The sequence below is a fragment of the Mustela putorius genome, unplaced genomic scaffold (genome assembly GCF_011764305.1).
Source record: "Mustela putorius furo isolate JIRA1106 unplaced genomic scaffold, ASM1176430v1.1 tig00003845_pilon_pilon_pilon, whole genome shotgun sequence".
Classification (NCBI taxonomy): Eukaryota; Metazoa; Chordata; class Mammalia; order Carnivora; family Mustelidae; genus Mustela; species Mustela putorius.
Genome location: NW_025421998.1, coordinates 56,348,179 through 56,492,357, shown reverse-complemented (window position 1 = coordinate 56,492,357; position 144,179 = coordinate 56,348,179). Strand labels below are relative to the sequence as shown.

The window sequence follows — 144,179 nt, the reverse complement described above, 5'->3', positions numbered from 1 at the left end:
TGTTTTGGTGAGTGCTGTGAAGTATGTAAACCTGGTGATTCACAGACCTGTACCCCTGGGGATAAAAATATATGTTTATAAAAAATAAAAAATTATATTAAAATAAATAAATAAATAAATTTTTAAAAGCAAAAAAAAAAATGGACTAGACAGAATTTGAAGGTCTGTGCCAGGGGAAGATACCAGATACCAGAAAGAAGGGAAGTACAAAGTTCTGACTATCTTTGCCTCAGAATAGAAGCAGGGAAACTAGATTTGTCTCCTCTGTTCCCATACCTATCAGTCTCTGAGTCTTCTTTCGTGTCAAGCCTCAGGACTAAATAATAGACATTAACAGAACTGGCCAAAAGTGAAGCAGCTTTCAAAGTGCTTTTAGTGAATAATCTGATTTTATCATCATCACCCTGGGAAGTCAGAAGGGGCAGACAAGCAATTCCCTTTTCTCTCTCCACAGTCTCTCATATCATATATATGGTACCTTCCTCACCTTCATTCATGTATGCCAAAAACATTTATTGTGCTCTTACCCATGCCAGCAACAGAAAGGTTGAATTAGGGCTCATTTTCTTTGGGGAAAGATAGTAAGCAATCTCTGACTGGAAAGGAGAAGAGAGGTAGGTGAGCCTCTTGCTTTGTTTAATACCAGCTTCCTTATTGCACCAACAAATTCCTATAGGGAAAAATAAAGCAACCATCCCTATATTTCTATGATTAGAGAAAGAGATGTTTGGAGAGTTTTCTTTAGTGTTTTCCACGCAGACCTCTTGATGGATCACACACACACACACACAAAAGCATTATTTCTTAATAATAGCTACCATCTGAAATGGGCTTTTCCATTTACTAAGTGACTCATTTGTGTTGGCCTATTTCTCCTCTTTTGGTTATAATTCTATAATGAAAATGTCTCTTTTAATTCTTACAAAGACAAAACTAAAGGAGCAGTGTTACAGATTTAATTGGCTACTCCTAAAATTCATATGTTCAAGTCCTAACCACCAGCATTTCAGAAGATGATCTTATTTGGAAATAAGGTCACTGCAGATGTAACTAGTTAAGTTGAGGTCATCCTGGACTAAGGTGAGCCCTAAACCAATATGATGAGTGTTCTTGTGAAAAGGAGGGATTTGGACACAGACACGCACAAAGGGAAAACATTATGTGAACACAAAGTTAAAGATCAGAGTGATGCTTCTATATGCCAAGAAACACCAAACATTACCAGCAAACTACTAGAAGCTAGGAGAAAGGCATGGAATAGATTCTCCCTCACAGCCCTCAGACCAGAACAATCTTGCGAAATACCTTGATTTCAGATATCCAGCCTTCAAGTTTTTGTTGTTTAAGCTACCCAGATTGTGGTACTTCTCACAACAGCCCCAGCAAACTAACACAAACAGCTTTACCACAATCTCTCAGAGGCACTGGGCACTATCAGCATTGGTGTCACGCCAATAGAGAGGACACAAAGAAGAGTCAGTGTCCCCCCACAACTGTGCCACAAACCAAATTAAGCTGTGGTACCTCACAGGCTTCCTGTCATCAGCAGTGGTGCTCAGGGTCATAACCAAAGGAAACCACAGAACTGGCTGGCACAATGGGATGTTTGGGGGATCCTGAAGAATCCAATAAGGAGGACATCAGAGTAGAATGAAAAAGGAAAAGCTGAGGTTTCCATTTGTGTAGGAATGCATGTGAGAGCCCCCTACCCCACACAACCCCCATGAACACATTGGGGGCCACTACTTAGCAGGAGGCACAATTCCCCCATGAAAAAGTAGAGCAAAAGTCACTGAAATCACCAGTTTAAACTGATCAACATTTTCATTAAGAAAATGACCCATAACTTTGAGTTCTCTACTGGGATTACTCTGTTCATCTTAGAAAAGCAGCATGCTCTCACTTTCCATATCATTAAGGTAGAGTTTTTAACCAGAATCATTTTGTGTCTGAAGAGCACAGCAGTTTGGCTTACACAGAGGATTACACAGAGAATGAAAGGAAATAGGTTCAGAAGACATTAACAACTTCAGTCAGCTATGTTGACTACCAGTCAAGTACAGCTTATACAACTATTTCAAGAAGAAAAATGTAAAGTAAAACGAGGAAAAAAAGAAAAAAAAACCAGGAAGCAAGATTATGATGCAAAAATGTTCAATCGGTCCTTTCCAATTTTCTATGCGCCCTAAATAAAATATATGTTTAATTGTTTAAAAATGCAAGACCTTGTTCTTTTACGGAGTCTATTAGAGCAGGACCATGTAAAGGGGTGTCAGGAAAGTGCAAAGGGAAGCAATGGATTGGATAACTAACTTGTCAATGAAAATAAAGAACATATATAATATTGGGACCCCCCAAACCAGTTTGTGCTCAGATAGTAACACAGAGAACTGAAGAATGTTAGTGACAATAGGCACAAGGAGATTTCGTGGTTTTAAAAGAAAATACTATTTATAAATATTATTAAAAGTACATTTCAGGGTGAAAATTAATTATATCATTTTTAAGGGATATTTAAAATTGTGTAATTATGTCTATATAATTACTATAACCAACTTAAAAATAAGTATTGTAGATATTTTTAACAATGCAAAATTGACATCTGTTAATAAATTCTAGGTGGTAGAAATATATAGGTTAGTTACGTTATTCTTAGCCCTTTTGGGTTTTCTTTTTAAAGATTGATTGGTTGATTGCTTGATTGATTGACTGATTTAAAAGAGATCCTGAGATCATGACCTGAGCTGAATCTAAGAGAGAGACGCTTAACTGACTGCACCACCCAGATGCCTCTGCCCTCTTCTGTTTTTGAAAATACCTCAAAAAAAAATTTTTTTTATAGAACTCTTATCCAACAACCTGTTCATTTGTAGACCTGACATTCACTAGTTCTGAATTTAGGCAAATGTTTTACTCTTTCCGAATTGTTTCCTCATCCACAAAGTGAGTTCATGATAATAAAAGAACAGTTTCAAGGATTAGAAGTGATGTGTATAAAGAGGTGATGGCAGACAGTAGGCATCCCCAAAATGAAAACTATACTTATTCCTGAATCTCTTCTCTAATATCCCTGTTATGTAATTATTTAGTTTAGCCATGAGGACTTTGAGTTCTGACAAAGAAACCCTACCTCCCAGGCCACTGTGTTATGTTTTTTAATTCCTCATTGTTAGAAAGTCCACCAAATGTCTCCTTGTAACTGTCAACCATGGTTCTAGCGGGGGCTACAAAATCCTTCCACTCAGCATTATTTCAGATTTTAATTCAGATAAGGAGCTTCCATTCCACTCCATCTCCTTACCATCTTCAAAGCTTCTCTTTATCCTCTGTATCCTCCCATATGAGACTTAATTTCAAGTTCCTGCACCACGGTGAGGAGTTTCCTCCTATAATATGTTTCCTTTGACCTTTATCTTTAAATTGCAATGCCTGGAGTTGAGATTGGAGCTATACTTTTCCCCCTAGCCCTTATCCTTGCTCTAGATTATGGAGGGGCAAATATTTTCTGTAAAGGGCCAGATAGTGAATATTTTCAGCTTTACCAGCCATAGAGCCTCCATGCAATTACTCAACTCTGCCATTGTAGCACAAAAGCAACTGTAGTCATATGTCAAAGAAAGAACATGGCTATGTACCAATAAAACCTTTTTTTTTTTTTCAAAAACAGATGGCAGTCTATATTTGACCAATAGGTCATAATTTGCTGACCTCTGGTTTAGATTATATTCTCCTGTAAAAAAAAGACTCCCACTGGATTTATTTCAATGGCTGCACCACACTATTGTGTCTTTTGTCTTTCCCAATGAGCTATATCTTAAACAATAGAGCATTAATTTGAGTGCCTTTCTGAGTGCAAAGAAGGATACATATAGATGACCAGAGTTTGGCCAACCTCCCTCTTGGTACATGCAGCAAAGAGGAACATGTTGGAACAATAAAGAATGGCCCCTTGTTACCAGTTCTTGCAGATACAACAGCGATCAGCTCACCACACATCTACCCAAGTGCCTCCATAACTGAGCTTAGCATGGAAGGAAGTTGCTGTCCCTCACGATGAAAGATTTCTACAGATAATGCAGTGAATTTGGAGGTCCCAAGTGGAGAACTTTGCCTCCATGTATGTTACATATCATTTTGATATATTCAGCTCACCTCTCCAACTAGTTTACTTTTTAGATAATCATCTTATTATCTAATGTGTGGAGTCACATCTGTTCTTTCCTTTGTTTATAAATTATTTTTTCCTTTATTCATAAGATGTTGCATAATTATTTATGTGGCAGCAATTAATTAGCTGCTAATTAGGCACAAAAAGTCATGTAATTCAACAATAGTTCATAATTCAATCCAATATTTTTTATTTACTCAGACTCAAGAATGCCCTTAATTAAGATTTGTTATCATTTCCTGCCTTGACAATTCAGGGTCTATAGTGTCACCAGCCTATCATTGGCCTAGAATTGAAAAGAACACTGGATTTTGAGTCAAAACTCAAATATTAGTCCCATTTCTGTTATTTTTTTTATTTGAGCACTTGAAAAAGTTTAATTAAGTTCTCTTCATCTCTACTCTTCATGCATAAAATGAAGAAATAGTACACTCCCTGACTACTTTATAAGTTTATTTAATTGTCAAACATGGACATGGATTTCAAGATTAGTTTCTCTAAACATGTAATGTGTTTATTATATACAAAAATGTATACCTGAAAGAGTGCCTAACAAACCAGTATTGCCTTATCATCCAAATTTTTCTGGAAGGAACCACACCAAAATGTTAATAGTGGTCATCTCTGTGGGGCAGAAATATGAATGATATTTGTTTTGCTCTTTTTTGTTTATATGTAATTTCTACATTTTCTACAATAAGCAAGTAATACTTGTGTAATAATGAAAGATCAAAATTTAAAATAATTGCTTATTGAATTATAAAATAACACGTTAATTCTAGAATATTGGGCAAATACAGAAGACAAGAGAAGATGACATATTTACATGTGCTTACTGTGGTATTACTATAAACCTGTCAAGAGGAATTGTAATAAACCATCTCTGAGGTTGAGTTCCCACATTCTGTGGTTCTTAGTACTCATAAAGGTATCCTAGAAAGTAGCTGAATAACTATATGCACCTGGCAACACCTTTGGTATATAAATCACCATAGCAACTGAATTAAGAATTAAAATTGCTATGACCCATGCACTTAGAGGTGCAAAGCTATTTTGGTTGCACTGTGAAAGCCTATGTTGTGATGCTATTTAAAAAGCAACAAATAAAGAGGTTGCTTGTTTTGAGAACTCAACTTTAAATGATTGGAAACAAATAAATCTTCTCTAAAAGAATATATTGAAAAACCAGAGTAAACAAGACTTTTAATTCCTTTAAAAAGAAGTAAATTAAAGGTGATCTTTGGAAAGGTCAGAACTTACATTCTACACTGGAATTCTTTCAAATGCCTTTCAGTTCTAAAGCATGAAGTCTAGCTATTCCATCAAAGTGACTTTACATCAGATCCTACACTTTAAATAGGAGGAAAAACACTAAGGCTAATTTAGAATATTGGGAGCTTATGGTACCAACCAATTTCTTCTTCCTCTTGTATTACCACTAAATGGGAAAGATGAAATAATGATTGACTTTTTTCAAAGCAAGTGCATTTTTTTTCATTCTCCCTAAATCTAAAGCCACAAATATAAAGCCTGTGGGTAGAACCACATAGTGATTATAAATGCAGATAGTATCCCAGCAATGTTTTTTCATTCTTTCCCAAAGGCTTTTAATAGTGACTAAACCTGTTAACTAAAATTAACCCAGAAGGAGAAAATATTTACAAATTACATATTCTATTAAAAAAACTTGCATCTAGGATGTATAAGAACTCTTATAACTCAATAATACAAAGATAAATAACCCAATTTTTAATTGGGCAAAGGATCTTAATAAACATTTCTTCAAAGAAGATGTATGAATGACTAATAAGCACATGAAAAGATGCTCAGTATGACTGGCCATCAGGGAAATACAAATAAAAACTATAGTGAGATCCACTCTATACACACTAGGATGGTTATAATCAAAAACATAGAAAATAATGTGTTAGCATGGATATGGTGTAATTGGAGCCTGCCTTCACTGCTGGTTGGAATGTAAAATGGTGCATCCATGTTGAAAAACAACTTGATAGTTCCTCAAAAGTTTAAACATAGAGTTATCATATGACCCAGCAATTCCCCTCCTAGGCATATACCCAAGAAAAAAGAGAAAATTTGTCTACACAAAAATTTGTATGCTGTTCATAACACCATTACTCAAAAAAGCCAAAAACTATAAGGAACCCAAATGTCTATCAAGTGATGAATGGATAAATAAAATGTATAGTCATACAATGGAATATTATTTGGCCATAATAAAGGACTGAAATACTGATACATGTGACAACATGGATGAACCTTGGAAACATTATGCTAAGTAAAAGAAGCCAGTCACAAAAACCACATAAGATTCCACTTACAGAAAATGTCCAGGATAAGCTAATCTATAGAGACAGAAAGTAGATTAGTGGTTGCCTAGGGTTGAGGGAAAACGTAACTTGGGGAAAACAGGTGACTGCTTAAGGTACAGATTTCTTTTTGGAGTGAAAATGTTCTAAAATTGATTGTGGTGATGACATACAACTCTGTAAAATACTAAAAACCATTGGCTTGTACATTTTACATGGGTGAATTATATGATGTGTGAATTATATGATTGATCAGTAGGTAGATGATAGATATTAGACAGACAGACCCAGGTAATAGCTACTGAAGGCCAGTTTCCAGAGCTGGTTGGGCCTCTGAATTGGCTTAAGGAGGATGGTTAAGCCACGCCCAATACTGGTGTCTTTCTCTTCCTCCACCTTAAGATCACCCAATCAGTGAAAAAAATTTGTTTAAGACTTCTTCCACAGTTCAGCTATTGTGGACATTGCTGCTATGAACATTGGGGTACATGTGCCCCTTCTTTTCACCACAATTGTATCTTTGGGGTAAATACCCAGTAGTGCAATTGCTGGGTCCTAGGGTAGCTCTATTTTTAACTTTTTGGGGAACCTCCATACTGTTTTCCAGAGTGGCTGTACAAACTTGCATTCCCACCAACAGTGTAGGAGGATTCTCCTTTCTCCGCATCCACCCCAACATTTGTTGTTTCCTACCTTGTTAATTTCTGCCATTCTAACTGATATAAGGTGGCATTTCAATGTGGTTTTGATTTGAATTTCCCTGATGGCTAACGATGTTGAACATTTTTTCATGCATCTGTGAGCCATTCATATGTCTTCTTTGGAGAAGTGTCTCTTGATGTCTTCTGCACATTTTTTGACTTGTTTATTTGCTTTTTAGGTGTTGAGTTTGCCAAGATGCCCTTCAACAGACTCGGGGTGGTAAGATCGTGCCCTGCACTGGACTCTTCACTGGGCATGAGCCTGCTTGGGATTCTCTCTCCCCCTTTCCCTCTCTCTCCCTCTTCTCCCTCACTCATTCTCTCAAAGAAAAAAATGTATGTGTATGTGTGTGTATTGAACACTTACTTAAGAGATAGCTGCTGCATAAAAATGGTCTAATTTCTATTACCTACCTTTATTTGTGCTCTCTATACAAAAGTTTCACACCCATTACCAACTCTGGAGTCTTTGGGACCCATTCACTGAGGAGCTGGCATCTTCTCAATCCCATTCCAGTCTGGGAGATTTAAGATAACCTCACCCCTATCCCCAGGGAAATGCTTGTTTGAGAAAGAAAAACATCATTTGGATCTAAAATTAAGTATTTTGCTTATTCAAACACTGTGCTATAAATCCATCAATGTTAATAAAGAAGCCACAGTTATGACTTAGGAATCTCAAACAAAGACTAATGCTAAAGTCATAATTAAGATTAACCAACACTCTGTTCTGTCATACATGGCAGATTTTCTCTGTTGCATCTCCCTGTAAAGAGATTTGGATTCCCCTTATGACAAACTATCTTACTACAGAACTTATCTTTATTCATCTGAAATATAAACCTCGATATTTACATAAACTTCATATCAAAATTTGTGTCTACTGCTATAGTCATAGCTTAGGAATTGCTATGTAGTACCCATTTCATATGTTACTGAACTTCTTGGTTTATTATTAAATTACTATTATTATAGTAGCAGCAGTAATATTCCACCTAGTTTTAAACCCCTTTTCTTTTCACTACTGTAAAAACCACAACATATCTTACGGTTTTTAAGATGGCTGTTTTAAAACTGTCATCTCCCTGCTAAGTAATTTTACTACAAGTTTGAATCAAAAGTGGTTCTCACATTTCTAAAACAAGACATGGAGCTTTATTTGTTCTCCTACTTCAAGGGCCTTCAGCTCCTCTTCACTGCAGACCCCCATGTCCATGAACACACCCTGTGCTCTTTCCTTCTATTGCTAGAGACTGGAGGGAGTTGTCCCTGCCCTGATGTCAAAAAGATATTGGCTAAGTCTCTGGTCTTAGCCACCCTTCCCCAGAGGACTCGCTAACTCTGGAAAGTAAAAACAGTGGGTTGACCCAGGGCATAAGGGGCACCCTTTTCCCATAATCTACAAAGACTTAAATTAGGCAGGATATGAGGCCCAAACCTGCATCTTGGTTCCCTCCACATTCCTTTTTGTAAGCAGAAATAAGCCAAGGGTGTGAGTCCACAGTGCATATCTCTTTAAGCTGCGTGGACAAGGAAGGTAGACAAAGAAAACACGGACACTGGTCCCTGGAATAAGCCCTGGTCAGAAAACCACTGTGGCCACTTGGGTGAAAGACAGAAGAGAGGACGTCACACCCATGAACTGATGTCTTTTCAAAAATTAACTTCACCATCAGGGAATGTGGCCTAATCAATATCCTAGAATCTGACCAAGGAAGTTAGCATGTCTTCTACTTTGGGCAAAGGAAGGAACATAAGACATAAGGGAGCCCACCCTCCCCTAGAGACCCATGACTTGGAATACTCACTCTCTGAAATCTTCAAATCCAATAAATCACTCCAGAAACCCCTCCATTTTTACTTCAACCGTTCTTGTCTCATCACCTGATCTACTCCACTCCAGAACCCCCAAGTGATGCTGTCCTCATTCCCCAAACAGGTTGCTGAGCCATGCTGGAGGAGATCATAACAATGTAGATACCGCAACTCAGAGACACTCTGCACCTAATTCTTTTACATCTTCTGAATAACAGTCTTCCATCCCACACTGATGTTTTTCCAGATCTCCAGCACTCCTCTGATGCTTATTCCTTCCATTCCACCCACCCCCTCTTCCCAAGCAGATGTGCTTGACTGTCTGTATACAGAGAAAATATGTTTGTGAAGGCAGGAAGTTGACGTTCTTGTATCTGAACCAATTCTATTTCCTTCCCTTTAGTCTTATAGAAAAAGATGTTCTTTCTTTCCCAACCATTAAGCAATGTCCATGTTGTCCCTGAGCAGAATCTACGTGTGTCTTAGGAATACTGCTGGAAATAGAAGTCTTAATCTCAGTGAGTTTGATTCGCATTTCTCTTAATATGAGGAAAGTTGTCTTTCAAACATTTTTGTGTACATTGAATCCTCTTTCCCTGTTTTTTCCGTGTCTCTTTCTTTCATTCTTTTTTTTTAAAAAAGATTTTATTTATTGATTTGTTTGAAAGAGAGAGATCGAGAGAGAGAGCACAAGCAGAGGGAGAGTCAGGCAGAGGGAGAGAGAGAGAAAGGCTCCCCACTAAGCAGGGAACCTGATAAGAACCCTGGGATCCTGAGCCAAAGGCAGATGCTTAACCCACTGAGCCACCCAGGTACCCTCTTTTTCTTTACTTTTAATTTTTCTTCTTAGTTAATCCTCTCTGTCCTTCACTCTGTTTTAGAGTATCTATTCTCACTGTTTTCTTTCCAATTTTGCCATCATTTCTCCCATCCAAGTACTAACCAGGCCCGACCCTGCTTAGCTTCCGAGATCAGACGAGATCGGGCGCGTTCAGGGTGGTATGGCCGTAGACAATTTTGCCATCATTTCTGTGACGATTTTACTACTTTCTTACATTCCTTTCATGAGCTTTTCCCATTTACATTTTATCTTCTCCTATGTTTCACTGTCTCTTCCCTGGACTCTCACACCTCTGTTTGTAGCTCTTGTTTCATAAAATTATTGGCTATTTTTAAAATTCATGCAATATATTTGGTTGCAACATTCATCTACTCTAAAGCAACATTATTTTCATGAGTATCCTTTGCTTAACATTTTTTCCCATTCCTTCTGCCTTTTCTTCCTTTTTTCTACATACATACACACACACACACACACACACACACACACACATATACACACTCACTTCATGGTCCCTCATTTCTGAAAGACACACACTTTTCTGGACCAACTATTTGCAGGTATATGTTGGGAAAGGGCTTGTGGCACATTCCGATCCGGCTGAAATTTTCTCATTACAAGGTTTTGCGAAGGGTGGTGATTGGCAGCAGTAGCCCTTTCTCACAACAGCAGCTTCCTCTTCCCCCCTGATGCCATGGAGATGGTCCATTTCCTCTATACAGACTTCCTGCATGATTTATTTGGCTCTGCCTCTGATTCTTATGAGCAAACAGAGTCCAGGACCATTTCTGACCCCTATCTATGCATCTGGTTGCGATAAGAATTTAGGGGTTTGCACCTCAGGGGGTACCCATCTCACCTTTGCTGGTTCTTTGAGATCTGCAATCTCTATGTCCTCTCTCCCCATTCTCATAAATTCCCCTCTCTTCCATTACCATTGCTTTGGGAATCTACAGTTCCTTAGTTACACCAAAACTGGAGTTTGGGAATTTGTGTTTTTATTTCTCATGCTTATTTTTATTTTAGGATGATTTCTAGAAAAAGCTAGAGAAAATGCCAAATTAATGTTGTAATACAGCAGAAATCTGTCTCTTTGTATTTCTCCAGAACCTTGTTTCACATGTATTTTTAAGCTCATCTATTTTTTTTCCCTCAAATGTAGTGGAAGAAAATAAAAAGCCTCCCTTTATGTCCCTTATCTATCGCTGAATCTCCCTCTTGTCATTCACCAAAAATTTATTAAATGCCTATCATAGATGAGGCATTGTACTCAGTACTAGAATTATAATGTTGACCAAGACTGGCAGTGCTCCTGCTCTCTCTGAGCTTACAGTCAAGGAGAGAGAACTGAGAATGAAATCAGCAATACAAACACAGTATGTCACTAGTCCTACTTTTCCACCTTCCTTTGGCTTTTCAGCTCTGTGCAGTCAAGCTCTTGCCTCTCCAACATGCTGATCTTTTTTATTCAGGCCAAGTCTCCAGGGAAATTTTCACTGACCAATCCAATGATGGTCTATCAGTCTTCATCTTGCCTTTCTTCTTCACAGCACAGTTTCCTATTCCATTCTCATTAAAATATAATCTGCCCGCAAATCTCCGTGACCTCCCCACCTTCCTCATTTGCCTTGGAACTCTCTGTCCACTGACAGTTTCTCCTGCTCCTCATTGAAAGTTGCTGTTTTCTGGAGCTTTGTCCTTGGCCCTCTTCCCTTGGCATTGTGTGTCACCATGCTGGTTCAAGCCCTATGTTATCCAACATGATCCTTCTTGGACTACACTTCCTGGAACATTCCTTTTCCTGGAATACACTTGCTCCATGTTTCCACCTAGTGAATTCTTGTTCATTCTATAGTGACCCTTGTCTGCCCCCTTGCTTGCCCCCCAGCCCACTCCACAACTTTATCTCCTGAGTCCATGTTTGATGTCCTAGATGCACCCAAGAGCATATGTTTGAATTCTGTGTTTATTCATTGGTACTTTGACTGCTGAGAGCAGGGACCCTAGAGGGCAAGTACATGGTCTTAATCATTTTGCATCCCTAGGTACATTTCCAAAAGCCTGGTGTTCAAATGCTTATGAATCAATGAGGGAATGAATGAATGAGGTGTGTTGAGATCATATTGTAAGGAACAATACACACTAGTCAGTGGAGAAAGGCATTTTACAGTCATGGTGGTGTTGAAAGACGGGAAATACAGTCCTTCTCGCTGGCTATTAAGTGTTTTACATCAGATCCTTTCTGAAGTGTTAAAAGTTAAATCAATTTCCAGGAAAACATGACTGCCGATGTAAAATATGCCCTGAGGGGAATATTTCCCCTCCTAATACTTTCCATGCATATAAAAGGGAAAAGTGCACCCAACGCACATGTTCAGTGTTGTCATCTAGAAGCTCATGCCCTTACATTTCTCCAGGACCTTATTTGCAAGCTAGTAAATCAGTATGTTGGCCAGGGATAAGTCAATGTGCAAAGTTGGCAGGTTCTTTGCAGTGTAACGAGTCATCTTCCTGTCAGTACCTGGTCAGGTCTGGCTGTGAGACAGGGCAGGCTGAAGGGGCCAAAAGGGACCAGGCCAATCTGGACAAACATGAGGAAAAAATGCTCTATGTAGGCAAGAGTCACCACAGCAGCAAGGCTAGAAACCCATGTCCATTCTCAAAGACAGATTCTGGATTCTGGGAATATCCATGATGAAGCCAAAGGAGGAATCAGGTCCCCACTTAAGGAATCCACTAGTGTTAAGGAACATTGGTAAGATAGGCATAATGTCCTGTGACAGAAGTCCCATGTGAGGGCAGAGGCAGAGACCAAAGGCCTTGGGCAGACGTCAAGGTACAGATTCAGAATGGACCCAAGGGAGCACAAAAAGAAAAGAAAGCAGTGACAGGGTTTCCTCAAAATACAAAACCCACATTATAAGACAATGACAACATAGTATTGATCCTGGATCAGTGGCCTTCTTGGTATATAGATAAGGACTGCATACTGGACATTTTTGGGTTTTGTGTGCCCAGAATTACTTCTCTATATGCATCTGGTAGTAAAATGGATCTTTCCGGCAGAAAGACCATTCCTTGTGGTTTGAGTGGAGCTAACCTCAACCACACCTGGCTCCAGGGTGGGCACATAACCCAGACCTGACTTCAGGTTCCTTCACTAGGCTGCATGGATTCCTAAGGTAGCTTATTGTAAGTCTCGGGCACATGGCAGCCATGTTGCTTACCTGGCTCAACAGTGAACAGGCAGAAACAAGTACAAGTGAGAGATGCAGAGAGGGTCAGAGACTTGGTAACATCATTTGATCCCTGAAGCAAGAGGCTACCCGTGAAATTCCTTTTAACAGAAGTCGGAATTGGGTGTCTGCTGGCAAAGAAGTCCTTTTTTCTTAGAGGCCAACATGCACAGCTCCTAAGAGTATGCAGGGCTTGGCAGGTACCTGAGGCCAGGTTTGCATTGTGGGCAGAACACTGGATCTTCTGAGAAATTCTGATAATTCTCAATGTGACTACCAGATTTTTTTTTTAAGTTGTAAGAGTTCTTTATTCATATATTTTATGTATTTTGGATACAATTTTTTTCATTTTCTTTTTTTTTTCTTTTTATTATTTTTATTATTTTCTGGGGGTCTCAAAGGGGAGGAGGGTGAGGAGTAGGTAAGAGGGAGATGGGTATTGGGGAGGACACATGCTGTGTTGAGCACTGGGTGTTATAGCTAACTAATGAGTCACTGAACACTTCATCAAGAACTAATTATGCACTACACAGTGGCTAACTGAACATAATAAAAAAATGACTACCAGCTTTTATGTTGAGATTTATTTTTCAAAAGAGAAGTGAAGTCTTTATTTTTGGTCACTGCTGTTATCTTTTCTGCTCCTTTTTGTTTCTTATCCTTTTCACACTCACACTCAACATTCTGGATGAGGGGAGGGAAGGGGCTGGTTATATGATAATACTAGACCACCACAGGATGGCCAGCAGTCCATAGGACGGCCAGTAGTCATCCTCTGGACACTCAGGGTCCTCCTGTTTAGTGCACAGGAAGGACGCCTATACCACAATTACCTGTCATCTGAGAAGACAGCATAGGCCTGACCTCCCTTGGGGTTTAGTTTCTTCCTAAAACTAAAGCAGAGATAGAGCTCTACTTCATCCTGCTCCCTGCGGGATCCCAAAATGGTCCCCTATAATTAGCCTGAAGACATTCCCTGCTGTTTGTTTGTCACGAAAACAAGTAGAAAACACCCAGAAAAAAAAAGTAGTTATTTAGAGGTAAATAGCAAGGCAAGGTTGGAAATGTTTGATCTCATGTATAGATATGGCCTTTGTGTTCCCCCAAGTAATTACTTTGGGTTTACTTTTTTCTAAAAGCGCACTGAGATTTGAAGGTTAGTAAGAATGAACAGTAAAATTAGGTACTAAAAACAAACAAGGCTCTCAAGGGATGGATCCAAATAGAGAAAGCCAAAGTCTTGGCATTTCTCTTAGTTGCAAAAAAAAACAGACCTCACAAGTTTTGTCAGCTCTCCTATATCCAGCAGACTTTCTTTACCTACACAAATTAACCTGGAGAGGGAATCTGAAAGTTTGAGTCAAAACCTTTGGTTTTCAGAAAAGAGAGCACATCAGCTTTCAGAGAAAATTCCAGATGGTCCTATGTTTCTTCATTGTAAAATATCCCTCTCCGTGATCTGTATTCCAGAAAATTTTGAATCCTATCTCTGCAAGGTACGAATAGCCCTGATGCAGATGTATCAGGGGTTTCGTTTAAAAACACTAATAAACCAAGGAGGTGGTGGCCAAATTGGGAGAGGATGTTTGATCCTCTTCCAATTTCCCACTGCTGTAAAGACAGAGACCAATACTAAATCATTCTTTATAGTCAGTTCTCCTGTTTTTTAAGAACAAGAAATCATTTTAGAAGACCTTTTTTTTTCTTACAAGGGCTTCATAACATTGGCACACCGCTCACAAAATAGGAGAGAACACAAACCACATCCAGAAATAATCATCTCCAAGCCACTTGTAATAGATTATAAATGTTAAAGGGACCATTGACTAAATTAGTGTGCTTCTGTTTCATAAAAAGTTATGTAAATCTTAAAGGGAGGTAATGTTCTTCTCATTATACTTGGGGATGAGGAGATGGTGAGACACAAGATTTTGCTACATAACAGTAGCTTTGCTTCATTTCTTCTTACACCACCAAATTTAACAGACAATTTGAATAAAACCGTAGCCTCACATACTCATATAAACTGAATCTTACTGCTAGCTGGGGCATACTGAAAAGCATGAGACTAATGGAGCCAAACTTCCCACAATTATTTGATCAATTTGCTATCCCTTTATTTTTTTAATTTCTGTAGAAGAGGAAATTTGCATTTTCCTCAGCCCTTACTCAACTAGTAGATAGCAGAAAGTTCTTATTAGTCTTTTTCAACTTGCAAATGGGATTCTTTATCTCAAAGGCCTAATCACCATTTCAGAGAGAAGATTTTTATTTTTAAGAGATTCCTTTTTTAATTGGTTACTTGGAAAGTCTGTTTTAGAAAATGTACAAACTCACTGGAGTTAATTTGATCTATACGGTTCGAAAAAGGGCAAATTCTACCAGAAGGAAAACAGCATGGACACTGGAATGCAGTTATCTGCGACAATAATACTTAACAGCTTAGGTAGAGGAAGTAGTTCTCCTTTAATATCTCAGCTCACACTTCCCCTCCACTATCACTATGCTAGTCCCATTATGTTCAGAAGCAATCAGATGCCTGAGACAATTGCTTTTTAAGCACCACAGAACTTGCTGCAGTAATTTGGTTGTCTCCAACCATTCTCCAAACAAAAATATTTGTGCTAAATATGTTTTAACACAAAGGCTCTGAGTTTATAAATTATTATTTATTCCTATTATTGGAAACTGGCATCTACATTCCCCTGTACTCCATCAGCCCACATTGAAAATCTAACAGAAGCAAAGACTGAGAAGCAGCTGGAAGAAACAGCACCTTCCAACCTTTTGAAAAGCCTAGAACAATAATGCACACATATTGTATATGCAGTAACCCTGCAGTAAAGAGAAAGACATCCAGAAAAGAGACTGTTGCACAGAAGCTTGGGTAATTATACGTTTCAAATAGTAAGGTGAGATGTCAAAGCGTTTTGTTCTTTGTAGTGCCTGTTTAACTGTAATTCTGTATTCCACATTATGTGAAAATCTGAGACTGAGAAAAGTTGGCTTTTTTTTTCTCTTTAATTACCTAGGCGCTGTGCCCAGAGAGAGGGCTGTGGTTATCAATGGACCCCGGACCCCGAGGGCCACAGGGAGTGTCTGATTAGGTCAATACTGATTCCTCTCAGAGCTAGGAGGATGGCTTTCATCTGGCAGCCTTGCAAAGCTGTTCTCCCTTAGGAGTCTCTTTTCTATAAGCAGAGTCTGCCCCCACGTGGTGAAAGCAAAGGCTGATCTCCTCTTTCCTGCAGCCTCTGGCTCTAGGTCAGTGGGAGGGTATTTGCGGCAATTCATGCCTTTTGACCACCATCTTAACCTTTGAGCTTCTTTTTACTGCTTCTCTCCCTTCCATCCTCCTTCCCCCTTTTATTCTTGTTCTCTTTCCTTTTGTCTTTCTTTTTCTTCTCATCTACTTCTTCCTTCCCCCTCGCCTTCCAGAGCCCTTCATAATATCATTATTTAGCAGCCCAGTCATGAGAGCTGAAACTGACGGAGACCTGTCTGGGGAGAGAACTGGGATTCTGATTTAAGAAATTTAGACAATATGCTTTCGATAAATAATTAAATAACAATCACCTTAAGTGTTAGTACTATGACATCTAGAGAGCTTAGCAGATGCTTAATGAACAATCGGGAAACACAGGTTTCATTGGCCTTGTCCCCGTCCCTGGATTATGATATGAATGTAACATGTTTGTATGCAAACTAAGAAATCTGGACATAAGGGCAGCTTCCTAGAGAAACGGAAGCAGGAAGACAAAGTGGATTCCTCTGCCTTCTTCAAAGAAAAGCAGAAGGGTACCTTACCCATCATGTCCACCAGCAAATCAGCAAGCCACCCAAGCACACACAACATAAGTAATCAAAAACAATGTCATTATGCAAATGTGACCACAAGATAAAGCTCTTCATTCCTACCATGGCCCTATTCCAACCAGCCTGTCACTCTAGGACCATCCTGACTATCCAATCCATCTTAGATCTCATTTTCATCATAACACCTCTCTACACAGAAACCTTCAAAGGTATATTTCTTCAAACATACCTTCAAAGGTAAGACTCTTCAAAGGTATATTGTCTTCAAAGTCTAAATACCTTGTACCTTCCAGATCAATCTCCCTCTCCCTCTCTCACAGACACACACATACACACACACACACACACACACATTGTCTCAACATACTCAAGGTCTCTACTTCTAGCCACTTGTCTCTTCCTGGGTGTCCTCCAATGTCCATCTGTTTCTTGCCTTCATGCTTTGGCATTTCCTGTTTCCCAGCCCAGAATGGTCTGACTCAAGGCTCCTAGTCTTGCGGAGCTATTGTCAGTCTGGAAGTCCCTTTTTATTTAACAAAACTGAAACTGCATTGCTGCATAGAGCAAGACATGTCATCCAAGGAGATGTAAGTTGACGGCACTTTCAGACCCATATGAAAGCCTCATGTTGAGATATAATGCATATATTTTAATAAATGTAATTTACAGAGCTATTAATCTTCCAAGGCAGGAGGTAGGGTGAGCTGGGGAGGGGGGAGGGTTCATAAACTAACAATAAAGAATTCACGGGGCTTATGTTATTGCCAGAATCCTGAGATGGAATTATGGCCCCATAACTCAAAGTGGGCTGGCTCTTTCCATTTTCTAATGGATGTATTGGAGGCTGGGTTCCTGCTCATTTTCCCTGTTTACTCTCTAGCCTCCACTCCCTTCCAGTCACACCAAGAAGCCCCCTAACTACTTCATGATCTGCCTCAGAGGCAGAAAGTATAACAAGTTAGCTGCAAGTTGTGTCTTTATTGAGGAAATGCAGAAGGGACTCCCCACAGCCCTTCCAAACCAAGGACTCACCACAGGATTGTGGTGGGAAATCCCCTCTTTCATAGCAGCCATATAAGTGACACAGAGCATCCACCCATTGCCTCTAGATTTGGCCGGCACTGCTCCCCCCAGGAGCAGTAACACATAGTGTACAAAATACCCACAGGTAAGGGAACACCTAAATACCATTCAGCTATTACACCACATGTCCGTTTGCATGCAAATCCAGAAGAGTATTTACCTAAGTGTAATCCTTCAATCTACTGAATCAGAATCATCTGGCATGATCATTTGAAAGGCAGGTTCTTAGGCCAGCAGCCGAGACCTACACTGTCGGAATCCCAGGGGTAGAACCTTGCAATGCAGATGTGTAAGTGGCACCTGCAGCCATTCTTATGAATGCTAACATTTAAGAACCTCCCTTCCAAGTATGCACTCTGTTTTCCTTCATTGTGCTAAATGCTGTATTCCAGGCAGGGCCTACCTTAGACAAAACCATGGAATAACTAAAAGTATCAAAATCCATGCATTACAAACCCACCTCTCACCTTGTACTACCTCCTCAAAGCAGCCTCCTCAAAGCCACAGCACTCCTTATCAGTGCACTCCTACAGCTCCTGATCTCCCTCAAAGCTCCAACCTAGATTTACCTTACTCCCGTGAGCACTGTATGAGCTTCTAGACCTCTCCTTCCACCCTCCCACCCCACAAAATGTGAACTCATCTCTGCCTAATTTTCCCAGGATTCAGCCATTCAGTAGATGACAGCTAACCCAGTTGGTCTTATCATTAATCCATGCTGAAAAGAGTCAATGAATAGGTACTTCTTGTGCTTTGTCAGTGTTAAAGGATATTTTCTGGGGCAGATGAGGAGAGCCTGGCCTTCTAAATTACATCATGAGGTCTAACCTGTCTACCCTTTGCCAGTAGGTCTCAGAATCTATACAACTTTATCTCTAAAATGAATTCATCATCCCCATTAGTCTCCCAAAGAGTAAGACTTTAAAGTACTATATAAACTGAAAAGTGGTACATAAGCAAAATAATGTATTATAATTCATCCGTAGACCAGTCCTGATTCAAAGATGTCCTGGCAACTGTTCTCTTGGTTTCCACTCTTTGTAGCAAACAAAAAAAAATTCTGTTAAGGTTTTCCAGCCAAGTCCGTGTCAAATACATCCTTTGATTAGTGAAAATGGGGTTCTCAGAGCTGACCCTGTCTGCAGCTCATCTTTTTTGTCCTTCTCCATCCTCATGAATTTGGCTTAGGCCTGCCACATTATGTGGATGTGGCCCACTTAGGATCAGCCACGTAGTCTTACCCCCTCATCTTATAAGAAGGAAACTGCCCCAGAGAGGTAGTGGGAGACAGCAGGAGAAATGGGGCCAGAACCTGAATCTTCTAACTCGCAGCCCATTACGCCACACTGTCTTGACATCACTATATCCAACACCATAACATGTCTCTGGAACATTTTTATAGTGCTTAGAGATGTGCCGATCATGCCCAGACCAATACTCTAATTTTACACAGTCTCTTTATCTTCCTGCCTATAACAAAATTGCCCTGTAGATGTTCTTCCCAGAAGGCTTTTTTTTTTTTTTAATCCTAAAAATACACTGTAGGAGTGACACAACCCAGCCAGATGCTGTATGAGCAGACCCCATACCCTATGGTTATCTGTGTAGACAGGTGCTGCCTTTGGAGCCTGGTACCACATTGACATGTGGCTACCTACTCACTGTCCAAAGCCTTTCATGGGGAGGAGTGGGTACCACAGAGAGGGGGAGATGGACAGGAGGTTAGACTGTTACATGGCCTGCTCTGTAATAAACCAGGTTCCCATGTGGACTGTGCAAAGAGATCTTAAAAGCCATGACAGATGGACATGAATCCCAACAGGGCACCTTGTAACATGGTCAAGGAAATTTTTCCAAAACCTGTGTTTCAAAAATACTGAGATGAAGCCTTGCTCGTCAGGCTATATTAGAACACTGAAACAGCCATGGATAGTCTTTGCACATGAATTGCTGGCATACCAGGTTTTTTAGCCTCAGAATTCCCTTGAATTTGGGGAAGTGCTCATTGAAATACAAAGCACACGTTCTTTTGTGTGAGCCAGGGAGAGAAATCTAAGCCTGGACAATGCTGTCAAATAAATATGATGCACAGTAACGACGGTGGCCGTGTATAACTAGCCTCGTGAATTTGAAAACCAAATCTGAGAACATTTGGTGGCTTGATTAATTTGCTTTGCCTATCTGCCATCTGCTGTTGTCTCCAGGAGCCCAAGATGGGTAGCCTGCTTGGTTCTGCTGACTTAGTCCAGCTGGAAACCCTCCTTCTGTAAGGAGCGCAGGGTGGGGCCTACCAAAGAATGAAGGTCCCTGGCCCCTGTTCGGATCCCATCCGGTGGCTGGGAAATCAGGTTTTGTATATGCAGCTCCTGCCATATGTTTCAAACCTACTTTTTCATCCTCTACCTCTGTTTAAAAGTTATGTAAACTCAGAGGTTCACCTGTTTTATATCTTCCCATGCCGATGACTACAGAGAAAAGTGAGGTCACCTGGTGACAATCGGGCAATTGTTTCCTCTGAGCTGAGCTGCAGAGTGTCACATTTAAATTTTGCCTTTATTTTGCTTTCAGCTGAATTACTTCATTCTTTTCATGGCAAAGCTTTTCATCAAATGCCTTATACACACTTGGTGTGCAGTGCCCTAGGTAGGCTCAGCTTTGCTTTCTGAACTAGGCAACGAAAGTATCGCTCATCTCCGCCCTTGTCTTACTCCCCTAAACCCACACTCTTAACTTGCCATATTCATTCTTCAACAAAAAATATAATGAGTGCTTCATCTGTGAGGGGCAGTGAGCTAGGTACTGAGGGTTCAGAACTGAAAGCACAGACCTTGGTCCTCCATGAGCTCACAGACTAGTGGGGGAAGATAAATAAATAAAACTATGCTACAAATATTATGACAGAGATTTACACAGGGTTCTCATGACAAAGATTTATAGCTGTTCACCAAAATCGATTCCATCTTCTTCCATATTAATAGAGCTTTAGCTGAGCAAATAGCCAGCCCCCACCCCCTGAACTCTCTCCTAGGCAACTAAGCATGGTCCAGTGACTCACTTCTCCCCATCAGGAATATGAGAGGGAAGTGATGGGTGCCCCTTCACCGCTAGGCTTTAAAATGTTACACAGAGCTCTAGCACTTTCTCAAGAACTGGAATATGGACTTGCCTAAAAATGAGCTTCAGTCATGTAGAGGACAGTGCCCTAAGAGGTGGGAAGAGACAAGGCAGAAGGAACACTCCATGACTTCACAGGACAAATAGGTCCACCTACCCATGCTGGGCTGCTTTGGGAATGAGAATCAAGTTCTCTGTTCCTTCAGCCACTGTATTGCAGGGCCTTTGTTAAATCAGATCTGCTTTCGCTCCACCCAACACGGCACAGTACTTGACAGTTGTGGGACAGAAGCCCTGTCTGAAGTGCAAGTCAATGATTCGTCGGAGATTGTATCGCACACCAGGCCAACCCGCCTCCCTGGCACCGACCACATGCTCACAGCGGCGGCTGCAGGCTGACCATGGGAGCCCTGTTCTGAGATCCACAGAATCATTGGGAAACAAGGGGCCCGAACCAGAGGGATCATTTAAAATGACCTAAGAAGCACTGCATGGTGGAAGAGGTGTGTGCAGTGGCATCAGAAAAATCTGGGTTTTAATCCTGAATTTGCTCCTTCCTTCCTCTGAAACTTGGGCAAGAATCTTAACAACATTGCCGAAAGAGTTTTTAAGCTCTACCTGATAATATCTGTCTTGCAACATGGTCAAGAGGGTTGTAATAGATAGAAATGCCAAGCCCAGCCCCTGGAACACAGGAGCCTCCTAGAGGTGATTATTAGTAGTAGTATGTTGCGGGCCTGGTGAGAAAAGAAAGAAATGCTCTCTCACTGCTGAGACAACTCTTTCCTGGAGCCACCAAGCCCATGACGGTTCAGCTAAAAAGTCTGCCTACATTGAAGAGATGTAGAGTTTGAGCTCCTCACCTAAAAATCAGGTAGAAGTATATTTTTCTCTGAATCCTCCTACACACATCTTCAAATCTAGAATAGTGCACACAAACTAACTTATGCCAAGAGGACAAATATATCTATTAAAAACAGAGAAGAGAGTTGGCTTCCTGTGAAAATTTTGCATCACTTTTTCTGGAGGCTTGTTTCACTGGATTATAAACACAGCAAAAGCAGGAACCATGCATCATCTTCCATGCTGTCTTCCTCCAACTTAAAACATTTGACACTATGGCAGGCACTCTGCAACTGTTCAATAAATATTACATGAATCATAAAGTTTTAGAGCTATAGAGTCTTTAGAAATATCATATCTTGCCTTTGTTTCAGATCAACTTATTTGTCCACTCATTCAGTCAATATATATTTATCAGGAACTATAATGTACTGACAGATTGGGCTCCACTAGAAATTCAGAAAGTGACACCACAATTGGTAAAATGACTAGCTCAAAGTCGAGCTCTTAGAATCAAGACTAGCATGTAGGTTCTCCAGCCTCAGTGGGCTTCTTGCAGAGCCCGGAGCACACCAAGATCTTGACCAAAGGACCCCTTGGCTCTTTTAGTTGTCATTGCCCCAACATCTATGCAAAGCTGTCTGCTCATCCTTTGCAGTTCAGGTCAAGGAAGCTCTGTTAGACCATCCCAGGTAAAGCTTCTAACATCCTCCTTCCCGCAGCTAAGGATCAAATTGGCCCCTCCATAATCAAAACAACTCTTTGTCAAATATTCTAAAAGTTAAAAACTCAAAGAATAAAAATATTCTTAATGTTGCATTTCCTTAAAGCCCTACTCCCTTGGAGAAGACCAGGAATACTGTGACAGCCTTTCTTCTTAAATTATGTCTAAATCTTTCAGTGGATATTTCACCTTGTTAATTATGATTCCTCATTTCTAACTTTTTTAAATTTTGAAGTAGTTTCAGACTTTTAGAAGAACTTCAATAGTAGAACAAGTTATCTCCATATGCTCTTGATTCAGAGTCACCAAATATTAATGTTTTAACACATTTACTTATCATTGTGTATGTGCGTTCCCTCTGATCTGTTTGGGAGAGAGTTACAGACATAAATACTTGAGTATATTTCTGTCCAAAAAACAAGGACATGTTCTTACATAACAACAGTACAGTTATTAAAACCTAGAAAAGTAATACTGATACCCAGCTATTACATAATATACAGATCTTATTTAATTGCCATCAATTATCCTAATAATATCTGTTATAGCAAAAAAGAAAAAAAATTGTACTACTCAATCTAATCTAGAAAAATTAAGTCTGTGATACTCAGATTTAGTCTAGGATCATGAGTCTCCTTGAATCTTACTTAATAGAGAACAATTCCTCAGGATGTCTTTTTTTTTTTTTTTTTCAGTATGTCTTTATCTTTCATCACTTTGGCATCTGAAAGAATACAGGCCAGTTATTTTGTAGTATGTCTCTCCATTTAGATTTATCTTATGTTTCTTCAATATTAGATTCAGTTATATATTTTTGACAAGATACTTATATATGTTGTGTTCCCCCTCACTGCATCTTTTCAGAGAGCACACAATGTCCATTTGTCTAGTTCCTGGTGATATTAACTTTTATTATTTGGTAAAGATGCCAGCAGTGGGATGGGGGATAAAATTGGGATAAAGTTCCTCTGAAAGAGATGACTGCTCTTTTTTTTTAATGTAAAACTCAGATGCCATTTTAAAATATACCATTTCCATTTAACAAGAGAGACTTATGGGACCCTTCCCATCTTGTTTTCTTGAGCCCATTTGACTCATCCCCAAACGGATATACTCAGCCTGAGAGTCACAAGGCCTCCATTGACAAGGCTTTCAGTTTCAACAAGAGCTTAGGGTCGGGTTATCAGCTACATTAAAAGGGGGGGCGGGAGGGACACCAATTGGTGGCTGTCAGGAAGGTCATCTATTGTACAAAAAAAGGGACCTCTCCAATACTCTAGCAATCATTGCACCCTTAACTGAAGCTGAGATATCCCTTTTTCCATATGGATTTATACATTGTTTCTGTTGAATCAGCCAGGAGGGGACAGTGTATGTGTAGTCCCTAAGTAAGAAAATTCTCTGACGTTTATGAGCATTTACAGTACAAGCAAATAAAACACCATTGCCAATTATGCATTCAGCAGTGGAAACCAAAATAATAGTATAGTGAAGTGGCCCAGAAGCCCCATGCTGTAAAACACTTGAGCTTCCCTTCCCCACTTTGAACTGTGCCCAAATCCCCTAAGTTTAATTCAGGCAGCAAGGAGTCTAACCTGACGCACATCAGAGTCTACACAAGATTCCCAACCATGCTATTTCCCAGAGGGGAAGGTGGGAAGTAAAGGGTAGTAGGAGAATCTAGGCTATGGTAGGATGTCATGGGCCACCAAAGGGAGAGTTGACTGCTAGGCTTTTTCTCCCATTTCGAGACCTCACCCTAGGACAAGAGCCTAAGCACAGCACCTCCTCCCTCAGATGCTTCAACTATCCAGCAAGCACCAGGACCCAGGATCCCTTTTCTTTCTGCCCCTGAACATATGCCACAACAGTTCCACCCTGCTGTTCGGGGGGATTTGGTGATCCCTGTGCCTAGCACCCCATCTTCTCAAGCTGAGCTATGAAAAGGGCCAGATAGAGGAGTGTCTCTGTGTTATTAAGCAAGGTGTTGGGTTCACTTTCCTTTCTGAGTGGCCTGCTTATGACTTAATCAATGCTTTCAATTCATCCAAACCAATGTTTTTGGTTCACCCGAAGTTCTATTGAAATAACAAGGTCCTCATTGCTGACAACAGTTGTTTGGTTTGGGGGAACTCCTGGCTCAATAACCACAAACATACTGCTTTTCAGCTAGGGCCATCAAGCTTGCCTACCTGTTTTTATGATAACATCCCTTCCTCTGTCCACAAAGAGGAAAGAATATGCAACAATCAGGCACCACTGGGTAGCTTGTTTAGTCCTCCCTCTTGTTGCTCAGCCTCTAAGTATTAGCTGAGCCTCTAAGCATTCAGCTTGTGTTCATTAACAGGACAATAGGAAACCCTTCTTCTACCTCCATCTCCCAGACACACCCTCCTCCCCCACACCTGGACAAGAATATTCACTACAAGATCGAAGGAAGTTTTCTCATCTCTCTGAATCAGGCTCATTAGACTTTCGTCTTCCAGAAAGTCACATCTCTGTTAGTATCCCATCCTTGTCCCCAGGACTGTCAAAATTGCAATTTTGATTTTACCCTACTTTTATAAGCTATGAAGTTAACCTGTTGTTGTTTCATGGATGCTTATAGAAAACACAAGATGCTTATCACAGACCATTGACTTGGTCACAGTAAGCATCACGAGCATCAGCATGCTTACATTGGTTCCCCTTGTCCCCAGGTCCCATGGCGACAACATGGATGACCCAGATGGACTCCTGCATATACAGTGTATTGCACTGTAATAAAGAAACACTTAGCTTCAAGAATCTACCAATTTTATAGCAAGCAGTAAGCAAGTCCACCTTTTGTCCCAGAGGGAGACATTATCTTAATCTTCAAAATTGCTCATTGCAGATCTAGCCTGGGTAAAGAGAGGTCAGGGCCTGACATTCTTGGTATACACAACAAGATGTATAGAAGCATGAGAAACTTATGAAGGAGTTTTTCCCAGTAACAACCAGCCCTCCGGGGGGAAAACAGTAATTTTTAGAGATCTGCATTGTATCATCTGCCAATTTCCAATTTAAATACTACCTCACGGCTAACTTCAAGCTTCCACTGTGATATCACTCAAGTCCAAGTTGGGAGAAGATGTGCACACACACTACCTGGACCACTGATAGTTGTTGCTTGAATCAGTTATTTCTATGATTTTGCCCTTGTCTTTGAAATACATTGAAAGGTATGCATTTCAAAGTTTGTTCACCTGTGAGTACAAGAACCTCCTTCATCTGAGAACCCTAAAATAATTTCTGGAGAAGTCTGGAAGGGAAATCTTGGGTTTTACTCATGGATGAAAGAGAACCCGCAAAATTGAAATGTTGAGAACTGCGGTTTGATAGTCCCAACCTCTGACTGGTAGTCAACCATCCACATTTCCTTCTGCATCTTTAGTAAGCTATTAAACCAATGCTTATGAAGTTCTGAGTCTGTAGTCATTTCCTCTGACATTATCTGGCTTTAATTTTCTTCATAACATTTATCACTCCTTAATTTTCCAGGGCCCCCTTTTTACTATTATTATTATTATTTACTTCATAGACAGTCTCACTGCCTTTATAATGCAAAAGCAAGCATTTTGCCTATCTTGCTTACCCCTTTGTTCCCAGCACCTATAAGTGCCTGGCATGTGAAAGAGAGTCAATAAATATAGGATATATAAATGAATTCTGGGTCCTGGGTTAAGACCCATCCCATCTCATTATGCTGCCTCTGTATTTAGTCACTTTCAGGATGGTGGGCATGGCAGATAGCAATCGAGATGGCAAATAGAAGCTCCAGATTTTTAATCTTATAATTAAACCTTGATTGGTTTTCAAGGACATCTGATATCCCAATTCTGCCTCTCATACAGTATGTATAATCAAAGAAATCATTAAAACTTTCCATACCTCAGTTCTCCATCTAGTGTTCAAGGATCTCGAAAGAATGGCTTCAGTTTTCATTGTCATCTGTAGACTATTCAGTGCTGCTGGGCCTGTATCTGTGACAGTTTTTCTCATTCTGATGACTTCCTTGCCTCTGGAGGGTGATAGGAGAATAAGAATGAACAGCCATAGTCTTGCATTTCTGTCTCCTATCACAGTGATTCAGAAAATCTGAAGATTCTTTGAAGGCAATATCTCAGCTTCTCTTTAACCGGGATTCAAACCATTATTCTGACAAGTTTCCCAAACTCACCACTCATCTGCTTTCTCATCTATAAAATGGAGCTAATAATGTGTATACACCACAGTGTTACAGTAACAAGTTATCTCATTTAAGATAACCTAAATCAGGGATTCTCAAGTGAGGGCCTTTGATCCGCAGCATTGACATCTCCTGCCAGGTGGTTAGAAACCCAAAATCTTGGGACCCACCCTAGACCTACAGAAGCAGAAACTCCAGATGGTTTTCCAGATGGAAGGTTGCCCCCTTCCGTCTGTGCTTTAATAAACCTTCCTAGGTCTAGATTTAGATCTAGACTAGAGTCTGAGAACCACTGACAAATGAAATCACCTGACACTCATTTGGTCCTCAATGTCTGCTTTTCACCTATTCATTCAGGTTTATTAGTCCCCACACCAATCCCAGCTAAGCTGCAGAATAATTTCTCCTCATCACACTTGGCAGATGGGAACAATGGGTGGGAGACTTGGGAGTAGAGCCTGCTCTAAAACCCAACTATAAACACTTGTTCTGGCTGTTGTTCTCCTCCACAGTTATCATAATTCAACCAAATGTTACCTCAATGTTTATGTTTCTTTTTTTCCTATATCTTTTAATTTGTCAAGGAGTTGTTTCAGCAGACCAATTTATGCATACACGAGTAGCCAAATAGTTGCCTGTGTGGGCAGAGACTAAGAAGGCCATAACACTGGGGTGACAGAAGAAAGAGCATGTGCTTCAAAATCAACCAGTACTGGGCTCACTCCATCCAGGGAGCACTGGACAAGTTAGCCTTGGTGGAGCCTGAGTTTTTCAAATGAAAAATGACCTTAACAACAAGAAAAGCCTCTATTTATTGAGTGTCTCCTATGTGTCAGGCACCAAGCTAGGCATCCTACATTTGATTATATATTATCTCATTTAAACCAAAACCACAAGTTATCTTTTTTATCTTTAACCATATTTTATTTAGATACTTCCAAAATTTTCAACGTGATTTTGCAATGTTCAGGGCCCATCATTTTCTTTTCCAATATAATCAAAAGATAACAAAGACACTTTGGGGAAACAGGACTTAATTAATAACTAGCTTTTTGGCAAACTCTGTTAGAATGCCTCAATTCCGTTAAGTAAGTGATATCAGTTGGAAAAATGAGGCTAATTTTGCTGCAGGTTAAAGAAAGTGGAAATAACCTCTAAATAGTGGTTTATCTGTGCTTTGTAGTAAAGGTTTTTAGTTCATACTTAATTGAAAAGGCAAGTTACTGTTGAATTTCGAAAACCCTGAAAGAGTTTTTTAAAGTAATTTAATGTAGCATTTTATGGCTGCTTTTGTAGTTTAGAATTTGCGATGGATATCGAGGGATGTATATGCTTTCTGATCCCTTAGATTTAATCAGACTTCTCGCTTGCTTGCATAATGGTTTATGGTACCTTTGATGATTTGCAGCCAACTTGGCTCTTTTAATAATTTACTGTAAAAGCATTTAATTTTTAATGGACAAGAATGGGTGAGAGGTAGCTTTTGCATTGGTAAGTGTTCTCCTGAAGACTGGGAAAAAGGAAGAGTGTATTTAAATTCCAAACATTATTGAAAAACATGCGTCTTTTATTACCAAAATCAAATGCATAATTGAAGAACATACCTAACCCAAAATTATTGTTCATGCTTTATTTAACCAGAAGATAGCATTGCGTTCACGATGCTATCATGAGGACACTTTTTCAAATCCCCCCCCCCTTTTTTTAATCTTCCATGCTGCTTTCAATATTCTGTCCCACTAGATAAAGGGTATCTGCCACAGGGTGAGAATATACATCATTTTATTACATCTTGCTCATCAAGAAAAGCCCAACAAAAGAATGGTTTATAATGTCTGGTACATAAAAGAAATGCCATCTTATACTCATTTTCCTTAAAAGTTTTTCTAAGATCTCCATATAATGTGCATACCTAGGAATGATTTCACAACTAGTCTTAAAAATATCAGCGTTTCCACGTGGAAAGAAAAATGGGAAGATGCCAGGATAAATATTTTTTAAGACTGGATGGAGGACAAAACATATCTTTCTTTCAGAGGCACATAAAACAAAAAATGTTGCAATTGCCGAATAACCCCTTTTTCAGATATGCCATATGTAAAAATCAGAATGGCTTCACAGAACTACTTTCTTGGGAATCAACTAACAGCCTACAGTCCTGGAAACTTGTTCTCTATGCTCCTAACATTCCACAGCTGACTGTCCCCAAGCTTACCCTGAAATGGCCCACAGGGAGAACTCCGATGGTCAAGGGTCCAAGTCTGAGCTCTGTTTCTAAAGCACCTTTTGAAGTCAGACATGAGAACAGTTTCATGAAAATGTGAAAGTCATTCTCTTTGTTTTGGCCTTCAAACAGTCTTGAGACCAATGCCTGCTATGGAGATTGGTTCCCAAGAGCCTTTGGTTCTTAGCCAAGAAGTTTGTGTTCTGTCAAAAATTACCCCATCTAAATATGAAAGTTTGAGGATCCAGCCACCATTTCCATGCTTGGTTTCCTGGGATAAACCTGCAGGTGCAAGATTTACCTGGTTAACAAGGACTCTATCTACTGCCCACCATCTTTTGGCTTCCTGGCAGGGATTATATATAAAACAGCCTCTATAATAGCTTTCTCTATTAGCCAGATTCTCATCTCCACCCCAGCTAATGAACAGAAAGTTCAAGATTTAATCAACTGTCACCCAGATTTGAGGAGTCAGGAAACTGATCCCGAACAGACAAGTTCCGAGCCATCTGACTTGGGTGACCCTTATCAATCACTTACACACACATCTCTGTCTTCTCTCCAGCTCTCTCGAGTTTTTTATATCATATCATCAACATTGATGTTTTAGAGGTAAAGGGTCTTTAGTGATCATCCAGCAATCCACAAATATTTCCTGGGAAGAAGTTATGAGCCAGGTAATCGCCCAAGGTTACACAGAAACCAGAAACTAGTATTTTCTAAATTGTTTTCTAAATAGAGTGCTTTTTGAAATCTGCATTCCAAACCAAATGCCTTTCCCATTACATCAGAGTCTCACTCTCCACCCCTCCAATCTCTGTCTTCTCTTTCCTCCCCTCTCCTATCCCCCAACTACTCTCATTGCTTTTGCTTTAGTTCTAGGCCTTTCCGTGGTGCCAGGGAAACCCAAGATATCAATTATCTGCTGCGGTAGCCTTCATTGCTAAAAAAAAAAAAAAAAAATTAAGGGATGGGCAGGAGGAATAAATAGTGGACATTCCTGACCCCAGTCTAACAACTTTTTTCCTCTTCCTCTTCCAGTCAGGTGTGCTGCCTCTTTTTCCCATTCTGACAACACCACCGAATGAGCTGACTTCACCCTAGCTGATTTGCCAGCCTAGTCTCCATGACAGAAATATAATTAAGTTTCTTGGGCATATTAATTCCTCTTAATGTCCTCACCAGGTTGCAGCTTTGTGAACCGTCTTCAAAAGAGAACAAGGAAATGTAGAAGAGAATGTTATAAATGTAGTCTCTAACCTCTATCCTGGCCTGGGTTATCCAACCTCTATCCTTGGCCTCCCCACAAAATTTATGCCAACCAAATACATGAAGTGATATACTGTGGTGTTAACTTGGTGACTTCACTCCAGTATAGAACTGGAGTGGGGTACAGCCAGAGAGGGAGATTATTACCTTGATCCTCTTAGCATATTTTTAAAAACTATGGAAAGAACCAAGATGCCCTTCAACGGACAAATGGATAAAAAAGATATGGTCCATTTATGCAATGGAGTATTGTGCCTCCATTAGAAAGGATGAATACCAACTTTTGCATCAATATGGATAGGACTGGAGGAGATTATACTGAGCAAAATAAATCAAGCAGAGAAAGTCAATTATCATATGGTTTCACTGACTTGTGGAACATAAGGAGTAATATGGAGGACATTGGGAGATGAAGAGGAGAAGTGAGTTGGGGGAAATCAGAGGGGGAGACAAACCATGAGCTCCCAGAGCTGTGGACTCTGAGAAATAAACAGGGTTTTGGAGGGGATGAGGATGGGGGTATGGGTGAGCATGGTGGTGGGTATTAAGGAGGGCACATATTGCATGGAGCACTAGGTGTGGTTCATAAACAATGAATTTTGGAACTCTGAAAAAATAAAATAAATGATTATTTTTAAAAAGATGAGGGGAAAATGAAGAAAGGAAAAATGGGAGGGAAAACATGCCTAAACCACAATAAAAATTGTAACCCTGAAACCTAGAGTACATCAGGGGAAAAAATATATATATTTCAAATCAAAATGCTGCAGGCATAATATAGTTCTATATATATATAATATATTATATTTATATATATAATTCTTTATATATATAATTATATACATAATTCTTATTCTATAACTATATAATTCTATATATAGTTATAGAATATATTCTATAGAATATATTCTATAACTATATAATAATAATATATATTATATAACTATATATAATTCTTATTCTATAACTATGTAATTCTATATATGATTATATAATATAAATAGTTATATAACTATATAATTCTATAACTATATAGTTCTTTAAATCTATTAGGTTAGGCTTTTAATGAAAGGTAAAAAGATCTGTAAATTCCATTTTTCCCTTAGCAGTTAAAAATAGGGAAATTCTGAGTTACGGACTAATTATGAATAGAGAAGAAAAATGTCTCTGTTATGACTGGGTACTAGAATTTTTCATACATACTGCCCATGTCTATACAAGGGGGAAAACAGAGTAACAGTCAATCTTATATTTTGGGCAGACTAAATGATTAACCATCTCACATCTGAGTCAGTCTCAATCCAATCAACTGTATGGAAATGAGTCACTATAATCGACAAAGTACTTGACTCAAAAAGGTTCATTCATTAATCACATATCAACACACCAGAAAGATAATTTTTCTGCTAAAGTTTCCAGGCTCTATTTGTTCATTCATTCCTTCACCAGATACTTGTTGAACTCCTACAAGGATCCAGGCACTCAATAGTGCACTGAGAACAACAACAACAACAACAATAAACAAAACAAAACAAAAACAAAAACACTCTTCTTAAAGGATATTGTAGATTGGAAGAGGAAAGTAAAAAATAAATAAATTAGCCCATGCTCTAAACATAAACACATAGATTTTCCACACACAAAAAAATTGCTGTGGGGATAAGGGGCAAAAGGGAACAATTACATATCTATGCTAGGGCAAGTAGAAAAACCTTCACAGAGGAAGTGACACCTGAGCCAAGACTTAGGGAGAAGTTGGAGTTCATTGCAAAGTTTCCAATGAAAATCAAAACCTGAAAATAGAAGAGGCCAAGTTTATGAATACTTCCTTTAGGCCAGCATTTCCCAATTTGTTTATAGATCTTATTTGGGAGAGAGGAAAAAAAAAAAAAAAAGATTCCACAGTCAAAAGAAAGCTTAGAAAATGCTGGATTCTACAACATGTAAGTTTCCTTCAGCAGGACTTCTCAGAACCTTTACACTCTCAAATTTTATGTCAACAAAATACATGAAATGATACACTCAAGTGTGAACATTGGTTACTCCATGGGTTTATAACTGGCGTGGAGTAGAATCAGTGAGCATTACAGGAATCTAGAAAGGAGAGACAAAATATACAGTGATTTCTAGGCTTTAAAAAAGTCCCCTTTTCTTTATAGAACTTGAGAATCTACTTGTCCGTGTCCACGCTTTACATCTGTATTCATGATCTGTACTCATGGATTTATTTTCATGTGTGTTTTAGACTAAGAAAAGGTGATTGTATACTCCACCAGTGAATGTTCAAATCCCTATTGGAAAAGGCAGCAGAAAATTCTTAACATTTATAATTACTGCCATCAACACTACAATCATTCTCATTCCTGAAGGCCGTCATTATCTTAGAGAATTCTAGAGAGGCTATGCCACCGTCTTGTTTGGTGTCAGTGTTCGAAGAAGATGAAAAAACCCAGAGTAAAATGACTGAACAGTACTATGCATTTGATTGGTAATTATGTCTAAGATAACTCAACCAAATAGCAAACCAGAAATCACTTATTTTCTTAGTATAATAACCAACAAATAGATTAACAATCAGCTCTTTCACTCACACTCACTGCACGTGTTAGTTGAATTATGCTCTTTCTATTTGTGAAAAAAGTATAATTAAGTATATTTCAAGAAGTACTAAATATTAATAAAAATGGAAGAAATGCAGATGGTCTAGATAACATAGTAAAAGATGAATGATTCATGGGGTCACTATTTCTGTGAACAGAACTTGAGAAACTGCAGATAAAGAAAGACTCCAGGCCTATGACATGACACTATTTAAAGCACGTACTTACTACCTGTATAATAGGCTGGAAAAGGGCTGATCCAATTGATGAAGGTTTAGATCTATGACTTACATTATCATGATGAATCCTGTATTAATATTAAAGTTCTATCCATCACACTGAAAATTTTCCTAGAGAGTTTTTAACATTTCCCTAGTGGCTGTCTTAATATGTAAATCACTGCCATCCTGGGAGACCAGTGCAGAATCTCCACTTGTAACTTTTTCTACATTACATTTTTTTCCACTTTATTTCTGTGCAAACTGAGTCCCTTTTGGTTTTAGAAAAAAGAAAGTCACTCTCTCTCTCTTGAGATCACTTGAGTGTATACCCACTCTCGCAAAGGCTCTCCTTCAGCTGTTCCGCATTGTTTCCTACTTCCCTTTTGTTTGCTGATAGTAAAATTAGCAGCAGCAAGAGGTCTGCTCTGTAGGCTTAGGAAACTTGGCTCGAGCTGCTAGGACAAGCAATAAATGTTGGCCAGCTTATATTTTGTAGCCTGTAAAATGTTGGATACCGAAGCTCAGATTCTTTGGTCGGTGGCCACAGTCTGCAAATGTCACATCACATCAAAATCACTTCAGCAACTGTTCACAGACCTGACCAAAGGGAGTGCGGTGATGCAATCAGACCATGCAGGAGAGGAGCTGGAGTCTCGTGGTACTAATTTACTGTTTCTTAAGAACAGTGCTGCCCAGGTTCTCAGGTGTGACAAAGATCTGGGGGTCTCCTTGTCTCTAATTACAGTGAGCTCCAAATTCAACTACTTTTGAGATTTGGGATGGGGGTAAAGGAAAAGAATAACAGGCCCAGAATCACTCACTAGGCCTCATTCTCTCTTCCATGCCCAAAAGAAAAACCTTGAAGCTACAAGTTCATCTTGTACCAGCCTTCCAATGATGCTCTCCCCCCTCCCAGCCTACATCCCTCTTCCTCCTCCTTCCATACCAAAATTAACTCTAGAGGATAGTCAGAATAAAAGCAGAGGCGTAGCAGTGATCAGTAACTGACGTTTTGGAGGAACTTGCGGGCTAATGACTTAGCTGAGCATTTGCTCGACTTTTTCCCCAAATAGGCTATTTAGAAACTGCAGGCAGCCGAACAGAGAGCACGTGGACACTGACTAGCTGCCTTTCACCCCACAGCTGTCATTTGTTCCAGAATGTGGCCAACCCACGTCATCCTACAGACTCCCACTTTTTTTCACAGTTTACCCCTCAGAAGGCTTCCAGGAGGGGGCCCCAAGGAGAAGGATTGGCATCACCCAGGGCATCCTGAACTTCCTTTACTACTGTAGTTAAGGAGAGGGATGGAGAACTAAATGGTCCAGCCTCTTAGATGGAGAGCATCTACTGTAAGCAGTGGAAAGGAGAAATTACCTGGCAGATTTTTCATTTGAAAAACTTTATAAATTTTTTAATTTTACTCTTTCAAAATGAGCCATAAATGGGTCAAATGATACTGAATAGTAAAATGGATGTGGTATGAATTCTTTATAATTATGGAAATGGCAGCTTCCTTATTGGTTGCATGAGTCACATAACATGTAATTCCCTGTCTTGGGTTATTAATAATGAATACACAGTTATCAAATTGTTTTAATGAACACTTCTAAAATACTTTCTGTCACTGAAAGCAAATATTTTATTGTAGACAGATATATTTGTAGGACTGAACTAGGATGTCCCATTATTACTACTTCTAATTTAGTGTAAATAATGTCAAAAAATTGACAGAAAATAATGAAGCTAATTATCAAAAAAAATTTGCTTATATTTGGAATTATACACAAAGAATCCTATTTTTACTATCTCCAAAATAAACATTTACTAATCTATTATTTAAGGAAAGTTCATTGTCTAAGGAACGAGAATTTTGGAGTGTTTCCAAAGGCTACCCAAGTGCCAGGCAAAGAATGGCAAGTCAACCAACTTAATAGAAAAATAAACTTGCTTGCTCAAAAAGCAGTGAACCACTCTACTCTGGGTCATAGAACTCATTCAACCTTAGTAAGCACAGTGGGAAGAAATGAAGCAAGCCAGTATCACCACAGAAAAACAAAGGGTGTGAAACAGTTAGGAAAGAGGCCCAAGTTAAAAAGAGTTTAGGACCATTTAGGGACCAAACCACCTGGTCTTGAAATTCTCAGGACAGTGCTTCATATCTGGTGTTGAGCATAATGGTGGAAACAGGAGCACCTCCAAATGCCAAAGAGAAACACCTGAGCCAGGCCTCCCACCTGCCAGGGGAGAAAGGGAATCTTACAGGCTCTCAAAGTTGGCACTGCTTTTGATGGATATATGGAGAAATAGCTGGGAATTGTGCCCTCGGCTGCCCCTGGGGAAGGAAGATCTTGAATTTGTTTTGTTTTGTTTTGTTTTTACCATCAAAGCCCCATATGAGCCACAAAAATATCTCACAAGAACACCTGCTTGCAAAAACAAAGACCCAGATGGCAGAGATGAAAGCACTGTCTACCAGTATCACTGAGCTAGGACAGAGACCTCCTCAGCATCTTTAAAGAAAAACAGAGACATACCCCGTCAAGTGGCTTTCTATCTGCAACTCAGAACTTCAGTATTTCACCAGCTTGGGAAGTAGTTTTCCTCTGCCTGGGGAATTCTCTTCCTCAGGAAGAAAAGCATCCAGATTCTTCCTCATGCTCTATCTAACCAGCTGTTTTAGACGCTTTTGTATTGTCTTCCCAGTAACAACACTTACCCCCAACGCTTTCACAGGTTTGCGGTACTATCTTCAATGTTAATGCAATGTGACCCTCCTCTGGCTATAAATGATTGGCTCAGGATGGGGCTCCTTATCTAAAATGGGCCAATCAGAATCCTTCCCTGGTGATTTTGAATCTGGAACTGATATAAAGCAGTTTTCTCAGAAGGCATTAATAAATGGGCTGAGAGGTGGGAAAATCAAAACAGCAGTAGGAAGGAATAACGAAACCGATGCATTGAGAGAAGAAATCAGAATCAAGGAGAAAGTCCCAATGGTGATTTGAGTCCTAGGCTCCAGATGTTCTAGAGACCCCAACCCCATTCATAAGATATCCCCATATCCTCATAATAAATTCTCCATTTTGCTTTAACACATTAGGAATTTCAGTAACATGCAACCAAGGAGCTCTGAGTAATATACCAGGTAAAGGAGAGCTAGTTTTGCAGCTGTGCCTATGAAAAGCCTCAACTGCGAAACATTTACAAGACTAGAAAACCACTCAAGAGGCAGGGAGGTCCAAAGTAAGCTCACAGTGATTTCTCTCCTCTTTCATCTCTCACCATGGCCAAGATTCTGGGACTCCTCCTCCTTCGTTATGTTCATCCAAGTTAGATCAGGTTAAGAGAGTCATTAAGGGAAGTTTTGAAGTGATACATTTAAAGAAACAAATCAACCCAAAGATATGGAAACATAGGAAGGGCAGTTCCACCGCTCTTGGCTTAGGTATTGAGGAACAGGGCATGGACAGAGGTGGTATTCACAGAAAGATCCACACCAGTCTCCTAGTGGGATGTTTCTAGATCATGGATCATCAGCTACTCCTTTTCGATGAATCAGAGAGGGCTCCAACAGGGCCCATCAGCCAAAGCCCACCATCATAAAACTGCTCTGGGTCATTTACACTGTCATGTAAACTATTGTGTCTACAATAGGCTATTGTCCCTAGAAATGGTAAGGCTGCTTGTATATCTAAATATGTTCTGAAGACCTAAAAATATGTTCTAGATACCATTGTCTTCTTTATTATTGTTTCTCAAAGTGTAAATACCTGATTTCTTAAACTCTTCTGGTACAGAACCCAGTATAAAATGATATCCATTAGGTATTAACATTTATTTAGCTCATTTAATCTCAAGTCTGTACAGAATTTTCTGTGTAGATTTCACCTTTTAGAATCAGGAGATGGACAGAAAATCTTCTCCTCTAATTAAATTTATACTCCATGTCACTACAGATTTAAAAGTACGCTTTTTAGTCCTCCTTCAACAACTATTTGACTAAGGGTTTTCCGTTTGGTTGCTTGGCATTGGTTGCATTTTATTTGTCATGGAATTGGCTGAGTTTAACCAGCAGAACTGCCATGCTGTCATTCCTGGCTACGTCATGGACACATCCTTTTGAGGGTCCCATAAACCCGGTGTTGAAGGAAAGTGTAAACCCCTCCTCAGTAATGAGATCCAGCCACTATGATCTAAGGGATACAGGTGCCCACTGGGATGAGGTACCCATGTGAGCTCAGACCTAGAACGAAGGAGCAGGCAGTATGTCCAAAGCCAAAGGAACTAGTAACAGAGAAGAATAAAGTCCCAGCGCCAGTGTGTTAACACAAGGGCCAGCTTCTGCTCAGAATAGCAACTGCATGGCTGCTGTGGGCCTTCAAGAAACTCCTACGAGTAGTACTAGGGAGCACAGGAGACAGATGACCCCTAATCAAAAAGAAAAAACAAACCACAGCCCATTCATGTGTATTTCTCAAGTAGCCCCCTTATCATCTGTTTTCATCAGTGATGAAAAAGGATCTAGAAAAGTCCACATTTGTGATGATGCTCATTATTAGTTAGCCATCTGCCCTAACTCCTATTTGAAATGGGAAAACAGTTGTACTTAAAAACATTCTCCAAAACCCACATCACTGTAGGCTTAAGCAACAAATGTCCTCCCCAGTGAAGATGTGTTCAGGCTAGTGGAAAAATCAGGCTAGTGGATTAGGCTAGGTCTTTCCTAAACTATAAAAGTCTCAAATTTTCTTTTCACTAAAGCAAATTGTTATTTGAAGAGCACATTCCACATTTTAGAGCAGAATCCTTCAAAACAAAAGCAAGATATTGAAAAGTCACCCTCTTTGCAAAAAGCTAAATTATTCTGCTCAGGTTAGAATAACAAGATGGTTGCTTGCTTATTTTAAAAATATCAAATGCAAAACCGGCTCAAGAAAAGGGGGGGGGGTGAAATCCCAGGAAAAGACTTGGTTTCCATTACCTATATTTGTGTAAAAGCTATGTGCTGTTTTAACTAAACATCTGGTCTTTGTCCCTCATGTAGAGAATTCTGAGTTTTCTTGACACTTTGGCAAGAGGTACCATAACCCCCTGCCAGGCTAGTAAAAATCACACATTTTTCCTGCAAGGAAAAAAATGTCAATAAAAATGAAACATTAAAAAGCGTAAAAGCTCGAATTGGAAAGCTGTGCTGTAGAGAGGCAGCTTCCTAATCAACCTTGCACAATTGCTGTAAAAATTCTTTAAAACATTACCACTCCATATCACTTGAAAGATTTAATACTGAAGAGTTTGTTCAGTATATTGTTCTAAAATACGTCCTTTAGTCATAGGGACCTTGTCATTTCATCAAACTTCTAGAATAAATCTTATGAATTGATTTTCATAATTATTTAATATGTATTCCTATACAAACAAATTCTTTAAGTGACTCCAAGTAGAATTGAATTTCAACTGCTTTTACTACATGAGGAATCATCTTTGTCTCTTGTCCACATCAGCATCTCCAAGGCCATGGCACTATACTGTGTCACAATAAAGAGCAGGAGATGTAAATACAATCCTGCTATCAAAATATGACAAGCTCATTATAAAAAACCACTCATAAATCTTGAAACACAGGCACCACCACACATTTTTAAAATAGTAATGTTATATAATTTGCATAGGATGATTTCATTTGGAACCAAGACAGGTATTTCTTTTGTCTCTGCACACAATATACTGAAATGTATTTATACAGTAATGCCACCACCCACCTCTAAAGGCGGCCTGAAATTAGTTAACAAATGGTTACAAAATACTTTGAAAACATGCAATGCAAAATAAGACTACAATGCCCATAAATTCTTCTGCAGAGTGCAACAACTGGACTATGCTTGGATGGAGAGGAAGAAAAAAACTGTCAAGAGGCCAAAGGCCTGGGAGTCCACTGCTGGGCTGAGGGCGAGGGACAGGGCTCTATAACAAAGTTCTTCTGCATATTAACACTCACCACCTCTTCAGCAGACCTCACCAGGGCCCTAGGGGGCACGGATCAATGTGGGGGGGAAGCTAGCTCTGCTGCATAAAATTTTAAGTAAAAACTTGCAGCCCATGGCACAAAAACAATCATTTATTTTAAATATTGTCCTAGAGGTCCAGATAAACCAGAACCTTACAAAGTCCTAGACCCAACTCAGTCAGCTCAGTTCCTGATGGGTAGGAAGGATTTGTCCCCTACTCTAACTGCCTGCCGGAGGTTGGAGGCATCTAGTGGGCGTGGAAAAATAACGAACAATCAGAGAACACTTTTCTGTCCTCAGCCAGGGGAGCCTATGAAGTCCGCCTCCTGGACAACCCTGAAGCATCGTCAGGAAGCCCTTTTTAGGTCTGTATCATCCCTTTTCACACCCTTCCTGGTGTCTGGACCCATCAACACAGCAAGATACATCAGAACATACTGAACTTATCAAGCTGCATGTAGCACCGTTAACAGGATAAACCTACACTCACATTCAACCTACACATACCTGACTGTGCACATGTAGGTCTCAGTCTGGGAAAGCTTTAGGAGGGATTCCTCACTGAGAAAATGTTAAGATGTTAAGATTTCAGGATAAGGCAACAAACTTAAGCTTTAATAATCTGTAAGTCACAGTAAAGAGGAAACTCTGGTCAACAGCCAAAACCAGGAAAAACAGCACCTTCAGTTTTAACCCTTATTCCTTATACCAGAGAAAAAAATGTATTCACTTGTTTAGAAATAAAGTGTCCTGGGCACCTGGGTGGCTCATATGGTTAGACATCTGCCTTCGACTGTCATGATCTCTGGGTCCTGGGATAGAGCCCCATAAGGCTCAGCTTCTCCCTCACCCTCTGCCTCTCCCCCTGCTTTTGGGCTCTCTCTGTCTCTGTCTCTGTCTCTGTCTCTCTCCAATGAATACATAAAATCTTTTTTAAAAGATAGAAATAAAGTGCTATAGCGTCTGTGAGATAGACAATGGAAATGCCACTGTGATCTACACAAGCAAGGCTCTGCCCTCACATGGCTCCCCCAAGCAGTACAAAGGGACGGGAGGCAAGGTACAGTACAGAACAAGTCTGTAAAAGTGAAAAAACCACAACTGGGCAAGAACAAAGAGCCATTTATTGGCGCTGGACGTCAAAAGTCAGATATTCAAACAGGAACGTTTCTCACAACATGTGATGCCTCAACTGAGACTCAAACGATGAGGAGATGTAAGAAGGAGAGAGGGGAGTGGACAGATATTCCATGCACAGGAAAACCATGAGCAGAGGCAAGAGAAATTGCAGCCATTTGGAAGAATAGAAAGAAGTTTGTCATCAAGCACAGAGGTGGCAGGGAGGAGTGGGAGAGGCAACGCAGGAGACGTTAAGACGTCTACGAGTAATGAAAAGTGGCCTAAAGTGATTCCACAAAAAATGGAAACCACTGGAAGGTTTTTAAAAAGAAATCACAAATCCACTCTACTTGGTGAAGATATTTCTGATTGCTCCATAGAGGAAGAACTGGAGAGGACCAAGGAAAAAGTGTAAGCAAGAGAACATAGTGAGCTGAGTACTGGCACCGGGGATGGAGAGATGTGAAGAGATTAATTGGAATTTAGAACAGACCAGGTTTGATGGGGCAGACTGGCACAGCGAGAACACGTTCAGAATGCTTGGGTTCAACTCCTGGCCCTGCAATTTGTAGAGAAACTTACTTCATCCTTTTGCACCTTAGTCTTCCTTTCCAGAAAGCCAGAGGAGTAGGCGGAGGAGGAGGAGCAGTAGTAGTTATAACTGCTAATGAGATTAATATGAAAGCTAAACAAGTTAATTCACAAAGTACTTAGGACAGTTCTTGGTATGTGGTAAGTGCTCAGAAAAATAGTGTGTCTAGTATTATTGAGTGTAATACCTCAAAACTAGAAACTAGTTTTTCATGGACTCTAGAAAAGGATGAGGGAGAAAAGGGGAGGAAATAGTCATGGATCTCCCAAAAGATTTGGGCTGGGTCAAGTGGGTGGATAGCCATGACAGTTGATCTATTTACTGCCTCTCAACTCCAAATCCACTCTTGATTTCATGCTCTGAGATAAGAGAGATGGACTCCCTAAGCATTTATCCTTTGCAGCAGGTATAATTTTATGCTTTGTCAGTAAAAGGCACTAGAGGGGGTATACTACAGGAGGAAGGGACATCTCTTTCTGGATCAAATGGGTTTCCATTTGCTTCTTTTTGCCTACACATGGCTGCCGGTGGTACAGGTTAAGGACACGTGGCAGCATTCATCCCCATGGCTATGGCAGATTCCCAATGAGTCTCACAGTTCCCCAGAAGTTGCCTTCCCAGTCTTGACCCATTCGCACCCCAGAAGAGTACCTCCCACCTGTGATGAGAGACAGGCTCTGGCCTGGAGTAGTACCCTTCTCTGACATCCATACTTTCTCAGTTGGGACATAGAGCACTTGAGACGCCTGTGAGGCATCCCAACAGCACCATCTGGTAGGAAGCCAAGGACGTGAAGTGTCCAAGCTGGAGAGAGAGTCTTAGACAGGAGTAGCTTCAAGTCTCTAAAGTCTTAGTAAAATGAAGCATGTATGGAAATGCCACATGGCCAGGAGACAGACGTTGTTTTGATTTTTTGTATGCTCCTATGTCTCATCAGGAATCCCTACATAGGCTACGTATACAGGAGCACATTTCATCGAAAGACAGAGTGATTTCGTACTGTGTATGTCAGGTCATGCTATTTTATATCGATGTTTTCCAAGCTAACTAAGAATATGGTTGAAAAGTGCCAAGCCCTGTATTAATAAGCGAACTCTAAGTACACACCAGACTTGGAGGTTTGAACCTGGTGGAGGCAGAGGAGTGATTAGTCAGATCGGCTATACTAGGTGCTGACTGCAATCCGAAAAGCTCATAGATGTGCCAAAACCCCAAGTAGCAGAACTGCAAACTGGTGTAATGCTAACCTCTGAAACAACCAGCCAGCGAGCATATCCTGAAAGAGACCCAGGCTGATCCCTTCCACTCTTTCCAGGGTGTGAACTCGGCCCCACAAAACTTGCTCCTCGCTTCACCCATTTCTCAAAAGTTTGAATCTACTGACCACAAAAAAAGGAAGTTCCATCAGCACTTTGCAAAGGAACAATTTGAAAGAGAAATGCATTAAATCCTCGGGGAAATTAAACCCAAATAATCCAATAACAGTCTTACAAAATTAACCCTAGACTATAAATTGAATTAATTGCCTCCTATTGCGGGGATTCTTGGCTAGCACGGACCAAAACAAATGAGGCCAATGATGTCAACTGCCTGAAGAGAAGCTGTGGGCAGTGGGACCTCAGGGTACCCAAGAGTTTACACACTGTTGTTTTTCTAATTTACTCTGGAGATCTATAATCTGGAGAAGGATCTTCACTTCCGCCCATCACATACCTTAAATTATGGCACTTTGTGGGAGTGGCTCGAGGTGGCACAATCCTTGACACAAAAGGTGCAACTTTATGACTTGCTCTTTTGTGAACTCACCTCTAAGTGTCTGTGTCTAGAAGGAGCTAGAGATCAATCACTGTAAGGTCTCTGTCTCCTGAGAGGGTTGAATGGGCAGATGGGAACAAGTAATGATTTCTCTAGAACCTAGGCAGTCTAATGATAAGGCAGGTCTTTAAGAATATCAGTCATTGCTCCAAAAGAGACGTGCTTTGGCATTTCAGGACATAAGCATTTATTTCTATAAATTATTTTCTGATGCCATGATGTCAGTATGCCTGTGGCAATGTGAGATTACCCAAATAATACGAGCCAGGGGAGCAACAAAATTAGCATGTGTGTGACTTACCAAACCTTTGCCAGGGTTCTTAAGGGCTCTGAGGAGGAAGGTAGGATACGGCATCATCACAGAAATACAATCCCAGTGATTTATACAGTTTTGCCAAATAAGGCCCACGGGGAAGATAGAAAAGGCCTAGAACTGCCTCCAGTTTCTCTTGAGACAGCCTGTTTGTCAAAACGCCTAGCTCATGGTCTTATGCCCTCCTTTCACATCATAGCTGGCATTTAATCCTGACACTTTTTAATAATCAAACAGCATTTTACGAAAAGTTAATTAATGTCATTTTATTTGGGTACTATGTGACTTAGAACTCTTTTTATATTCTGAATTTTGTTTGACATTTTGAAAATACTATGCCTAACTCTTTTGTGTGGGTTAAAAAAAAAAACAGCACTTTTTTTAATATAGCTAGCATGAATTGAATACTATTTTTTTCCCTTCTCAAGAATTGACGCAAACACCAAAATATTTTTCATTCGAGGTCAAAGAAATGAAGCATTCTGTTTGTTTGGAATCTTAATCACCATGGTCCCAAACTTACCTAATTAGAAGCTCCTTCATAATGAGGAAAATTATTTTCAAAGTTAATGAATTTGCAAACAGGAAGATTGCTGTCTTTCCAGAATGAATTACCCACATTCCTTAAATATATAGTTAAACACTAATTAATATTAGTACTTAAAATATGTGGGATTGGTTTCACTGATAAATGAAACTTTCCTTTGTTTTAGACAGTATAAAAAGACTATGATTCCCCTCCTTGTAGACATTAGGCTGCACATAGAAACTTAATTCTAGATTCTGAACAAAATGAAAGTTATTTCATCAAAATGCTTCATTTTAGTGATTTTAGCCACTTCAAGCTTGTTAACATCAAATGTCTTTTGTTCAGATGAATTAATGATGTCCAATCTTGCCAGCAAAGAAAATTATGACAAATATTCTGAGGTAAGTTTTTTGACTCCAACATGACTAATATTAACTATATATTTGTCCTAAATCTAATGCATTTTTATTTTTTAAAGAAAAAGGAATGTTTGTGCTTTGTTGTTTGTCCAATTGCAGCCTTCCATGACAGTGCGTTGATGTAACTTGTATTTTTTAATACAACAGCAAACAGTCTGGCATAATGACAGTTTATGTACAGGATATGATACTTAGCAAGCACAAGGTACATTAATAATTTTCAATTGATTCAGAAGTACACAATTGTAATAAATAGTTGCAGAAATAAGACCTGGATATATTTCAGCTGAACATTTGAGTTGTCTTCAACTACAAACAACAACAAAAAGAAAAATATGTAAGGATTATCTGTCCTACTTAGTAATGATGAGCCAGTAAGTTTATGGTACATCTATATCAAAGTAACGTATTTATCCTTAGATGGTGGAATTGCAAGATATTTCTATTTTATTTTTTATGATTTTATATATTTTCCAAACTTGCTGAAATGAGTATGTATTTCTTTTCACAATCAGAGAAACGATCATTTAAAAATCTTCATAGGGACAAATTTTCATGGTAAAGCTAAATCTAATTAAATATTTGCTGTATTTTAAATGGTTCATTTAAGGTTGGTATGTTAGTGGTACATAGCCCACAAACCAAACAGTGCTTTCCTAAAAATGTAACTTGTGTACTAATAAAAATACAATCAGTTTCTTAGAGCAGAGCTCTGAATATGAGCGGGTAAGAAAGACGATGGAGCCTCCTCTAACTCTACCCCAAAACCTGGCCAGCATCTCTGTTTTCATGTATCCACCACTTCAGCATTTAAAAAGAGGAGACACAGGGACATGAAGAGGCAGTGGGAGGTTTCTCTAAAATCAAAATATAAAAAATACATGAAATATTTCATAAATAACATGGATCAAAAGCTGAAGGAGAATAACTGCAGTAAGATAAATGTTTGCCTCCTTTCAATCCTTTGTATGCTCCTGCTGCTCAAACACATTGCTGTATTCGCTCTATGGACTTTAGTAATATTTTACGGTTGTCTTACAATAGTCCAGGGATAGAGAAACTGGACTGCTTTAAGAAACCTAATATGAACTATTTCTTTAAAAATTCTGCCTATGAAAACACAAACTTTGTTTGTTGCTTTAACAGTTCTGCAAACTAAAGTCTGGGTTTAAGTTAATTCGGGGTTTAAACCTATTGCCTATAACAATAACTTATTATTTTAAGATTTAAAAATTTTTTTTTAATTTTTTTAATTTTTATTAACATATAATGTATTATTAGCCCCAAGGGTATGGGTCTGTGAATCTCCAGGTTTCCACACTTCACAGCACTCACCATAGCACATACCCTCCCCAATGTCCATAACCCAACCACCCTCTCCCTCCTCCCTCCCCCCAGCATCCCTCAGTTTGTTTTGTGAGAGTAAGAGTCTCTTATGGGTAACAATAACTTATTTTAATATACATTTCCAATCATAGCCTGAAGGAGACCTTAAGGGGGAAAAGGAAAGAAGTCTGAATTTTGAAGAACTAAAAAACTGGGGTCCAAAAACTGTCATTAAGATGAGTGCACCCACAGTCAACAAAATGCCACACTCGGCAGCCAACTTGCCGTTAAGATTTGGGAGGACCGTGGAAGAAGAAAGAAGCACTGGGGTGATGGCCAATCTGCCTCTGAGATTTGGAAGAAATATAAAGGAAAGCATCTCAAGACATGTTCCTAACCTGCCCCAGAGGTTTGGGAGAACAACAGCCAAAAGTGTCGCCAAGACACTGAGTGATTTGCTCCAACAATTCATGCATTCGCCATCTGCCAGTGAGCTACTCCATGAACTGCCAGCCTCAAGAAATCCAGAATTCTGATCAAAAACTCCCAGGGTAAATACCCGAAAACCAGTTAAAATGCATGGGCTCTTGTATGTAGCTGCCAGAAATGTGAAAAAGGATTACCTCTTTTCAAAAGAAATTTCTAAGAGAGTTAAGAGTCTTAGGAGGAAAAAAGCAAAGAGAAAGGGAAATAAGTACCTAAACTGAGACCTACAGAGGGTCAGATATAAACATGAGTAGCAGTAGGAAGTAATGACGTGGCTTCCCCTAAGCCCCACATGGGCATCAACCTCACTACTCTATAGCCACACACTGAGTAAGAAGATTCGATGATGTGATTGGGAATTAGGCCTGTGACATATAGTCCAACATTTGACCTCTTTAATGTGAAAGGTCCCGCATGAGGAAGCTATCTACAAGGACAAAGGAAGGCATCCCAATACCCCAGGTCTCAAATTCAGAAGGTTTTCATCCTCAACCTTAAATCAAATTTTTTTTATTTTTTCTGGACCTCATTTTATAAGTGAGTTCTAATTCAATCATTGTTTGCTTTAGGAAGTATTTAATAAGATATCTACTATGTACAAATCAGAAAGCAAGAGGTCCATAAAATTAATAGGCAACTTACCTATTATTTTCTAATAGAGTATATGTAAAAACAACAAAACCAACAAATTTCTATAAAGTGGAACATGACACTTTAATTAAGGCCTTTAGAAAGGAAGGCAGCAAGCTGTGACACCTTAGAAGGGAGACATTTTCAGAACATTCCTGATTTTATTTTTTACCATGGCTCTTGTCCCCATCTGACATATGTTCAGAGTCCATTCCCCCTTAGTAGAATTTTGGGCCCATAAATCCCATGCTTTTTGTCCACTGCATATCCCCAGTGCCCAGAAAAAAGAGAGAGAGAGAGAAAGGAGAGTATTTCTACATGTGGAAATCTGAGAAATTTTTTTGAGTTAGACTTTGAAAGATGGCTCTGTTTTGAATATTCAGAGACTGGGGGAAGGAGAGAAGATACTTTCAGGCAAAGAGCAGAGTATGAACCACAGCTGGGGTACGAAGGGGTATGAAAGCAGCAGGGGTACGAAGAGGAGAAGAAAGAAGGTAAGAAGGCGAGGAGGTAGGGGTAAGAGCAGAAAGTGCACTCGGGGCTCAGTAAAGGACATTATTCATCAAGGAAAGGAGAACCACTGACATTTCTGCTGAAGTCCTGAGACATAACATGGAAGCAGAATTTGGCAGCTCACCAGATGTTGCCAGTGGGACAGTCATGAGGGAGAGGGATGAGTCAAGGGTAAGTTGGTAAACCTGAGTATGCACCCATTACAAATTAAGGTTCTCATCAACATCTCACTCGTTTCAAGTGCAACACAATTCAACTCAAGTATAATGAGGCAGTTAGGATCATGGCTAGTATTTTTGTATGTATTCATGGCATTGTTATGATGGATAAGAACATTTTGTGTGGCTTCCATTTTAGGAGACTGGGATTCAAGGAAATAGATGGTGCAGAACTGAAACAAGAAAAATAAGCCTGGAGCTTGTCCCTGAAGACGATTTAAGCTGTGGTCTATAATCTACAAGCAACTCTACAATGAGGACACCAATGGATAAAGAGTCACTGTATTCTTCTGATGGGTTATCACTGACAACAATTTTTCTTCGTCACTAGAGCTAGTATCTTAAAAAGCTATTTTAAAAAATTTAAAGAATATTATAATGTAAATATGAAATAATTTTTGTCTAAATAAAAAGAACATGGCAAATACTTAAGAAGCCTCTGGTAATGAGGAAAGAGGAAGGAGGGGGGCACAGAGGAAGGCTGAAGCCATCTCACCATCTTATGTAAAAATCATAGACACAGTCACACTGAAATAAAAAATTAAATAGAGGAATAGCCTAACAAATTTTTTATGAAATTTAAATAATTTAAGAGAGTAACATGGTTGACAAGTGAACAAGAATAACAAATCACTTACAAACGTGTTTTTATACACCCACTTTTTTTTTCCATCGCATCAACTGTTAGTGATTCTATGATAGGCTGAAATTTTTCTAAAAAGAGAGATTATTTTTAAGGCAGTTATTATATACTTCTTTAAGTGTATCCTCTATTTGGAAACTTGCTTTCTGGTGTGTCTCTTTTCTCATTTAATAGTTCAAGTTTTTGATTTGCAGAAAAAATCTGGTCACTCCTAAACTAACAATTTACAAACACAGTACACTACAACACAAATGCACAGTTATTCAACTTTAGTCATAAGAACATGAGGTCCCTAATCAGATATAGCTGGTTTACTGAACAGTCTCAAGTCCATAGGGTGCAAATAAGAAATGGTGCTATTTTCCCTCCTATCCTGCCCCCAGCTGTGCTGTGTTGAATATCCTTTCCCTGCTGGGTAGTGATTCCTTAATGAGAGACCTTGGACAGAATCTATAACTTCCTCGGTCACTTCCTGATATTAAAAAACTCAGTCAAGTCCACAAGAAACAGACTCTTAACTACAGAGAGCAAACTGATGGTTACCAGAAGGGATGTGTGTGGTGGGGGGAGGGTGGTAAATAGGTGGTGGGGATTAAGGAGGGCACTTGCTGTGATGAGCACTGGGTGTTGAATGGAAGTGTTGGATCACTATATTGTACACATGAAACTAATATTACACTGTATGTTAACTAACTGGAATTTTTTAAAAAAGAAAAAAAAACCTCAAGTCCAGTTAAAGATGCCAACTTCATATCCAAAGCAAAGCTTCCCATCTCCCATTGCTGGCTGGGCCAGTGACTGGAAGAACCTAAAGAGGTGAATGGCGCATCTCTCTGCTCTTCTTCCCCTCTTCCTCCGCTTCCTCATCTCAGAGGAATGATAGGCCTCTGGAAAACAATCTCCTCTCCTATTTTCTCCAGGGTGTCTGAATGGGCAAAGGAGAGATGGAGTAGGGGGTCAAGAGTAGCCTCTGTGTCTTCTCTAAATGATGACACTGCTTCTACAAGTGAGTTCTTCAGGGAGCCCTATCTAGGGCAGTGACCTGAGAGACAAGGATGCTACTTGATCTCTTCCAATGACCATTACCTCATCTGTACTCCCCCTAGCTTCTTATTGCCAGAAAGGAAGGCTAGAGCCAACCACTTTCTCAGCATCCACTTGATCCATAGAAAACACAGTCATCCCTCTATGCTGAGGGCTGGACTGCACGCTGCCCCTCGGCTGCTCCATGCTGAGTACATTTGTCTCCAACCCTCTTTTCCCTGTTTAGGAGGGGCAGGGGGAGATCAGTAAGTCTACTGCCTAAGCAAACAGCCAGTCAGAAGTGAAGTGCCAGTGCCTGCTTCACGCCCCTGCTCTCAATGAGGGGTTTTCTAGAAACTTCTCTAGCTTGGCTTCAGGGTATAGAGCCCCTGCAGCAGGGCCTCCTCTGGGCCTACCTCTCAAACACAGTTGGGAGGGTCTTCTGTGGCTCTACACCTCGTTGTAAACCCTGAAGGGGTGTTGGTCCCTACCATCCACAGTTTTCATTATAATACTAGGTGTTTCGGCAGCTTTTATATGCAGATTTGGTCCCTAGTCACCAGTTCTGAGCAACAGAGAAAGTATCACGCAACATCCTGATACACTAATAAAGAAATAAACAAAAAGCCATGTGATCCCTTCATACTGTATGACATGGGGAAATTTCTTGTCATATAACATGAGTTCTTTACCTAAACCCTTGAAATACATGGAAAGTGTCAGGTAAATAACTGCTGCCAGCTGTTCCCTTACCTACTTGTCTTGTTCTCTGGCTTCCCCAAGAAACCATTCACACAAGGGAGTTCACAATTTTGCTAAGCATTTGTGGGATCTTCAGAAGGAAATCTCACTCAGTCTGTTTCACTGAAAAAGTTTCAATTGGACAAGCCTGTTCTCCCGACTATCTCTAACTGGACAACTAGTAGGTTTCCCTCCTTCTTCACCCCAGGGTAACATCGTGGATGTGCAGCCCATGCAGTCACACAGGGCCCTTGCTTGGTTAAATGCTCTGTTGTTGCCTTCTGGAATTCATAATAAATTTGAAGAAGGGGCCAGTATTTTTATTTTGCAGTGGTTCCCTCAATTTGTCCTGTTCCCCCAGACTTGTCCTTCTGGCTCTTCCCACACTTCTAGTATTCCATTTCTCCCCATGTTTATTAATCAAAGAAGCTCCCATTTTCCACATGAAACCCAAGGGTCAGCAGGTCACATGGGCCTGGGAGGTCTGCTTATATCATACAGCGGATATCAGTATAACTGCACAATTTGTAAGATATGGCCAAATGCAAATTTATTTTTGTATCCCACTACCTGCTTAAGATGTAAAGGACAGAAAAGAAGGTATACAGCAATCTCCCCCGGTCCTGGATGGACGCTTACACAGATGCCCTGAACCTCACAGGTGTTGAGTGACGTCAGACTCTTGGTCTAAGTAAAAAATGTGGGGTCTCAATTCCACTGCGATCAACATTTCAGTCTATGTTCAGCCATCCATTAATTCATTCTCTACTGTTGCCACACCGGGCCTGAGTTTGGGGTCAGGACTATACTCAACTTCTGCCTCCATTCTAGGCTCACCTGATTCCTCACTCTGGCTGCTTTGTTGAACTCTACTGGGATGGAAGACAGTCTGAGATCAAAGTCAAGGGGATAGGACAGTTCTTACCAGGGTGGATAGATTCACCTTTGGGCCCCATTGCTGGGCCGCTCTCCCTCCACCTTCTGTTGCCCATAATACCTTTCAACCCACAAGCGGGCCTCAGCTCCGACCTTAGGACTCAACCATCCACTGTACACATGCCTGTTTGTCTTCTGAAGAGCCTCTTCAGTAGGATTCCAGATGGTTCTCACAAACCTCTCTTTACCAAAGTCTGGTCACACACAGTTCGCCCTCCACACTCCCAACACTCCTCTGTTATCCTGCTGCTCCCAGAGCTTTACCTTTTTGGCCTGAAGTTGGGCAACAGTCTTTTGTTTCTCTCAACCACATGGAACACATTTCTTCATCATACGGAAGCCCCTCCTTGGTAAAGAATAAGAAACGTAGTAATCTCTGACACCTGGGCATGGGAAGGGGGCATTCAGAGTGAGGGAACAAAGCTCCTCAAAGAAATCTCTTCATAAACCCAAATCCTACCCTTTTATAGTCTCCACATAGGTAAGGGGATTGAGGACTAATGGAACCTCTTGCAAATGGTGATCTCGCTTTGGAATTTTAGTCTGTTAGATTGTGATGTTTGGTTAAAACTTCTTTTTTACATCCTTTGCAACAGTGTTGGAGCTATCCTTACAAGGAATGCTTATACCTGCTAAAAATGTCATTTTCTCTGAATCATTACATATATATATGAATCTTTTTGAAAAAGAGTTCAGAGTTCTTGGGAAAATTCTCAGTGGTGTTTCCATAAAGTTTAAGAATCACTTCAATAGAGATTTTTATTTCTAGAATAACTTTAAATTAACATCTAATTCAATTTATAAGTAAATATTGTTATCTAATTAGACAATTAAGTGCAGAGAATGTAATGCCAAAACAATCAGAACCACTCAAGTGGTTTAACCTGATCTTCCTCCAAATTCTGACTTTTTACAGTAGCATAAAATGGAAGTGACATGGTAATTATGCCCTTCTCCTTAATGTGCTTTCCTGGGCATATCCCCAAAATATCCCATTCTATACCCTTCCTCCTCTCTTCCAACACTTCCCTTCTTTCCCACATTCCCATATTCCATTTGAATTGGTCCTGACCTAAACCTCAGTCAGCCTGTAAAGTGAGCAAAAGTGTAGGGGCTTCGGGAAAGCTGGGATGGGCAACATCAATGATTTTCATGGGAAGTAACTTCCATGTGATCTCTGGTCCACATTTCATACATCACACTATGACAATGACCTTGAGAAATACAAAAAGGAAAAAAATATATACTGACTCTGGGACCAATTTCTCAGTGAGAAAAATGAAAGATCAGTGTTCACCTAACTGTGACCAACAAAATGAAATAGGCTTGAAAGGTGAGAGCACCGGCCTCAGCTTTCTATTTGTCCTCAAGCTCTTTCTGTAGACATCATGTGACACTCTTCCTTTGGAATTTGCCCTTTTGTTTAATGAACACACCAAACTATGCTTTATTCCTGGAAACAAAAACTTCCATGTTTCTGTACCTCTCCCCCACTTAGTAATAGTGACTATTTATTGTTATGATAACTACGTCTGGTTTAACATCTAACGCTGTTCTAACTATTTTTGTGGTGCTCATTTTATATGTGAGAAATAAGCTCAGAAAGAACTTTCTGAAGAAATGTGAGCTAAAAAGAGGGCAAAACTGAGACCTGACTTCCACATTGGTGTTCTTCCTCCTCTGTCCACCACCCCACAACCATCTCCCCTCTGGCCCTCAAACATTTGAAACATTCAGGAAACATTTGTCAAATTAAGCTTTAAAAAGGGAAAACACAAGTGCACTGAAGCCCAGGAATAAATCTTCAGTGTTTTAGAACACTATATACAGATTTTACAAAGATGGACAGTCTACTTTTGTCTTTCATCTATTATGAAGTTTTCCTCTCATATTATAACACCAAAATAATGTGTCTAATCCTATGTCTAGGAAATGGAAGGAATTATCACTCATTGGTCTCTTCCTATATATAGGAACTATGAAAGGAGTCAAACAGGAAAATTACTATTAGAATCAGGAGTAGAATTAAGGGCGCCTGGGTGGCTCAGTGGGTTGAGCCACTGCCTTGGGCTGGGGTCATGATCTCAGGATCCTGGGATGGAGTCCCGCGTCCGGCTCTCTGCTAGGCAGGGAGCCTGCTTCCCTCTCTCTCTCTGCCTACCTCTCCATCTACTTGTGATCTCTCTCTGTCAAATAAGTATATAAAATCTTTAAAAAAAAAAAAGGAGCAGAATTAAATTATAATGATATCAATGTCAAATTAATACTCTCTTCATAGAGGTAGAGAAGTATTATTTTAATCCTGAAAAACAATTCTCTCAAAATTTATTTCTCACCAGATTTCTAGGAATTGGCATATTGTGGTTAACAAAATATAAAATTTTCTTTCTTAAAATATGCAACGATAGTAATTACCTACAGAAAGGCGCCCACGTAATTTTCAAACCACTTTTAAAATATCATGAAATATCATGTACTTTTCCCATGTAATTTAAAGCGCCGAAATAGAACAGATACTGCAAAATTACTTTCAACCACTAGAGGGCAGAAAACGCTCCGCATTTGTACTTAACCAATTTTTTTTTTTTTTTTTTTTTTAAGATTTTATTTATTTGAGAGAGAGAGAGAGCAGGAGACAGCGCACGAGAGCAGGGTGAAGGCAGAGGGAGAAGCAGAGCAGGCTCCCACTGAGCAGGGAGCCCAATGCCGGGCTCGATCCTGGGATTCTGCTATCCTGACTTGAGCAGAAGGCAGACATTTAACAGACTAAGACACCTAGGCACCCCTTTACTTAACCAATTTTAAATTCTGACACCCAAAACATCAATAACCACCCCCACCCCCATCACCAAAAAAGTCTTTAATATCCTCTTGTTTTATACTATACAGTATACCGTAAACTTAAGGCTTAGTTAACAACTTAAAATTTTTAAACCTAATGTACAATCACCTCAATTCAACAGTTTTTAGGAGGCAAAAGTAAACATTGTTGCAGCCTTAGTCTAGCTTTGAGTTAAGGATGACTGGCATCAGAGAATTAGTACATCCTTAAGGAAAAGCAGAGTACTTTATCTTTTTAAAAATTTTATTTATTTAAGTAATCTCAACACCCACGTGGGGCTGGAGCTCAGGACCCTGAGATCTAGAGTCACAAACCTCTCAAATTGAACTACCCAGGCACCCAGAAAAGCAAAGTACTTATAAAAAAAAAAAAAAAAAAAACCAGCACCCACTGAGAATCAGCAAAGTTCTATGTTAAAATATCTGTAATGAAATCCAAGGGTTGTATTTATTATAAAATTGAAATAGAATCAGAGGGGGAGACAAATTATGATAGACTGTGGACTCTGAGAAATAAATTCAGGGTTTTGGAGGGAGGGGGTTGGGGGGATGGGTGAGCCTGGTGGTGGGTATTAAGGAGGGCACATATTGCATGGAACACTGGGTGTGGTGCATAAACAATGAATCTTGGAACACTGAAAAAAATAAATTAAGATGTTTTTTAAAAAAGAATAAATAAATAAATAAATAAATATGAAAAATAAAACAAAATTGAAATAGTCATTCAAGTCACAAAGTGATCAAAATTAAAATATTTACATTAGACTCTTCTTTTTTAAGATTTTACTTACTTATTTTGAGAGAGAGAGAAAGAGAGCAAGCAGGGGGAGGAGCAGAGAAAGGGATCCAAGTAGAGTGTGCTAAGACCAGAGCCTGAAACAGGGGCTCGACCCCCTGACCCTCAGATCATGACCTGAGCTGAAATCAAGAGTCTGACACTCAACTGACTGAGGCACCCAGGTGCCCCAGACCCTGTAATCCCTGTATGTACCCTCTTTTACCACAAACCAGCTATAGATCTACTTCTGGCAAAGATGTCTTTAGTCTCCTCTTAATATATCTTTTTGATCTAATTAATGTTTATTTCCCTCTCAATTAAGTCATTTGCATTTCAGTAATTAAAGCATTACTCTGTTTGATTAGAAACCACAACCTCTTCACTTTTTCACTCTCATTAATTAAAATGCATCATGCTAAATAAAGCCATTTGGATTTCAGTCTGGGTGGGTGACATTTTAACAACCGCCCTTTCAACCTTCTCTCTCTGTCAATCTTGGCCATGTCCTACATCATAGGATGGCGAGAGGGCAATGGCCCTCTCCTGATAGGGAAATGGGCAGGCATGGAGCCAGGCAGTATCCATCACTGAAGTCAGCGATTTCTCTGATGCATGAGCCTTTCACTTGCCAATCAAACTGGATAAAGATTTTACCTTGTAGGGTTATGCATGACCTTACTCGAAACACTAAATCATTTCTGAAGTCTTGTTTCTTACCCTAAGTAAACCTGTTCTCCCCACTTTTCAGGTCTATGAGAACTGTTCGCTCTCATATTAATAAACACAGAAAGTGGTAGAGAAAAGCTGAACGGTAGGACATAAAAAAGTCACTTCTTTTAGACTAATGAAAGCAACCTGCTTCTAAAATCAAGGCTAGTCAGAGAAGACAAAAGCTTCTGTGTTATTACCTATTCTGTGGAAGTTACACATTGGCAAGTTTAAAAGGAACTTCTAACAATTATAGCTGCAGAGTAATTGACCTAACAGAAGCTATGGAAGTGTGTGTGAGCAAAGACTGGATGATAGTTATACATCAGGAATTTCCAAGACATCACTTCTGCATAGACTGTGAAGTTGTACTAATTGACTTCCAAACTTTGAGTCTTCTTTTAAGATTAATTTTATGTTTAGAAAGAAATAGGTGTACAAAATTTAAGAAGTCAAAAAATTCTGTAGGATTTGTATAGGGTGATTGCATCCAGTTTTCCAGGGATAGTTCTAATTTAGACTTATCCTAGTGTAATTTTAATAGTGCCACCCTCTCACCCATTAAAAAAAATGATCTAACTGGATGAAAATTACTGTCTCAAATGCAACCTCATCCACTCCCAATTTCTATTTCCCAGGAGCAACTACTTTCAACTTATTTAGGACTCTTCCTATATGGTGTCAGGTTTCTAAACAAACAAACAAATGAACATGATTATACACTTGCTTCATTTAAAAATTACCTCTGAATTCAAAGACCGGAATGAGATGGGAAGGATCATTGACAAACTGTAAAAGATTCCTGGAAGGTACATTGTTCAAAGATTTACTAATCTAAGAATAACTTTTTTCCTGCACACTGTTGGGATTTTATATCCACCCAAATTCTAAACGAGGTATAGGGGTAGGAAAAACAATGTCAGGCCATTTGTGTTCCAACGCTCCCCAGAGGGCGCCTGGGTGGCTCAGTGGGTTAAGCCGCTGCCTTCAGCTCAGGTCATGATCTCAGTGTCCTGGGATGGAGTCCCGCATCGGGCTCTCTGCTCAGCAGGGAGCCTGCTTCCTCCTCTCTCTCTCTGCCTGCCTCTCTGCCTACTTGTGATCTCTCTCTGTCAAATAAATAAATAAAATCTTTAAAAAAAAAATTAAAAAAAAAAATGCTCCCCAGAAGGTTAGTTAAGGTTTTTGTCAGGCTGGAGACACAGACAGGCTTCTTCCTCTGCCCAGTCCTGCTTCCTTTCCTCCCTTCCACAGGTGTTGGTCTTTTTTTTTTTTTTTTTTTTTTAGATTTTATTTATTTATTTGACAGAGAGAGAGAGAGATCACAAATAGGCAAAGAGGCAGGCAAAGAGAGAGGGGGAAGCATGCTCCCTGCTGAGCAGAGACCAGAGAGCCCGATATGGGGCTCGATCCCCGGACCCTGAGATCATGACCTGAGCCAAAGGCTTAACCCACTGAGCCACCAGGCACCCCCACAGGTGTTGGTCTTTAACAAACATCTTGTACCCGAAACTCCCTCTCAGCATCTGCTTCCAGGAAACCTCACCTACAGCAAATAGGTAATGGTTCGATAACTCAAAAGGTGCAAAAAGGGAATATGGTGAACCACCTGCCTCCCTCCACTGAGTTCCAGTCACTAGTTCTCCTTCCCAAGGTCAATCAGTGTAATGTGGCCAGGTCCCTGTGCATATTTCTAGAAATAATTTAAGCATATATAGGAAATGGGTGTCTACACAGATGTATAGACATATATACAATTATTAGAAAATATATCAATTTCTTCCTTTACTAACAAATAGCAGCCTACCCTACAATTGTTCTATACTTTTTTCCCCTATATTTTTCTTCCCTTCAGATATATCTCAGAGCTTGTTTTAAGACAATAAGTAAAAAGTATCATCACTGTTTTTAATGACTGTATAGTATTGCATTGTATGGATGTAACAGAACTTAGTTGATGGACATTTAGGTTATATCAAAGCTTTTTCTGCTACATACAGTGCTGTACTATTGGAGCCCTTTGGGTATGCATGTGTGCAGACAAAACTCCTAGAAAAGGAATTTTTAGGTCAAAATGCTATCCAATCACAATTTTGATAGATGTTGGAAAATTCCATTTATATCATAAATTGCCTTCCAATATATTCCATTTATTGCCTTCCATTTATATTGTACCAATTTATATTCCCTCAAAAAATAAATGAGAGGCTATTTCCCCATATACTTCCTTTATGTGTATCTCAGAATTAATAAAGTCCAATATAAAATATAAGTAAAAGTAGAAAAGTTAAATGTTTGGATAAAAAATATAGAGGTTCTAATATTTTTTCCATGCCCTATTGGATCACCTTGTGCCATGTTGGTAACACTTCACCCCACTTTGGAATCCAACAGCTTACTAAACGGCAGTTTTCTGAGATCAAGGATCAGATTTTTTCAACTTTGCCTCCCCTATGTCGAACATACAGTAGTGGTTCAATTATCATTTATAGAATAAATGAAGTCATGAAAAAAAAGAATAAATTTGGTAAGCAATAAAAATAAGCATATAAAATCTCTCATTTCAATATGCATATTTACCACCAATATGTCTTTAAAAAGTTGTTTACAAATATATATACACAGTTTGCTACTGAACAACAGGTTAGGGGCACCAAACTCCCAAGCAGTCAAAAATCTGAGTATAATTTTTTACTCCCCCAAACCTTAACTAATATCAGCCTAGTGTTGATCAGAAGCCTTACAAGTAAACTAAACAATCAGTTAACAGGTACTTCGTTATTTTTATTATATACTGTATTCTTAAAGTAAGCTACATAAAAGAAAGTATTAATAAAACCATAAGAAAAGTACTGTACTGTGAAACATCCATGTGTAAGTGAACCCACACAGTTCAAATCTGTGGTGTTCAAGGTCAACTGTAGCATATATTGGTAAAGTGTATGTGTTTGTGTGTGACATTAAAATGTATCACCAGGGACGCCTGGGTGGCTCAGTTGGTTAAGCACCTGCCTTCAGCTCAGGTCATGATCCCAGCGTCCTGGGATGGAGTCCCGCATTGGGCTCCTTGCTCGGCGGGGAGCCTGCTTCTCCCTCTGCCTCTGCCTGCCATTCTGTCTGCCTGTGCTCGCTCTCTCTCCCGCTCTCTGACAAATAAATTAAAATCTTAAAAAAAAAAAAAAAAGTATCACCAAAATGCTCAAAATTCTTTTTACCAATTCCATTTTTTACACACACATACACACACAAACACATTTTCTTTATCTATTCATCAATGGACACTTATGTCTTGGTGATTGTAAAAACTCCCACATGAACATAGGGGTCTAGTTATCTCTTTGAGATCGTGATTTCATTTCCTTTCAATATATATTCAAAACTGGAAATGTTGGATCATATAGTAGTTCTATTTTTAATTTTCTGAGGAAACTCCATACTGTTTTCCACAGTGGCTGCACCAGTTTACATTCCCATCAAAGTGCATGAGGATTCCCTTTTCTCCATTCTCACCAACACATGTTATCTCTTGTCTCTTTGATAATAGCCATTCTAATGGGTATGACGTCATTTCTCACTGTGGTTTTTATTTGCATTCCCCTGATGATTAATGACCTTAACCACTTTTTCACGAACCTTTTGTCCATTTGAATGTGTCCTTTGGAAGAATGTCTATTCAGACCCCTTGCCCATTTTAATCAGATTGTTTGGGGGATTTTTGTTTCTTTTTTTTCTTTTTTTTTTTTCTTTTTCTTTGCTATTGGGCTGTATGAGTTCCTTATATATGTAGACTATTAACCCCTCATCAGATATGTGGTTTGCAAATGTTTTCTACCATTCCACTGGTTGCCTTTTCATTTTCTTGATCATTCCTTTTGCAGAAGCTTTTTGGTTTAATGTAGTTCCACTTATTTTTGCTTTTGTTGCTTATGCTTTTGATATCATACCCACAAAATTGTTGCCAGGACCAATGTCAGGGAGTTTTTTCCATGTTCTCTTTTAGGAGTTTTATGGGTTTAGGCTTTAAGTCATTAATCTATTTCAAGTTCATTTTTGTGAGTAGTAAAAGGGTCCAGCTTCATTCTTCATGAATTTTCCCAGCACCATTTATTGAAGAGACTATCTTTTCCCATTTGATTGTTTTTGGCTCTTTTGTCAAATATTAGCTGACATATATGCATGGGTTTAATTCTGAGCTTTCAATTCTGTTCTGTTGGTCAATGTGTCTGTTTTTATGCCTATACCATACTGTTTTGATGATTAGCTTTGTAATATAGTTAGAAATCAGAACATGTGATGTCTCCAGCTTTCTTCTTCTCAGAATCACTGTGGCTACTTAGGTTCTTTTCAGCTTCCATAAAAATTTTAGGATTGTTTTTTCTATTTCTTTTTAAAATGCCACTGGAATTTTGATAGAAATTGCATTGGCTATGTACATGGCTTTGTAGTATGGACATTTTAACAATATTAGTTCTTCTAATCCATGAATATGGAATATCTTTCCATTTACCTGTTTGTGTCTTCAATTTTTCATCATCTCATGGTTTTCATTACATATCTTTCACCTTGTTAGTTAAATTTATTCTTATGTATTTTATTGGTCTTGATGCTTTTGTGAATGTGATAGTTTTATTTCTTTTTAAATAATTTGTTAGTGTATAGAAATTCAAATAATTGTATATGTTGATTTTGCTTCCTGCAACTTTACTAAAGTCATTTATTAGTTCTAACAACTCTTCAGTGGAGTCTTTAACATTTTCTACATATAGAGATCATTTTATTTGTAGATAATTTCTACAGAGATCATTTTACTTCTTCCTTTCTGGTTTGGATTCCTCTTACTTCTTTTTTGTGCTGGTTGTTCTGGCTAGGACTTCCAGTACTATGTTGAGTAGAAGTGGTGAGAGTAGGAATCTTGTCTTTTTCCTGATCTCAGAGAAAATGTTTTCAACCTTCCAGTACTAAGTACATTAGCTCTAGGATTGTCTTATGTGGCCTTTATTATATTGGGGTATTCTTCTTCTCGATCTAAGTTGTTCAATTTTTATTACGGATTAATGTTGAATATAATCAAATGGTTTTTCTTCACCTATTGAGATTATTATATGATTTCTATCTTTTATTCTGTTAATGTGATATATCACATTTGTTGATTAGTATCTGCTGAACCATTCTTGCATCCCAAGGATGAATCTCACTTGATAAGATACTTTTAATATGCTATGGAACTTAGTTTTGTAGTATTTTGTAGAGAATTTTCACAACTATATCTACCAGGGATATTGGCCTATAATTTTCTTTTCTTGTAATGTCCTTATCAAGCTTTGGTAGCAGGGTAATGCTGGCCTTGTAAAATAAGTTTGAGAGTGTTACCCCTCTTCTATTTTTCTTTTCAAAGAGTTTGAAAAGGACTGGTGTTACTTCTTCTGTAAATTAGCTTCATAGATTTCACCAATGAAACTATCTGGTCCTGGGCTTTTCTGTGTTATGAGGTTTTTGATTACTGATTCAGTCTCCTTATTATTGATCTGCTCAGATTTTCCATTTCTTTCTGACTCAGTCTTGGTAGGTTGCATGTTTCTAGGAATTTATCCATTTCTTCTAGGTTATACACCTTGTTGGTGTACAATTATTCATTGTAGTTTCTTATATTCCTTAGTATTTCTGTGGTATCAATTATAATGTCTCCTTTTTCATTTATAATTTTATTAACTTGGGTCCTCTCTCTTTTTTCTTGGCTAGTCTAGCTAAAGATTTGTCAATTTTGTTCATCTTTTCAAAGAACCAACTCTTAGTTTTGTTAATCTTTTGTATTGTTCTTCTATTCTCTATTTAGTTTATTTCCACTCTAATGTTTATTATTTCCATCCTCCTGATTACTTTGGGTCTAGTTTGCTCTTTTTCTAATTCTTGAGGAACTAGTTAGGTCATTCATTTAAGGTTTTCTTTTTTCTTGATGTATGTATGCATCTATCATTATAAACTCTTAGAACTGCTTTTGCTGCATATCCTACATTTTGGTATGCTGTGCTTTCATTTTCATTTACCTCAACATATTTTTTATTTCTTTTTTGTTTCTTTGACCCATTCATTGCTCAGAAGTGTTCTGTTTAATTTTCACTTGTGAATTTTCCAATTTTCTTTCTATTATTTATTTCTAGTTTCATAATATGGTGATCAAAAAAAAAGATAATGATTCAAATCTTTTTAAATACTTCTTTTGTGACCAAATATATGATCCATTCTAGAAAATGTTCCATGTGCATTTAAGAAAAATGTGTATTCTGCTGCTGTTAGATGAATGTTATTCAAATCACTGTTTCCTTTTTGAGTCTCTGTCTGGATGATCTACTCATTGTTGAGAGAGAGGTATTTAAGTCCCCCACTGTTATTGCATTGTTGTTTATTTCTCCTTTTAGTTCTGTTTGTATTTGCTCTGTGTATTTAGGGGCTTTGATGTTGGTTGCATAAATATTTACAATTGTTGTATCTTCTTGATGAATTGAAATCTTTATCATTTTTATAATGATCTTGTCTCTTTTGACCATTTTTAGCTTAAAGTCCTTTTGTCTAAGTAAAGCTATGCCTGCTGTCTTTGGATTATCATTTGCTTGAAGTATCGCTTTCCAGCCCTTCACTCTCCATCCACATGTGCCTTACAGTTAAGTGAATCTCTACTGAGCAGCATATCATTGGGTCTTTTTTTATCCATTCATTCTATGTCTTTATATTGAAGAATCCAATCCATTTATTTTAAAAGCAATTATTGATAAGCAAGGACTTACTATTGACATTTTGTTCACTTTTTTCTGACTCTTTGTAGATAGTCTTTCCTGCTTCTTCTCTTGCTGTCTTCCTTTGTTATTTGATGACTTTTTGTGGTAGTATATTTGACTCTTTTATCATAATCTTTTGTGTATCTAATCCAGATTTTCTTTCATGGTGCCAAGAGATGCACACAAAATACCTTATAATATCCTATTTTAAGCTAATAGCAACTTTGGTAGCTTTACAGAAACCTTACACTTTAATTTCTTCCCCAATCTTATATTTTAGGTTATTGATGATATAATGTACATCTTTTCATATCATGTGTCCAGTAACATATTATTGTAGATATGGCTATTTTTAATACGGGTTTTTGAACTTTTAAACAAGAGTTGTAAGTAAATTATGCACCACCGTTACAATATTAGAAAATCTGACTTTGACTATGTGTTTACCATTACCAGTGACTTTTACAGATCACTTGTTTTATTATGTTAATTAGCATCCTTTTATTTCAGTGCGAAGAATGCCCTTTGGCATTTCTTGTAAGTCATATCTAGTGGTGATAAACTTGCTCAGCTTTTGTTTCTCAGGGGAAGACTTTCTCTTCCCTTTATAAAGTGCATCTTTGCCAGGTATAGCATTCTTGGCTGACAGTCTTTTTTTCTTTCAATATTTTAAACCTATCATACCACTCTCTTCTAGACTGCAAAGTTTCTGTTCAGAACTCTGCTTACGGTATTATGGGGGTACCTATGTATGTGACAACTTATTTTTCCCACTTTCAATATTCTTTGTTCCAAATTTTGACAATTTAATTATAATATTTTAATGTAGCCCTTTATGGGTTCAACCTATTATGGGTTGTTTAAACCTCATGAATCTGGATGCCAATTTCTCTCCCCAAATTTGGGAAGTTTTCAGCCATTATTTCTTTAAAAAGGACTTTCTGGGGGTGTCTCGGTGGCTCAGTCAGTTAACCGTGTGACTCTTAATTTCAGCTCAGGTCATGATCTCAGGGTTGTTACATCAAGCCCTGCTTTGGGCTCCACACTCAGCAGAGTCTGCTTGTCCCTCTCTCTCTTCTCCTCCTCCAATTCACTCTCTTAAATAAAATCTTTAAAAAAAGAGAGAGAGAGAGAGAGAGAGAGATTTTCTGTCCCCTTCTCTGTCCATTCTCCTTATGGGATTTCCATTTTACTGTTTCTCTTGATGGTATCTCATAAGTCCCGTGGGCTTTCTTCACTCTTTTCAATTCTTTTTTCTTTTTGCTCCTCTGACTGAATAATTTCAAATACCCACCTTTAGTTCACGGTTTCTTTCTTCTGCTTAGCCTGCATAGTCAAGTATGCTGTTGAAGCTTTCTATTAAATTCTTCAGTTCAGTAATTGCATTCTAGTTCTAGGACTTCTGTTTAGGGTTTCTATGGTTTCTATATTTTTGTTGAACTTCTCATTTTGTTCATGCATTATTCTCCTAATTTTGTTTAACTTTTTGTTTGTCTGTTCTTATAGTTCACTGAATTTCTTCAAAGGATTATTCTGAATTCTTTATCAGACAGTTCATAGATCTCCATTTTTTAAGGGTCAGTTATGGAACTTTATTAGTTTCCCATGGTCATGTTTCCCTGATTCTTCATGATCCTTGATTCCCTGAATTAGTATCTACCCATTTGAATAGCAGTCTCTTCTTCAATACTTTACAGGTTCACTTCAGCAGAGAAAGACCTTCACTAATCAGCTCAGGTAGACTGGATGGGTCAGCTGGCACAATCTTTGAGCAAGTGGGCTTGCTCTCAGGATCTCTAGTTGAACGAGGCCATTGCTTATGCTCTGAGGATAGCGGGGGTAGAGGGAGGGTGCCACTGGCTGAGCTCCAGGATAAGCCTCCTGGATGAGCTACATGTCAAGCAGAGTTGTTGGATGGGCTCTCTCATGGAGTGGGGCTGTTGGCTGTGCTTCATAGTCAGATGTGGTCCCTAGCTGAGCTCTGCAATCATCTCTGGTCAGGCAAGGTCACAATGTTCCATGGTGGGCGATGCCACTGGTTGAACTCCATAGTCAGACAGGGCTATGGGCTGAGCTCTGCAATTGTTCCTGGTTGGATTGGATCTCAAGACTGTGCTTTCCAACTGGATGCTGCTGCTGACTGGCCTCTGAGTTAAGGTGGGACTGCAGGCTGAGCTTCAGGGTTGGACAGACCTGTTTGGTTCCTATGAATAGGTAAGGCCACAGGCCCTGAAATGGGGCAAGACTACAAGCTATGCTTCATGATTAGGTAGGCTGCTGGCAATGATCTATGGTCAGAAGGGGCCTCTAGCTCTGTTCTGCACTTTGGTGGAGGTAGATAGTGTACACTGAGGTCTGACATGATCACCAGCTGGGTTCCCTATTAGGCAATGCGATGGACTGGGTCCAGCAATTGGGTTGGGCTATAGGCTGGGCTCCACACTGGGCAATAACATAGGCTTGACTCCCTAAGGTCACTCTTTACACTCCCTGGTTATATGGGGTAGGGCCAAAGCTATACTTAATAGTTGGGCAAAACTGCTGACTTAGTTCCCTGCCTGTGCATGGCTGTAGGAGGAACTCTGTGGTTGCCTGGACTTCCTAATCAGGTGGGATTGGAAGCTATATTCAAGAATTGGGTGGGGATGGAAATTTGCTTCCCCGCCTGGGGTGAGGAGGCATAGAACAGACTCAACAGCTAGTAAAGCCTGTTAGCTAGGGACCCAAATCAAGCAAAACGGCCAACCAAGTTCCCTTCCAGACAGGGCCACTGACTAGGATCTCTGCTTAAGCACCACTGCAAGCAGGAATGTGGTTTGCCAAGTTCGGAGCTTTGGTTCCTATAAGCCTTACCCTCTTCATCTCTATCTATCCCCAATGGTTGAGCCCCACAGATTCTCCCAGCCATCTCTGTGAGGCAAGACCCAAGTGAAGCAGGGGAAGCATCCCACAATGCTCAGAGGCTCAATGTTCATCTGGGACTCTGTATTTTTCCCCACTGGTAAAACCATGGGCCCTGGAGGGACCTCAGTGCCTCCAGGCATGGAGGGGTAATACAATCAGAGTGCAGTCACTCCTTCTACTCTCCTAATGATGTTCTTCTCAATCTCTTTGTGACATGGATATGCTTCAGCCTCATCCCAGAATTCTGTGATTTTCACAATGTCTTGTCTATGGATAGTTGCTAGTTGGATCTTCTTATAAAAGGGGACTGAAGTGAAGAGTAGCCTATGTCACTGTATTGATTACGTCACTTTTTCAGTTGTGTTTAATTTAAATAAATGCTGTGGTGCTTTAGATCTCGTTTCTTTTTTATTCAACCGTTTTTCTTTCCTGTGTGTGATACAGTATGTATAGTTAGAAAAACAGAAACCAAACTAGGCATTTCAGCAGAGGGAATTTAATGTAGAAAAGTGATGACAGAGATGTACTGAAAGAACAAAACAAGAATAGAAAAAAATAATAATAAAGACAATAGGCTGGGGAAGCAGAGGATAAATTAGGGGTTATCAAACCCTAGAAGTTCATGAATCTTATACTCTGACCTGTGAGGAAGGCTCTCAAACACACAGCAAAATCCAGGCCTAGAATAGTCGCTGGAAGCACAAAAGCTGAACAAAGATTCTGGACACTGAACAGTGCTGGGGACACACTGGAGTTCAGTCCTACGAGGAGACTGAAGGGACTTTGGTGAACATTCTGGCCATTCAGCTAAGGCCCTTTTATAAAGGAACAGTTGGGGCCAAGTTGAAATAGACCCCTTAATAAATCCTAAAACCAAGTCTCATACATGCTGGTAATTTAACTGCCTTCCAGAACAAAACTCAATACTCTTTCAATACCAGTAACATAATCTAAAGGATGATTCCAAAGTACCTTACTTGAAAAAGTGACAGAGGTAAAACCCGAACCTAAAGGAAATTTAATGGAGTGACCAACATCAAACCTACCAATGAGTGTGAACTAAAACTGTACCATTATACTATGGGCCAAGTGTTTCTAGGAATCAAAGATTTCCTAGGCACAAAAACATATCAAAGAGATTTTTTTTAAGATTTTATTTTTATTTATTTATTTGACAGAGAGAGAGAGAGAGAGGGAACACAAGCAGGGAGAATGGGAGAGGGAGAAGCAGGCTTCCTGCTGAGCAGAGAACCCAATGCAGGGCTCGATCCCAGGACCCTTGGATCATGACCTGAGCTGAGGGCAGACTCTTTATGACTAAGCTACTCAGGCGCCCCTCAAAGAGATTATAAATAGTTCCCCACTACAGTGTAGTATTAATAAATAAACCAAGCTATAAAATATAATAATAAAAAAGGCTTTCCCTATTTTCAAGACTCAACAAGACACAACTGGCTTAATCCAAAGGAAAATATTCAACCCAATTCAAAAGATTTACTCAGCACCTACCTAGGTGTTTCCAGAATTATTCAGTCCACTGGCATTGGTTCCAAGGAGGGAACACCCAAACAACTATTCTTTTCATGAGCATTTAAGTGCCTATTAGGTACTAAGTACTAAAGGTATGCGCTGGGAACCAAAATGAATCAAAAAACACTATTCCTGGGGCGCCTGGGTGGTTCAGCGGGTTAAGCAGCTGCCTTCGGCTCAGGTCATGGACTCAGAGTCCTGGGATCAAGCCCCACGTCGGGCTCTCTGCTCAGCAGGGAGCCTGCTTCCTCCTCTCTCTCTGCCTGCCTCTCTGTCTGCTTGTGATCTCTCTCAGTAAAATCTCTCTCAAATAAATAAATAAAATCTTTAAAAAAAAAACAAAACACTATTCCTGCTTTTTAGGAACTCCTATATTATGGAGACAGGTAGACATATAAACCAATAGGTACTGCAATATAAGTGTTGTAATACAAGAGGCAAGCAGTAAAGGGGAAGACATGAGGGTGCATTTAATTTTCCACAGAGAAGAAAGGAATAACAGGATAGCAGAGAAGAGCATAGCTTTGATGTCCAAACAAACATGGATCATTTTTGTATATGTCAAATGAGAATAGTTTCTACTTCAGAGGGCTGCTGTGGGATTTAAAATTACATACAGCTGCACACGCACACACACACACACACACAATTCTATCATAGCACCTGGCACATAGTATGTGTTAAATAAATTACCATTGCTAAGGTGTGCAAATTATCAATTTATTGGTTCTCCATTCTAAATTCACTCTTCTTTTCCCTGCATTTTGTGGTAATGGACTTGGATCCTGCAAAAGCTTCTCCTTTGCTAGGTGGCAGAATTTTAAGCTTCATCAATAGATGGCACTGGAATGACCCTGCAAGGCAAAGATAACAGTATAAGACACTTCTGTTTCAGGTAATGATCCCCTATTATTATTATTCATCACCAGAGCCTGTAAGCCACATAGAAGAGTCCCAGCTGTGCCATTAGACCACTCCCTCTCTACCAGCAGCTATAACCAGCCCATACCCTCCAGGCCACCTCTAAAGGCCAGTTCTGGCCAATTCACATCCTCCAACAAGACCAGACCTCTTCTAGAGAACAGTGCCAATCTATACCTCTAGCAAGTTTTTTCTCCATCTGAAGGCTGTGTATAGCTATGACATGCATATTGTCTTCCAAGAAGTTTAAATCTCCCCTTTCAATAGTGACCCAGCTTCTACTAGTTAATAATCCTTTATATTAAATTTGTCCTGCTCAAATAATGGGTATGGCTTCTGTCCCTCACTGAACCCTGACTCACAGATGCGGTTTACCAAAAACAATGAAGCTTGGTATGAGAAAATGGCAGGGGGGAGGTATGGAGACCAGAAAAAGGCTAAGTTAAGAAACTGCAAAAAGCTCAAAATAATCGAAGGGTAGGCTGCCTGTGGTTAAGAGTTGAGAATGAAAATATTATGAAAAAATTTCTCAGTTAGCCTTCATTCTGTGAGTAATAGGGATGTGCCGTAGATTTCAAGCAAGAAACATGTCAGATTTGCATTTTACAAAAATCTCCCATGTGGTAGTGTAGAGAATGATAGGATGAAACTAAAACTTGGAGGGAGACAAAGTATAGAACACTGTGACTGATGTCTCCAGAACTCACTAACATTTCCAGTTCCCTCTTTGTCTAGGTACATGGGAACAGGACATATCTCAGGCCACACCATGTAATTTCCTGAGGCCATTGAAATATTTAGAAACTGATGCAAATCACTTATGAGTTAGAAATAGTTAAGAGCTGGTGCTTAATTATCTACACTTCCTTCTTTTTTTAATAATTTATTTATTTGACAGAAAGAGATCAAAATTAGGCAGAGAGGCAGGCAGAGGGGGGCACGGGAAGCAGGCTCAGTCACCTGTCTACTTCCGAATAATGTTCACTTCTTCTCCTAGTTTAGTTACAATGCCATCAAAATATTCTGCATCTTAAATAACTACATTGTAAAGTGAACCACTAACAAACATCCTAATTAACATTAAAATATTAAAACATTCTAATATTTTAAAAGATAAGAAAGAATAAAATCATGTAATATATACAAACATTACATAACAAGTGCTTGGTTATCACTGGACTTGGTGGTTTTAAAGAGCAACTGTTTTATTACCTTGTGCTTCTGTTGGTTGACTGAGATCATATGGGCAGTTCTGCTGGTCTCACCTAGGGCCTCTCATGTGGTTGCAGTCAGATGACAGGTGGGATTGGAGTCATCTCTTCAGATAACAGGGACATCGTAACAACAGGGTCTCTCTCCCTCTTCATGCAATCTTTCCACAGCATCTCTCTAGTAAGGTAGTCAGACTTATTTCATGGTCATTCAGAGCTCCCAAAAGCAAATGTTCCAAGAAGGAGAAAATAGAAGTGGCCTGTTCTCTTAAAGACCAGGTCTAGAATTGGTACAGCACCACTTCTAGTGCATTCAAGCGGTTAACACAAGTCACAGACCAGCCCATACAAATGAAGGTGGGAAGTACACATGAGCATTAATAGTAGGAGCTGTGGTTCACTGGGAGCCATCTTTGGAGCACAGCCCACCTAGACTAGGAAGAAAATATATAGCATAACTACAGTCCTTATTTCCATAATTCTTGAGGCTAGAAGTGCAAGAGTGTTTGCCTCTCAATGCTGCACCTACACATTGGATTATAACTGGTCCCTGGCTCCGTATCCCCAGAGACTGCAGGTACTGGGACAATCGCTGACACAGTCTAGGCAATTAGGGATTATTTACTAAGTAAAGATATTTTGTAAATATTTGCATCTATGTCGTTTCAATGACTGTGTAGTCCCTTAGCTACTCAAGGCAAAAAACTCAATTTACTATTAATTAAAGTGTCATTAAACTCATTTGTAAACAGTTTAATTTTAAAGCCAGCAGAATATGTACTTTTAAATTGTCATCCTAGTAAAAAGGATAAATTCATTGGAATCAATGAGATTTTAAGTTTTGCAATTTTTTTAAGTATATTTTAAAGTCTCTGAAAGAGACTTCCCAACCCATCTTCTAGGCAAGGAATAAGGCTCAAACTTTTTCTATTTAAAAAAATACTCATGAGGGGCGCCTGGGTGACTCAGTGGGTTAAGCCGCTGCCTTCGGCTCAGGTCATGATCTCAGGGTCCTGGGATCAAGTCCCGCATCGGGCTCTCTGCTCGGCAGGGAGCCTGCTTCCTTCTCTCTCTCTCTCTCTGCCTGCCTCTCCATCTACTTGTGATTTCTCTCTGTCAAATAAATAAATAAAATCTTTAAAAAAAATAAAGGTTATAGAGTATAACTAATAATTTACTTTATTTATACTTCCTATATATTATTTCCTTGAAGTTTAAAGGTCTAACTTTAGTGGTTTGGAATTTTTGTCAACCCAGCCACAGTATTCTATGCATATATTTTTTTCAATCCTAAATTTTATTTTCCCACTGGAAGGATTACTGGTCACTCAAAGAATATATTAAGGTAAATGAGGGGACGAAGGAGATCAACCTGTCGGGAGAAGCAGATAAGTGATCTGAGGCTACTGACTCCACTGGTGGTGGTGATACAGCTAAAAAGTCAGTTATTTTGAGCACCCCTCTGTTAAGTGGCTACTTTGTGTTGTTGGGGTCACATATACAACACCTGATGGCTGAGGCTGTATGAGTGCAGTCAAAAAAAGCCTAGAACAAGAAGCATGGTCAAGCAGACCCAGTCTTAAAATCTTCAAGAACCTTTCAGATAAGGAAGGATTTCCAAAGAGAATACTTGTTTTATAAAAATCTGACAATGAATTTTTTTTCTTGCCTATATATTTTATTTGGAAATAGCAAAGTTAAAAATAAGTAAATGTGCTTTCCTACCCTTTACTCCCATTTGACAGAAAATAAAATTTCAAACCCAGTAGAACCTATAGACTATCACCACATATCCTGGTCAATCAACCCATTGTTGCCCTAACTTCCCTGGTATCACAACCATTCACATGTGGCTAGTGATGCAGCTTCAGGAATATGCCTGATTAAATCTATTATGCTCAATTATTACCTCCCAGGAAGAATCAAGCCATTAGGAAACAGAATAAAGGTCAAGCACAACAGAAAGGTGGAATATGGAAATTACTGGAAGGTTGGGCACAGGAAAGAAGCTGAGCTGACAGGGAATTTAATGGGAAGGAATTTAAAGGGAAACCCTGAAAACCCCAGAGCAGCAAAAAAGACAATATAAAATTTTTAAAAAGGCTAAGATGGACTTCCACAAGAAGGTTTTTTTTCGGGGGCGGGTGTATAAAGGGGGTAAAGATATAAACAAACCACCTAATTCACAACCCTATCTCCAGCAGTATTTACTCTTGCAAGCTTAGTGGAGTTGTGGGAGAGGTGTGGGAACTAAGAAGTTGACCAAGAATACAAAATGACTACTTTGCCTATTCCAATGCACTTTTCCTCACATCAGCTAACATTCACCTAGAAGGCACAGCATAAAATGAATACCACTGGTCAGCTGATCTGATCAAAACATTTTAAAAGGGGGGGGGGGCGCAAGGAGGACACTGTCACACCTCCCTTCTCAGAGGTGGTGATCACTCTTAGCCCCCACATCCTTCTGTGTTCCTGCAGGCTGGGTTCTAGTCTCTCCCCAAACCTAAGCTTTCCACACCCCCATCCTTCTGGGGAGCCCAGTTATCAGTCATCAGAGAAACTCGCGCCTCTTTAAGTACAGAAACGTGGTTCACATTTGTTGGGGGGTGGGGGCTGCCAAAGGCAGTGTCGCTGTTGACAGGTCATTGAGGTGGGGCTAGATCCTTAGGAACTGCATAGGGCATGCACGCCGGTTCTCCACGTCCGCACCCACCCAGGGGAGGAAGAGCTGAGGTTCTCACAGGGCGCAATCCCGCGAGCAGTGTGCGGAGTTCTGCGAAGCCGCCTTGGATGTGGTAGCGTCACTTCCCCCATTCCAGCAAGGGGAGGTGGAAGGGGAACATGGGTTAGACGCTCTCGCCTCACCAGGGTGTCCCTCTGGCCCGCTCTCCTGGCCCTGTGCTCGTCTGTGCCCGGTCCACGCACGCGAACGCCTCGGCTAGGGGAAAAGCCTAGAACACGTAGCCCACGAAGCAGAACATGAAGCCGCCACCCGAGGACGCCTGGGGACGAGCAGGGGGAGGCGTTAGCGCGGAGCCGGCGGGGGCCGGGGGGCGGGGTTGGGGCTCCGTGAGAGTTCCCTTCACCTCTATCCTGAGCCTCCAGCCCTTCCTCCGCGCTTCCAGTCCCACTTCCGATTCCTACAAGTCGCGAGTCACGGAGCTCCTGGGCTCGCTTCCCGCGAAACCTCTAAGAGCTGCCCCCTGCCCCGCAAGAATGCATTACCTAGTGCCACGGTCACCGCTGCCGTCACAGGCACCCTCAACCCCACCCCTGGCCTGTCCGCGGTCCCTCTCTCTCTCTCTCTCTCCCACCCGCACCTGCCCCCAGCCTGCAAGCTCCCCGGGCCCGCAGGTGCGGGCAACAGCGGGATTCCACGCCCCGCAGAGGCCCACCAGCTTTGGGGAGGAGAAGGGGAGACACAGTGCAGGGCCGCTCCCAGGCCGATGTCCCAGGTGTGTTCGAACCCTCGAGTCACACTGCTTGGCGGGACGCTGATGGCCCGGAAGACACGTGGCCCCAGCCAGGGTGCCTCCTTGGCTCCCCTGTCTAAGTCTGAGGGAGAGGGTGGGATTCTAAACCCTTTGGGATCCTGCCTGCGCTGCGCGCCTGCCTCTCCAACCTCTCTGCAAAGGGCTTCTCTCATTCCGGATCCCTGAAACCTTTAGAAACACACTGCTTAATCTGCTGGATGATTCTGCCTGCTTTTTGGAAATATTATACGGTGGGGAGGAAGGGGGATCAACTGAGCTTTCTTGAATAGTTATGGTAAATTATGAGGCAAAAAATATAATTTCAGTCGATGTCCCTACAGTAGTGGCCTTTTATGGATATGAACCTACATGTCATCCACAAAGTGTTTAGACTGTACTTAGGAACATCTTCCACTTGTGGATTTGTTTCCATTGAAATTCATTTCCATAGAATTTAAGCTGCTATTAATTACTGATGTGACAATCTGAGGGTCCACAGACAGCCTCTTTGTAAAGAAGGAAGTGATTTTTATGCAGTGTTGAACACCAGCAGTATAAATTATGTTCCCTGCCTTCCCTGAGGGAGTCTTTGTGATAGTGACCAAGTCAAGCTGACTGCAGAAGTGTGCCCTCCTTTTCTCTTCCAGTCTGTGCCATCTTAGTCAAGAAACATGGAGGTAATTCACGGCAGGCCCTATTGTTGCAGAGAGCTTGAAGGAGCTGACATACTGTCCAATACCTTCTACTCTAATGAATTGCACACTCCGCTACAAACAACTGTTCGTCCAACTGCCTCAGAGGACAGGTAAAACAAAAACTAGAAAACATAAATAAGTAAAAAGGGCTTTAATACATTAGTTTATTTTTCTATGTGATATATGTGAGAAAAAAACATTCAGTTGGGGGCTTTCTGTTTTCACATCATAGGGATGCCATAACATGACAATTAACTATGAGGTATCCATATCTGTTAGGCAATTGATCAAAAGTAAGTTGGTATATTTTTGCAAGAAAGACATCAATTTTATCCACTACATTTTAGAACTCCAGAATGATCAGATCTAGAATGATCCTTCATTTGAAAACTAATCTTTTTTTTTTAAAGATTTTATTTATTTGACAGACAGAGATCACACAAGTAGGCAGAGAGGCAGGCAGGCAGAGAGGGGAAGCAGGCTCCCTGCTGAGCAGAGAGCCCAATGTGGGGCTCCATCCCAGGACCCTGAGATCATGATCTGAGCTGAAGGCAGAGACTTAACCCATTGAGCCTCCCAAGCACCCCCAAAATTGACCTGTTTTAATCAAACTTTTTATTTTATAAGGAGTAGTATAGTGGTTCCCTAACATCCCCTAACACCATCTGTTCAAAAACAGTCCCAGAATCTGTTATTCACAGTTGCTACCTAAATATTTGCTTTATTGAATTTCCTGTAACATATTAACTACAAATTATTATTAAAATTGCCCCTAATGTATATTGAGTAATTACTGTAAGTGGGCACTGAACCAAATGCTTTGAATGTAGCAGTCCTTTTAATCCTCCCAGCAACCCTGTAAATACTGTCCATTATCCTCATTTTACATATGAAGTAACAGGTACAAACAAGTAATTTTCCAAGATCTTAGGGCCAGCTTTCTGTATTTATTTGAATCATTTTGAGGCTCTCCCCCCGCCCCAAAAAATCTCAAAACACTTGGACAGTGAAAAAACAGCCTGTGTGGTTGTTTTATTTTGTTTATTTCAGTTGGTCAAATCTCTCATTTAAGAATTCCTTCTTTAAGAAATCACACAGAGGGGCACCTGGGTGGTTCAGTGGGTTAAAGCCTCTGCCTTCGGCTCAGGTCATGATCCCAGGGTCCTGGGATGGAGCCCCACATCGGGCTCTCTGCTCAGCCGGAAGCCTGCTTCCCTCTCTCTCTCTCTGCCTGCCTCTCTGTCTGCTTGTGATCTCCATCTGTCAAATAAAAAAAATAATAATAATTTAAAAAATTTAAAAAAAAAAAAAGAAATCACACAGAAAGCCACCCAGCCTCAGTTTACACTTCCAACATGGAATGTCTCTACCACACAGGCAATCCATCCCAATTCTGAATGCTACTGATTACTAGGTAATTTTCTTTCTACTGAGAACATTTTTCCTCCCCCAAATTTCTGTCCGCTGATCCCAGTTCTTTCCAAAGCCACGCAAAATAAGAATAATCTATCAACTCCATGACAGCAGCCCTTCAAGAGTTCAAAGATCCTTTGGCACTGTAAGAATTCTCTTTGCCAGACTAAACACTGGTTCTCTATAGACTTTACTCTTTCTTCCATTGAGGCTTTTACTATCTTGATCAGATTTCCATGGATGTAGTCCAGTTTGTAAATATGCCCTTTATATGAAAAAAGAAGAAAGCTTTTCTTTTCTAATGATAAAACTAACACATGTTCCTTATAAATAATTTAGAAATCATGTATATCCATAAAGAAAACAAACTTCCCATTTTCTAACAGAAGGAAAAGCTATGAAATTAAAGCATAAGAGAGAAAAACCCCATACTTCCTTTATCCAGAATAACCACCGTTAACATCTCAGTATGTGTCTTCTCCATTTTTTAAATTTAAAGATCGTATTTAACATATTTTTTGTAAACTGGATTTTTCACTTAATGAAAAGGAATATTTTCATATTTGTGAGAAAGAGGGCCCAGCTCACGTACACTGAGTCAGTCCTTGCTGCACATGCTCTTCTGCTACCTGATTCCTGAAAATGGCTGTCAGTTGGATCAGATTAGGCAAGGTTTCCCTTGAGTCAAAGGGAACTCTTAGCAGACTGTGCATGATCTGGGAACAGGCAACTGTCCCTGGCTCAAAAGTAATATAAAACTTTATATTTAGCCAAAAGGGATCAGAGCAGGAATTTAAGGCTATCCTATCTGAATGAACTCACTATCCCCTCAAAAGCACTTATGTAAGGCTTTTCACTGAAATGTTTGTCTCTTCTACCTACCAAGCTATGGTTGGTTAGTAATTGGTTCCAAACCTTTTAGCTGGCATGAAATTTAAGAGAAGCATCTTTGAGAAAATGCTGCTTTTTGTTAACTGATTATACAATTAAATCAGCAGAAAAGCAGAAAATGCTGCTTTTTGTTAACTGATTATACAATTAAATACAACATATGTTCAGTTACTGCAATAAGGTACTACTTGAAGCAAAAGGTAGGTACAAATCCATGTTCCTGATTGCTAATAACTTCCTTTCGCTTTAATCCATGTGAATTTTTTCCTATCATAATCCCCAAATGGGAGAGCCAGGATGATCATGCATTCTCACAAACCTTCCTATTAACTCCCTCTTAAAAAGCAGCTGGGCAGCTTACAGAAACAGAAGTTCTCTTTTTCTTCTGAACTGCTCTGAAAAGTGTTCATCAAGTTAACACTGGTACCTCTACTCTCAATGCTGAGGCTTACTTCTTCAGAGCACAGTCAGGGTCTGTGGCTCCCAACTCAAGCCTCAAGGTATCGTATCTCAAGAGCAAAGCAAGACAAGAAGCTCCTAGACTTCAGGAATCACCCTTCATAATGCTAAGGGTGAACATGAATCCCTGCAGATGTTAGCTCTCAACAGTTCACCTTTTCGAACTTGGACATGCTTAAGGCGATACTTGTTTTAAAATATCATGTGTTCTGAACTCAGCCGTTTTAACAACAATGCAGAATGACTCCTCACATCAGCATACTTTTTTCTTTTCTGAATAGGTAGTCTAGCTGCACTGGTTGCCCAGCACCAGTGTGCGGACACATCAGAACCACGTGAGCAGCTTTCTAAAATAGAGATTCTCAGGCTCAGTCTGGAGATATTCTGGCTCACAAGGTCTGCGGTGAAATCTTCATTTTTAGAAGTTTCTCAGCTTACTTTGAGAACCAGTGGGCTAGCAGAAAGCACTGAAAATGCTTTCTTACGCACAAAGTGCTGAAAATGCTTTCTTACGCCCAAAGCGTAAGAAAACCAGGACTGTGGTTCTGGCTTACCCTCTGGCTAAAGGGGAGTTACTCTTTATCCTTCAGTTACTTTCTTCACTGATGGGTTTTAGAGCAATTATAGTATTCACTATTATATATACTCTGACTTGATCTCCTTTAAAGATATCAATAAGCAAGTGGTATTCTTTTGTATTCCTTCCAGTGAAAATTAAAGAATGGCTGGTCTAGCTATTCAAAATCATGACAGATGTCTATCTCTGTTTTCCATTCAGTTGACATCTCCTTACCTCTAGCAAGTTCTCTAGTTCATTAAGCAAACAAACATCAAGGAAGCACCTTGAGAATTATTTAAGATTTCGTCCAATGGAAAAAAGACAGCCTCTTCAATAAATGGTGTTAGGAAAATTGGACAGCCACATGCAGAAAAATGAAATTGGACCATTTCCTTACACCACACACAAAAATAGACTCAAAATGGATGAAGGACCTCAATGTGAGAAAGGAATCCATCAAAATCCTTGAGGAGAACACAGGCAGCAACCTCTTCGACCTCAGCCACAGCAACATCTTCCTAGGAACAACGCCAAAGGCAAGGGAAGCAAGGGCAAAAATGAACTATTGGGATTTCATGAAGATCAAAAGCTTTTGCACAGCAAAGGAAACAGTTAACAAAATCAAAAGACAGCTGACAAACTGGGAGAAGATATTTGCAAACGACATATCAGATAAAGGACTAGTGTCCAAAATCTATAAAGAACTTAGCAAACTCAACACCCAAAGAACAAATAATCCAATCAAGAAATGGGCAGAGGACATGAACAGACATTTCTGCAAAGAAGACAACCAGATGGGCAACAGACACATGAAGAAGTGCTCCATATCACTCAGCATCAGGGAAATACAAATCAAAACCACAATGAGATATCACCTTACACCAGTCAGAATGGCTAAAATCAACAAGTCAGGAAATGACAGATGCTGGCGAGGATGCGGAGAAAGGGGAACCCTCCTACGCTGTTGGTGGGAATGCAAGCTGGTGCAGCCACTCTGGAAAACAGCATGGAGGTTCCTCAAAATGTTGAAAATAGAACTGCCCTATGACCCAGCAATTGCACTACTGGGTATTTACCCTAAAGATACAAACGTGGTGATCCGAAGGGGCACGTGCACCGAATGTTTATAGCAGCAATGTCCATAATAGCCAAACTATGGAAAGAACCTAGATGTCCAGAAAGAGATGAATGGATAAAGAAGATGTGATGTATATATACACAATGGAATACTATGCAGCCATCAAAAGAAATGAAATCTTGCCATTTGCGACAACATGGATGGAACTAGAGTGTATCATGCTTAGAGAATTATTTAAGATTTCATCAAACATTCCCATTTGGTTTCTGGATTCATTCAATTGCTTTAGGATTCCTGAATTTATTTTATTTATTTATTTATTTATTTATTTATTTATTTATTTATTTTTTGCCACAAGTCCTCTGCCAACTAAAAATGAGAATATGTTTGTTCTGAGCTATCCTTTAATCATTCCTTCCAATAATTACTGGCTAGATTCAGCCCCCATGTAGAATGTAATGCTCTAAACTCCCTAGTGACTCCAAAGTAAGATGCTGGTTCAACCATAGGAAACCTATCTATCTCAAAAGCAAGTAAACAATTTTATGTGGCCACAAACTGCAATGCTAACAATTTACTGTTATTTTCTTTGCTGTGGTGACATGTATTATTTAAGCTTTCAAATTATTTAATCCTAAAATTTCAATATTTATTTTAATTAGTTCCTTCTATAAGATGCTGTTAGTATTCAAGCTAAGGGGGGGATATGTGAGACACTAAAATAAAGGAAACTAGGACTTATTTTTGCTTTTGCCTTTTATTTTATTTTAATTTTTTTAGATTTTATTTATTTATTTATTTGACAGACAGAGATCACAAGTAGGTAGAGAGGCAGGCAGAGAGAGATGGTGGGGGGAGGGGAGCAGACCCCTTGCCGAGCAGAGACCCCCCCAATGTGGGGCTCAATCCCAGGACCCTGAGCTCATGACCCAAGAGGAAGGCAGAGGCTTTAACCCACTGAGCCACCCAGGCGCCCCTTGTCTTTTAAGTGGCTTCCTGCAACTTACTAACTTTAGATGGATGCCCACCCAAATGATTAACATTTTCTCCTGGCTTGTCTTCCTAGGACAATATAATATATGGAGATCAGATGTTGGGAAATTGACTCATCTAATTTAAATATAACTTTTTAGTACAAATGTAGTAATCTGAAGGTCACATGCACTTGAATATTTATAGAAGCAATGTCCACAATAGCCAAAGGATGAAAAGAACCTAGATGTCCAACAACAGATAAATAAATAAAGAAGATGTAATATGCGTGCGTGCGCGCACACACACAGGAATACTATGCAGCCATCAAAAATCCAAAATCTTGGCATTTGCAATGACGTGGATGGAGCTAGAGGGTATTATGAGAAGCGAAATAAGTCAGTCAGAGAAAGACAATTATATATGATCTCTCTGATATGAGGAATTGAGAGGTAGGGCAGGGGGGTTATGGGGGTAGGGAGAGAAAAAGTGAAACAAGATGGGACCAGGGAGGGAGAAAAACCATAAGAGACTCTTAATCTCAGGAAACAAACTAAGGGTTGCTGTGGGGTCGGGTAGGGATAGTGTATCTGGGTTATGGACACTGGGGAGGGCATATGCTATGGTGAGTGCTGTGAACTGTGTAAGACTGATAATTCACAGACCTGTACCCCTGAAGCAAATAATACATTATATGTTAATAAAAATAAATAAATATAACTTTTTAAAAACTTAGATATTAAAGCTTTGGTTGCCATCAATCAAATGTGTTTAAATATTTTTCACTTGTCAAGCCCTTCATACCATGTCTACTTATCACAGCCATAAAGCTGGTGAAGGCCTGAGAGGTCTGTGAGCTGAATACCGCCATGCCTTCTACAGCACCCTAAATCAGTGGTCACCCAGGTTCTCCTTGACAAGCAAGTACAGAGGCTGGCAAACTTCTGTAAAGGGTCAGACAGTAAATGCAACTGACCACTGAACAACATAGGTTTGAACTGCATGGGTTCGTGTATGTGCAGATTTTTTTCCATAAATACAATATAGTGATATAAATGTATTTTCTTTTCCTCATGATTTTCTTAACATTTTCTTTTCTCTAGCTCGCTTTATTGTAAGAATATAGTATGTAAGACCTATACCAAATATGTGTGCTCACATGTGTGTATAATATTTAAAAATAGTGTAATCAACTATTTATGTTATCTGTAAGTCTTCTGGTCAACAGTAGGCTATTAATAGTGAAGTTCCTGGGGAGTCAAAAGTTACATGCTGATTTTCAATGGCATAAGGGGTCGGTACCCTTAACTCCCACATCACTCAAGGGTCAACTGTATTTTAGGCTTTATCTATGGTCTCTGTCAAACTACTCAACTCTGCTATTGCAGGGCAAAAAGCAGCCACAGATAATAGACAATACATAATGAATGGTTGTGGATGCATTCCAATAGAATTTTACTAACAAAAACAGGCAGCAGGTTGGAGTTGGCCTGTAAGCCATAATTTGCCAATCCCTATCTAGTAACTTCACGAGATAAAGTATTCCATTTATAAGACAGTGCTAATTCTTCATTCCATTCAGCAGCTATTTACAGAGGGCTTACATTAAGCTGAGTGCTATACCGGTACAAAGAAGTTCCACATAGTCCTCTCTCTGAACTCCTCTCCTGTGTTTCTGGTTGTCTCCCCACTACACAGTTACAGTGCAAAGGGCTTATAAGGCCCCCAGGCTATTGTTCTTGTTGTCCTCTCCTGCTTCACCTCTTACCATACCACTTCTCCAATGTGCTCTAAATACCTGAATTCTATATCATCTCTACTGATTTGGCCCAAAATTCAACTCCACTTCTCAGCCCTTAAAATCAAAATAAATTCTACTCAAGTCTTTATTCCATACGTTCTGGAGGTCCAAAGCCTTCCTCAGAATATTCCACATTCCCAGGACAGGGGTGGGAGTGGTCACCAATAGACTTTCTGACTTTGTTTTCCTTTGGTTCTACTTCTGCTGCTTTTGTTCAGTAACACTTTGACCCAGATGTGAAACACAGTCATTCTCCAGTTTCCTCCAAAGACCTCATCCACACAGATCATTTGTGAGCCTGGTAAACTTCCCTGATCAGTTAGGGATCAAAAGGAAGAATCACATCTGATTCCTATGAAAAGTAACTGTTGAATGGGGCAACGCTTTTAAAACTTTTGCATGTGTAACAATCATCAAGAGGGCTTTATTAAAACAGATTATGCCCTCCGCCAAGAAATTCTGATTCCTAGCCCTGAGGGAAAGCCTGAGAATTTATATTTCTAGTAAGCTTTTAAGAGATGTTGATGTTGGGTCTGGATAGCTCAGTCAGTTGAGCAGCCAATTCTTGGTTTTGGATCAGATCCTGATCTCAGGGTTTTAGGATCAAGCCACGTGTCAGGCTCCATGCTTAGCACGGAGTCTGCTTGAGGATTCTCTCTCTCTCTCCCCCTCCACCTCTGCCCCTCACTCCACCTGTGAGCTCAAATTCTCTCAAATAAATAAATAAATAAATCTTTTTTAAAAAGAGAAATGCTGCTGCTACTGTTAGTCCATGGTCCGCACTTTGAGAACCACTATTAAAGGAGCTCTAGATAAAAATTAGGAGCAAGGGCTTCTGCTCCTTTACGTGACTTTCCATTTTTTAAAATATATTTTATTTATTTGACAGACAGAGATCACAACTAGGCAGAGAAGCAGGCAAAGAGAGAGGTGGGGGGAAGCAGGCTCCCTGTTGAGCAGAGAGCCTGATGCGGGGCTTGATCCCAGGACACTGAGATCATGACCTGAGCTGAAGGCAGAGGCTTAACCCACTGAGCTACCCAGGCACGCCATGACTTTCCATTTTTAAAAATTAAAAGACAATCTGCATGTCCATCGATAGATAAATGTGTAAAGAAGATGTGTGGGGTGCGTGTGTGTGTGTGTGTGTGTGTGTGTGTAAGTAATGGAATATTACTCAGCCATCAGAAAGAATGAAATCTTGTCATTTGCAACAATGTGGGTGAACTAGAGAGTATTACGCCAAGCAAAATAAGTCAGTCAGAGAAAGACAAATATCATATAATTTCACTTAAATGTGGAATTAAGGAAACAAAACAGAGGGTATATGGGTGGCTCAGTTGGTTAAGTGACTGCCTTCAGCTCAAGTCATGACCCTGGAGTACCAGGCTCCCTGCTCAGCAGGGAATCTCCTTCTCCCTCTGACCCTACCCCCCCTCATGCTCTCTCTCAAATAAATAAATAAAACCTTAAAAAAAAGAAGGAAACAAAACAAATGAACATAGGGGAAGGGAAGGAAAAATAAGATGAAAGCAGAGAGGGAGACAAATTATATAAGACTCTTAACTATAGGAAAGAAACTGCTGGAGGGGAGGACGATGGAGGGATGGGGTAACTGGGTGATGGGCATTAAGGAGAGCACTTGACAGAAGGAGCACTGGGTGTTACATGCAACTGATGAATCACTAAATTCTACCTCTGAAACTAATAATATGCTCAAATGTTAATTAAACTGGATTTAAATTAAAAAAAAAAAATCTCTAGCTAAGACCATTCAAGGGGGAAAAACTATTCTTTTGAACAAAAGGTGCTGGGACAACTGGATATCCACATGCACAAGAATGAAGCTGTATCCTTATCTCACACCATGAATAGAAATTAACAACATATCAACATGGATCAAAGACCTAAGTGTGTAACAGCTAAAACTATAAAAACTGTTAAAAGAAAACATATGGGTAGATCTTCATGATCTTGGATTCAGCACTATATTCTTGACACTAAAAGCACAAGAAACAAGAGAAAACAGATAAACTGGACTTCATCAAGATTAAAATAAAAAACTTTGTGCTTCAAAGGATACTACCAAGAAAATGAAAAGACAACATAGAGACAAAGTAAGAGAAAATATTTGCAAATCCTATATCTGAGAAGGGACTCCTACTATCTAGTAATTTTACACCTCAGTAATAAAAAAAAGCCCAATTTAAAAATGACAAAGGATCTGAGTAACAGACATTTCTCCAAAGAACAGATACAAATGGCCAATAAGTATGTGAAAAGATGCTCAACATCATTAGTCATTAGGAAAATGCAAATCAGAACCACAAAGAGCTACTATTCCCAGGCACTAGGAAGGCTGTATAAAAAAAGAGAGAGAGGAGATTAGTGGCTGCTTTGGCCTGGGTGGGGAAGGCCAAGTGGGGAAATGATGGCTAAAGGGTACAAGGTTTCTTTTTGAGGTGATAAAAGGTTCTAAAATTATTGTGATGGTTATACATATTTGTGAATATACTAAAAACCATTTAATTGTTCACTTTAAATGGATGACTCATATGGAATGTAAACTGTATCTCAGTAAAGATGTTTAAAAGAAATTAGCACATGAATAACAGTAAAAAAATAATAGTCATCATCTGTAGGCCCTCAAGAATTTAACCTTGTTCCTTCAGCAATCTGATGATGTCTTTCATAGCTGTGTATTGACTTCCTTGTCTAGTTTTAAATACTTTGATGGCAAAAATTAGGCTTTTGGCATAAGGATACCACTCTAATACTTTTCAGCATTGTCCCAAAGGTAATGACTCTGCTGAGGATTCAGTGCGGTTACAATGCGACAGTGCAGTGATTCTCAGTATTTTTCAAAGATGAGGATCTCTTTGATTTTCTGTTCATTGTCAACAGTTTTTATCTCCCACACACGTGTCATGATTCATTGACTGACACTGAAAAAGAACATAATGACCAGAAGCTTTTATGTATTTGACAATGCTTTACAATGAAGTTTCATTTAAGTATGCAATGCCCACATGTATTTGAAAATTGGTAGTGTGGTATTCGTAAGATGTTTGTTTATTTGTTCTACAGATCATTCTTAGTGAGCTTGTGATTTTGCTGACTCCTGAAATAATGCTGACTCCCCCTGTGTCCTACTGCCCCATTATTTAGGCATATCATTATTACTTTCATATCATAGATCTCTCGTGAGCGAAATAGCATATATTAGGTGCATGATACAGTGCTTGGCATTTAAGTGATCTCCATCTTGCTTTCCCTTTCCTGTGTTACCATCAGCCAGTTTTGAACAAAGGGACATTCTGGGGTCTTCTGGGTAGTTTGATTCCAATGGGACAGAGTTTCAGGCAGTGAATGGGGGGTGGGGGCAGGCCACGTCTCTGAGAGGGTGGGTGAGAAGGCATGGAAGATCTCCTAGAGCAACAGTGTATCTCATAATTTACCCAGCACAGAGAAGTCCCTATTTTAAAAATGCAATCCAAAAGTAATTTTGAGGGGTCCCTGGGTGGCTCAGCGGGTTAAAGCCTCTGCCTTCGGCTCAGGTCATGATCCCAGGATCTTGGGATCAAGCCCCGAATCAGGCTCTCTGCTCTGCAGGGAGCCTATTTACCCATTTACCCACCCCACTGCCTGCCTCTCTGTACTTGTGATCTCTGTCAAATAAATAAAATCTTTAAAAAAAAAAAAAAAGTAATTTTGAAGCTATAGGAACTTTGTCTTAGTTTCTTCAGGCTGCTGTAACAAAATAGCATAGACTGGGTTGCTTCTTACAAACAGCATTTCCTTCTCCCAGTTCTGGAGGCTTCAAGTCCAGGATCATAATGCCAGCATGGTCACATTCTGGTGAAAGCCTTCCTCCTAGTTGAGACCTGCCACCTTCTTTCTTTCTTTTTTTTTTTTTTAATTTTTAATTTTTTATCAACATATAATGTATTATTAGCCCCAGGGGTACAGGTCTGTGAATCATCAGGCTTACACAATTCGCAGCACTCACCATAGCACATACCCTCCCCAATGTCCATAACCCAACCATCATCTCCCTACACCCCTCCCCCCAGCAACCCTCAGTTTGTTTTGTGAGATTAAGAGTTTCTTATGGTTTGTTTGCTTCCCAATCCTATCTTGTTTCATTTTTTCCTTCACTACCCCCCAAACTCCCCACGTTGCCTCTCGCATTCTTCATATCAGGGAGATCGTATGATAATTATCTTTCTCTGACTAACTTATTTCGCTCAGCATAATACCCTCTAGTTCCATCCACATCGTCGCAAAGGGCAAGATTTCATTTCTTTTGATGGCTGCATAGTATTACATTGTATATGTATACATCACATCTTCTTTACCCATTCATCTGTTCATGGACATCTAGGTTCTTTCCATAGTTTGGCCATTGTGGATATTGCTGCTATAAACATTCAGGTGCATGTGCCACTTCCAATCACTACATTTGTATCTTTAGGGTAAATACCCAGTAGTGCGATTGCTGGGTCATAGGGTAGCTCTATTCTCAACTTTTTGAGGAACCTCCTTTCTGTTTTCCAGAATGGTTGCACCAGCTTGCATTCCCACCAACAGTATAGGAGGGTTCCCCTTTCTCCACATCCTTGCCAGCATTTGTCATTTCCTGACTTGTTAATTTTAGCCATTCTGACTGGTGTGAGGTGGTATCTCATGTGGTTTTGATTTGTATTTCCCTGATGCTGAGTGATGTGGAGCACTTCTTCATGTGTCTGTTGGCCATCTGGATGTCTTCTTTGCAGAAATGTCTGTTCATGTCCTCTGCCCATTTCTTGATTGGATTATTTGTTCCTGGGTGTTGAGTTTGATAAGTTCTTTATAGATTTTGGATACTAGCCCTTTATCTGATATGCCATTTGCAAATATCTTCTCCCATTGTCTTTTGGTTTTGTTGAGTGATTCCTTTGCTGTGCAAAAGCTTTTGACCTTGATGATGTCCCAATAGTTCATTTTAGCCCTTGTTTCCCTTGCCATTAGTGATGTTTCTAGGAAGAAGTTGCTGCAGCTGAGGTTGAATAGGTTGCTGCCTATATTCTCCTTAAGGATTTTGATGGATTCCTTTCTCCCACTGAGGTCCTTCATCCATTTGGAGTTTATTCTTGTGTGTGGTGTAAGGAAATGGTCCAATTTCATTTTTCTGCATGTGGCTGTTCAATTTTCCCAACACCATTTGCTGAAGAGACTGTCTTTTTTCCATTGGGCATTCTTTCCTGCTTTGTCAAAGATTAGTTGACCCTAGAGTTGAGAGTCTATTTCTGGGCTCTCTATTCTGTTCCATTGATCTACGTGTCTGTTTGTGGAGACCTGGCACCTTCTTGCTGTGTCCTCACATGGTGGAGGGGGCTAGTAAGCTCTCAGGGGTCTCTCTTTTTTTTTTTTTTTTTTTTAGGATTTTATTTATTTATTTGGCAGACAGAGATCACAAGTAGGCAGAGAGGCAGGAAGAGAAAGAGAGGAGGAAGCAGGCTCCCTGCTGAGCAGAGAGCCTGATGTGGGGCTCGATCCCAGCACCCTGGGATCATGACCTGAGCCAAAGGCAGAGGCTTTAACCCACTGAGCCACCCAGGCGCCCCATCAGGGGTCTCTTTCATAAGAGACCCACTCATGATGACTCTCTTCCGACCTAGTCACTGAATAAAGGCCCCATTTTCTTCTACCATCACATCGGGCATTAGGATTTCAACCTATGGACTTTGGGGACAAAAACATTCTGACCACTGCATTCCATGTTGAAATTATTTCAGAAGTCTCTCTTTTCTCATAGGTATCAGGAATTAAGGGAGTCACACCAACAATGTAGACATCGATGGGGTGCTGATAGGGAATATGGTGGGATAATGCCCATTTCACTCCCTGAGGAACACAGGCGAAAATGTAGATCTCCTCGTGTCATGGGCAAAGGACATCAGCATTATGGATTTGGTGGAGAAACCTGGCCGAGGTAAGTAAACTTTCTGCCCTTCACACAGAGGTCTTTATTTTTCATTTTTCTTTATTTCTACTATGAGTTAAATCTACCTCCAAACTTACTTCTTTTACTTTTTATGAAAAGACACGGATGGAAAAACTAATTATATAATTTCTAATTCTGAAATCAGTAAAAAAAAAAAAATCTGTGTTTATGGATATTTCTGCAATCCTTAAAGATGTTTAAGTATTGTGGTCAGAAATTTTGATTAATTCCCTTGCTAATCACATTTTATCTAAAACTAGACGGGAATATTCCTGAGAGACATTAAATTAAAAATGTTTTTGCTTGAGCAAATAGCTGGCCTAATTTGTAAAGACGTTGTTGATTTGGGGAACTTTTGATTTCTAATTGTTCATCAATCTGTACTCATCAGAAACTACTGGGCACCATTTTCAAGTATTAAAATATTGCAATAATCATTTATAACTTTTACAGTCACTTTCTTTTCTTTTCTTTTTTAAACATTTTATTTATTTATTTGACAGAACAGAGATCACAAGTAGGCAGAGAGGCAGGCAGAGAGAGAGGAGGAAGCAGACTCTCCACGGAGCAGAGAGTCCGATGCGGGGCTCGATCCCAGGACCCTGGGATCATGACCTGAGCCAAAGGCAGAGGTTTAACCCACTGAGCCACCAGGCGCCCTTACAGTTACTTTCAACAATTTTATTCAAAACACATTAAAACTGAAGAGAAAGCAAAAAAATCTGAGCAAATTAAATGTCACATTAACTATTTGCGAAAAATATGAAACTTCAAAAAAAAAACTATGAAATTTACTCAAAGCACAATCAACCTTTAACACGGTACCTACCTACTTGCTTTTATCTAACAAACCTGCTTACCTAGTTTACAACAATCTAGCTAAAGCCATTAAAAAAAAATAAAGGAAGACAAGCTGCAAGTAGAGAAAGAGCCACATTAATGACATGTGGCAGCCAACAACTTTAATGAAGCCTCAATAAAAAGCAGGCAAATGAAAAGGCCTGTCAGTCCTATTAGATGCAAATATTGATACATTATCAGATAGCAAGGACCTCAAGATCATTCATTCATCCAACACTTTTTTTTAAGTCCCCACTCTCATGGAACTTACTTTATGATATAATACCGATCTATAATATCTTTCCAAGGAAACTATTGTTCTCCTGGTTTTACAATACACAGCAGGAACTTTCCCTGGATCAGACAACTATGAAGTTGTGGAAAGGGACTGGAGTCCATGTTTCTTTGGGCCCAAAGCCCAAGCAAATTCTTTCATCCGCTCATTCCATTCATGATTTACTCTAGCTATTCATTTATGCAACAATTTGAGTATAGTAAGTATTGTGCTAGATACTAGAGGTACAGCTCCTTATGGAGTTTATGTGGGTTACCCTCGAAATTTATGTATTTAAAAAATGCACAACCTTCTAAAAGGATCAGAATTGTACTCACAGAATCCTAGAGCAAAGAGAGACCCAAAGAGGAGTGTCTTAAGGGAAATCAGTTTGAAATAAGAGGTTTGTGTCTGCTGCCTCACTGAAGGCAGCCTTGGGTAGGCCACTGGGAGATGAAGTACTTGTTCCAATTAGAATACCCACCATCCCCGACTCAGAAATGCAGGTTCCTGTGTTCTGTTCTCTTCATATCCTTTTAGGTCAAATGTAACCACTTTGGCGTATTTATCTCTTAAAAATATATTTAGGACACAGTTCTGTTTTCAGATATAACGCACATCCCTTGACAAACCACTACAACATAGTTTTTACTTGTTTCTTAATAGGGAATAACTTGTGTCACAGTATTTTTCTTTCTCCCAAAAAAAGGGCCTTTTATACAAAATAATAAGAGTATTCTCTAGCTCTCTGAGGTGTGAAGCCTCACGTGGTCCACATAAGAGCTTGTGCTACCAATCATACTCTACTACCTTCCCTGCTGGGGATTTGCAGGGGAGTGCTGTGGTGACAAACAGGCATCACTTATCAGAAACAGGATCACTCCTTTGCTTCACCAGCCCTCCTGTCATCTGACTTGGCAAACTGAAAGTACCTACTGCTTAGAAAAGTATCGAGTGAAATGTCCTACGGTATGTCATTGTTAAGAAAGTAAAAGAACATGGCTTACTAATGGAATTATGATCACATGCATTTATATATGCATTTTCCAGTGCAACGTCCCCCTTCCCAATGTCACTCTTCCTCCCAGCGCTTCATGACATAACTATATCTAAGTAAAACTCTTGTAAAGAACTTTAACAGTATCTACTTAACCAGAGGGGCAAGTTTCAGAAATTCCAAGCAAAGCTGTCATCACCTAATTTGGCACACATTCATTTAGAAGAATGACGTTACAAAGTAATAAAAATTTGTAACTTCATTTTCACTTCCATAAACACTTCTCTTTTTTTTAAGATTTTATGTATTTATTGAGAAAGTGCACATGTGTGTGTGAAAGCAGAGACAGTGCAGAAGGGGAGAAAGAGAGAATCTCAGGCCAACTCTGCACTGAGCGTGAAGCCCATGTGGGGCTCAATCTCACCCCCCTGAGATCATGACCTGAGCTGAAGCCAAGAGTCAGACGCTTAACCAACTGAGCCACCTACGCGCCCCCATAAGCACTTCTTTTTATAAGTTAGTAAAGTAGCAACATTTTTACTTTATTTCAGAAAAAGGAAATGGATCTTCCTCTAAGGTACTGGCAAATGTTAAGAAGCTGTTAAATAGATATCCAGAGCTCTGTGAACTAAAGACTACTCTGAAATTCCTGCTAACTATAACTAGCACTCTATAATAATGATAAGTAGTAGGGGCAGTGGCAGTGGTGGTCATGGTAGTGATGCTTGAAGGTTAATGTTTATGAAGCAAAATCATAGAATATCCCTCTCCTGTTACCTAAATAAGTGAAATAAATGGGAAATTTACCAGCAGGCCCCTAAACAATACAAAAAGAACACCTTATGCCATTAATTTGAATGTGCTAAGGAAAGAAAATTATATGTAGTTTATTGCAGTTCTAACTAAATTTTCCTCAAGAGGGCATTTGGAGCAGGACACTTCTTTGGCCCAACATCTCTGGCCCTTAACCTAATACCAGTCTCATTCATTGTGACAACCAAAATAATACCAGCAGCCTGTACTTCCAGACTCTCCCTGGAAGTGCTGGAGGCACAGTGGAAAGCCACACTATTGGCTGAGAGGATTTATACCCAATCCCATCCCTTCATTCCAAATGCACATGGAGACTAGGTGAGTCAACAAAATCCTGATTTTGTTGTTCAGTGTTTGTTCAATGTTGTTGATGTGTGTTCAAATCCTCCAATTTGAAGAGAAGATTGAAAGTCTGAGTAGGTAATCCTGTTAGAGTAGAAAGAATGCCTCAAGAATAGAAGCTTCTATCTTAAAACAGTAAGATCTCAAGAGAGATGAAGTTGTGCAGAATGTGTACTCTTTCAGAATACTGCGATGACTGGAGGGAAGGTATGGCTACTTCCCTAACTGAAAGGAATGAGCCCTATAGAGGACATTTAACAGGATCTTAGACTGTCGTACCCCAGATGCTTGTATTCTATCTGACACAACCTCAGCACTTACTCTCTGCACCTCCATCCTGAGGCTAAAGAAATACAGAGACAATAATATTCCATCGTCAAGTCTGTAGAACAGACAGAAAGGCCAACTGATTTCAGATGACAGAATCAAGAATTTACTCACACTGTATCACAACAAATAGCTGGGTTTAGACAGAGCTGTTCAATTAAATACACACAACATGAGAACATATGGTAAGGCAATTTTGTAAAACAGGAAAAGAAAAGATATGATATATATGTATAATACATATATTACATATTTTTTTAATATATAAAACACATGAAGAAACTAGTCTGAGAAAAAACAGCCCAGGAAACAAAAGTAGATTCTCTAAAGGACAAAATAAGTATATGAATCTAATTAAAGATGATTAAATGATAGAACATTATAAAAGGGGAGATCACAGGGCTAAGGGAAAAATGAGAAAAACAACTACACAAAAGCATGCACAAATCTAGTACAAAAAGCAGCAGCAAGAAACCGGATAGATGTGACTGCACATCGGTAAGGCAGAGGGGAAAGATAAGGATATTAAAGCAATAAAAATGAAGATATGCTAAATTAAAAAGATAATAATTACTTATCATAAGGAAAACTAAAGTCCCAAATGTAGATCATCTAACAAGTAAAACAACAAATAGTAAATCTAACAGAACTAAGTACTCAGAGATACACAAGAAAGTTCCCTTGAGGGCACCTGGGTGGCTCAGTGGGTTAAGCCGCTGCCTTCGGCTCAGGTCATGATCTCAGGGTCCTGGGATCGAGTCCCGCATCGGGCTCTCTGCTCAGCAGGGAGCCTGTTTCCTCCTCTCTCTCTCTCTCTGCCTGCCTCTCTGCCTACTTGTGATCTCTCTCTGTCAAATAAATAAATAAAATCTTTAAAAAAAAAAAAGTTCCCTTGAAATTAAGAACTGAATCTGAAAATCAAAAAGACTTATCTAATACAATGGAAAAAAACTGAAGTGGAACTACTGACACTGAGATACAACCTGGTTATATTATTTTATTCACAAAGAAGCCTGTGTTCTCAGGCCACTCACATTCAAATCAAAGTCCAGGGCAGATATGGACGACTGGCAGAACGGAGGGTACACATTTGCACCCTGGTTGCTCAAGAGGTTGGAAGTAGATTTTCTGGATTCTTCCTGGGCAAATGGGATATTCAAAATGTGGAAAACTAACAAAATGTAGAGAGGGTGTTATAAAGATGCAAGCCATCTGTGCCAGCCAGCCAACTGCCATGCTAAATAACAGCAGCAAAGACAATAATATACTTTTCTATTCAACGTGGGGTCCAGGGACCGGCAGCATCAAGGAAACGGTGAATGCAAAATCTTGGACCACCCCCCACCCCAGGTTGACCGAGACAAAATCCCCATTTTAAGAAAACCCCTCAGGTAATTCTAACATGTAACAAAATTGGAGAACTGCTGCCAGAGTAAGAAAATGCAAGACTTTTTCATACAAATGAAAATGTACTCACCTCCTCAAAAGGGGAAATTCAGAGACTTATCAGTTCCTGCATCCAGCTCCAAGTCCAAGAGCTCTGAGTGATGTTCTCCTCTCTAGTTCAGTTATAACCTTGTCCTGATATCCACAGCTATGCACTTAATGAAGTAAATCATCGTTAATACCCTATAAAGAGTAATAAAGAAATAAGGGAAAAAGGTGAATGCAAAAAAATAAAACTAGATAAATATGTTATAATATTTCCATGTTATATATATTACAGTCTATAAAAACATACTTGTATAATATCATTATCTATATATTAATATAATTACATACCTATATCCAAGTTCCCTTTCCCTCAGCCAGTACCTGAACTGGTAGGAGTTCATTACCTGGTGCAGGGCCTGCAGTTTTCTTCCTGAGAGATCTAGCAATTAGTGGTTCTGCCTGTGTGAAGCTACTCCAGTATTCCATTAAGTTTATGCCACTAGAAACAATACCAGGAGATGCCCAAAATATTCTTTAGATTCTAGAGACACTCCTTTTCCCCATCATGACATAACAGCAGTCCTCTTACTCTTGACATTCAGGATCAATCATCCCAATCTATTTGGTATAATCCCTTCTTGCCTGTTTCCCCCAATCATAAGGAACCCCAATTACCACATCATCAGTTCAACTTCCAATTCAATGGGGCCACTGTGTTTCCTGATGAAGCATTTCTCCCTTGACCTCAAAACCAGCAAAACTCAACGTGGCTGGGAAGGAAGTAAAATTTTTCTCAAGTGTAATAAGTGTAACAATGAGAGGTACCACTCCCACTTCCACCCTTCATTTTTTTTACACCATCCATTCTGGCTAGAGAAACCATTTACTGGTCACTCATTCAGAGCATGTGCCACACTCTTAAGGACAAGCTTCAACCAGAAATGAATCTTCATTAGGCTCATCTACGTTCTGTAAAGTAAGTGTGTGTGTTCTCTATATTCAATCAGTGCTTTATTTCTTTGGTGGTAAATTGAGTTCCTTAGTCAAAAGTAGTATTCTGTAAGATGGCATGCAGCGAAGAAGGTATTCAGTAAATCCACTGGTGATGTAACTGGCAGAAGTTTAGTGAGAAGGAAAGGCAAATCCATCTTTGTAAGTATATACTCATGCTGGGATAAAGCACCTCTTTCCTGATGGAAGGGGTCCAGTGTAATCAACCTGCCCCCAGAGGGCTGACTAGCACACCTAAGGAGGTTTTTCTCTATGAGATACTTAGGGTTAGTGACTTCTGCTGGCAAACTCAGATGTGGCCAGGTGAGTTTGAAGAGAAGTTCATGTTGCTGAATCTACCCATGACTTCTGTCCTGCCTCCATGAAGCCACGGAGCAAGCCCTGGGGTGACTGGAGAGGGCCTGACTGATACAGAGTTGGTCACTTTATCTACCTAATTATGAAGTACCCTTCAAGCATTCTTGTGTGGTAAAAATAACCCTCACACTCTAGGACCATTCTCAGAGGCTGAAAAGCAAGTTTTTTAGAACCTATCTTGGGTAGGTGAGATAAAAGATGAGTATTTAAAAGATACGGGGAGCCACAAGTGACAGTTGAGCACCACCATACATCCTAAAACATTACAGGCACCAAGAGTGAAGGCTAATGTAAGCTATGAACTTTAGGTGGTAACAATGTAGGTTCATCAGCTGTAACACATGTACCACTCCGGTGGGGCGTGTTAATCGTGAGGGAGGCTTAGTATGTGTGAGGACGAAGGGTGTATAGGAAATTTATCTTCTCTCAACTTTGCTGTGAACCTAAAACTGCTCTAAAAAAATAAGTCTTTCTAAAAAAAATCAAAGACAAGGTCCAGTTTCCTCTAACCACTGCCCCACTAAACCCAGTTTCCTTCCTAGAGAGAACCACTGTTACCACTTTGGTATGTCTCCTTCACACTTTTTGTTCACAATTATATAATCGTACATGTACCCATTGACAATATATGCAGTATATTGTTTATGTGTGGAATCACTGCATATATAGTAGTAGGCAACTTGGTTCTTTTTTTCTCTTTACAATCTAGAGACTGTAAACACAGATCTATTAAATTATTTTTAATTTCTCTTTGTGTTCCACAATATAGATGCATCATGGACTATTTAGACATCTTCATATTGTTTCCTCTTTTTTTTTGGCATTAACTATATGTAATGAATATTCTTCTTATACAGGCTTCCTTGAGCTCAGGCACAAATATTCCTCTAGAGAAAATCCTTAGTGAAAGTTATGGGTCACAATATATGACTATTTTCAATTTCAGTAATATAGCCCAAATGCTTTATATTCTCATGGTAGTATATAATAATATCTATGTCCCCATACTCTTGGACAACTGTGTTATATTATCAAACTATAATTTTTGCCCATCTAATAAGTATAAAGGTTATCTTGGTTATCAGAGTACATTTCTCTGTTTGAGTACTTATGTTTATATTTTCTTATGTATGGTCATTTATATTCCCTTTTCAGATCTTGTTCTTTGCCCATCCATTTTTATTGTATTTTAGTTACAGATTCTTATGTTCTACATATTAATCCTTTACATATCTTTCTGCAAAAATTTCTTCCAAACTTTTAGCTTTTTTTATTCCATCCTGTCTTCAAAAGTTTTTCTGCTGATGTTACAAAATTTCCTTTTAGATTTTGAGTTTAAAAGAAAAATATAATTTAAAATGTTTTCCTCACATGGGGCATCTGGGTGGCTCAGTCAGTGAAGCACTGGACTCTTGATTTCAGCTCAGGACATGATCTCAGGGTTGTGAGATTGAGCCTGCACTGTGCTCTGCCGGGGGCGCAAGCCTGGCTTAACATTCTCTCTCTCCCTCTCCCCCTCACCTCCTCCTCTCTCCCTTTATTTAAAAAAAAAAAAAAAAGTTTTCCCCACCACAAAGAAAAAAACATATTCTTGTATATCTTAATATTTGTTTTTCCCAATTCTTTAGATTTTTAATCCATCTGAAATTATCTTTATGCACAGTATGAAATACAAATCTATTCTTCTTCAAATGGCTAGTGAATTTTTCCTGCATTGTTTACTGAAAAGTAAATCCTTTTCCACTGACTTAAAATGCCACTTTTCATATACTGAATTTCCATATAAACATGGTTATATTATTTGTCTATTTGTCTTTTATATCTGACATCACTGCTTTAATTTGAAAAGGTGTTCAACTTAATCTTTTCTTTTCAGAAAACTTCCTATTGAACAATTCTATTATTTGACGCAGAATAAAAAAAGTGACATCTATGGAAATGATTCTTTGTAAGTTTGGGGTTTCTTTTCCTTATATTGGGACAAATAACTTTTTTAAGTAAAAATGAGTTTTATGAGAAATAAAAAAGCCCCAAAATGGGAACTTTTAGAAAAAGTGTTCCTTTTTTTCTTAAACAGCTATCATTAATAATAGAAACCAAGACCAAAGAAACAGAAATAAAACAAATAATCCAAAACCCACTAAGAGTTTGTGGCATTTAACAAGAAAAAAACACAAAATATGGAATAGTAATGTTTGAAAGAATTCACACAAGTCATCTGGGTCCCTTTCCCTGCCTTTGACCTAGTTAATCTAGTAAGAATCAGTTAAATTTCTTAAAACATTCACAGAAAATGCCCCAGCTCCCTCAACAATAGTTTTCATCAGGATCTTATGAGCCTGGAGGTTAATTATGACAACTAACAAATAATTTGTAATAAAATTACTCCCTTAGTCTCCTTTTAGGATAGGAATATTTTTAATCAGAGGAGTTATTTTCCAGTGTATTATGTTTTCCTCTTTGAAATAGTTTGGGGTACATTATTACAAAAGCATACTTTTTAATTTTCATATAAAAATAAAACACTGACAACACTGAACTAAAAATGAAAATATCACTTCCTTCCCTTTAACTATTAGAACCGTTGGGACTATTTATAGGAAGAAAGTTAATACAGAGTTCAGCCACAAGAGGGAGCCAAAAAGACATGAATTTTGTGGTTGGTAGGCTCTGGTTACTGATCCCTTTGGGATCAGTAAACTTTGAAAAGTAAATGTAGAGTGCAGCAGTAAAATAATGGACGGGTTCAAGCCAAGGAACTGGTGTCTCTGAGCATTTTTAATTTTTATTCAAACTTTTAAACTTGTAATTTTTTGAAAAACTTTCCTTTATTTTTTCCATTTTAAAGTAAATGCATTTTAGGTATATTCTTGTCAATAGCATAGCTAAATTTGTCACTTGAGAAAAATTTTAGATGCTGATTTAATGTTTCATAGCCACCCTAGTAACAATACCCCTGGGATTCTTCATATTCACTGCCCCCCCCATCCCAACTCAACCACAAATAAAACTAGAAGATATATTTCAGGTTTTTGGTTTTTTTTTTTTTTTTTTTTTTTTTTTTTTACTAGTACCAAGCCTACAAACCTGGAGTCCAAATAAAGAAAGACATAAGTTTCTTAAAATTAATGTGAACTATGTGTTTATAATACACTGTGGACTCAAAAAAGTATATAGCTTATGTACTACTTTCTAAATAAACATACAACAATTGAATAGTATATTTTATGGATCTTTGCTATCAACAGATAACATTATATTCATTTTTCGTGCCTGAAATATTTCAGAAATATCTGCATAGGCTGAAACTAAGTGTTGAGTCCAATAAAAGCAGGTAACATTCCTTCTCTAGTGTGGACTTTGCTCCTCAGGTTCAGTATTATTTCTTGGCAGGCAGGGCTCAGAGTAATTAGTAAATACACAACAGTGGCTCTTTTTTTGTAATTTAACATGATCTTGGCCTCAAATGAACTGATTCAGAAAAGATATGCCTCTAGGAACTTGTTCAGTTTTGTTCTAGCCCTTCTGTCAAGTGGGCAATATTTACGATCATGAGAGATCAGCAATCCTGGGCAAAGGGACAAAGCACACACAGTACTTACACATCTTGTCCCACCAGCCACTCAGTTCACTTTAGGTCATGTAATTGCACCACATGTATTGTGTCAGGCTGCCTCTGAGCACTTTGGCTCTTGCCTGATTATGAGGGTGAATGTGAATAAGAACCAAAACCATATTATCATTAGAAGCAGTAAGTCCTGCACCTGTACTGCAAATAGGAAATGAAAAATGGGTGGTGAGTGGGACTAAAGTTAGATGGATCAACAGAACTGAGATATGAGGACATCGTATCTGTCTGGCCAATATCCAGTGTTCCAGAAAGCCAATCAAGAATATTATCATAAAGATAATACTGTAGTTTGAAAGTGGGATACATCATTATTCTTAAGCAAATTTCTAAAAGGAATGTATGCTTTTAAAAGTCCTTAATATTAAAAATTGGGATTTATTTCCTGTTTTTATTCTAGGATACCCAAACCACCTAATTCAACAGTAGGGTAAGTATATACTTATATTTTCCTTCCCTGTTACAATCAAGAAAGAAATATTGGCAATCCTCAGACAGTGTAAGGATAAATACACCTTTTCATGGAAGATTTTTTTTTTTAGGTTTTATTTATTTGACAGAGAGGGACACAGTGAGAGATGTATCACTAGCAAGGGGAGAAGGAGAGGGAGAAGCAGGCTCCCCGCTGAGCAGGGAGTCCAATGTGGGGCTCAATCCCAGGACTCTGGGATCATGATCTGAGCTGAAGGCAAACACTTAAAGACTGAGCCACCCAGGTGCCCCTCATGAAAGATTTTTTTTAACAAGTGGGAGGAGAGGCTATTATATACTGCTAACCTTTTTAAACAAGCTTTTTAATTTAGTAGAGTTTGAATTTATAGAATTACTTGAAAAATTGTATAAAACTCCTATATACCTCATACCCAGTTTCCCTATTAACAACATCCTATATTAGTATGGTATATTTGTCATAATTCATGAGTCATTATTGATGCATTGCTATTAACTAAAATCCATACTTTACTCAGATTGTTTAACAAACAAAAATAACCTTTATAATACATACAAGATATTGAATAAAATCTTGTATTATACATAGACTCAAGACACACAGAGTCCATAGCCTGCAGGTCTTAGAATAAAATATGTTTTGCTAAATCATTACCAGAAATAACTCAATACTATTAACTAGGAAACAGTTTCTAGAATCTGAGGGGAAAAAATTTCTGCCTTCATCCCAAATGATCATAATTAATCAGGGCCACTCCATGCCTTCCTAACTTCCTAACCTTTTATCCCTTCTTCACAAAGCCAAAATCCTAGCTACAGACAAAACCAAAAGGACCCAATAACTATGTATACACATTTTGCAAGCTTTCTATCAAGGGAACCAATTCCCAGGGGGAAAAAATGGCTTATGAAATTTTTGTGGTTCTTTTTTTGTAATTTAACATGATCTTGGCCTCAATCTCTACTTTCCGTTCATGTCTTTGTGATGAGAACAAGATACAATGAAAACCAATGTAATGGCCTTTGTCAGGAAGTCCTAACCAACATCAGATTAGTTGAAAATGGGGCCACCCTGCCCTGACCTCTGGGAGCATGCTAGCATTTACTTAGCTTGTTGAATGATCCTCTGATAAAGGTTAGAGATAAAGCAGTTACCACAAAGCCTACCATATAAATGCTTCACTGTTGTTGTTGTACTTATTGTTGGGATTATCACGTCAAGGCAATGTCCTCTGAGTAGAATTCCTATTCATACAGTAGTTACAATGTCTCAGGACCTTCCACATTACCCACTGAGATATTTTTGTACAAATGTGACCATTTTATGAAACAGTCATACCACATTTCCTTAAACTTCATCAAGTCTGTGGGAAATAGAACTGGAAGTTTAAAAAATTAATCCCTCATTGATTCCCCATTCCCACTAATTCATCCATCTTTGCTCAAACTGACACATACTAGGAAAAAATCCAAGAGAATCAGGACGAATCTTCTTCCCAGAGAAGTAAGTTAATCAGCACATATTGAGACAATCATTACACTCTATTAACTCAGCCATTCTTTCCAATATGTTTTGTGACTAAATGTCTTTGACTGTTGGACAGTATTTGAACCCCAGCCTTTCTCATTTCATTCTCCACTGTCCCTGGGATCTCTTTCTTGCCCAGGTCACCTGCTTCCTGACCACTTCACCTGCAGTCACCCAAGGCTCTGAATGTCTAAGAACTTCCCCTAGAACATGGGCTTTTTACTAGACCTCAGTAAACTCCATCCTTTTCCTAACTTAGATTGGACATCCTCCCCATGAGCAAAAATGTGTTCATTCCTGTTTTATTCACACAAATAGTTTGCTCAAACTATAAATGATCACTTATTTTCAAGCCAGTTTGTAAGGGGAAGTGAATTCAAGAGGGATAGTAAACTACAGAATGCACCAAATTCGACAATGGAAATATTTATTTAGAATAAATGGAAATTATTGTGTCTTCTATAAAATGAAGTACAGCTGGTATTGCTTCAAAGCAGTTACTGGGCTAGTGGTTTTATAATTACAAGGGACATCAGTCAGTTAGAATTGAGGAATGAAAGTCTTGATTCTGTGTTCTCATGTCATCACAGAGCTGATGAACTTGTGCCTCATACCAAGCATGTAGTAGTTGATGTGGTGCTTTTTAAGCAAAGTAAATAAGTTAGAAAAGTGCTTAGTGATTCACAATAAAATGAATCTACACCCAAGACAAAAATGTGTTCACCTGAGAAGAGTTTGTGACAAGGGCAAGAAAACCAATCACCATACACAAAAACAGAAAAAACTCGCTGGCCTTGTGAATGACTTTTGCTTGGGAGTCAACTTTTTCTCTTACAAATCAACCTTAACTTCTTGTGGTATCTAGGAGAGACCAGGAACTTGTTAAGAATCTTATACTGCTGGAGCCTCTGGGTGGCTCAGTGGGTTAAAGCCTCTGCCTTCGGCTCAGGTCATGATCCTAGGATCCTGGGATCGAGCCCCGCATCAGGCTTTCTGCTCAGCAGGGGGCCTGCTTCCTCCTCTTTCTCAGCCTGCCTCTCTGTCTACTTGTAATCTCTATATGTCAAATAAATAAATAAAATAAAATAAAGAATCTTATACTGCTAGGTATTTCAGAGAGCCCACCAAGATGCCAAGGCTGCTGAATTCAGTACAGATTAGCATCAGTATGCCAAGGAAGTAGTAGGGGCCCAAATCTGGGCCAGCTCTCACAATTTTTTAAACACTCTGCTAGTTCTTTTAAGAACTCTGCTAGTTTTTCAAATCATAGGAAAATTATATCCCTATGGGTTTTTTAACTTGTTTTTTTTTTCCATCAGCACACTAGCAATTTTCGGCTTTTTGATTTCTAAACAGTTCCGCATGCATAAACAGGCAGGATAGTTTGTTGATTAACTGCTTAAAAGAAACAGATGGCCTAGATTGAAAGTTCAATGCAAAATGATTACAGATCACTCTGCATACTGAATGCCCAAAATGATCCCATAAAATAAAGTAATGGAATCCTCTTAAAACAAGTGGCAGGAATTGAAAAGCAACTGGAAATACTTCCTATAGCATTCTAAAAACTACAAATTTCATGTATCTTCTGCCACAGTCGTGAGAGTTATACACCAATAAATAATTCAGTATGATTTACTTTAAAAATTAATTTGTCTACCAAATTAAGAAAATCTCATGTTTAGTGGAATATACTCCACTAACTCCATGAGTCCAGGGACTTTTGGCTCACTATCATATCCCCAGGGATTAGAACAGTACCTGCCACAAGAATCCCAATAAATACTTGATGATTAATTTTTTTCAATTGTACTTCTGTTTTGTTTGCTCAACTAAATCTCAGAGAAATCTGTTCCTCATATCCGATTGAACATCCATACCACACACACATCTCCCGCGGTGCCATGTTCCCGACGTTTACATCACCGAAGGATCTCTACACAGGCATTAAAGGCCGAAGCCAACAGCCATTTCCTCCCACTGTGCCAACGAAGGCTTATGGTACAACGATTTTGAAAACAAGAGGTAAATGTGATTTGATATCAAAACAGTATTGAGTCTTCTCATATGTGAACTGTATTCAATAATAAAATTAAGTAGGGCAAAGGACTCAAGTCACAAAAGTGTGACCCACCAGTACATTATGAAAGTTGTTCTTAACAGTGGCTGCACTTTAGAATTATCTGGGACCCTACCACAGACCAAGTACATCAGATTCTCTGCAGGTGCTCTTAACTTTTCTTCTTTATACAGAGCCTTCCATGGTAGAATCAGAAACCAAACATTGTAGCATTGTTTTTATTCTACTTGTATTTTCTATTTTATTTCCTTCCTGCTCTCTCTCATGGTTTACCTTTTCAAGATTTCACCCTAGTTCAGGTGATCAGCACAAGGATGATATCTGGATCAGATCATCAGGGTCTAGACATGAGTATAGCAGTTGTGATGAAACTGAAAGGCTGTCACTGAAATAACACTCGGAAGGAAATGGGAACAGTTTGTTTAGGTCCTCTTAACACCCTGGGGCATCTTCTTCAGATTCAAACCTTGGGGTCTTTCCAGATGTGTATTAGGATAGTAAGCCCATATACTAGTCATCAAGATTCCTCTACACTAGACACCTTAACACAAAGAAAAAAACCTATGGAGAAAGACTGAACATACTAGAGAAGAGGTAATTGAAGGTGACAGAAAAGGTGCATGGTTGGCCAAGAAAGACATTTGTTGAATACATTTAGGCTTTGAGGAAGGGAAGACCCAAGACCTATCCTATAATGCAGTTCCTCTGGTCATAAATATTGAGGTCCAAATGTTTACCATCATCAATATCGGCTTCAGCACCTCATTAGGACACAGTAACATTTTGAGAGACATAATAGTGGAGTGTTTAAGAGCTATGGAGTAAGACTACACGGATAGAATTCTAGCTCTGCCACATACCATGGACCATAGCAAAGCTCCCCTTGGAGGACTTTAAAAAGATGAGTATTTAAAAAAATGAGTATATTGTATGACCTCATAAATAACCTTTCCAAAAACTACTATTGCATTAGGTTTCCTACTCTTTTTTTTTACACTTACTTTAACTTTTCTCTAATAGAAATCAATAGTATATGGGTTAAGAGTGCAGGCTCTAGTACCACATTGCCTGAGTTTGAATTATTCAACTTACTAGCTGTGTGATCTTGGGCAAGCTGCTTAAATTCTTCGTGCCTCAGTTTCATTTGTTAAAGTGGAAATAACAATACGTTCCTCATGCTAATGTGATGATAGATATAAAACACTTAGTACAGCACTGGTACATGGTAAATGTTCACTAAATGCCAACCTACACTCTTATTACCCCTGAGGATGGATGTTAGAGCATTGTTTAATGCAGAACTTATTACAGGATCAGGGGAGGCCATGCTGTTTTTGATAAAGTTTATCAAACCACCACTAATACCTAAGAAGCTAGAGTCTTTAAAATGTTCTCTTGCAATAAATTTCTGGTAAGCAAGTACTAATTCTGTGTCTTGATATTTGGTCAGGGAAAGCCCAAATCATGTGGTATAGAAATGTATTTGCCAAGCCTTCAGAGACCAGAAAGAGGATCCCGGAAAATTTTAATTTACTGGGTATTTATCCTAAAGATACAAATGTAGTGATCCAAAGGGGCACGTGCCTCCGAATGCTTAAAGCAACAATGTCCACAATAGCCAAACTATGGAAAGAACCTAGATGCCCATCAACAGATGAATGGGTAAAGATGTGGTAGATATGCACAATGGAATATTATGCAGCCATCAAAAGATGGCTGACATTTGCAATGACATGGATGAAACCAGAGGGTATTATACGAAGCGAAATAAGTCAATCAGAGAAAGGCAATTACCATATGATCTCCCTGATATGAGAAATTTGAGAGGCAACGTTGGGGGTTTGGGGGGTTGGGAAGGAAAAAATGAAACAAGATGGGATCAGGAGGGAGACAAACCATAAGAGACTCTTAATCTCAGGAAACAAACTGAGGGTTGCTGGGTGGTGGGGGGTAGGGATAGGGTGGCTGAGTTATGGACATTGGGGAGGGTATGTGCTATGGTGAGTGCTGTGAATTGTGTAAGCCTGATGATTCACAGACCTGTACCCCTGGGGCTAATAATACATTATATGATAATTTTTTTAAAAGTTAACAACTTACCGGGGAATCCCTTTCATTAATCAGAGTGATGCAGTATGGGGCTCTCTTGTGCTGCTGGCCACACCTCAGGTTAGAGGCTCAGTCTCACTGTCTGTGACCCGTGTGCTGCTCATTAAGAGGAGGAAGAATTCAAACAAAGCTATAACAGTAGCTAAAACGTGCACCTGCATTGCTCTCTACCCCATCATCTCATTTCTATTTATTGCACCCCAAAACCCCATTCACAGAAAACTTTCTTGTATATTCAGGATAACTGTGCTCTTCCTGAAAATTTCAGGTAATCCTTACAGATATGAACTGCTTGATCTTCCAATGGATTCAAAAAAGAAAGGCTTGACTTGGCCAGGACAGGGTGTATACTATGATGTAAGTACCTTTTAAAATGTGTGTTTAAAACAAAGTAAAAAATGTTTTTACTGTATGCATTTATAAAAACCCAAAAGATGGATTCTTTTATTTTCTATCTGGTTAAAAAACTCGAGATTTTGACCATGATACACATCCTTTATTTTCTTAGCTGATTTCATATACTTTGGGCAGTTATATATTTCCATGATTACAAAAAAAGGTTCCCCACTGAAAGAGGGTGGAGGGCTGCATTTCACTCACTGTGTACTCCCCAACTCTATTCTTATAATTCACCGTATATTAAGTAACTCCAAATATACAGAGTAAATGAAAATTTTTCAGGAAGATTTACAATTTATTGTTCCAAGCACTATATTTGTATAGAATCAAAAGTAAAACAATGGCCACTGTGCATTGAGAAATTGCTACACACTAAGCACTTTGGATACAATATATCACTTAGCCCTTACATGAACTCCAAAACTTATTCCCATTTCTGTGGCTCAGAGAGTTTGTGGATATCTTATAATCATAGAACTCAAGCTTGTCAGACTCCAGTCTTTGCTCTTATCCTCTGTACCAAGACTCCAGGTAGATAGAAAGAAAAAATTTTAAATCCTGAAGGAAAAGATCTACACATTTGAAAATTATAAGAGCTGACATTGACCAGTTAGTTTGTGAGAGGCAGTGCCAAGCATTCTCCATATATCATCGTCTTGCACCTAAGAATCCATGAGGTGGGCAAGAAATAATTATACAAGGCTAGAAACATTTGAATTTTATTTGAGGCGATGACTGTGGCAGGCTGGAGTGTGGTCCCTGCGGTGTCACACAGTCACCTCTGAAGGAAGCAATTTCGTGTCTGTTCTTTGTAAAGTTGTACATCAAGAAAAATCCTTAAAGAATCATCTATATTACTGGACCTCTTTCATTCTTCCATGCAAGCTGTATATCAAAGTAACCTAGAAATAGAAGTTATTCTTGAGACTATTCTGTCATTACACGTAATAGCCCAAGTCTCCAGCTCTGTGGTTCAGTTCTTTCTTTCAATCTCCCTCCCTTAATCCTGCTCAGGAAAACGCTGCTGTCCCCAAATCTTGCCCCTTTGCAACATTCTTGACTAGCTCCACTTTACTTAAGTGTAAATCCCAAGGCTTTAACGGAGCTCCAAAGACCCTTCAGAGTCTGGCCTGCCTTCCTTCCTACAGCCTGGCTCAGCTCCCGGTCCCTGAACAGGTGGATGGTCATGACCCACTCCTGGAGTGCTCTCCTTTCAGGGCCCCTTGACCTATCTCAGACTTGCTCATTCCTCAGGGCTCAGTGCAACTCTTATTGTTTCTGCTGCACATCAAAAAGTGAACCAAATCAGCAGACCTGTGTTCTAGTTATTCCGATTTCTGCCATTTGTTCTCTTGGTGATGTAAGAAATATTGTTTCTCTTCTCTGAGCTTTCACTAGTAAAATGTACCTATATGATTTCAGTAAAATCTGTCCTATAAACTTCACAGGATATGAGGATATGAACGATATAAAAGCATTTTGGAAAATAGAAAGTGCTATAATTTATAAGCATTATTACTCCAATAGAAATGATTTCTCTTCTTCTTTCTATAACACTTATTTTTTTATTAAATATTTTATGTATTTATTCAACAGAGATCACAAGTAGGCAGAGAGGCAGGCAGAGGGTGGGTGAGGAGGAAGCAGGCTCCCTGCTGAGCAGAAAGCCCGATGGGGGGCTCAATCCCAGGACCCTGGGATCACGACCTGAGCCGAAGGCAGAGGCTCACCCACCGAGCCACCCAGGTGCCCCTATGTAACACTTATAGTAACCAGTAATTTTTCACATGTATTTTATATTTCAACTAAGTTACAAGCTCTTTAAAAATGGAATATTTTATAATATGTATATTTCCCATAGCACTTTGTATATAAATATTTTTGACTGATTTATCTGACTCTTCTTCCAATGATTAATCTTTTCTTAATCTATTCTAATCTCGTCAACTTCTCAATTATTTTTCTGGTTTATCCCTAATTCTAATCAAGTTTTGCACTTTGCTGGATGAAAAAATAAAAATAAAATTAATACTGAGCTTGATGGGAGTATCTCATGACTCATTTTTCCCCCTTTACGATAATACCTATACTTGTCCTCCCCTGCCTTTCACCACTTCACCGGTGGAAGTGGTCAACTTTATCTGCAATGTTCTATTTTTGTTAAAGGAGAATATTTTTAGAGTATTTACCTTTCCTATTGCTCGAACAGTGGTGCTCAACCTTGGCTGCACATTAGAATTACCTGAGGTGCTTTTAGAAATCCCAATTCTCAGGCTGTACTCTACTCACATCATAACTGATGACGTAATTATAATCGTCATTCCCTGAGGGTGGGAGGGAGGGGTAAGGACATGAGTAACTTAAGTCATTCCAAAATGTATCTCCTGGCTATAGAACAGAAAACCGCAGAAGCCATATTTTAGTGTTTCTATCCAAGCCAATAAGACAACATGTGTAACATTTGGTAAAGAGTATACATTTTAAAGTGGCACAGCTCCTGGCTCTAAAATGTATCAGTTGTATGGCCCTGAATAATACATTTAACTCTTTACCACCTCAGTTTCCTCATAGATAAAATAGCAATTGTAATGCACTCTACCTTGTAGGGTTGTCTTGAGAATGAAATGCATGTAAGAGCACTCAGCACTATTAGTAGACAGAAAGCTTAGGGTTAAAGTTGCCTTCTGCTCCAGACTCAGCTCAGAGCCCAACATAGGGGCTCAAGCTCATGACCCTGAGATCATGACCTGAGCCAAAATTAAGAGTCAGACACTTAACCAACCGAGTCACCCAGTTGCCCCTTGTAATGATCTTTACAGTATGATGAGATATAATAACCACGGAGGTCAAGTGCCATAAACCTCTCTAATCAACAAACTGTTTTCAAAGCCTAACTGAGCCTGCTATCCAATTTTCCTTAACTGTAAATATTTGGAAAGACCTTTGGCTTCTCTTGGAAAGAGCATCCACTCCTATCACCCCTACAGAGGATTGTGGTTTCCTGCTTGAACTACCTGCTGTTTTTCTAATCTGAAGTGCCCATTCCCCTCCTAAAGTTACATTCCTTATTCCTAGGACAGTTCTGTCTCTCCACAAGAACACCCATAATCCACACTCATCCTCAAATAACCACAATAGATTTGGCAAGGACACAGGTTCCTCCTTTAAAGATGTGTCATCAAATAACTGGCTGCCCACAGTTCACCTTCCCATCACCACCTGGACCCTGGGCCCCACCCTCCCACCTGCTCATCTCCAGCAACAGCTAACGCATCCAGAATGGGACATAAACTGGTAGGCTCTCTCTTCTCTACCCTGCAGGCTTCCCCATTTATGGTCTTGCCCCTCCACTCTTTCTCCTCCATCACAGGCAGACTTTCCTCCTATTGTGCAACCTCTTCTCCCTTCATCTCTCTCTTCCCAAGTCCTAGCTAGTTACCAAAGGAAAGTATCTCTGCCAGTCTCTCATCTCTTATTTACACACGCACTCTCTTTTGTGTTCTCTATTCATTTCGTATATAAATGAAATAATTTCTAATCACAACTTAATGTAAAATGATGCTGATATAAAAGAATTAAGTGAAGCATGATCCACTAAGGAGCCAGGATATCCGTACTAAGCTCTCCAAAGGGCAGAGTGGTCTCCAAAATAAACCTGTTCTTATTCCCCCTATTAAACCTGATTAAGTGCCATCATTTAAGACTAAGAACAAAAAACGATATTTAATTTCTTGGGTTTTTTAATGTATTGTAATAGTATTAATTTCTGTTATTCTATGGCAACTTATGGAGTTTTGGTCCTTATCACAGACCCTTAGATGCCTGCATATAGCTGTGCATGTACCAGGTATTCAGCAAATGTTTATTAGGCGACTTATGAGTTACATAGACTTTATGGGCTACCAGGGAATGTAACTACAATTTATATGGCACCACTCCTCTGAAAATGTATTCCTCAGTTAAAACAAATGACACCACTCCTTTGTAGACTGGAGTATCTGCCTAGCTATATAATATCTCGGGAACCGGAATTCCTTCCTGCTTTTGTACTTGTCTTGCGTATCAAACACAAACGTCACCCTGTGAATAGGACATTGGATCAACAAATTCCTATCGAGTGGATGGATGATCACCAGCAGCCCCCCCTCACCATCCTCTCAGAATACCATATACCATTGCCTTAACATACCGAAAATCGGCCAGCTCTCCACTCTCAAATATTCCTCTTTTTTTTTTTTTTTTAAGATTTTATTTGTCAGAGAGAGAGTGTACAAGCAGGGGTAGTGGTAGACAGAGGGAAAAGCAAGCTCCCCACTGTCCAAGGAGCTGGATGTGGGACTTGAACCAAGACCTGAACCAAAGGCAGACACTTAACTGACTGAGCCATCTAGGTGTCCCTATTCCTGACTCTTTAAACTCTTTCCAAGACACCACGGGCTCCAATAAAATCTCACATCCCCTCCTTTCTTCCTCTGTACCCTTGCCTGTATTTCAGTAGATCATTACAGTTCTTTAAATTAGATTAAGACACAGGGTTAATCCAGCCCCTTGGAACAATATTTTTTTTTTAAAAGTCCTGATTTCTAAGTTGCCTTTGCAAATCATGACCAAGAGAACAAAGAATGGGGCAGCTGGGTGGCTCAGTCGTTAAGTGTCTGCCTTCAGCTCAGGTCATGATCCCAGGGTCCTAGGATGGAGCCCCATGTCGGACTCCGTGCTCTGTGGGGGTCTGCTTCTCCTTCTTCCTCTGCTTGCAGCTCCCCATGCTGTGCTCTCTCTCTTTGTCAAATAAATAAATAAAATATTTTAAAAGAGAGAGAGAGAGAACAAAGAATAGACAAGCCACATATTTGTTAAAAAGATTTATAGAGGTGATTACTTAATACTTGAAACAGTCTTCTGTCAAGTGCCTTTTACCATGACTATTCCATATATGGAAAATGGGAATCATTCCAACTTCAAAAGCTTGCTATAATCAGCATCATCCTTAGATCCAGAACTTTAGAAGGCTCCATGCCTTTCGGCCCAGCCCTAGCCTTCCTCTGGCTGTACCCCTCCCTATGGCACAGAATATTTGTGGGTACAAGGGGATCTATCTATTAAGAGCCCATGTTCCCCAGTCTCCCACCCCAGCCTGATGTTGGACTGAAGAAATCCTTGACAAAATGGCACTGACCCCAGTACTAGGGCCTTCGTGGGGGCCTCTTCCTCAGGTCCATCCTCCCGGGGTTGACACTGCTTCTAAGCTAGTATATACCTCTAGCTCAAAGGGGTGGCCAAGTGGTGGCTCTTTGCTGGAAGCAGAGGTAAAAGGCATAATGGAGCTTGAACCTAGGGCCCGGGTACCCTTATATTCAAGACACTTCATCATTTGAGATGGAATTGGGGGCAGGAAGAAAGCCGTAAGAGATGCTGAGGCCAAGGGCCACCAACTAGCTCTTTCTGAACTACCATATCCCAATACAGAATTAGGATAGTTGAAGAAGTCTAAATTTGAACGTGGTCTTCCAAGTTGTCATGAAGGTATTTTGTCAAGGTAGAAGGATGAAACACATTTTATTTCTTTAGCAGCTTATTTGCTTAATTTATAAATTAAATTAGACTGATGGAATGTGGGCTCTCACTATAATCTAGCCCTAAGACCTGCAAATGGTAAGGGTGGGCCTGACTGTCAGGACAAATGCATAGTGTTCAAGAAAGTTAATTCAATACTTCCACCACCATCCATACCTTTGCTCTTACTATTCCTTGGGCCTCCCCATCTCTGCATGTCCTTTAAGGCCTATTTCTGTAATATAACATAACATGGTCTCTTGTGTCCCTTCTCTGCTCCCAGCCCTACTTCCCTGTTCAGCTGGAATCAATCTCTTCCTCCTCTGAATTTACAAATAATTCTTACTTTTTTTTTTTAACAAATAATTCTTTCTTAACCTCTTTTATAACCAAGAGTTACTTTTCATCTTATAGTCATTTATGTCCATGCCTTATCTCCCCTCTAGTCAATATTCCTGGATGACTTGTTTCTGATCCATCCTTGTTCCCTGCAACTACCTTGCCCATATAGGTACTCAGTAAATATTATTGAGTGTTATCAATCTGAGAAAAAGTGAATTTCTAAACAGCCAAAAAGACTACAATGAAACTCAGTCATTTACTTTTATACCTCCTTTTGAAAATACAAAATAAAATCCATAGTAAACAGTTATGTCAACAGAATAAAAATTTTTATTTGAATTTGAGTGACTTAAACTTCATCAGAAATCAATAAAATGGGACTCAGTTGGTTAAGCATCAGACTCTTGATTTAGGCTCAGGTTGAATGAGCAGTGTCGAGCTGGGCGTGGAGTCTGCTTAAGATTCTTTCTCTCTTTCCTCTTCCCTGCCTCCTGTTCTCTTAAAAAAAAAAAAAATTAATATATCAAATGGTGCCATTTCAGGCAAGGAAAAGGAAGTAGGAGGCGCACAACTTTGGCTGTATTTAGCCAAAGGGATACCTCAGAGCCTTTATATCTCTAACAAAATGTTACTGGAGATAGAGTATTCCCAGGGACATTTCTCCAATGTACATTATCAGACAGAGTCCCTGCTAAAGCAAAAAAAAAAAAAAAAAAAAAAAAAAAAAAAACCTTTCAGAAAAGACCTCACCATTCCTTTGATAAAATATTGTATTTAACTCTAAATATGGTTAAGTTGAAGAACGTTAGTAACTAATGAAGGAAAGAAACAATATCTGATTTCAGCTTAGAATTTCCTTTACCCTCCTTCCTACTGACATGGTCAATCAGCCCTTATTCTACTAGGTAACATTAATGATGATAAACTCTTATGTTCATGTTCTAGTTTCCTAAATGCGTTGAGAAAAACAAGCCTATATTCTACCCAAAACCTCCTAAAACCTTCGCTCCTAACACTACTTTAAATTCGTGGGACCCTATTAGCTCTCTAAGAGAAGCCAACATACAAAGAAATCTTGAGAGGTCCCATTGGATCACTTCGTACACTCATGATTTTACAGGTATGGGTTTACTTTAATCCAAGTAAAAATAACAAAATTAGAATATTTGAGAAATGTTGTTATATCTTATATAGTGACAGATTTAAAACATAAATAAATGATATCTTCTTATATCTATATAGCTTATATCTTCTAGTGTTTTTCCCTGTTTCTTAATCAAAGTACTAAAAGAAGTTAGGGTGGGTGGTAAGCTTCTCTTAGTGAGAAACTGGGAGGTAAAATTCATTTTAATTTATTTGTTTTAATTATATTACAAAGGGAAATGGGTAAGTTTTTCTATAAAAGGTCATTTAAGTGTCATCTTTCATTTACTCTTAACAATGTAATAAGATGTGATGTTTTCATTAAGGTCTGGGGCCCATGAACCCCCTTGAACTGGATGATTACCATGAAAAGGAGGTAGCAGAGTTAACTGGACAGATAGGATTTGACCCAGAGCCTGTAAGTAATTGCAGTCAACTCTCAGTTATTTAGGGTGAAAGTACCCAGGTGTTAGGCTCCTACCACTTTTTCTTTACTTCATGAGTCGTGGTGACCAAGTTAGCAAAAGGGAAAATTTAACTCATCTTAGAAGTTAATTCTGAATTGAGTTGAACCAGTTTGAATACCCTTGTCCACTATTTCAAAAACAGGCAAGGTTTCTTTTCCTATTCACAGCGCTGGTGATTTATGTTTTCTTTTTTTAAACAGATTTTCTACTATACTATTCTTCTAAAATTTACAAAGGAGTCAGTTTACAAATGCTTACCCTTTAATGCGATTCTTAATAAATTCCATGCATCTTTATATATTTTTGTATCTTGTACAGTATCACTGCTTTTGAAGAGATAGGGCCTCTTCCTAATATCCACAATAATTAGTTTGCTGAATTAAAATTGAAAGCAATAAATTCTCTGCCAATATTAATACAAATTTTTTAATCAGTTATGTGAAATGACCTGAAAGAAATGATCAAACCCTTAGTAACAGAAATTAACATCTGTTGATTTACTTGAAATATAATGATGTAATAGTATACACATATGTTGTTTTATTTAGGGCCTATATTTTATCCTATAAAGCTACAAAGTTTTTAAAACAAAATTAGTATTTTCAAAGATATAAACTGTGGAAAGATCCATAAAAAGTAATTATAAGATATTTCAGTATGAACTCTTTTTAGACTGAACTCATTTATTTTACATTAGCTTATTTCCCAAGGTGATAAAACTGAAACACCTGAAGTGGTTACACAAACTGTGCTTTATCATTCACCGAAGGGTTTTTTCCTTTATGTTATACTTGCAGCAAATATTCTCTAATATTTGCTATATAGAAAACACTATATAGAAAACACTATACATACACTGACATTGTCAAGCATGTTTAGCAGCTGTCCAGATTTCCACAGATTTGACCCTATAGGAAAGCAGCTTTATCATGTTTACCAAAAAATACACATATAATTATACAAAGGATGGTTGTCAAGTATATTATATGCAAAATTATTCTGCAATAAATCATCAACTAAATTTTTATTAATAACAAGATAAAATATGCCTAAAATAGTTAGTTTAAAAGTAAGTTTTAGTGAGTCTTGCTGGTTTCTAAAAGACAACACTCTGGGAATGCATGTTGTAGTGGTACAAAGTGTTAGAATATTTTGTTGTAGTAGAATGAAATACAGATACTAAAACTGCTTTTTGCATAAAAGGACACTGTAAAGTAGGATATGATACAACTTAGACTTTTACCTTATCAAAATTTAACACAGTATTTCAAAGAGCTGGAGTTTCTTTTTTCTTCATAGTATCTACTCAAACCTGATAGCCTAAAGGTTATAACAGATCTGTTAATAACATGGAAATTCCTCCAACTCCAAGCAAATTAGGATCCAAGAAGACACTCCTAAATCCATTTTGTTTTCTAAATCCAAAATACAGTTTGTCACCATTCTCGTTTGTATTATCTCTGCTATCAATTCCATCCTCACCATCCATCCATTCTTTTTTTTTTTTTTTAAGATTTTATTTATTTATTTGACAGAGAGAAATCACAAGTAGACGGAGAGGCAGGCAGAGAGAGAGGAAGGGAAGCAGGCTCCCTGCTGAGCAGAGAGCCCGATGCAGGACTCGATCCCAGGACCCTGAGATCACGACCTGAGCCAAAGGCAGCGGCTTAACCCACTGAGCCACCCAGGCGCCCCCATCCATTCTTTTTAAATTTTTCTTCAATATACTGTCATTAAAATTTTCAAACATATGGAAAGTTTAAATAATTTTGCAGTTAACATTGATCTACCCACCATCTAGATTCTACCATTAGCATTTTACCATACTTCTTTTATCACATAATCTACCCATCTTTCTATCCCTCCAACCATCCATCAATACACTTTATTATGTTTTACACATGTCAGAGTAAATTGCAGACAACAGGCTACTTCAGCCTTAAATACTCAGCATGCATACAATTAAACAGAGCTCAATTTGTTGCAGTTTTTCTTTTAAGGCAAGTACACATTCAATGAAATTGCACAAATTTTAAGCATACATTCAATGAGTTCTGACAAATGCACATATTTTTGTAACCCAACCACTTACGGATATAATGAACATTACTATCATCCCAGGAAGTTTCCACCTGCCCCTTCTTCATCAACTCCTCCCTCTTCCTCCTGTCCCCCCACCACAGACATCTATGAATAACCTTTTAAATACCCACACTACTTTTGCAGTTACCAGACAGACTTCACAATATTTGTAAAACATCTCAAAAAGCACAGACATGACAAGCTCCCCACAGATGGGTGTTTTTCTAAGCACAGCACATCACTGGCCTCAGCATTCACCCAAGATGCTTGTTAAAAAAGCAGATTCCTGAGCCCTACTGCAGAACCTCTGAATCACAATCTCAGAGGATCAAGCTTAGGAATCTCATTTTTCTCCCAGCTCTAAAGCTGATTCTGATTCAACCAAGGTTTAAGAACGGCTGGGCTGGCCAAATAAAGAAAGCTTTCACTGAGATTTTAAAAACTGCACATAACTGTTACCATCATCTGTTCAGGACGGCAGAAGTCTTGCTCCTGAGATCCCTTCAATATCTCTAAAAGTTTGAAAGAAAAGACTTCCTACATAGAGGAGTTTTTCTATAGCCAAGTAAAAATATCTATCCCCTTTCCATATGAGTAGAAGAGAAAAACATGTGTTTATTATGGCATAAATATCAATGTCTATAAATAAATAAATAAACATTGCAATATGCACTCCTACACCCATCCCGTGTTTACTCAGTGAAAATGGGTACGAATTTGACCTGCCACTTGTAGTGATAAACTTACAATGCCAGATTTATTAACTGATTTCCTCCTTTTTATCCCACCACTACAGCAAGAAAAATTCCATCCTGTTTTAAAACCTCCAAGGCCCTTGGAAGGACGAACTGCTCGACTGATTCAGAACCGACGTCCTCTAGAGGCTACTGTCCAGCAAAAACCACCTTCCTGTCCAGATTGTACCCCTAGAGTTTTGTGTACTTTTCATACCTTTATACCCAGTTCTACAGAAATGATGGCACTTCGTGATAATACACTGCCGGGAGCCACCCATAAAAAACAGGAAATTGAAGACAAGATTAAGCAAGAACAACTGCTATCTGCCTATGCATCCCCACCTAGTTACCCAACAAAAGATCTGGCTAACATTTGTGACATAAAAACATTTCCAAAAATCACAGATACTAAAAAGATAGAAGATTTGTACTGGAGACAGCTGGCATTAAAACCCCAACATATACCTTACTGTAACCCAAACCATTATATTCCATATGAGCGGTTTAAATCTGTCATACGTGACCAGTGTAATATGTGTCAAAACTCTGTTAGCCTTAATAAGCCTAGTATTTTAGAAAGTAAACCAGACTTGGAAGCTTTAGATTTAGAACATTTTTTAAGTAAGCGAGAAGAACAGTTGTCCTTGGACATAGAAAACGATGAAGAAACAAGACCCATTCTGGGTTGGATTCCTAAAGCTGGAGTGGCCAAGCCTCAGACTGACCTGCTGGAGCTTAAGAATAATTTTTCAAAAACTGGTGCACAAAAACGTTTCCATAAATCAATTCTACAAGACCATAAAGATCTCAGGGATAAGGAGCATTCAGGGATGAAACACCAATTCTATGGCCATAATTCCTATTATTTCTACAATTGAGATATTCATCCCTTCCTTTGAAACCCAGCTTCTTGCAAGGAAAGTAAAACTATAACAGTTCTTCATGTTGTTGGATTCTGTTTTCTAGAAGAGCCATAATGATCTTGCTAATGAAGTTTATGTTTTCAGGAACTTAAGTTAGGATCTGGTCAGAGGAACCCAGAAAAGGAGGTGTTCTTAATTCTTGAAAAGTTTAACAATTTCAATAAAATATTAGAATGAGAAAAATGTAAAGTCTTTAATCTCATTTTCAAATTATACTCCAAGGAAATTTTCCAAAATCTTGAAAATCAATGTGTATGACAAAATTTACCTCACTGTTTTACAAAAATGAGTAGTTGAAATTTCTATGCCCGGTAACTGACAGATGTCTATACAACTATAGTACCTTAATAAATGTGAACCCTGTCCCCTTCTGTAAATATTTGTACAAAATAACACCAAATACAAAAGACAAAACTCAAATGCCCAGTTAATTGCGAGACAGCTCTATAAATTACATTAACTTAATAAATTAAATATATGGGCCCTGGTTTTTTTTTTTTAAGTAAACATGTGGACAAAATAAGTTGGTAGAAAAAATGAAACCGAAAATGCTTTGCATGCACACATTCAAAGCTAGATGTTTCTTTTCCTTTAGCTCCCTGACAGAGAAACATAATTATTTCTTTTATGCAGGGAAAAAAATTGATTTTATTATGAAAATCTAACAATGGCTTTAATTAGTAACTGGTTAGTTCTAATTGTGGCAAGAAAGGATGGTGTCTTAGTCTATTTGGGCTGCTAAAATAAAATTCCATAAACTAGACGTCTTACCAACAACACTTACTTCTCACAGTTCTAGAGGGTGGAAGTCCAAGGTCATAGCACTGGCAGATTTGGTGCCTGCTTCCTCACTGATGGCCATCTTCTCCCTGTAACTTCACAAGGTGGAAGGGGCAAGGGATCTCTCCAGGGCCTCTTTTGCAAGGGCACTAACCCTATTCATGAAGGATCCACCTTCATGAAATAATCACCTCCCAAAGGTCCTACCTCCTAATAAACTTTAGGAGTTAGGATTTTAACATATGAATTTTAGGGGGACATAAACATATACATCATAGCAGACGGCTTGATAGCAATTACTCTAAAGCCATATATTTTTGGAAGGGGTCTACCAAGAGTTTGGCTAACCCTCAAATGCAAGTCAACTCATTTAATGTGCCAAAAGGCTTATTTTAGACATAGTTTATCAAGAAGAGTTCATAAGGAATTTCTAAGGAGTGTTTTGTTGAGATTTCATTTATTTTTTATGTTTCCTGACCATGTCATTTAATTACACCTCCTTTAAAACTATTCTGGACCAAAATTATGAAATTTTTTTTCAATCTCAATTTTAGAGCCCTTGTTATATTAGGTATTATGGGATGCAAAAAGCTATGTGATAAAAATAATATTGGAGAAAACTAAGGGCAACAAAACCATCACATTACTAATCACAGAATTCTCCACAGACTTTAATATGAAACATATCTGGGAACGTCAGGGGAAGGGAGGGATATACACATTTCTCAAATTAATTTGATCTTTTTATCATACAGGTTATTATCAGACTACAATTCTGAAAAACTCTGGAAAATGGGACTCTGCAGTATGGGAATTGGGGGGTTTAATTACACATTTTCCCCTTGATTGCAGGCACACAGAGCTACATTAGGACTATGGGCATTCACTCTACCCACCTCTATGTGGGTATGTGTGAAGAGAGAAGGCTGTGTCACTCCTGCATAGAGGTGGGTAGAGTGAATGCCCATAGCCCTAACTCCTCAATACTCCTAAGAGGATGTCAGACCTACTCCTAACTCTCTGGTTGTTAAGGCCTCACTAGGTGACAGCGAATACCTATCCTCCAAGTATGCTCATCATAAGCTCAACTTTGATAAATATTTATGGAGACTTCCAGATTAAGATATATTGAATCCATGCATCTATTCTTTCTTACTCCAAATAGCATGTTAAAACTATGGCAAATTATTTCGTTTTTTTTACTGTATTTTTTTGTTCGTTTTATCCTACACAAAGAAGTATAAACCAGCCTGGTCAGTAGAGGGAATAGAGCCAAGACATTAGGAACATTCTGGAAAGGAGGTAAATGAAAGATAGATTCTAACTGGCTGAAGATACTAAGAACTATGAACTGGCATTGGGGAAAACAGCCTGATTTACACAGGCTCAAAAGGTTTAGGAAAGGTTTAGGAAATCGTACTACTCCCAGTCCTTTAGGAGAGGTCAAGTCCAGTGTTACAGTGCCTCCTGCTGATAAACCCAACCAGAACCCAGAGAGTAAGGAGGTGCATGTGATGTATCCTTTGATTTCACTGTACTAAGGCAAAGAATGGTGGAAAATGGATGTAGACAGATAAGAAGAAAATAACCAGCACAATGTTCTTATAAATACCAACTCCTCAGTGCTGACAGGTACAGCCTCCTTCCACACCAGGCTACCAGAAAACTGACATACATCAACTCTCCAGGACAGAAAGAATTCACAGCTGAGGTTGAACACTGCCCTCTTATTCTCTTATTTTAGTTCTCATATTTAAAACGTCCTTTTCGGGAGCCTGGGTGGCTCAGTGAGTGAGGCTGCTGCCTTCGGCTCAGGTCATGATCTCAGGGTCCTGGGATCGAGTCCTGCATCGGGCTCTCTGCTCAGCAGGGAGTCGGCTTCCTCCTCTCTCTCTCTCTCTGCCTGCCTCTCTGCCTACTTGTGATCTCTCTCTGTCAAATAAATAAATAAAATCTTTAAAAAAAAAATAATAAATAAATAAATAAATAAAAACGTCCTTTTCACGCTCTACTTCATGCCACGTTTTTCACACTTTTGTATTTTTTTTGGTAATTTTGCTGTTTAAGACAGTCCCCAAGTTCAGTGCTGAAGTGCTATCTAATATCCCTAAGTGCAAGAAGTCTGGGATGCGCCTTACAGAGAAAATATTTGTTAGATGTGCTCTATTCAGACATAAATTCTTAGACTTGACACCAAAAATGTGATACATAAAAGAAAGAACTGATGAAGGGGACTTCATCAAAACTTAGAAATTTTGCTGTATAAAAGAGCCTGTTAAGAGGATGAAAAGCTATGCTACAAATTGGAAGAAAATATTTTGTACACCACATATCTAACAAAGGACAAACATTCAGAATACAAGATTAAGAACAAAGCTTGCTATCTACCTATGCATCCCCACCTTGTTACCCAACAAAAGATGAAACATTTATGACATAAAAACATTTCCAAAACTCACAGATACCAAAAAGAAGGTTTGTACTGGAGAGAGCTGACATTAAAACCCCAACATAGAAAACCTCACTGAAACCCAAACCATTACATTCCCTACAAGTGGTTTAAATCTGTCATACATGACCAGTGTACAATGTTTTTTTGGATTTATATGCTGTAGTTGTTATGTATACATATATTTTTAAATATTAATGTATACCTTCTACTATATTAAAATGGTCTGACAATAAAAAGGCTGCTTATGGAATATTGCTATGTTAAACTTTACTTAGAGGATGTTAAATCTTTAGAATTAAGGTTTCCCCCAGGGGAAGCCTCCATAGCTCAGGGGTTAGAGCACTGATCTTATAGAATGAAGGTTTCCCCCAGAAAAAGATTAATGGAAACATCACTTCCTTTTCAGACTTGAAAGCTGCTGCCTCAAAAAGTAGTTTACACAAACAATAAGTTTAAAAAAAAAAAAACACTTTAGAACACAACGAATGCTTTTATTTTGGTATGCATCTATATCTCAGCATTTAGTGGTCCTGAATAGAAAAGTGGAAAAATGCAGCAATTTGCCAGGAAGTCAAGCCCACCAATTTCAGGGATCTGCTGTGCAAACTGAGTTCTTTCTTTCTTTCTTTCTTTTTTAAGATTTCATTTATTTATTTGACAGAGATAACAAGTAGGCAGAGAGACTTGGATTCTCCAGTCCTATTTGACACCTCAGATAGCTATATCTCTGTTCAACAGTTCGACTACAAAATCCAGTCCTATTTGACACCTCAGATAGCTATATCTCTGTTCAACAGTTCGACTACAAACACAGCCAGAACCAAAACTCAGCTAAGCTGCTTCTACAGGAACTGTAAGATAATAAATGTCTGCTTATCATACTATATGCAGTTTAATTCAATGGTCATAATTTTTATTTCTACAAGTTAGCTTTGGCTTTTTAAAAAATCTGCCTGGTTGGGGTGCCTGGGTGACTCAATGGGTTAAGGTTCTGCCTTTTGCTCGCGTCATGATCCCAGAGTCCTGGGATGGAGCCCCGCATCAAGCTCACTCAGGGGAGCCTGCTTCTCCCTCTTCCTACTGCTCCTCCTGCTTGTACTCTTTCTCTGTCAAATAAAATCCTTAAAAAAAACAAAAACAAAAAACTGCCTGGTTGTTTTTGATAGTCTCTTGTTCATTGCAAACACTTCTGTTTTCTACTTTGTCTAAATGTTTTAAATATCATTTCATATTATACATTCAAAAGGTAAATAAAAATTTTCTGTTTATAAAGGAAAATGACACCATTTCTCTTGTTTCCCCCTTCTAAGTTTTTCCTGTGAAAATCAAAATGGCCGGAGTCCTCACTCTAGCCTTTAAGAATGTAAGACTCTCTGAGAGGTCTGGGCTTGATACCTTGCGGTATAGAGCTTCTTCACCTTTAGGACCTTAACGTAGGTAAAACTACTTGTTCTTTCAGAAAATAAATTTTATTATTCTTTTGGATGAGGATAACTAATTAAACAAATCATCAATTCCTGAGTGAACTTAGGGTGAAAGACTGGGAAAAAAAAAAAAAAAAACTCAACCAAGAAGGATCTAGCCACAAACTGTGATGACAAGTCCTCCTACAGAAAACTGGTTACAATTAATCCAAATAACAAGCAGTAATTGTGCTGCCAAAAGCAAACAGGCTACTATTGATCTTAAAGCCTCATGTTTGTTACATGCTAGCTAAAAACAGCATGGCATAAAGGCATTATAATTTAACTGTATAAATTGTGAGATTTTATTCTGATTGGGTAGTTTCTTGTGAGCTACCTATATACAAGCACTACATTGTGCTTACTCAATAATGAACAAGTTTATTTTTGTAATATAGTAAAGTGAGGACACTTCTCTTTCTTGGTCATATTTTTACTTCTGCAATGATATCTAAGAATTCCGACTCCTACCGCCCTTTGTGGGTGTAATTTTGCTCTTTGTTGTTTTTCATGATAATCTTATGCTTGGCATTTCTTAAGCCTAAGAACCCAGGCTCTCAGGATTCCCACTGAGAATGGGAATCCTGAGAGCCTGGGTTAAAATACTCCTTTGCAGATTTATGTTTGCTTCTGCCAGACACCAGAACACACTGCTCATCCAGAACTACTGTGTTAACTTTTCAGCTAGAGATTTCCCAGACCATGTGGGTAGAGTAAAATCAAACCCTAAAACTGCATGAGGGCTGACCTGCAGTTATGAATTCTCAGGGAATACTTTTTCCTTCCACCCAGTACCTAATGATGTGGGAAACAAAGAAGAAAAATTATTAAATTTCCTTACTACCTACAGCCTATTGACAAGTCCTTGAAATTGGCAGAGTGACGTCCTCTACGGACTCAACTGCATCGATATTAATACTTTGCTAAGGGCAAAAGACTTCCTCTTCCCACCGCCCCCCCAATCCTGTAAATCTACTTAACATATAAAAAATCCTTTAGAAATTTCCTTTATCTCTGGGCGCCTGGGTGGCTCAGGTCAAGGTCCCAGGGTCCTGGGATCAACACTTGCATCACATCATCACATCGGGCTCCCTGCTCAGCAGGAAGCCAGCTTCTACTTCTCCCTCTCCCACTCCCCGTGCTTGTGTTCCCTCTCATGCTGTCTCTCTCTCTGTCAAAGAAATAAAATCTTGAAATAAATAAAGAAAGAAAAGAAATTTACTTATTCTCTAAACCCCCCAAGATGCGTGTTGGCAAGCACCCCTGCCCCAAGCATAGGCCCACTGATATAAATCTGAAGGGCTTTATGACTAAGGTTTTATTAACAGTAATAAATGACCTTTCCCAACAATAGCTAGCCCCCTCAAAGTCCTGGAAACCTTGCTTCCAAATTCCTTAGAGACTTATGCTATTCCCTAAACCCCTCCCAACTTTACAGTATATAATGGACCACTCCTCATGACCCCAGTGCAACTCTTCCTGCCCACAGGTTCTGCCCACGTGTTTTACTAAAACCACCTTTTTGCATCAAAGACGTCTCAAGAATTCTTTGTTGGCCAATTGCTTCGAACCCAAAGAACGTCAGTTCTTCCTTACATCATCTCGGGCCAAGCCAAACAAGACTAACAAGACTAACCTGGATCTTCCCTTTGCTGGTTAACAGACTATAATTTATCCTTTGGATTCAAGTGTTTCAGCATTATGCTGGGGTCTCAGCCAAGCCTACCTCCTCACCCCCTTACTCTTACCTTTTATGAGGTTTACCTTCATTCTGCTGAGCTGCTGTTAAAGCCTAAAGTTCTTTTACTTCAGCAAAAGTCCCCAGGATGGCCCTAAAGTCAGCTTAAACATGCCATGTTCATTTTCAGTTCTTGTTCCCCACATCACCCCTGCCTCCAATCCGATTTCTCCTTCTTTTATGTGACTTTGTTAAATGTTCTGATCTGGGGGAAAGGTATCTTATTAGATCTTTTTCATCAGAAGGGTCTTTAAAAATATGGCATCCATGGGGCGCCTGGGTGGCTCAGTGGGTTAAGTCACTGCCTTCGGCTCTGGTCATGATCTCAGGGTCCTGGGATCGAGTCCCGCATCGGGCTCTCTGCTCAGCAGGGAGCCTGCTTCCCTCTCTCTCTCTGCCTGCCTCTCCATCTACTTGTGATTTCTGTCAAATAAATAAATAAAATCTTTAAAAATAAATAAATAAAATAAAAATATGGCATCCAGTATGTTGGTGGAAGGAAAAACAAAATCAAAGGCATTTGTTTTATGATAGCTATACTCCTTACCAGCCACTATCAAACGTATTGGATAAGATAGAGGTAGGTGGAAAAGACATGACATAGAATAAAAAACAGAATATTATTGTTCTCAACTAATTCTCTCAGGTATCTTGAGTAAACTGTAAGTACTATCTGTCTTTTCCAACTTGAATACACAGATATTATAAAACATAATTTATGGTATCTGCTTTAGTAAAGGAATGTGCCAATTATTTACTTTTGCTGTTTTCTCTTTCCTCATCTTCCCATTACTCTCAATAACAAGACTCTATCCACAATGTTCTTAATTAAAAGTATTAAAAACTTCTGTTTTCTATTCTCCCCTTCATGGGAATAAATTTTAAATGATGTCAATCAATTCACTTGGTCAAGTGACTTAATATTACATCTACATGATCTGCAGTATCAGCACAATGATACTTCCCATGAGTCCACTCCTCTGTGAAAAAAAGACTAGCAACTTCTGATATAACTAACACAACATATTTTGATAGAACTATACCTATTTAAAGACCACACATATTTCTCGGAGGGAAATGGGTGAGTACACCAGTACTTGGTTTCCAAAGTACAGGGTAAATTTTCAAGGTGTTGCTAAGCTTGGTCTTTTAAATACTTGGTTAGTCAAATAAGCCTACTTCAGCAGTACACCTAAATGCTCACTATCTTGGTCGCTTCCAAAAGCCACAGAAGGTCTGGAGTAAGTGTGATTTCTGCTGTTTCACAGCCCGCTTTTGTAGCAGTAGTGTGTGCAATTATAGAGGAGGGAACTGGAAGTCAGGACACAGAAAACAAAAAGAAGAATCCAGTTATACAGAGAGATGGGTGGTCTGGAGCAGATATCATAGTACCCGTAATTTGGAAAGGTTGCAAGGCAATCTAACATCTATTGCTTAAATTGGGGGCAGGAGAAAGATTACTAGAACGTAAGCTCCACCAGAGAAAGAGTCCTCAATGATTTACTCCAGGTACATAATATGTATTCAGTAAACATGACTGAATGCAGGCAGCGCTAGAATGTAAGAGGAAAAATTCATTCACGACTTGGGGTCTGAATCAGAGGGACAATTGAGTCAAGAAGAAACCTGCCAGTGGAACTGACCATGTCTGGAAAGGGAGCTAGTTCTGGAGGAAAAGTGTAACTGGAAGCTGTAGTACCAAACCTGCATTTCTCATATGACACCAACCGCATTCTCTTAGTTGAACATCATTCAACCTAGGCAGGATGAGAGGCAAATCCTCTCTAGATTTCCAACTATTCTCTAATCACATAAAAATGTTTCTTCCTAATGTTGCCTACACATCCTCCTTGTTCCGTACAGCAGACGCGAGGAAGAGACGGCTGTCGGCACAAAAGAAGCCGGCAGGTGTGGGGCCAGACCTACAGTCCAGTTTCTGCCGCAGCTGCAGAACCTTCCCCATCCCACAGTCCTGGGGCGTCCATCAAGGGGAGATTTGAAACACGACTTCAAGTATCAGAATGAAGGCGAAACAAGAACACGGCAGGAGCTCTGGTCCAACTCTTAATAATTCTTAGTTCCAGGCTACCCCTTTTGGGTGCGGTTGGCACCCTTCGTGGAAACACGATAGAAATTGGGTAAAGGTCGTCAGCTGACGGCACCGTAGCCCGAAGATCTCTACGTGCGCCAGAGTCAGGGCGTTCCCCTCGGGGCAGGCAAAACACCTCCCCTCTAAGCACATTACGTCAGCGAGCACTAGAGCAGTTACCTTGGCAGGATAACGCCCTCGGTCCAGCACGCAACTCCGCTCCACCCTCCCCTTGGGTACACGCATGCACACTCGGGCAGAACGGTGATGTCAGCCCTTCCGGCACCACCTCGTTGTCGTACATCCAATGGCCTGTCGTAACTGCCGGCAAGAGAGCAGAAGGACACCCGCCCGGCACACCCTACCCTGCTAGCCGGCATACGCGCGGGTCATTGACGTAGACCCTGGAGACTGGAGCCAATGAGGCGCGGTGACGTCACCACGTACCAGGCGGCGCAGCCGCACGTCTTGCCGCGAAGGGACGGAGAAGGCTCGGTTGCACCAACACCGGTACTTAGGTGCAGACCGGCGTGTCCTTGGGTTTAGAGAGCGGGACGTCCGGTTTGTGAGCGGACACCTTCGTTTCGCGCGCTACGAAAGAGCGGTGAGCGCGCGGCGCGGAGGCCGCAGCGGGCGGGAAGCCGAGCGCGGGGGCGCGCGACTACGTTGAAGGGTGCGCGGGCAGGCTGAGGCCAGCGCCCGGGTTTTGCGGGTGAGGCCCACGTGAGGCCGGCAGGCCCGGGAGTGACGACGACCCCAGCCTGTGGCCAGCCAGCACCCGATGGGTTACGGCTTGAGATGGGGCGGAAGCCCGACTACGTGGGGACATGGACTCGATCAGGGTCGTGAAAGCCGGAGGAGACTTGGGTACAATACGACTGAGACCCAGGCCCTCGTAGTCCGGGCTGAGGGGCTGTGGAAGTGACAAACAAAACTAACCGAGATGAGGGCGGGAATGTGAGGGACGCGTGTAGCGCCTCACATTCACAGGGAGGGTAAAACTGTTGCTTCTCCGAAAAGAGGTCATTTTTCTTCTGGGTCACCTGCCGCTTTCCCCCTCAACCTGCCTAGGCATCTCGGGAAGGTAGGTTTCATCAGTCTCCTTGAAACCGGCCTGATTGGGTGACCTCGTGGTTACCTCCTGAGATCCCAGAGCTAGAGGACGGGTGTCCCCGGGAGACCTCGCAGCCCGCCACTGCCCTCTCACCTACACAGTAAGGCAGTTAATAGTGACCAGAGCGGCCTGAATCAAGCACGACTTACGTTTTTTAAATGTATTCTAACTTAATCAGCGAAGTGGCTTCGATTTGTAGTATGAATAATTAGACTTACTTAAAGGTTGAAATTTTGGTGGTTTTGGCTTAATGTAATCATGGTTTTCAACTTACTCAGATTTGTGACTCTTTGTGACCTTGACCTCAACTTTTGAAACCATTTCGAACTAGGCTCCCACTTTACTTACTTGGTGTTTAATTCCGTCATAAACACTCATGGATGTGTATTTAAGGAAGTTCTCCTTCCAACTAGTGGCTTCTGTATTACAGTCTTGTTGCAAGTGTACTGAGTAAAACGAGATTCGGAGATTCATCCTGGTTCTTATATCCTAGATTGGCAGTCAGTAGTAATTGTCAGTGGAGTAACCACTGATTGCTTTCCACTGGATTTTTACCTGGAGGGAAAAAGTAATAAATTGAGTGTTTCATTTTTAGATTTAAAAATGGGTGATGTTGAGAAGGGCAAGAAGATTTTTGTTCAGAAGTGTGCCCAGTGCCATACCGTGGAAAAGGGAGGCAAGCACAAAACTGGGCCAAATCTCCATGGTTTATTTGGCCGAAAGACCGGTCAGGCCCCTGGATTTTCTTACACGGATGCCAACAAGAATAAAGGTAAGGGGGCAGTTTGTAAATAACAGAAGCACAAATTGCATGAATATAACCAATGGTAAATCCTTTATCAGGAGTGTAAAATATTTAACAATACATCCCTCCTTTTTAGGCATCACCTGGGGAGAGGAGACACTGATGGAGTATTTGGAGAATCCCAAGAAGTACATCCCTGGGACAAAAATGATCTTCGCTGGCATTAAGAAGACAGGGGAAAGAGCAGACTTGATAGCTTATCTCAAAAAAGCTACTAAGGAGTAATAATTGGCCATTGCCTTATTTATTGCAAAACAAAAATGTTTCATGACTTTTTTTTATGTGTTCAATTGATCTCATACACCAGAATTCAGATCATGAATGGCTGATAGAATATTTCTTTTGGACAGTCCTGACATAAATAAGGTTGGCTTGTGGTTAAATGAATATGATCGGCTTTTTGAACTTTGATAGTAATTCTGGTTCAGCAAGTGCTGTCAGTTTTCCCCTTTTAAAAATATGATCGGAATTGATTAGTAATGTTCAACTTTTCACAGAGGTGGTAAATGCCATCTCTAAACTTATAGGAGATTGGTTTTATATTTAGATTTATATAACTGGTTATATTAATATATTTAAATACTGAGGAAATCCCTTCACTGTCTCAGAACCAGCAAGATTGAGCTGTGTTTCAGGTTGTGTTCATTAGCCTGTTACAGGCAAGGGTTGAAGATAAGCTGGCAGTGTCCACTTTTTTTTTTTCTTAACTATGCCAATTTAATTAAAATTTCCTGCATCTAAAATGTTGCCTTTTGCTTAATGAAAGGCATTTTAGTGTGGTTTATGTATAATATTAAATAAAGAGTTATTTAACACTTCTCATTTTATAGATGATCTAAGGTCAGATGCTTTTAAAATTCAGTGTGACAGGATATAGCAGCAGACATGGCTTGTGAATTATCTACTAAGTCAGACTAAGTTATAATTCAGGATTGTCTTCTAAATAGCTATTCAGAGAGACAACTGTGGAAATACCATATATGTATGATTGGTAATGGTCCTTTTGCCAACTCGTTAGAAGGGTTAAAATGGGAGATACATCATCAGCACAAATGTGTAAATTATGTGATAAGGCTTAAGATAATTAAAAACAATCACAAATCATTTTTCTAATGTGCTTGATTTAATGACTGATGCCAAAATTTTGAGTGAAACAGTTCCAAGTACTTGTGGAGCAGTGCTTCTAGTTCGAGTACTTGTATTTTCTTAGTCCCCTAGGACACCGTGAACTAGAACAACACTTCAATAATTCATCTTTATAGAGTTTCCTCAGCCAGAATGACCACTGGAGTGTTTATGCCAAATGTGGATAGACTAATGTGCTTCTAGTCATAGTTTTGGGGCATATAACTATAATTTGTGTACCAAGTTATTGCATACATAGTCCATGCCATAAGATTGAGAATAGGCCCTAGAAGTTTTATGGAGGTGGTGAAATTCTCAGTGAAGGAAGTCTGGTGATGAAGGCCCTCTATGGGACAAAGAGACTGGGAAGAGGCTCTGTCAGTTGTTTCAGAGGTGATGGAGGTTGATGTTAAGGCCTGACAAAGCAATTTGTAACTTGTGAATCTTATTTTTAATTATCCGAGAAATGTAAGTAAGCAAAGAAGTCAGGAAACAAGCAGAAACAATTTTGGGAAAGCAAAAGAAAGCCTGCTATAATTCAGAGGAAAAGCCTTTCTAACAGAGAACTTGTTAACTGTAGAAGTTAGTGGTATTCAGAGACAGTACAGAAATTTAGCTTCAAAAGAATTCTAGATCATTATGGGAAGACATGAAGGCCCAGAGTTGATATACTTCTGTGCCTTCTACATCAACTAAAGCCTGTGTTAACAGAGATAATTACTAAGTACCTGCTGTGTTCTAGGACAGTGGTACTCATTAAGTGCCCCTGGTGATTTATATATAACATTTGGTGATCTTATAGTTAATTTAGAAGTGAGATTCCCAGCTGTGAGGTATATATGTTCTAGAAATAAAAATGACAGATTCCTGGGTGGCTCAGTCGGTTAAGCATCTACCTTCAGCTCATGTCATGATCCCAAGGTCCTGGGATCCAGCCCCTGCTCAGCTGGAAGCCTGCTTCATCTCCCTTTGTCCCTCCCCCTCTAAGTGTGCTCCTGTGCATACGCTCTCTGACAAAATCTTAAGAAAGAATTTTAAAAAGCACTGTCTAACCCGTGTCTTCATGCCTGTTGCTGCATTATAGGTGGCTTGCTGCTATCACAAGTGAGTCAGGTTTTTAAGGAGTGTCTCTTCCAAGAGCCACCTACACTCTGAATTTTGCCTAGAACAGCACTGTCTGATAGAATTTTCTGTGATGATGGATTGAACTTGGGCTGTCCAATACAGTAGCCACTAGTCAAATTTGGTGATTAAGCCCTTGAATTGCTAAATTTACATAGCCATACATGGCTATATTATAAGATTGCTGTTGAGCATTGACATCTGTGAAAGCACTTAATTGGTGAGCATTGGAATACTTTTCATTTTATTTTATTTTATTTAAGATTTTTATTTATTTACTTGACAGACAGAGATCACAAATAGGCAGAGAGGCAGGCAGAGAGAGGTGGAGAAGCAGGCTCCCTGCTTAGCAGAGAGCCCGATGTGGGACTTGATCCCCGAACCCTGGAATTATGACCTGAGCCGAAGGCAGAGGCTTTAACCCACTGAGCCACCCAGGCATCCCTGGAATACTTTTCATTTTATAACCATGTCAAATTCCTTGAAAGTCACAGTGAAAAATTAACCTCTTCCAAGGTTAACAGTGATTGAATTGTCATAGCTAGTGTAGAACTTTTGATACCCTTGACTGCTTTTTTTTTTTTTTTTTTTTTTAGATTTTATTTATTGGTGAGAAAGAGATAGTGGGAGAGGGAGAAGCAGGCTTCCTGCAGAGCAGGGAGCCCCATATGGGGCTCAATCCCAGGATCCTAGAATCATGACCTGAGCCAAAGGCAGATGCTTAACTGAGCCACCCAGGCGCCCCAGTGACTGTTCTTCTTTTAATCTCCCTTTGTCTAAGTAGCTTCACACTCCATATGGAATAAAACCTAGGCATCATAGAATCTTTACACGTAGCTGTAATCTGTTGTTAAGCCAAATACATTTTTTCACATGACATTTTGGCCAAATTCTACCCCTATAACTCAGATCACTTTATAAAGTTCATTGCATTGATTTCTCAGCTTATCTTCATTACCTCATAAGGTGTATGGACAAGTATCATTCCTATTTTATATCTAAACAGGCTCAGAGAGGTGGTTGCTGTCAAAGGTCACACAGGCATTACTTGGAGTAGTATCGCATGAACTAACCTTGCCTTTTTACACTATCTTCTAAAACTCCGTATCCATATAAACCGGGTCATCTATTAGCCTCTTGACAGAACTCCAGTTTCGCTTTTCTTACTGAAGACTGCCTTCTCCAGGGGTGTGTGGGTGGCTCAAGTCCATTGAGCTGCTGCCCTCAGTTTAGATCACAATCCCTGAGTCCTGGGATTGAGTCCCACTTGGGGCTCCTTGCTCTGCAGGGAGTCTGCTTCTCCTGACCCACTGCCCCCTCATGCTTAGTCACTCCCACTCTTTCTCTGTCTCAAAATCTTAAAGAAAAAAATAAAAACTTCTCCGAGCCTTTAAACCTCTGCAGCCTCGAAGGTGGGGCCAGCTTGTCCTCTCACACTGTCCGCAGCAGAGGCCATTGTGGTTTTGGCATCTTCCAAATACTACTCTTCTTCTCACAGGCAGAACTACCCGAGTGAGATTCGTGATATCTTTGTCGACCCTTTGCTATTTCCTGTACTTCTGAACCTTCACTACGTTGAACTGAGAATTTACATAATCTGTTCCTACTCTTTAAAAACAAAAATTATACTGGTAATAACTGCATAAAAATGAATGAATAACCTGTCCTTAGTGCCACTATAACCTCAACATTTTTTACTTGGTTTTAATTCAGTACTGCTTTCTCTTGGTTGCAACTTAAACTTGTCATTGCTCCAGAAGTACTCCACTTCTAAAATTTGAAATCCCATTATACAGCCTCATACTACTCCATGTCTCTTGTAATCTCTATTCCATTTGCTTGAATTCCTCAAAATCCCAGTACTTGATCATTCCCTTGTGGTTTTCCTTCCTTAGCCAATTTCAGTGTATCTTTTTTTTTTTTTTTTTTTTTTGACAGAATCAGGCTTCCTACAGAGCAGAGAGCCTGATCGGGGCTCGATCCCAGAACCCTGGGATCATGAACTGAAGGCTGATGCTTAATGACTGAGCCACCCAGGCTCCCTTCCGTGTATCTTTTCAATCACTGTGTTGCCTGTGTCCTCTACTTTGTCACCTGTGTTGCTTTTTGTGGCATCTGCTCTACACACACCCAGCCTGGGAGCAACCCATCTATCTGCTCTGCCACTCAGTTCCACACCCAATCTAAGCATTACTGGAAAAATCCACACACATCTGCCAATTGGCAGCACTGTTGTAAACCTCTGATTCAACTGAACCAGCAGACACCCAGCACAAGTGTCCTTATAATCCTCCTCTCCCAGTCTTCCTCATGGTTAATTTATAACATCATGCTCCTCAAGCTTCTCTCTCTCCTCTCCCCTGTTCTCACAGAAGATGGATGACCTTGCCTCCCATTTCAGATAGGAATTCTTTACTTCCTGACTAGAAGGAAGGGTTTTGTTGTCTCCTATCCCCCACCATCAACAATTCTTAATTCAGATATGATTTAGAATGTTCAGTGACATCAACAGGAGCTCCAGATGTTACACTTAGCAGCATGATCAATGTAACACCCAACTCCCAACCCTATGTCCTCTGCCTCTTCACCCATAGAAGTTTGAAGTGCTAAATGCTTGCTTTCATTTCAGTGTGGGAACTGCACTTTGGTACCCAAACTCCAACAGAACAAATGCACTAAGTTCTGGAAATGCAGCTTTTCTTACTCAGTTAAATGAAATTGTAGCTCAGCATGGATAATACATTTGGACCAAGACAGAAAATCTTTACAGTTTGGGTAGGATATGAAAAATCTATAGGACAGAAAATCCACCCTGCGTTGGAGCATATCATTGTCAGATGAAACTACATTTGTTGAGTATTGGAGGAAGACAGCCCAAGGATCTGAACTCTGTGCTGACGGGACCTACTGGAGTCCTGCACAGTAACACTTATGTGCCTTAAGTTAACTCCTCTGTAAACTGACATTAATTACAATAGCCCTGAGGGTTGTTGTAAGGGTTAAACAAGAGAATGTGCTTAACACTCTGCACACTCAATTGATAGCTAATTTTTAATTGGGTGGGAAGTACAATTTGTTAAATTGATAGCTGGACAGATTGCACAGAAGGGAGACCAAGAGGCTTCCTAACGGAAGTGGTATAATGGAAGAGAAGTGCCTGGAATTAAAGATTTGTATCCATGACTCCAGTCCATAATTCTAGTAACTCACTCACTGGGAGATACCTCATTCCCTATTATAGTGACCAGGAATAAGAACCAATGAAGTGCAACATCCGTCAAACTCCATTTACCTTGAGGTATTTGGAAGGAGGTCTAAGATGTCGTCAAAGGGTTAAATGGGCACCTAATTTTCATGCACTTGTGTGTCTAATTTTTCCAGCAACCTAACAAAGACAAACTTGTTAATACCACTAATATTATGCCTGTCTGCCAATTCTGAACCTTTAAAGGTAAACAAGAAAGGAGACAAATCAAGATGGGACCATGTGCATTAAAGGCAGCTTAGAGGGCCACCTGGGTGGCTGCTGGTTAAGCATCTAAATTTTTGATTCAGCTCAGATCATGGTCTCTCAGTCTGGGGATCAAACCCCATATCAGGCGCTGTGCTCAGCACAGTCTCCCTCCCTCCCCCTTCTGCTAACTCTCTCAAATAAATAATAAGAATAAAAGCAGTTTAGGGGGCAGTGTTTAAGAGGCTGACTCCAGCCCTCCACTGCTCCACTTTCCAGAAGGATTTACCTGGAGGCTTAATCCAGGTCCCAGTAAGATACCACCTGCGAGGCCCTTGCCTGGGAAGAACTACCTAGTGCTTGTGTCCTGTCTTGGCACAGTGGTTACAACTTGCCATGAGGAATATTCAGTAGTTGTATTTTTAAAGAATGTTGATTCTAGAAACCAGCACCTTGTGTTTGGATGGATCATGTGTGTTTTAACAAAATACCACTATTCTAGCCAACCAGTACCCAGGTTAGCGACAGTGGGAAGAGATCTGTGGGAAAGATTTTTTTGTGAGTCTCCCGAATCAGAGTAGGGTAAAATACTTGGTTTCTTGGTAGGTACATAATGTTAGGGGGGAAAGGGATTTTAAAGAGCCAATGTTTAGTGGAAAAACAGGAAGGGCCTGCTCATTTTGCCCCTTCCCAACATGGTATCTCTCAAGGTGAAGTATTGCAAATCAAGGTAAAGACCAGTGCTCTTTTCTAGCATAGCAAAACAAAAGGTGGCCTGCATGTGCCCAATTCTTTTTGTGGATATCCTACCTGAAAATTCTGATAGTTTGCTTTCTGTTCTCCATCCTGAAGTTGATGAAGCAGTTCAAAACCAAGACTTCTATTAGAAGATACAAGAGAATTCAGGCAAGGTGTGTGATTTTCTAAGAAACCCTCTTAGCTGGAATAGCTGTCCCCTTTACCTGTGCTGGGTCTCCAGCAAAATATCTTGCAAGTAGACAGCTAAGGACTTTATCCTTGGGCTTCTACATGCAGGTGCAATTTCTGAATCCAACTATTTTTTGACAGGGAGCCACCCTCCAGGATATAGCTCCAAACTCCCCACCCTTGGTTCCTTTCCTCTTTCACTAATCATTCCTTGTCAGCCTCATTTGTAGAGTTTTTTGGTTTTGTGTGTGTCTGTGTTGTCCATTCTCAAAGAGACTGCTCTTTGCCTACTTAATACCATTCTCCCCTTCATTTTTAGTAACAAAACCTTGATTTTCTTTCTTTCTTTCTTTCTTTTTTTTAGGGTGGTAATATACCTATAAAAGACTAGACTCTCCAACTTCCCTAGGTGGGGTCAGTAGGTCAAGTCGAAGTCATTTGGGTGGGACTTAACAAGAAATCTCTAAAGAGAGCTGACTCAGCTGGGAGGATTGCCCTTTTACCCCTTCCCTTCTTCCTGCCTAGAAACTAGATAGGATGGCAAAACGCTGGTAGTCATTTTTTACTATGTTGCATCATTGGAGATGGAAGACATATACCTTAGAATGGCAGAGCAGAAAGATAGGAGGAACTCACACATTGATGATGTGGTCAAAGTGCCATACTAACCCAGACTTCTTTAGTAGTTTAATAAACTTCCTTCTTATTTAAACCATTGTTATTTAAGTTTCTGTTATATGCAGCTGTTTCTAATCCTAACAGATGCCCACCCTTTATAATAAGAGTACTCCCCACAGTTACCTCTTTGATATTTTTCTTTATATTTCCTCCTTTGGCATAGCCACACACTTGCCAGGGACTTCATATCTATATCTACAGTCTAAATTCCTCTTGAGCTCAAAAACCATAAGCTCAACTGTCTTTTGGACATCTTTGTTTGGATTATCCCCTAGGCACTGCAGTAGGCTGAAAAAGGGCCACCCAAATAGGTCCATGCCCTAATCCCTGGAATCTGTGAAAGCTACCCCATATGGCAAAAGGGACTTTACAAATGTGATCAAGTTAAGGATCTTGAGGTGGAGAATTTATCCTGAATTATTCGGGTGGGCTTGATGAGTCAGTGAAGAAGGCAATATGGAAGCAGAGATTGGGGTGATGTGGCCACAAACCAAGAAATGCTGGCAGCCTCCAGAAGCTGGAAGAGACAAGAAATGGACTCCTCTTTTGAATCTCCAGAAGGAACCAGCCCTTCCAACACTTTGATTTTAGGCCACTGAGACCCATTTTGAAATTCTGACCTCCAGAACTATAAGATTTAAATTTTATGGTAATTTGTTACAATGGCAAAAGGAAACTGATACAGGCACCTCAAACCTAACATATCCCAAAATAAATTCGTTAACTTTTCCCCAAAACATGATCCTTTTATATTTCCCATCTTGAATATTATAGCATCCAAAATATGAAATATATGGTTAGTCATATATCCTAGATTTGCCCCACTCTATCATTCTTCACTCACCACTTCGTATTTTCATTTCTATGTATGAACTGTCATTCAAATCAGTTCGTAATTTTTTCTGCATTATCTTCCATCTGTGTTACTGTAGTAGCACAATGGTTCTCAACTGGGAGTAAATGTGCCACCTCGGACAAGGGGAGGGGACATTTGGCAAATGTCTGGAGACATCTTTAGTTGTCACCACTGTGGAGGGATGCTGTCAGCTGGCATCTAGTGGGTAGAGGCCAAGGATGCTACTGAACATCCTACAGTTCTCTGAACAGTCCCCACAACAAAGAATTGTCTGGCCTGAAGTGTTAATACGGCCAATGTTAAGAAAGCCTGTCATACTCTTAAAACTAGTTTCTGCCTCCCTTCACTACCACTCCAATCATGATCATTATAATTTCCAATTCCCTGGGCAAATCGACAGGCATATCATATTTTATTGTACTTTGCATATACTACATTTTTCTTTTTCACAAACTGAAGGTTTGTGCCAATCCTGTATTAAGCAAGTCTATTGGCACAATTTTTCCAACAGCATTTGTTCACTTTGTGTCTCTATATCACACTTCAGTAATTCTTGGAATATTTCAAATTTTACCAGATTATTACATTTGTTACAGTGATCTGTGACCAGTAATCACTGATGTTACTATTATAATCGTTGGGGGGGTGGTGCCAGAAACCACACCCATTTAAGATGGAGAACTTAACTGAGAAGTTCTCAATTGACTGACTGTTCCACTGGTCGTCTCCCCATCTCTCTCCTTCTTCTTGAGCCTCTTTTTCCTCAAGGCAGCAGTACTGAGGTTAGGCCAATTAATAACCCTACAATGAACTCTCAATGTTCAAGTGAAAGAAAGAGTCAGTCTCTCACTTTAACTCAAAAGTTCGCAATGACTGAGATTCGTGAGGAAGGTATGTCATAAAAGCTGAGACAAGCCATAAGCTAGGCCTCTTGTGCCAAATAGTCAAGCTGTGAATGCAAAGGAAAAGATGTACCAGATTCTTGGTACAACCAAGCCTCCAGAGGAAGATAGCCTCCTCTTTCTTTGCAGGGTAGTTAGAATGGAGGCTGATTATCTCAATCTGTTTAGAGATTGAGCTGGCTCAAGGCTGGACTGAAATTTTGGAAAGCCTTTTTCTACATCTGATTCAACCCTGGTGTTAAAGTGTAGACATTTAGGGTTCCAGCAGCCTTTTGGGTGAGATAGAGTATGGGGAATTGACTGGGCTCATCCCAAGGTGAGTCTTGAACTCTACCCTTGTCTGCTCAGCACTCCTAGACTGACACAAACTCCGTCGGGCTCATTAGAGCCCGTCTGCTTGGCTCCTTGACTTTGGTCAGCTTGAAAATTTGGCAAATGTCTTAAGGGCAGGATGTTGGTATACATTTTGCCCCTTCTTAGAGACACTCAGCCTTCCATTTTCTACTTTTCGTTTCTTCATTCTGAAGAAGTTTCTCTACCTTTTAGTAGAGGCCCGCTGCCTAAGTACTTCCCCTGGATTCTTAGGCTTTTTGACCCACACCCAGAATGAGTCATTGCCCAGAAAGAAAATGCAGCTACACACACATTTCTCTCATGGGCTCATTTCCCTCTCAAATTCTCCCTTCTCTAAGATTTGATCTTTTCAAGACCTGATTTCTTCTCCATTATCTTCAAACAGTAGCTGCAATCTACTTCGTGGCAGGTCCCCATGTGGGAGTGGTGAGCAGCAGGCCCCCCGAACTGCTCTCCTCCAGCTCCGTCCTGGGACCTGCCTCTGTAAGGAACTTTCCCGGTATCTGAGTCCTGCTTCAATGACAGAGGGCTGACCTCTCTCCTTCCCTGCAACCTGCCGGTGTTGAGTTCCAGACCCCACACCAGCGTCCCTCTGCATCTCAGGGCAGAGTGAAACCACGTAGGCTTGCTTTGTTTTGTTTTGTTTTTTGTTTTCTGAAAAGTGGTATTGCCTGCCTTCTAAATCCTCCTCTCTCCCTGTTGATAATTCTGAAGTGCTTTGTCAGTTCCAAATCAGGCATGAAAGAAGGCTCATTTTGACATTCATAGATATATTTCCTTCTGTCTTTCCAATTATTCCTGAAATAAAAGCCTTCATAGCCCTTTTGTAGGTTGCATTCTCTTTTGTAAATTATAAATGAGTCAGTTTGTGGCTGTTGGTAAGCAGGGTCAAAGATCTTTATTAAAAACGGAAATGGTAGCTATTTTATAGTTCTGAGACTTTGTGCTCCAGTTGCATGGGTATCAGGTGTTTTCTATGCCTGGTCTCATTTAACACAACAGCCCTGTGCACGGTAGGGCTGGGGGGATTACTGAATACACTTTGTCAGGAAATGAAGCTGAGAAATATTACATTGCTCATTAGTAAGTGGTAGAACTAAGATTCAAAGTCAAGTCTGAGTCCAAAGCCCTTACTCTTTCAAACACAGCTTTGCCCTCGGCCCCTAAATCTCAGTGTCTGATGTCACAAACAATTTCTAACCTCACCCCATTGTAGTCATCGGAATCACCCCCAAAGAGACTGTGGACGACACAGAACAGTCCATCACCCTGACTGAACAGTTAAAATGCAGTGACACACAGAACATTTGTAGTCGCTGATAACAAAATTTAGGACTATTACACCTAAGTACCAATTAGTGGCTGAGAACACACAAAGAAGATTGAGGCTTTTATGTACCTTGTTGTCTCTAAAAAAAAAAAAAAAAAAAGAACCTAGATTCTTGGTACAACCATTAGTGAGTTGCCTCTCCCCTATCCTTTCTGCATGCTGCACATCCCCTTCACACTGCCCATTTCCCACTGGAGCAGAGGGTCTGTGTTCTATTTATCTTTGTATCCCTAGCACTTAACGTTCCATGAATTAATATGCACGGTCTTCCCAACCTTAATTTAAGTTTAATGATGGCAGAGACTGTCTCCTTTTATTTCAGTCCCCAGACTGTTGTTAATTACTCTCTGATTGCATAAACCAGAGATCTCACACTATCTCAAGTAGTGGGGGTTTACTGGAAAAAACTCATTGCAAGGATGGAGGCCGTTATCATTCAGGCTTCGAAGAATAGCACCATTCACAGTCTAAGCTAGCTCTGGGGCCAGATTAGCACGTTTGCTCCTCCAGCAGGAATTGTTGGATCTAAGGATGCTAACCTAACATGCCGCCATTAATATGACTCCTATTTTATATTGGTTCTCTTTTATGTCTTGTCTACACCTGTTACCAATTAGCTGACTCTTTCTCATTCAACCACCTGAGGGAGAAAATCCAATTACCTTATTAATTATTCCTGTTAAGTAGAACGTTTTAAACCAAGACACTTCATAGGTTTCCAGGTGCCCACCTCTGTCCCAATTGGTGGTCTTCTTTAACACAAAAACAATCTAGCAAAAGCCTACTTCAGTTAGCTTGGGACTCTCAAGGAGGAAATATCTGTGGGCATGGCAGTCCCTGGGACTGGCATGTCCATTAAAGGCCTTACACGAAGTTCAAAATTTATGTTTATATGTTATCTGAAGGGAGAGCCAGAAGAATTTCATGACTGTGTATAATTTAATCCTGTGTAGTATATCCTGGATATTTGGTGGGGCCTTAACATTGAGCTGTGTACAATGTGTACAAATGTCCTTTTCTTTTATTTGTAGCTGTCATTGCCGTTTTGAGATTCTGGAAGAGTTTGTGAACCTGTCCCTTTCTTCACAGTTAGTTCCATGCTTTTGGCTAAAAAGCCAGCTCTTTCTGAGGTTAAACGTTTTTCCCTTTGGATCCTAGAGCTAAGACACTTTATTTTTAAATAACCATTTACCAGAGCAATATGTCCTTGTCTCTCTCTGAATCATTCAGTACAAAAAAATAAGCAAATTCATATTGTCCTGAATTGGCCTTTGAGTGTTATGTTTGCCTTATGTCTGTTTTTTAAAATTCAACGTTAATTTTTGTATACATTTTGTATATCTATTAATATGCGACATACATTATTTGATGTAGTCCTCCTAATACCTGTGAGGTAGATATCATTATTATTTTAAAGATTAAGAAATTAGAGTTCAGGAAGCTTAAATAATTCATCTCAGTTTATATAGCTGGTGAGTATGATGATAGAGGTTTAAAGCCCATAGCTGTCAATTAAGTCATTTCCCCCACCTATGTTTAGTCATTTTCCAGACTCTTTCAGAACACTGGACATTATCTGGAGGTCACGGAGAAGTAGAACTGCCTCCCAGCTCCCCTCTTCTTCATGCCCTCCGCTCTCCCCTCCGTGTTCTTCACCATCTGACGCAGCTGACTGAGTTCTCTTTGGTTCTCGCTAGACAACAGGGTTTGGTGCCCAATATATGAAAACATTTCTTGGAAGCATAAACAAATATGTAAATTTAGATGACTTAATAAGTCACAAGACCAGATATAATCTGGGAGCTCTGGAGGGAATAAAAGGGGGGGAAAGAAATTTTTGGCAGAGAGACTAAGATGAAAGAGAAAATAAAGGAGCTAAATAATGTTACATCCTCAGTTTTTCCTAGATCTGGCTCTGTGTACATGATTCTCAGAGTGAAGGGTCCTTTTAAGAACCGATAGCCAAATTGAGACACTCTATAAAATAAGAGATACCGTTCAAAATATGATGGGCAAATCCTGGGGAGCCGCCGTGCTTGGCTTTGTAGTGAACACAAGAGGGCGCTAGGCTCCACAATGATCCACAGGGCCACTAAGGCCTGCATCTAGCATCGTGGCATACATACAAATAGCAGCTTTCAAGTGATATTTCTCTCTCTCTTTTTTAAAGATCTATTTGTTTATTTGAGAGAGAGAAAGAGAGATAGCAGGGGCTGGGCAGAAGGAGAGGGAGAATCCTTGAGCAGACTCTCTGCTGAGTAGGGAGACTGAGGCAACGTTTGATGCCAGGACCCTGAGATCATGACCTGAGCTGAAATCAAGACTCTGCCGCTTAACCAACTGAGCCACTAGGTGCCCCCCTCAAGTGTTATTTCTTAAAAGTTATATCAAGTGTTAAACAGGAACTTATATCTACCCCTAATTTAGTAGATGCCAGTCTCAGTTAATTTGTGATTTTTTTTTAATGCCTGAATGACACTAATATTTCTAAGGAAATAAAAAAAGGTTTGGTGTGGCACAGGCGCATAGAAAGATTGCAGAAGCGTTGGTGGGTATCACCTAAGCTTTCTCAGTGAAGAGGGAGGCTTAGCAAAGACTTCAAATGTTGCCGTCCCGTGAGAAGACCCAAATATTCACATCATCCTCGCTGAACACCATTAACTCTTCCAACCATCTAACCCCCATGCCCTAAGTCCCTGCTCACAAAGCAACCTCTGGAGATTATTTGGCTTCTCATGGGAGGTCAGTGTCCATATACGGATGCTCAAGGGCAAAACAAACTTTAAAAATTCTTATTTCTTATGGCAAAATGAAAGTGAAAATATTATAACTATTTGGTGGCAGTTGTATTTCTTGTTTTAGGAGGGTCACAGGACAAGGAAGATTTTAAAATAGTACCCTAAGTTTGAAGAGAACCATCAGCAGAAATAAAAAAGAGATGAGGGACTATAGCAGTTAAGGTTTTGCCATGAATTTGAGGTACAGACCATTTGTATAGGTGACAGCTATCAACTACCAAGTATTTGGAGATGAGGTCCTTTATGGTACCAGGAGAGATGAGGGAGAGAAATACAGGTTAAGGAACCACTGGCATGGGGTGCAGGGGGTTGGGGGGATATTGCATGCATAGGATTAATAAGGACTAGTGTGGAGAAAGAAGAAATGAGGCCTGAGGACAGCCTTGGGGGGTTAGGAAGCAAGACCCAGAAAAGGCAATGCACCAAGATCCTGTGGCCTATCATAGGGGAGGAGAGATGTCTTTTGGAAAGGAAAGGAGTAGTGTCAAGCGCTGCAGAGAAGACCCAAACTGTAAGGACTGGATTTTCCTGTTTAAGATTACTGGTTACAGTCAAGAGAACAAAATAAGTTTAGGTAGAAGTCAAATTCCAAGAGTTTACCAGTAGGTGAGCCAGAAACATCTTGTCATACCAGAAAGCAAGAAAACTCAAGGATCTGGAAGCCAGTTTGAAAAGGTTAGTAACTGGCCAAAGACAAATCAATAGGAACATCAGTAAAGATGTATCAATAAAGATAGTAACTGTACTAGTTCTCTGTTGTTGCTATAACAAATTACCACACTTTAGTTCTTTGAAACAACACAAAGTTGCAGTTCTATAGGTTAGAAGCCCAACACATGTCTCACTGAGCTAAAATCAGGACTGCATTCCTTTCTGGAAGTCTTAGGGGAAAATCTGTTTCTTTGCCTTTTCCAGCTTGTCTTTACTAGCATGACTTTCCAAGAAATGCAAGGGGGCTGCCTGCAGTCCTTGACTCATGACCCCCTTCCTCCATCTTTTTGAAGATGCAAATGCTGGGTCCTCAGATCCCATCACTCTTGACCTCCTCTTTCTTCCTCCCTCTTCCATGTCTAAGGACCCTTGTGAGTACACTGGGCCCACTCAAGTAATCCAGGATATCTCCCTATTTTAAGGTCAACTGGTTAGCAACCTTGATTCCATTTGCTGCTTTAATTTCTCCTTGCCATAAAATGGAACATATTCACAGGTCCTGGGGTCAGGATATGGAACATGGTCTACCACAATAACTACAATAGATTGAAACACATCAAATATGTTTAAACGCTGAGGTTCAAAATGATTCTAAGACAAACAGAGCTCACTGCCAGGAAACTGGCACAGTATTTTGAAGACAGATAAATAAAGGGAAATGATCAAGTATTCTGACCTTCTTGTACAAACTTTACCTTGGTAACCAAGAAGTGGTTAAAGGAAATTTTTTCTTTATAAAAGTATTCCAGCTATTACATTAAGGGAGAACTCCATCATTCCCCAATCCTCCGTGAATTAATGGATGTGGACAATAATGATCAATGACAACTAACATCACAAAAATGCAACAGACATCTGGATACTCCGTGCCTACTGACAAGAATACAGAGCACCACCTATGACTTCTTCTTAAAGCAGCAGATCCTAAAACTGGTGAAGCCTCCACATCTAACCACCCATTCATTTATGGAAAAAACAGAGGACAAAGGAACACATTCAACAACTCCAAAAGATGCAGTAAACAAAATCCGAACTGTGGGAAACTCCACAGAACAAATGAACACAACATAAAACAAAACAACAGAATAAAACCAACCAACCAACCACCACCCACAACAAAACCTTATAAGAACAACAATGAAAGATGGAGGGAAACTTATTGTTAGAAGACTTAGAAACCTCAACCGGTTGTGATGGGTGGGTCTTATTTGGGTCCTAATTTATAGGCAATGGGAGAAATGCGAACAATAATAGCATAATCAATATTAAACAATTGTTACTTTTTTTTTAGGTGCTACAATACTGGTTTTTTAAGAAAATATTTCTTTTAGAGGTATACATTTGCAGATTAAATGATATGATGTCTGGATTTGCATCAAAATAGCCTAGGGGTTGGGCAAGGGTAGGTGGGGCAACAGAGGAAGCAAGTTTAGCCACAGCAGGTAACCTCTGAAGCCGGCTGTTGTGTACGTGGAGTCTTTCTTTATACCGTCCTCTCTCTTTTTAAAACGATGGGCAAAGAACCCAGGCTCTGTAGTCAGATGGCCTGGGCCAAATCCATCTACTGTGTAACTCATAGGATTAAAAGGAGATTTGAGTGAGAATATGTTTTTGTGGTACAATATGCATAATATAAAATTTACCCTTTAACCGTTTTTAAGAGTACAATGGAGTGGCATTAAGTACCTTCACCATAGTGTGCAGCCATCACCACTATCCGTCTCCAAAACTATTTTTAAGCATTCCAAACAGAACCTCTACTCATTAAACAAAACCTGCCCATTCCCCTTGCCCCAGCCCCTAGCAACCTCTCTTCTACTTTCTCTATGAATTTGCCTATTCCAGGAGCCTCGTGTAAGTGGAATCTTTCCAAGTTTGTCCTTTTGTGTCTGGTTATTTCACTTAGCCTGATGTTTTCGGGGTCCATCCATGTCATAGCATGTGCCAGAATTGCTTTCCTTTTTTAAGGCTGAATGAAATTCCTGTGTGTGTGTATCACATTTTATTTATTCATTCATCTGTTGAGAGAATATTTTATTTTTTAAAAGATTTTTATTTTGGGGGCGCCTGGGTGGCTCAGTGGGTTAAAGCCTCTGCCTTCGGCTCAGGTCACGATCCCAGAGTCCTGGGATCGAGCCCCACATCGGGCTCTCTGCTCAGCAGGGAGCCTGCTTCTCTCTCTCTCTCTCTCTCTCTCTCTCTCTGCCTGCCTCTCTGCCTACTTGTGATCTCTGTCTGTCAAATAAATAAATAAAATCTTTAAAAAAATAATAAAAGATTTTTACTTTTTTAGAGAGAGAACAGGGGGAGAGGGGCAGAGGGAGAGAGAGTATCTCAAGAAGACTCCCTGCTGGACATAGAGCCCTACACGAGGCTCGATCCCACAACTCTGAGATCATGACCTGAGCTGAAACCAAGAGTCAGACGCTTAACCAAAGAGAATATTTTGAAAGCATTTCAAAAAGCATGTGGCCTGGGGCACCTGGGTGGCTCAGTCAGTTAAGTGTCTGCCTGTGGCTCAGGTCATGATCTCAGGGAGCTGGGATGGAGCCTCATGTCAGGCTCCTTATCCAGTGTGGAGTCTGCTCCTTTCTCTCCCCGGTTATGCTGTCTGTCTGTCTCTCTGTCTTTCTCAAATGAAATAAAATAATTTTTTAAAGTATTTGGCATATAAATGAGCATTCTGAATGCCCCAGTAATTATTTTTAAGGATTTTTTTTTTTTTTTTAAAGTAATCTCCACATCCAATGTGGAGCTTGAACTTACAACCCCAGGTCAAGAGTCGAATGCTCCACTGATTGGGCCAGCCAGATGCCCCTACCTAGTAATTAATATTGTTACAGGAAAAATGCTAGAAGAAACACACCAAACTTTTAACCATAATTGTAATAGAGCAGAGGAATTCTGTTTTCTTTTCTTTGTTTTTTCTATGTGCTTTGCATTTCTTGGTAATGTGGTTTGGTCAGTGAAGATTATTGTAAATACACATACACCCATTTTAGCTAGTCTTCATTCTTTCTAACAAACTATTTTTAAAAGGAGGTAGACATGTTGCCTTATCCATTTATTTGATGGTCTTTTTTGAAAGTGTAGACTATAGTCCATTTTGCTCTGAGAAAGTGCTGCATTACACTTTGTGCCCAGTGGGTGGCAATATCCACACTTGAGTCCGTCTGCCACTTACTCGGTCATAACCAGAGCCCCTAGTAACAAACATTCTCGTGTGTTACCGTCCTAGAAATGAAGGCCAGTAGCTATCTACTTTTCACATACAGTCTTCTATACTGCCAACGTCAAGAACACCGGCTCCAGATTACATCTGTGCCTGTGAAGTCCCACCTTCCCTGATTCTAATCAGCTGCCTCCATGGCCCCCAACCGCGCCGGTCATGGAGTTGTCAGAGTCATGCTGGTGACTGGGAAAGGGGGGAACAGAAGGTAAGCAAGGAAAGAAAGAAGCTGATTTTCCCTTCTTTCTTCAGTTGGGAAAGAGGAAAGACTTTAATATGAAATGAAGTTTAGCATTTTTTCTCATATAAGACATAAAGTTTTAATCATGGCTTGGCACAAGACATGACCAGTTGATTTTTTATGACTTAAGAATAAGGCTGATCCTGAGCTCGTCTACACCAAAAGGTCTGAACCAATCATCAAAATACATCAGTACTCCTGTACCAGATGGTGAACTTTCCAGCCTGAGCTCCTTCATGTACCTGCTACACTGTTACTTATGAACTTAAGCAAATCAACAAACACAACTACAAAATGAAGGAAATGAAAAATCAATGAGAGTCACAGACTATACGAGAAATCCACACAAATCAACTTTATAAGCTTTATAAAACTAAGGAAATGAAAAATTAGTGAGAGTCACAGACTATATGAGAAATCCACACAAATAAACTTTATAAACTTTATAAAAATTCCATTCATAATAGTGAAAAAATGTTAATAACTAAAGACAGGAGATTTTGTCAAGGAAGTAATTTAAAAACTCTGGTAGTGATAAAAAGAATTAAAGCAAGACACATCAGTATGAATGGGGAGGTTTATGCCCTATTTAAGAAAACAACATTCAGTAAGATATTAGTTACCAGGTTCCTTTTTCTCAAAGTGTGCTCCTGAGGCCACCCACTCTACTAAGAACTCAAATGTGGTTATCACTTGCACTCCTCATAGCTGGGTAGCATCACCCATATTTACTAATGAGCAACAGAGGTTAGAGGGGTAAAGCGTTCAGCTCCTGAGGTTCCAGAGTTGCTGAGTAGAAGCACCAGAATTAAAACATAGGCCTGCTTTACTCCAAAGCCTATCTTCTCCACCAAACAAGGCTGCCCACCAAATAACAGGATGCTGGTAAGAATAATTTAATATATGTACTGCAGAAGCAGGCACCAAAAAATAATGTTGTAAACAGTACAAAGCTATAGCAGAAAAACCTGATTATTTAGTCTGGCCTGACTTAATCCTCTGCTTCGGAATGCCAGGAAGCTCCAGAGACTGACATGCTCTATTAGCACAACCTTAAATCACAGTTGTGGTTTTTTTTTTTTTTTGTTGTTGTTGTTGTTTTTTAAGTAGGCTTTAAGCCCAGCATGGAGTCCACTGTGGGACTCAAACTCATGACCCTGAGATCAGGACCTGAGCCCAAATCAAGAGCTGGATGCTGAATTGACTGCACCACGCAGGCACCTTTTCACTCACAGTATTTTTAGAGCAGGTACTTGGGCAGATTTGCCTGGCATTTGAGCAGTAAATGCAGTCCACACCCCATGGCCCATTGGATGGATCTCAGCGCAGAAAGGAAGAAGATCAGACAGCAGCACTGGAGGTGCTGGCGCTGAGAAGGAACACAAGTCTAATAAAGAACCCAGAGGAAGCTTCCGTGTGGATTCACCTGCTAGCTCCACTCCAGCCCCTACGTGTAGCTCTCCTGCCACGGCTCCTGCAACGCAGGGATCTCCAGCTGTGCGGCAGTACCCAGCACACCACTGTGAGGAAATTGCTACCTAAGCACAGGTTTTCGGTAACTGAACGTAATCTGGAGAGCATTTTTGCTTTTAGGGAAAAAGGCAAAAAGTGAAAATAGCATTTGGCATTTGTTTTGCGGTGAGGCTTGTATCCTTCCCTGGGAGGCATGTCTGTGCAAGTGGCCTGGCTTTGACCGAGTCCTCTGCTTTATCTTGATTTGTTTTTGCATCTGTTAGCAAGATGTGTCCTCAGGCATCAGAAAAACCTAAGAGGGGTTATGTTTTTGGTCTAGGAACGTTCAGTAAATTTACCATGTAAATTAATGGTAATAGTTTCTTCAATTTATGCCATTCCTGCTTTCTGAAGTTTTCATAAAAACACTCTAGTTGCAGGGGTGCGCTGGGTGGTTCAGTCATTAAGCACCTGCCTTTGGCTCAGGTCATGATCCCAGGCTCCTGGGATCAAGCCCCACATGGGCTTCCTGTTCAGCAGGAAGCCTGCTCTCTCGGTGGGCTTCTTCTCTCTCTCCCACTCCCCCTGCTCTCACTCTCTCTCTGTCTCTCAAATAAATAAATAAATACAATCTTTTTTTTAAAAAAAAGAAAGAGAAAAAAAAAAGAACACTCTAGTTTCAGATAGCTAAGGAAACCTGTACTCTGACTGAGTCCCCTCTGCTCCTGGTGAAGAAGCACAGAGATACTCTAAGCTTTTCTTTGGTGGCTACTTTAGGTGATGGTAAGAACTGCCCTGGGGAAAATCCTCCAGCCCGAGGTGGTCAGTTCACTGACAACACCGAATCCCTCACCCTTGATTTTCTGCCATCGAGCGGGCGTTAATCAGCATTATGTAGACAGTAACATGTTGTGGTTCTGCCAGTGTCCCAAATAAAAGTAACTCCTACAACAACAACAACAAATATATATATATTATATATATATAACATTTCCCTTATAACATTATAACATTTACATTTTTTATTAAAGATCTTTATTTATTTATTTGACAGACAGAGATCACAAGTAGGCAGAGAGGCAAGCAGAGAGAAAGCAACGGAAACAGACTCCCTGCGGAGCAGAGAATCCAATGCAGGGCTTGATTCCAGGAGTCTGGGATCATGATCTGAGCAGAAGGCAGAGGCTTTAACATTTAGGCGCCTAGCCTAACATTTAATATTTT

General features: G+C 39.6%; 3 protein-coding genes and 1 long non-coding RNA gene across 4 annotated transcripts; 3 read left to right on the top strand and 1 right to left on the bottom strand.

The window, feature by feature from the left end:
• The first annotated feature begins 43,834 nt into the window (after positions 1–43,834).
• Positions 43,835–45,852, top strand: NPVF (neuropeptide VF precursor). The gene is made up of 2 exons (XM_004828363.2): positions 43,835–43,972; positions 45,469–45,852. The coding sequence occupies exons 1-2, from the start codon at positions 43,835–43,837 to the stop codon at positions 45,850–45,852; spliced, it is 522 nt and encodes a 173-aa protein (XP_004828420.2).
• A 20,887-nt stretch (positions 45,853–66,739) lies between these two features.
• On the bottom strand, positions 66,740–122,234 carry LOC106006845. The gene is made up of 4 exons (XR_001181140.2): positions 122,041–122,234; positions 90,573–90,724; positions 68,174–68,350; positions 66,740–66,894 (listed from the first exon to the last, which is right to left on the bottom strand). It is a non-coding gene; the product is annotated as an uncharacterized LOC106006845 (long non-coding RNA).
• Positions 71,445–113,516, top strand: CUNH7orf31 (chromosome unknown C7orf31 homolog). Its single transcript, XM_004762521.3, has 10 exons — positions 71,445–71,630; positions 72,296–72,453; positions 85,314–85,490; positions 93,774–93,845; positions 95,926–95,955; positions 99,347–99,528; positions 101,961–102,049; positions 108,932–109,106; positions 109,456–109,547; positions 112,475–113,516. The coding sequence occupies exons 2-10, from the start codon at positions 72,320–72,322 to the stop codon at positions 113,291–113,293; spliced, it is 1,770 nt and encodes a 589-aa protein (XP_004762578.1). The 5' UTR covers positions 71,445–71,630; positions 72,296–72,319; the 3' UTR covers positions 113,294–113,516.
• A 73-nt stretch (positions 122,235–122,307) lies between the features above and the next one.
• Positions 122,308–124,883, top strand: LOC101690488 (cytochrome c). The gene is made up of 3 exons (XM_004762520.3): positions 122,308–122,464; positions 123,570–123,746; positions 123,856–124,883. Exons 2-3 carry the CDS (start codon positions 123,578–123,580, stop codon positions 124,002–124,004), a joined length of 318 nt encoding a protein of 105 aa, XP_004762577.1. The 5' UTR covers positions 122,308–122,464; positions 123,570–123,577; the 3' UTR covers positions 124,005–124,883.
• Positions 124,884–144,179: the final 19,296 nt, after the last annotated feature.

Excerpts from the sequence above, each read along its gene's own strand:
- LOC101690488 (XM_004762520.3), top strand. The coding sequence starts at position 123,578 with ATGGGTGATGTTGAGAAGGGCAAGAAGATTTTTGTTCAGAAGTGTGCC. Across the intron at positions 123,747-123,855 it reads GGATGCCAACAAGAATAAAG|GCATCACCTGGGGAGAGGAG; the intron begins GTAAGGGGGCAG and ends CCTCCTTTTTAG.
- NPVF (XM_004828363.2), top strand. The coding sequence starts at position 43,835 with ATGAAAGTTATTTCATCAAAATGCTTCATTTTAGTGATTTTAGCCACT. Across the intron at positions 43,973-45,468 it reads ATTATGACAAATATTCTGAG|CCTGAAGGAGACCTTAAGGG; the intron begins GTAAGTTTTTTG and ends TTCCAATCATAG.
- CUNH7orf31 (XM_004762521.3), top strand. The coding sequence starts at position 72,320 with ATGGAGGTAATTCACGGCAGGCCCTATTGTTGCAGAGAGCTTGAAGGA. Across the intron at positions 93,846-95,925 it reads ATCTATGGAAATGATTCTTT|GATACCCAAACCACCTAATT; the intron begins GTAAGTTTGGGG and ends TTTTTATTCTAG. Across the intron at positions 109,107-109,455 it reads GTACACTCATGATTTTACAG|GTCTGGGGCCCATGAACCCC; the intron begins GTATGGGTTTAC and ends GTTTTCATTAAG.